The following is a 142,919-nucleotide window of genomic DNA, read 5'->3' on the forward strand; positions in this document are numbered from 1 at the left end:
ACATAATGTTTCCTATCCGCTTAACTCTGTGATATAAACATATAATGCCTTGTTAATTAACCCTTAGACTCAATGCGATTGGTCCGAACATGTAACGGGCACTATTGCAATATTGTATTGTTTATTTTGAGAAAACTGCGGTCGAATGCGCGTATTGCAGAGTTCTGTTGGTCTTCGGCATGAGTGTCTGACTCATTTCACGCAGACAGACATCGAACAGCATATATTCCTTCCAAAGAAATAGTTGAAGCACGTGCACTCCGATCTATAAAACGAACGATAGTCGAAATTCCACGAGCCATATGCAACGCAACTCAACTGAGACTTTCCAGCAAGTGTTGAAGACACACCTTATATACTTTGTACTATGTCTTCTCATCCTGTAACCAAGCGAAAGCAAGTGACATTCGTACCCCGTGTGCCTTGTGTTAGGCTTGCTGCAATGGCTTGTCGAATACAATTCTTGGGTTTCCATACAGAAAAGTTTGACTGAATGTCCCCACGTATCGGCGCCTTCGTCAAAACCACCTTTTGTTCATCTGGTCGGTAGTTTTTCAAAAATCTCTATAGAGACAGGTTTAAGGTCAATGAGAAACATATATCCCAGGAATAAGATCACTCAGAGAAAATTTTATGACGTGCCGGAAATTCCTTGCGCGTTCAACCTGCCGAACGAAGTCAGCCTCTAAAGCGCACCTTCCTTTTTCGTCCAGAAGCTTGATTCCTTTGGGTCCCGGCTTGCGGCCCTTTCCGACTAGGAAGTACGTACCTGCAGTGGCAGACGGGAAAAAAAACAATTTTAAGCTAGCCTATAATAGATTGCACTGAAACAGCAAACAGATATATGACCGGTAACTCGAGAGCACTGCAGCACAAGCGTATAGACACAGCAGACGAACACGCGCACGCGCATAATTGTCTTTGTTTGGCCTGTCAGTTCGCGCTGTCATGCTTACGCCAAAATAGCAATGACAGTGTGAGGTGCTTTTGAAGAGGAGATAGAAAGTGTGGCATTTCAAAAAAAAAAATGAAAGAGAGCAAAACGGCAACCCGAAGTTGGAACTTATGAGGCAGCTAACAGGCCGCGAAGTCGCAAATCACAGCAACGTCTGACTGGTTATTTAGGAGATCGATTTCGCCATCAGTTTCAACTGCCACAAATACTACAGGTAGTTACCGTTCACAGCAGACTGAATAAGCTCGCAAGGTGTTTACTTGTTTGTTTATGTTTGCATGTATGTAAGTAGTTATTTGTTCGTTCATTTGCTTGTATGTATGTATGTATGTATGTATGTATGTATGAATGTATGTATGTATGTATGTATGTATGTATGTATGTATGTATGTATGTATGTATGTATGTTTAAATGTCTGTCTTTCTTGTTGTTTGTTTGTATGTTTGTTTGTGTGTGTTTGTTTGTTTGTTTGTTTGTTTGTTTGTTTGTTTGTTTGTTTGTTTGTTTGTTTGTTTGTTTGTTTGTTTGTTTGTTTGTTTGTTTGTTTGTTTGTTTGCGTTTCTGTTGGAAAAAAACGCCTTAAGATTTATGCGAAAGTGTATTACAGATAAATGAGAGCTGCTGACCAGAGAAATATGGGACGAGCAGTGGGTCGAGCACGTTTTGAGAAGACATCGTTAGGTACATGAGTGCAGGAAAAGAACGGCACCAAGCGCTTATAACCACCCAATACACTGTCGCGATAAGTCACTGGTGAATGCGGCTGACATTCCGCACTCCGCTCTAAATTGCCTCACCACCCGTTGTTAGCCAAACATCTAATGGCTAACACGTTTCTATCTGCTAATTGATGGGACGTTAAAGTACTCTGCGCGAGCAGGTGATGGCGGAGCAAGGGATACATTATTCTGCCTTACGTGTCCCTCTACGAAAAATAAGTGGTTTATATCACCGGCAGTGCACAAATGACGAGAAGAAAAGGATAGAAGTTTCCTCCTGGTCCCTTTGCGCATGCATCGGCCAGCATTACGACACCTATGCATTTCTTGTTCATTTCCTTGATTGTTTCCTTCCACCTCTTTTGTTTTGCTTTCGCTGCTTAGTCATGGAAGCGTCGTTATGATTCCATTATTCAGCGTTCAGTCCCGCCTTTTCCCCTGGTTCGCTTTTGTCTGCTAGCGTTGTACGTACCTCCAACTATATATCATCGTGGTGATGACAGCGATTGCGCACGCATGCGCCGTGAGCACAGTGAGATATCGCCTTATTTTCAGCTGTTTTGGCAGCAGATTCCATGTGAAAATCAATTATGACAAGCTTTGCAGGTCCATCTTCTGCTCTATGAAAGCACGATTTCGCGAAAATACCACGAACACTGCTTAGCGCGGGAAAAAAAAGGGAATTGCGGAAACTGAAGCGAGCGGTATTTAGGCAGGCCACTACCGCGCATCTTAAGAACCACTTCATGAAAACAAAGAAAACACTGGGGAACTGAACATCGTTCGATTAATGAGGTGCCTATGGTAATTGCTTGGGGAAGCATGCATTCTTGCCGTCCGGACCCATTCTTGTTCCTAATGAAGATAAGCAAATTCAATTAAACGACAACTTGCCGCCGGTGGTAGGCGAACCCAAAGCGACTATAGATACCGACCCCCTCATCGCCCTGCTCGTCTTGAAACGAGTCCGCAGCACCAGTGGCGCAGTCGAAAGTGCATGCATGCGCTGCATGGCCGCAATTTCCGTCAAGTGAGCTTCAATTTGGAACTTGGTGTTCGCTTTTATTAACCAACCTCAAGCTGCTGAAGTTACAAGTGTAAAGCGGTTCACTTGCGCACTTGTGAACTCTCAGTTCTCGCGACACCGTTCTTACGAGGCTACATTCCTGCGAACATATTGATACATCATAATAGTCGCAAACAGCTGCACAATGTGACTCGCTGCGACTGCGCCGGGAAAATGACGTGAAACTGAAAATACCCGCATCGAGTGTTCCGACTATGGGTTCACTCAAAACGTTCCTTCTTGTGGCGGGCGCTTGCGTGTTATCCTACAGGATCAAGCTGCTACAAGAGTCCACAGAGAGAGAGTTCGAAGAGAAGAAATGTCAAACACACCACGGGTAGGCCGAAGAAAACCGGTGTGGTCTTCACGTAGCACACGATGTCGATTACGCGACATACCCGCCGTGGTTGCTCAGTGGCTATGGTGTTGGGCTGCTGAGCACGAGGTCGCGGGATCGAATCCCGGCCACGGCGGCCGCATTTCGGTGGGGGCGAAATGCGAAAACACCCGTGTACTTAGGTTTAGGTGCACGTTAAAGAACCCCAGGTGGTCGAAATTTCCGGAGTCCTCCACTACGGCGTGCCTCATAATCAGAAAGTGGTTTTGGCACCTAAAACCCCATAATTTAATTTTTTTTAATTACGCGACATGGTGCGCAGCGATGGCATTCGAACCTACGCCCACGGAACACCGTACCTGGTGCCGAGCCGTCATAGTAGAAGTTCTTCAGCAGGAGCGTCTTCTGGTCCTCGATGACGAGGGCAGTCGCATTGGCGTGGTCGCCAAGCAAGTGGGTTGCCGCCACCGCCGGCCCCGGAAGATTCAGGTGGGCGGGAATGTACACGTGCGCAAAGCTCCTCTACGTGCAAAGACAGCATTCGTCAGTGTTTGTGTTCGGAGCCAGCCAATTCCATTGCTTGCGAGACCGACCTAATGCCCTTAGGCGAGTTGTTCAAAGTACAGTCGCGGACAGAATAAAATGGACCACGGGATCTCCGAAAACGTTCAATTCCCGAGCAGTCTGTCACAATAACCAGTAAAACTGCCCACGACAGCGTTGTTAGCCTATTCTAGTCGAGGTCCAAAATGCAAATACCAGATTGCGTTGTGAGGTTGCGGAGATATTCAGCTTTTTCTTAGATTTCATGGTCCATAATATACTGTCCGCGACTGTACGTGTTAAAAAGGCAAATGTCAACCTCTGGAGTGATGTAATTAGCTCATCCTTGGAAATTCGTGAAGATATTGGACGTAAAGAAGAATCGACAAGAGAGCGCTGTTTCACGGATAAATCAACGCCAACTCGCCTAACGTTTAATACCACTGGTACATTAGCACTGCAAAGGTAATCAAACATTTCTTTCTTTGCTGGCCGTGGTTTCGCGCCGCACTTTAACCTTCAGCAACTGATACCCCTCACCTATTCGAGCAACCTGCTGCAAACACCGAAAGCGTAGACAAGCACTGCACCTCACCTAAAGCTGGGGGTGAAACAAACACTAAATTTTGTCATTTTGTCACCCCAACGACGTCAATTATTACTCGCAGGAGAGCAAAAGTGTGTGCTCACCCCACTGTGTGCCTCATCTGGATGCATGCAGCTGGCTATTTTTTTATAATAAATCATTCTAATTTCTTTCAAAGCAATAAAATTAACTAAGAAAGAAGTGCCTATGAGTAACCTCTTCGCTCAAACGCTCACTTCTCAAGCACCGGCACGTCTAGAACGTGATAACCAGTAATGCGTCTCCATAGCGAAACTGACTCTATGGATTGATAAGGTGAGTACAATAAAAATAACCATCTACCTGCATGTGCACGCTTAGTTAAAGCAGTCAAAGTTTTTCAGTAAGTCGAAAGAATCACTGGTGTTCTGACAGTTCTACAAAGAGCTTATTCAAACTAAAGCCACCATTTCAACTCTTTTTTTTTTCTAGAGCAATTCATCGCGACAGCTGCCGCAACGGACTCGCATATGCGTTACCTTGGCTTTCCTGTCGTACACGCTGAACCACTTGAAGTCCGTGATCGTGTTACCAGCTGGCAACTTCAGCACGATCGTCTGGTTTCTGTAGGCCTTGAGTGCTTTGTCGCTAACGGAAAAAGAAACGAAAATCATTCTGGAGAACCGACATGTCGGTAGAACTTTCGAAGTGTGCATGTCATGGGTCGATGGAAAACCCGAGCACGTCAGGCAATATCTTAAAGTAGAACATGGCGTTTACCTGCCCCTTTCATCCCTCACAAGGATACCGTTCCCGTCAGGCTTCTCCCAGGTGCCGGCGATGAAGCGGGCGCCTGAAACATAGACCGAAGTAAATGCTCAAAATCGGGAAGGGGGTGGGGGTTCCAAATTGGTCAGTGCTTTGCTTTCACCTTGTCGTTCGGTCATTAATAGCATGGTGATCAGTAATATGCACAGCTGACCCAACCAAGAAGTCAAGACAGTTAAGCATGCGTGAAAAGTGATAGCAATTTTATTTCGTCAATGCAATACCATCAATAACATTATTCCGACAAAAAAAAAGGAGGTCTCGATTTACAAGATTACATGTGACAAAACCTGAAGCCTTGAACCACGTCTAAGAGAAAAGAAGACAGCAGCCAACAAACATAGCAACTGGATCAACGAAGAGAATATTCAATCTGATTTACGAAGCCAAATCAACAACAAAAATCAACGCTCGCATTAACGCACTTTTAGGAAGAACAGGCCAGCGACTTTTCGCACACCCAGGAATTTGGGACATCGGGGTTACTTCATATGTTCTACAACATGAGTAAACAAACATTTTTTTCGCACTTGTAGCGGTCATTAAATCTCCTTATAATCTACTGTGTGGAAACTAGTATTTTATTCATTTGATTATTTACCGAGAAACTAGTTTCACCTTGTAGGTTCACTGCTCTATCCTATACGTTTCTTTCACTGCTTTACGCAGGTGCTTTGTAGTTTGGTGCGTGCGAAATTTTAATGAAAGCGAACCTCACTTGAAAGAAGTTGTTTACCCCGTAGTCTTTTCACGATATGGTTTTGCCTTTCACATATGCTTCTTTACGTAAATTCGCTGCAGTTCGTTCTCAGTGAAAGATTCACTCAATAGCTCAAGTCATACATGCCCTTCAATGAGCACACTATATAGCTCAGTACCACAATTGTCTCGCTTCCTAACTCTTAAAAGTAGAATAGATGAAACTGAATCAATGTAATGCCCACTTACGTCTACTCTCTAGTATAATAAGTATAAATTTAGTATCCAAATAATTAGCTCGGGACACAATTGCCTAGTATATCGTCCTCTGTGATCTCTTGACATACTATATGCTCAAAAATAAACGGGAATGTTGACATGTGAGTTCCAACTTTCACTTTCCGGCCGGCACATCTCAATGTCTAAGAACTAAAACTCAGGATACGGACAACTAGCGCCTCTAACGGCCGCAGGCTGGAAACAGGCACTCATACGGCGTCTTTCGCAGATCTTTATAACATACAGGGTGTTTTCTAAGCTGCACCAAATTTTAAATATTGTCTGTGGCAGACAGTCTAATGTTGACCCTTTAACTAAATTACTCGATGAGGCTGCCACTACTTCTACGAGAAATAAAACTGCTTGATTGGATAAACATAATCACATTAATTGCCTTTTTAATTTGTTTTATATACGGCCCGTATTTGAATTTACGAATTGTAGCCGACCAGTTCGCTCGGTGTATACCCGCTTGGAATGGATTATCAGGACTGCACCAGTATCGATACATTAATTTTCAACGTGTCCGACGAGATGCATTAGCGTTCCAGTCACTTTTGTGCTTCAATGCATAGAACAGCGCTTTATTTAAAAAGTTCGTGGAACAACATTAAATTTTTACCGCAAGTATTACAACGCATATCTCGAAGCCGGTTCCATTCTCAGAGTTCATTCTAAGTCGACATATATCGCCTTACATACCCACTCGCTGAAGAAAGGGGGATTAAACGAGGGGCCCGATTTTTAATAATCATATCATGAGAAGCCAACAAATACACCAAGGAATACATAGAGCAAATTTCTTGTACTTACTAACTGAATTAAATAATGATAAATAATGGCATTGAAAGCGAATGAAAAAGAAACTTGCCGCAGGTCGAGAACAATCCCACGCCTTCGCATTACGCGTGCCTCATTCATTACGCGAGCTTACTTCAATGCGTGCGTCATCGCTGTTAATTTCGAATGTTACATTCTTACAGGTGGTCGTGAAAATCACGGTGCCCCGCGTAGTTGCGGAGAGAGTCATCATCATCATAATCATCAGCAGCAGCCTGGCTACGCCCACAGCAGGGCAAAGGCCTCTCCCATACTTCTCCAACTACCCCGGTCATGTGCTAATTGCGGCCATGATGTCCCTGCAACCTTCTTAATCTCATTCGTCCGCCTAACTTTCTACCACCCCTTGCTACGCTTCCCTTCCCTCGGAATCCAGTCCGTAACCCTTAATGACCACCGGTTATCTTCCCTCCTCATTAGATGTCCTGCCCATCCCCATTTCTTTTTCTTGATTTCAACTAAGATGTCATTAACTCGCGTTTGTTCCCTCACCCAATCTGCTCTTTTGTTATCGCTTAACGTTACACCCATCATTCTTCTTTCCATAGCTCGTTGTGTCGTCCTCAATTTACGTACAACCCTTTTCGTAAGCCTCCAGGTTTCTGCCCCGTACGCGAGTACTGGTAAGACACAGCTTTTATACACTTTTCTCTTGAGGGATAATGGCAACCTGCTGTTCGTGATCTGAGAATGCCTGACAAACGCACTCCAGCCCATTTTTATTCTTCTGATTATTTCAGTCTCATGATCCGGATCCGCGGTCACTACCTGCCCTAAGTAGACGTATTCCCTTGCCACTTCCAGTGCTTCGCTACCTATCGTAAACTGCTGTTCTTTTCCGAGACTGTTAAACATTACTTTAGTTTTATGCAGATTAATTTTTAGACGTACCCTTCCGCTTTGCCTGTCCAAGTCAGTGAGCATGCATTGCAATTGTTTCTCTTAGTTACTAAGCAAAGCAATATCATCAGCGAATCGCGAGTTACTAAGGTACTCTCCATTAACTCTTATCCCCAACTGTTCCCAATCCAGGTCTCTGAACACCTCCTGTAAACACGCTGTGAATAGCATTGGAGAGATCGTATCTTCCTGCCTGACGCCCTTCTTTATTGGGATTTTGTTGCTTTATTTACGGAGGACTACGGTGGCTGTGGAGCCACTATTTATATCATTCAGTATTTTTACATGCGGCTTGTCTACACCCTGATTCCGTAAGGCCTGCATGACTGCCGAGGTTGTGACTGAATCAAACACTTTCTCGTAACCAATGAAGACTATAGGGTTGGTTATATTGCTGTTGGTTAGAGTATGCTGAGTCAACTGTCCAGGATACCGTTCCCATCAGGCTGTTGGATGTGTGTATGTGTGCAGACGAGCAAGAGGTATCGAAGTGCGCGAGGCCAACACGCATGCCCTGCAACGTGTGTATTCACGTACTCGGTGCTCGCCCATCGTAGCTGAAGCCCCGCAGCAGCAGCGTGTCCGCAGAGGCGGCATAGACCGAGCCCTGGATGCCGTGCAAGCCGGAGTCCAGGCTGCCCAGGTACCAAACATCCAACGACGGGCGCTCCGCACTGCCTGCCGCTCCTGGAGGCGAATAACAAGACAGAAACGAAAATGCAGGTCGAAAGCTGCAGGCGATAATTGCCCGAGCTTGAGTGAGGAACTGTAGCGTGTCAAAATTAACTGCGTGCGTTTCAAACGTCAAAGCTCCGATGCCGTGTCTCAGCGACACGGGTGACGCATCGCTTGCGGTACACACCTGACGTCGCTGCGGGTTCGCATGCATTAAAGCCCCTCAGCTTTAGCATGCATGTGCTGCGATGCGCTGCGGCTGACGAACGGGTAAACGAAAGGGTTTCCATGGGTCGGTTCGTGCATTTGCAGAACGCTGAAAGCCACTGACATTACGAATAATTACAGCGAAATTGTGCTTCGCTGTGTGCCCTTGTGCGCGTGCCCTCCGTGGTGGCTCGGTGGCTATGGAATCGCGCTGCTTAGCACGAGGTGGCGGGTTCGGTACCGGCTGCATTTCGATGGGTGCGTAATGCAAAAGGGGTGCGGTCGTCCGTGGCGTCTACTTTTGTGGACAGTCCGCGGTAAACGCGTGTGTCACGACGATCACTGCTCGAACGGCTACGGCTCGATGTGACGCTCCCTTCAGTCTTGTCGCCGCTGACCACTGGTGGCACAACTTCCCCGCACCGAAGGGCGGCTCTTGTCGTTAGTGGAACGAAAGCGTGAGAAGAAAAGCGTATAGTGCCGCGCAAAACGGGCTTGTGCGGAGACGATGGGTAGGATATCGGGCAAGAGTTGCGCCGTCTGTATAGAAACAAAGCCCTGCATGAGCGGAGGTCTGTCTGCGGCGTCTGCTGTGGATCGCGCCCACCGTGTCACTCACGAGCTGCCTCTCGCGATCTCCCGATTAGCGAGGCAGACGCGCCACACTTCACTCTATTGGGAACGTGCCGGACGAGGCAGATCGGCTTCGCCAGCCTATACAGTAAAAGCTCGTTAATTCGAACCGCAAGAGGAAGCCGCTTCAGTTCGAATTAACTGAACATGTGAAGGTGGCGAAGGCCCTGATTCGTTGGTTCTTGATTGCAAGCGCAGCTGCGACGTACTTGATTTGCTGTGTTTTGGCGCTTGCCGCGCCATCTCCGCACAGCATTAGCAGCTGTACAAGATTTGCGAAGCCTCCGAGATTCGCAACGGGCAAGAAGTCTCGGAGGTTACGTAGAACGGAGAGGCGGCAGCCGCCGCTGCCTTCTGGCTGACCCCGCGTCGGTCGGATTTTTTTCCGATTTTGCCTTCTCTCTCCGTTCTCTCCGTTTCGGAGGCAATACAGCCTTGTGTGTAGGCATGTAGGCGCGTTTCTCCGGCCGTGCGCCAGGCGAGCGTAGTTCGAATTATCCGTGAGGGAACCTTCTCGTGTTCGAATTAACGGACTTCTTTATACATAGACTTCTGTGGAGCTTGGCCGGACCAAATCGTACACTTCGAATTATCCATAAATTCGAATTATTGAAGTTCGAATTAACGAGCTTTCACTGTATCACCACATAGAGCTGCGCTCAAATTTCGCATTCGGGAGTATCCTAATAGTCAGTGACTTTTTGTGCGTAATAAAGGGAATGAAGTAAATTTCGCCTGTCGACAGACTCAGATTCGTGTGACAGGTTTCATCAAAAGAAGTAAACGAAGACCTTCCATACTCATACCGAAAATTGTTAGGATAACTCGCTCACCGCCCTGCTGTCAGCAGATGTGCGAAAAAGCAGGGCATTTGAAACGTCTCTCGGACAACCACGAACAGACAACTTTTCATTCATGCATTGTATGCAGGTGAATAGCTTGGAGAACGCCGTCCACGTCCCGATAGCGGCTTTCTAATCCTACACACGGGGTCGCACATGCGCGTCCATACCGTGACAGCACGACAACGCGAACCTCGATGGAGCAAATTAACGCGTCTCGAGCGTCTGTATGATTGCTACAGCAATAGTATTAGTACATTGGCTTCATGATTACTGTCCGTTTCGCTCAGACCACCGTACACACACAGAACAGCTCGGAAGGAAAGCGTTATAGTGTGCTGATAAGTATATAGTGTGCCAATGTCCCTCGAGCGTCCGTCTAATTGATGTCACAATAAAACGCCAGTGGTGCCGCAAGTCATGGAGGAAGAGAAAAAAAAGAACAGGAGGGAGCACAATGTCACTCAGCGTGCCCCGGCAAGCCGACTTCGTCTGACGCCGCCTTTCTATCCGAAAGTACTATATTCTGGACATCGCATTCGGCCATGTTGTTGAATTTGGTAACGGCGGCATTCGGAGCCAGAGAGCCCTTCTGATTGGCTCCAAATGCGGCCATTACCAGACTCGACATGGCGGATTTGGGCGATGTCCAGACATATGGTCCAGAATAGTACCCATGATAGTAACCCAGAATAGCACCCCGGGGCCTCCATGTGTGCGGTGGCTCTCGGGAATGAATACGCCCACAAGGTTGCCAGAGCATTCAATACGATTACTGGGTTTGCGGTAACATTTACGCGTGCTTTTACGAAGCGGCAGCCTCCCGCTTCGGATCTATCAAGTCGTCGTCGTCACGTTCTAATTTTTCCTATCGTTCTCAACAGATATGTTTTTATTTGCTTTAGATTTGAGTCATAATGCTTCGGCAGTTAAGTATTAGTGCTAAAAGGGCGTTGTTTTCGATTTCCGCGGTCGGTTTCTTGGCCCGCTATAGGCTTCACAAGAGCTGGACGTGACCTCCGAGATTTTACGGCGCCATCAGCCATAGCCACCTGTAGGAAGCCATGTGTACAGCTGCTAGATCTCAAAGGCCATACATGACAAGTGTTTGCTTTTGCGACAGATGGCACCAAAACTTCTTCGCGTCCGAAGGTAAACGACTAGATGCGCTATCGCTTGCCTATCACATGACGTGGGCCTATTTCTCCTGTATATCCTTTATGACTAGACTTCAAGATTGTCAGGCGACGCTCCCTCCTAGTTTATTTTTTCCTCCATGCATGCTGGAAGTACTGCTGTTAGACGGGCGAGTTTGTTGCTCGATTCTTGATTCGTGTTACGGGCTCAAGATGAGACCGGACACAAAGGGGAGACACGCGCACCGCAAGCGCTGGCGCCACACCAGCGTTTGCGGTGTGGTACCTGCGGCTCCGCTCTGTGAACACGAATTCAAGGAGTCAACGATGCCATTGCGAGCAACAGCGTGTCGGGCCGGCATATTGACCGCACGGTCGAGAGGTTGCGAGCGTCGCATGAAAGAAGGCTGTCCACATATATACCTTGGCAAACCACCGCCGCACAGACGCCGAGGAGCAGGATCATCGGTGTCCGGACAGCCATGGCGGTGGTAACATGAGAGTCGGGCTACGCGATCACTGAGCTTCGTCGCTTGATCTTCTTCTGCTTCGCTCTCACGCGCTCGTTCGCCTCGCCCTCTCGCGCAAATGGCAATGATGATAATTTGCGAAGCCATTCATCACGCGTCTCTATCTATTGAGACTAAAATAAGCAGGGGAGTTGTTGTCGCCGTTTGGTGGCGACGGCTATCTCTTTTCGCTTGATTATTAACATATATAGTATTAAAAAAGTTCAGTAAACACAAACGCGTGCATTAGGTAATACTCCGAAAAATAATAATTAAGAAAGTAAGAGGCGTCTAACACACTGATAGTGAAAGTCTCTTTCGAGAAGTTCTCATTTGCAGAGAAGTCCGTGCGAGCTAGTCCGTGAACACGTGTTTTAAATGCACGGATGAGACAATTATTCACGACGCAGTATCGAGTCAATCATCGTCATAAATGCCAGCGTCTTCAAAGGAGCGTTGAAGTTCTTTCACAGCTTTGTGATGCACTTTTGAAGGGCAAAGGCATATGCGAGTCAAGTGAACTCGGTTCTCGTTCAGGGCGCTGTCTATGTGTGGTGTGCTTGGGTCACTCGAGCATGCACGTGCTGGAAAGGTTGCACGCTTTATTCAGAATAATATGTGCTCGGTGTAAGCACAATTCCGAGGCGGAGACGATGTAAAAGTGTATCGATGCGCCTTAAGAGTTGATGGTCTGTCTAACTGGTAGACAGTGTAAATGCGGGTCAACCGCATGTAAGAATTTAATCGTTAGTGTTCTCTGTGTTTTCGCCGTCATGTACTTGCAGTTCACTTTTATGTGCGCCAACTTGGAGATTTAGCAGATTCTCGGAATAGGCAGACTAACCACCAATTTTTAATTCTGACGTTCTCATCATCATCATCATCATCATCATTGGGCTGGCGCTTACGCTTCTTGATGTGCTCTCATGTGGGGCGTCGGCATTATAGTTTACTGCAATAGGAACGTATGTAAGGCCATATTAATGTTTATAAGTGAATCAAAGAGACCGCAACGCTAATTTTCTTTGTGTCTTTTTCATAAATACCAACAATAACAGCACCTCTTCATTATATCCGTAAAATTCACATTAACGACGATTATTATCCTTTACAAAGTTCTTTAATTTGCATAATTCTCTTTTAGTTTTCCTCTTTTTTTTTCCCTACTACCGCCCGATTCATTGCCTATGCCCCGTAGTGAGTTGAGCCATAACTCCAGGCACCAAACCAAACCAAAATGGTATCCGGAAACTCATTCATTATAAATTGGAATAATCCATCCATTTCTTGACCGGCCCTCTATTATAGTGGTTAGGAGCCCATGCACATACGTGATAGGAAGCAACAACAACAATAATCATAAGTTGATGTTGCCAGTTGCGAAGCTTTCTTTGCGTTCTGCAGAAACTATGTTGGTCAGCTCGGCGTACTTTCTGCAAGAGTTCTCTAGTTTGTGCTGCTCCTATCGCGCGAGTGAACGACTTGCAGGCACAATTCAACGGCGACGCCCTTGCTGCACCGTTGAGCGCCAGATCGCGCGGAACAAGACGTCCGTTATGGTTTCGGACTCTCTCTCTCTCTCTCTGGAGGACGCTCGTATTTGGCGACGCCTCCAGGGAAACAATTATACATCACCACATTGGATCTACTTAACACAGAGGAGGGACTATAACGACGCCCTCTGCAAAATTTGTAAGCAAAAAGGTACGCTAGACCATATAATATGGGAGTGTGCTGGCTCCCCAGGGGCCAAGGAAAACATTGACAGTAGAGAAGCCTGGGAGGCCTTGCTCCAGAGCGGGGCTCAAGACGACCAGCGTCGAGCAATCCGCCTGGCCGTTGAGGCCATAAAGACTCACCGTCCTCAACGCGCGGGGACTGCTTCGTCCTCCCCCCTACCTACGTGTAGATTAAGAGGCGGTCACCCCAGCTCGGTGGAATGATAAAGTTTTCAATCAGTAAATCAATCAACCAATCGGACTGTTTCGTACCAGGCGACACAACGGTGACCCCGCACTTCCTGACGTCACACAAGCCATGCCAAAATGGCGGTTGCTGCATGCGGAAGGCGCTTAGAGGCAGCGATTTCAAATTGAAATTTCGAGTTAAAATTTGCGAAAAGAAACCTTTCCTGCTTTTGTGATTGTATTGGCCCTCTAAGCTCTAGCTGTTATAACAATAAACGAGTTAATTCTTTAACGATAAACTGAGAATTGTTGGACGACCGTGTCATGAAAATAGTCAGCACACCCAAACCTTATTACAAGGTTTATAAAGCATTTTCACAAATTACAATCCCAGCTCCACCTTGTGTGTGCGTGTGCGGGTACGTGTAGAGAGGGAGATCAGTCAAGGTGTCCCAGCTACCACGCGCAATCCTTTAAAACAAGGCTAAGCCTTTTATGAGGATGAAAATGACAGTATGTGGTTAGCAGCAACCTAAAGCGCCCAATCTATTTTAGGTACTTCCAAATTAACTGGCTTTTGTAATGAATTATTTAAGCATCTACTTAATATACTTATAGCAGGTGAGTGAACAGTGTTTTATAACATACTCGAAAATATTGGATCAATTATTTGCAGCGTGCTATATCTCTCACGTGGCACCTTTTTCTGTATTCAAAAGAAAGTCCGGAATTATTAAGTTATGCAGAAACCATCGAAGATTATTGTCAAAAAAGTCGCAGTTTCGCCCGAAAGGTGAAGCCTCGATTGCGATAGTAAATGAATAGACAACTAGCTATACGAAGTAAGGATAGTAGTTTTATCCGCCGCATAAACTTGCAAACATAGGCATACTAACTAAATTGACAAGTATGGTGTCAAGCGCGCACAAGCAAACATTTACGCATCTCACTCGGTGACCGCAGAAACTCGCTGTCAAAACGCAATAGAGTGAGGAAGCGCGGCAGCAGCAGCGAGCGATTTGACCTTCGTGCGGCCTCTCGCATCAACACGAGCTAAGCCGCGAAAACTCATGGCGTTTTTCACTGGTCGATTCGGAGCAGGATTTCTTGCTCCGTGGCAACGAATCCGAATTTCACTGGTCGATCTGGAGCGGGTTCGCGCGTTCCACTGGTCGTTTCGGATCAACTCGCTCCGCGCCGGATCGCTCTCACTTGCTCCGCCGCCGTGGCGCGGATTCGGGCGGAAATAGCTCGCGTCACTTCCGTCTTCAAGCGAAATCGGTACCGGTTGGTACGCACAACATTGTGTTGCTTCGCAAAATGGCTGCGTTCGTTGCTGCTGCAGAGCTCGCGTTTAGCGATGAGAGCTCGGACGACAGCGATTACTAGGTGACGCAGGTGCTGTACGAAGCCTTCTATTCACGTTGTCCATGCATAATCCTTGCGGGCGCGACATGGAAATGACGGACTCTGCGATTGCCGTGGTCAAATTACGCACGGGGGACGGTGAGTTTGGTTGCCGTGGAAACGTACGGAGCAGAAGTCGGGCATAGTTTCCGGAACCGGTTTGTGCGACGTGCACGCAGACTTCCTGTGTGATCCCCCACGGAGCATTTTTGCGCTCCGCTGGCCGATTCGGATTCGCGAAACCCGAGCGCTCGCTCGAGGATTTCGGCGGCCGCTCCAGATCGACCAGTGAAAAACGCCATCAGTGCTTGGCTGGACTCTGCCCCGTCGCAGACGGCTTTCAAGGAACAGCGGCCCGGGCGGACGCGCCTTTCTCCCCGCTCCCCGCCCGGGCGGACGCGCCCTTCTCCCCGGTGACCTACTCATACCGATGGGGGCGAAATGCGAAAACACCCGCGTACTTAGATTTAGGTGCACGTTAAAGAGCCCCAGGTGGTCAAAATTTCCGGAGTCTCCCACTACGGCGTGCCTCATAATCAGAAAGTGGTTTTGGCACGTAAAACCCCATATATTATTATTACTACTCATACCGCTGGCTCCGCCTCCGTGGCAGCCCTCTGTTCTAGAGTTACGGTCAGTTCAAGCAATTTTAACGCGACAGCGTTAAGGAGCTCGTGTCGCAGAAAAGTCGGTGTCGTCGGCGTCGGCGTCTGCGGCGTTGGCCGTGAGCGATAAATCACGGCAGGCACTTCATAAATAAAAAGCAACTTCCAAGATGGGCTGGTGGGAATCGAACCAGGGTCTCCGGAGTGTGAGACGGAGACGCTACCACTCAGCCACGAGTTTTTTTTATTACCGGCTTGGCAAAAGAAAATACAATGTGAGTATTACATGGCCAGGCAAAAGAAAATACAATGTGAGTATTACATGGCCATAAAAAGAACTAGTCAATGCCGGATCAGTGTGGTGTGATAAGACTCAGCCACGAGTTCGATGCCTGAAAGTGGTACAAAAGCGCTCCTAGTCAATGCGGTGTTGCCTTAGAAACATGCCGTAGAAAGTTATACTGCTGTGTATATCGGTAATTATGAGCATGTAACTTACAGAAGTCGCAGTTACTCGAGTAGCGAAGTACGTTTCCGCTACATTTCTTCTGCGCTTACCGCACACGCAGAGCCATCTTGCGGCAAACACAGAAGACCCCCTCCTCTCAATGTACGGCGCTGCCCCGACAGGTGGCGCGCCACGCGCGCATTGGGGCTGTGTGGGGACCGGTGCCAGGCGCGTCGCGGCCCCGACTCCCTCTCCCCTGACGACGCTTTACCGTGCTCCCACACGGGTTGCAGAATAAAGCACCGTTCCTTTCTTTAGATTACTATCTATCTATCTCTCTGCCCGTGCCGATCACGACGTTTCGCTGGCGTAGCTCGTTTCCCCCTCCGAGAAACCGAGTTATTTGGTTCTTTCCGTTTGCTCAGGCGCACGTTTCGTTGCCGCGCCGAACGCTGCGTTGCTCGACGCTCACCGCGTGATAGGTGGGCGCAAAGTCCGATGCGGGGCGCCTCGTAAGTGATCGCTGCGCCGTAGCGCATTGTCTTACACCCCTTGGCGGGTCGACGGGAACGCTGTCGCGTTCCACTCTTGAAGGCGAAGCTTTTTAAATCTCCCCCTTCCTACGGCGCTGCTCTCTCCCCGTTCTCTCCGCGTAGAATGTACACAGCCGCCGATCACGCACACTTGGGAAAGTTCCAAATTAAGCTATTCGTATTTAAAAAGCCGACCCGGCTTCCCGCTTGTGCGCCGCTGCAGAGCTGCTCTCAAACACACCGCGAAGAACTAATTCCGCCCATGACCACCGAGAAAGCGCCAAGATCATGGATATAGCGAATTATCGTATATAGGGCGTTTTCTAGCGGCACCAAATGTTTTAATATTGCATCTGGCAAGTAGCATTATTCTAGCTCATTATCTAAATTACTCGATGAGGCGACCATTACTGCTACAAGAAACCAAAATACTTAATTGAATGAAATATAATCACACTAATCGACTTTAAACAATTACTTTACGGCACATATTTCCATCTACCAATTGTAGCTAGTGAGATTGCAAGGCATATCGACTTATAACGAATTCTGAAAATGGCACTAGTTTCGATATATATGCGCCGTCATTGTTGCGGTAAAAATGCACTGTTCCACTGACTTTTTTAATGAAAATGCTGTTCGTTGCATTGAAGCACAAAAGCAACTGAAACGCCCACGTATTTCCCCGGACAATTTGAAAATGTTTATCTCAAAACTGGTGGAGTCTTGATAATTCGTTCCAAGTGGATGTGCCTAACGAACTCGCCAGCTACAGTTTGCAGATTGAAGCGCTTAATAATGTCAATTATTCAATTAGGCATTTAGATTTTTTGTAGAAGTAATAGCCGCCTCATCGATTAATTTATACCAAGGGTTACAATTCTGCTAACTGCCACAGGCATTGTTCTTTAATTTGGTGCAGAAAAAAGATAAGAAAGACATCATGTATAGCTGTGCTAACGGCGATGAAGTGGCGGTTTGCCTAGCCGGCCCCTTTATAAACTGCAGGTGTGGCGGGTGGCACCGTTGCAGCAAGTTTGCCGTTAAAATGATTGTACCATTAGACCACATCGGCAATCGGGCCCGCGTGTACGGGCCATATGGTCTGACGACCACATGCTGAAAGCGGAGTTTGGTTACGCAGGCGATCAGGCCGGCGACTACACCACAAACGCGGTTAACCGAGTTCGTGTGTGCGCTTATTGGATCTAACGGCGTAAGCTTGTCCCCCATGCTAGTATAAAGCTATAAGGCACTCCAAACTAATTTTCACAGCTTAAACTGGCAGTATCGTGGAGTCAAGGCCGAGTACGCGACATTTGCACTTCACATCGACCCGCGACGCACATCGGGCGCTGCGCAATGCGGGAACACGAAACGCATCTGCGGCTTCGGCCACCACGAAATTTCAAGCAAATTGTATTCTAATGGAGCACAACGCTGAGCGTAAGTCTGTGAACAAATTTTCGGCTGTGATATGGCGCTCTAAAAAAAAAAAGCGAAATCGATTTTACCATTTCAATTCGTTTTTTCGGACTTGCCGATTATTTGGACATTTTTAACACACCTTTGTAACACAACTTTCTGTGTCCGAAAAATCGGTCGGCGACGGTAAATTCGCTCATATTCGGCCACTAGTGGTTGCGTTATTTTGCGTGGCAATTTTAGCGCCGTTTGAGGCTTCAGCAGCCGTACGCTTGCCTCGTGTAAGGCCCGCACGCAGTAAAAGATCAGAAAAAAGTGCGGGCCCTACACGAGTAAATATGGTAGTTAAGAACCCTCAGTTACAGTGCGTCGCTACCATTGTTCCTGTATTACTTTTATAAGTTACACTGATCAACCAACCACCTTGAAATATGAATATAAGAATTCATCGTCAGAGCCAGGATATAATTATCATCTACCACTCAAAACTAGTCAATGCTAATGCTAACGTGTTCTTACCCCGGGATGTCATGCTGTTGATGAAGATCTATTGGCATCCCGTTTGAAATGGGTCGGCGACGCATAGTCATCTGCCTTGCTCGAGTTAATATAGGTATGCTATACATGCTTTTCATTCAAGCACTTTTGTATACATCGCCTTAACCTTTTTTCTCTTCCTCGAAACTTCATCTGCCTTTTAATGCTACCTATGCCGGCCTGTAATGGATCCGGTCGCATGAATCTCTTCCCTGCTCTTTTCCACCACTACGCAACCAGCGACGCTGCGCTGTATGTCGTTGAGCAAGTGTTGAGTGAGCTCGGCCATGTTCAAGGCTGCGTGTCGACACTGCTCACTCAAAACAATATAAACAATATAACATAAAAACAATATGAAAAACTGGTTTGTCTTGGAAAAAATAAATGCCTTAATTCACAATAAAATGTAGAGCACTTAACCATTTTTGCATACTTTGCTTTCCAGTGGCCTTGGTTTAAAAACTTGTGTAATAGGTATATGCCTCTTTGCTACTCGCAAGCAAGTGAAATATGGGCCAGTGTCCCCAAACAAGACGCTTTATTTGGGCTTGACTGCCCCAGACTGCACAATCAACGCCTACCAAAGATGCATCCCCAGGCTCGGCTTGCAGGCTACTTTTGCAGGCTGATCACCAGAGTTCACACAGTAATGTGCACAGACATGTCCAATTGCATACTGCTTGCTGTGTTGGAACATGCATGCACTCCTTCTCAGTGGATATTCCTGCAAACTCTTGTTATATAGTTAAATTATAACCACAATGTACAGCAGAAGCCTGACCATTTATCTCAGACTTTTCATTAAAATCCCTTTGAATATATTTTTTTAATATTGTGCAACTTCAACGTGCTCCTGCTAGCACTGACAAAAATTACTCTTAATAGGAAAGTCGCATGTGCCATAAACTGGAGTAACTTTTTTTTTATGATTGAATGGCCAACTGCAGCAAAATTTTGGGCCACCAAGAAAGCCATTTCATGTAGTTAGACATACAGCAGTCTCCATGCAAAATTGTACATTTGAGATACGAGTGCATGAATCACTAAAGCTTGGAACAGCACATGCTTTCAATATTCAAAGTAAAGAACACCATTACCGCTCATCGGGAGTGACATCCTACTCAATATGCACAGTTTCTCTGCATGAACTCCAAGACCAGGCACTGCCCCAGCTGCCTACAGTGTGTTGAAAAACCTTGGAGGCTGGGACTAGCGTCATATACACTAACCACCAGGTGAACGTGCCATCTGCGTAGGGGCTAAGGCTGCTAATAAGAAAAGAAAATAATTACCTAGTCCTGCAGCTTTGCCATGATTGCTTCAGTAGCACATACTACTATCTTGGCCCTCAGACATGGTTGATTGTATGTACAATATGTATGCATAAAATAAGTTCCTTATCAAGGAAACATCCAGATGTTCAGTCTCTATTTCGATAGTACAAAGACACCTCATGTTTTATGGTCCTTTATTTACAACGAAAGGAATAAAACTGATCCAGGCTGTTACTTTGGCTTCATCAGGGAGCTCCTGCAAAAATAAAGAAATTTACATTAGCATTGTCTACACTTAGACACGTAAACTGAAAGAAACTTTCTTGTGCATCAAAGGAGACTCACTGGTTTAAAGCTTTCGATCCTCCACTTAGCAGGATGTATGGACTTTGCAACTCTTTCTGCTTCTCTTGAAGTAACTTGAGTGTGTTCAGAGGGGTGTCAGTTGAGCTCATCTGCTTCAATTTCTGCAGGAGGCATTGATGTGAAGAATAGATTCCGCATATCACAAGTGAGAAGAACACAGTGAACCTGGAGGCTTGTTTTCTTTAGCAACAACCATATGAAGCCAACACAGATGGAAATCATGGAAGGCAAAAAAGAAAATTTATTCTCTTTCTTACATTTCCTTTCTATTTTTGTGTGCATGGGAAGGAGGGCTTTTAGCTGAGATTGTGAGTTTGGCCCCCACCAATGGCAAAGTTGTCTTTTCTTCGATTAACAATATGAGATTTACCATTTGGTTAACCCTAATCTGTAACTAATTGTACAGTCCCATGATAAAAAAAGCTGTTTTTCTTCTATGCTTACCTTGGCTTCACTGTCTGTTGGATTCATATGGCCAAAGACGTCACAATATGTTTCAAAATTATAAGCAGTAGCAAACGACAAGTGTAATAATAATGCATTTGCTAACATAATAAAAATTCCATTCATCTACAATATCAGCAAAGACCTGACGGACACAATGAACAAAGAGGAGGTAAAGTGTCACCATTATAAAGTTAACAAGAAAAAATTATGCAAAATCTGACAGTAAGAGCAATGAGAACCTACATTCTTCAGCAGATTTTAGTGCAGGAAAGATAAGACTGCCCTTAAACGTTCTCCAAATGCAAGTTTACAAGAAAGTTTAAATAAGCAAAACACAATGGAAAGAACATCGTGCCAATGTTACAACTTCATGGAATATTTTAATGTTGCAACATTTCCTTTTTGGTATGGGCCTTACCTTGGCAACATAAACACTTTCTGTTCAAACTGTGGCCACTGCGTGCAGCCACCTTGAGCATGTGCTGCATTTATCTTAAAGGGGCTCTAAAGGGCAATATTACGTCGAGCTAGAATGAAATATTAAGCTTTTTTAAAAAGGGATTCATCACTCATAGTGAGAACAGAGCTTTTGTATTTGAGAAAATGACAAAAATGAAAACTCAGAATGGTGTCACCTATGCTGGGGTATGGTACCTTTCTCGTGTAATGCATGGCGTGACGTCGGGCACCTGGCAACTGGTGCCGCCCGCTAGCCGGATGATGGAGCCGAGGCAGGCGGTTCAGGATGTTCAGTGGCAGTTTTCTATACAATCTTAGTCATATTAGCACAATAATGGCAACATATTGGCACCCAGGAAACAATTATGACAGACTTCTAGACAGATAAGCTATCGAATCAATTTCAACTTCGTAATATTTTCCTTTAGTGTCCCTTTAATGCAGCTATGCCAGCTGCTGCTTGCAACAATTCCGTTTTGAACATGTGGGCAGATATCAAGCTTTTCTTGAGAAAGCTCACACACAAGGAAGTAACACAGCACAGAGTGCCATACCACAGCCTGGTCGACTTTCTTTGCCCGCTTGTCGACCTTGTTCTTTCCCGAGCCCTTGCCATGGAACTTGTGCGACAGATAGCGGAAGGCCTCCTTTGCATTCAGTATCCGCCCGCCATCGTCAATGTACTCGAGCTTCACATCCGGCTTGTATGAATCCTTCTCCTTGAAGTCTGACACAGGGCCACAGTAACGCTCTCGGCGGCTCGCTTTGTCGTCATCACTGTATGGACACAAAAAAAGCAAGACAAAGAAAATGACCATTGTGCGCAACAAGTCGGGCACCTAGCTCTTCTTAATCCAAATGCTGACCTTATGCTTGCAATATCGGAAAACAAGAATAGGAGAGTGTTGTGCTATGGCAGGGATTGTTCACAAGTTAAGAAACAAATTATACTCACTAAGAAGAATAAACGGGACCAAGGGACTGGATCTTGAGTAGCAATCGTAGGAAGTCACCGCAGCCCAGAGGCAGATTGGCTAAATTATCAGCCCAGGAAAGGATAGGGGAAATTATCTGCTTTATTATTTTTTGATATTTGTGTAACTTAAGAAGATGTTAGATTAACAATAAGCTACCCTTAACAGGAAGCTTCGGCTCAGGCCAAACTCCGACACCGCCTATTCAAGTACATGTAGAACAAAGAAATACTTTTACAGGACTGCATCGATTTGAATTAAATTATTTTGCATATATAAGAGAAAGTTAAATTCTAGCAACTGTGGGCAGCAGAATTTTGATTTAGGGCCACAAACTTTTCATAATGTATCAAGAATCAATAAGTTTAAAAGAACAGAAGCATAATGTTTACAAATCTGTAACTCTGCAAGAAAAAAAGCTGTCGCAGTTCTGTAAATGTCATCCATTAGAGCATCTATAGCGGACAAATTTGATACATCAATTCATATCGTAGGTTATGTTATTACAATGTTTGCGAGGATTTTGCAAAAATCTTGCTCACATAATAGTGGTGTATTTGAGAGCCATTTATAATCATCAATTTTGTCTGCTTTAGATTTACTATTGGTGCAGTTTACAGAATTTTGATATTTTTTTTTCATTGCTGAGTTAGAGTTGTAAACTTATAAGTTTCGTTTTCTGAAAATTTGCGATTTTCAAAAATTTTTATTACAAGTATCCGGCCTAGCCCAAAATTTCGCTACCAATAGTCCTTGATTTTAACTTATCCCTTTAAATGCAACAAGCTCATCAAATTTCGCGCAGTGGTTGCTGAAAAACACGGTTTCGCCGTTTCCGCGTGTTTCGATGGGAGCCCCAGGGCTACAGGTTCATCTTAATAAATACGATGGAAATTTAAAGCAGTAAAGTGATTAATTAAATATACAGTTAATTTGCCTTATGCTTTTCTTGGGTTTTGCCTTTTGGCCGCCTGTGATCACAATATTGGCATTATTCCCAGTGGCGTAGCAACGAGGGTCATATACGTCCGAAGACACCCAGAAATTGTCTATATCCTCGCCTTCATCGACTACACTCGGGGAGGGGGGAGGGGGGGGGTTGACAGAAGACCTATGGGCCCCGAGTGCCAGACGACCTAGCTACGCCACTGATTACTAGCGGAGTATGCTTATTTGTAATGCTTTCTTTTCCTAATGTATAACGTTCAAGAAACAAGGGATGCAGTTGCGTGAACTCGACCACAGTGCTAACGACCAAGAGGTAGGGACGTAAAGCGAGTATACATGTTCAAACAGCGCAATATTTAAATTTCGCGCTTTTGGCGACGCATTGGGAACCCCCGAAACTAAACTCCAGATCGCTGGAGATGACCTCGATGACATCAAGAGTTTAGCTTCACAAATTAAACTAATTATCGCCAATGGTCAAGTTATTTATCAATAATCAGGCAAATATAAGCTTTTCATAACGCACTTAACCGACATGAAACAAGATTTGAAACAATATGACGCTCGTCTTATCCATGCGCGGTGCATCTGCTGCCTAGCCCTGCGCTAGTGTGGGTTCGCTCTACGTACGCATCGCAGTCGCAAACCTAAAGAAAAAAAAAACACCAGCTATATGGCTATGTCAATCAGTTTAAGATCATTTAATAATCCCAATACGTCATGACAGTACAAGCAGTACATTCTCTATTTAGTTCCTTGCGCAACCTAGTAAACTCGCTCGGATAATTCACGCGGACAGGCCTCCCGCCAACAGTTACTATTTTTGTGTGTGGCACTAAACGAGCAGTCATCGTAAATTTCAACTAACAGATCGATGCACAGAACTCGCAAAAATATGTGCAGCATCATAAGCTCCGCATAGTTTCCGTAACTTCACTTTGATTTCACCACAATGAACGCGAGGTCGATTATCGGGTGGTCGCAATACGGGTGCTATATATACCTGCAAACGACGCCTTCCTAACGTGTTGTATAAAAGGAGAGACGGTTAGCACTCCCCTTGATAAGGACGGAAGGGCCTCTGGGCCTCAACACACATACGGTTAAGGCACAGCCGCCTACTTCGCGGCACTTAACCACATTTTTTTTTTTTGAAAATTTATTTCTGCCGAAATGCGTGCGCGTATGCGATGCGTATAGTCATCGCTGTTACAGCAGTTATGTCGCAGTCGTGCCGAAAATTGCGTACTCGTATACAGCCTCTCGCATCCCCGTGTACAAATGTTTAGTAATACAAAATACGCCTACAAATAGTGAAAACCAAGCGGAATCATCGCCGTCGCATACGTCTCGAAATACACGAGGGGGCGCTGCGAGCAGTAGCGATGCACAGCGCGCGAAATCTGAATTTTTTTGTGCCACATGCGCAGCTTCGTAGTAGATCAAGATTCTGCACCCGTGATTAAGGATATGCGAGTGACTTAAATATAGAAACACAGCTAAATTGTAGCTTTAATGAACGAAACTTAATTCAGCTGCAATTAAAAGAAAGAAAGCAGGGAAGGTGACTCCACGAGATAGTTCACGGTTGTGAAAAATGTGGAGGTAAGTAGCCGATACACAAACAAAATAAAGAGCTTACGTTCTATGGTATTCACCATAAAACGAGCTCCCCTGTACTTTGTTCTCATATGTCAACTAATCACGCACATCAAGCGAAATACTAGTTAAGGCTGCCTACAGCATTGCATTAAGAAAATTGCTTGCCTTTTTGTTCCCTGCATGGCCATAGAAACATGGCTCACAAGCTCACAGCCTATGCAAAAGCCTACTGTGAACAGTGCCAAAGCGGATGTTTCAGGCAACAATGACAGGTTGTCCATAAGCAACTTCTTAAGATACACTGCCTAATTTCCATTTCAATCGTATCATTTACTCATTTGTACATGTTGAAAATGCACGAGTGAAGCTAATCGGCGCTCAAGGCATGTAAACTTCATAGGAATGCCGTACGTCACGTCAGAGAAAATATTTTCGGGCTACAAAGATGGAGCGGAGCTCCAAGGAATAGAAACACAGTCTGTCAGGTTTGCGCAGATGAAACCAACTGTTTGTCGTTAGCAACCTTCTAAAGAAGGCTCCAGTATTTTGCTGTATTTTTATTCAGTAAATAGCATGAAGTATTAAACAAACATTCAGTTATTAACATTATGGCCACAATACCAAAGAAGGTTTGTGCAGCACATTGGAAACATCACTCTCAGCTGCTTGTAATATTTACTGTCTCTGTCACTTCTTTGCACGCTTAAAGAATAGCTCACAAAATTCTTAAAAGTTTGTCAGCCAATTGCTTGCACACCAAAGTCGCTTTCATTTAGATGCAGAAAGAAAAGATCTACGCAAAAGGCAGCACACTAGAAACATTTGACAGCGATGATTTCAACTGTGCTCTATAAACCTTATGTTGACATTGTGGCCATACAGTTGGAGCATAATTAATCAGTACTGGTTACTTGTTTAATAAGAACACAAGAGATAGTGGAGGCTTACTTAGGTTGCTAACAACACACAGTTAGTTTCATCCACACCAAAGGCCTTGTTTTGTTTTGATTTACGTTTGCTCCATGTTAGCTGGGACACCCGGCATAGGTTTGCTGCTGATTCTATCAATGAGGTTTGAAGTCTGTGCTTTGTGTACTCTCCTTTGGCTTCCCAAGCAGCCCGTCTTGTTCGCTACCATTGATGCCATTTCAAATAGTATTGTTACGAGTATTTAGGTGTCAGTAGCTTGTCACCACTGGTTAAACTACACAGAGCAAAAGCACAGGCTTCAAAACAGCTCAAATGTTCAGTCAGTCGTTATCGTCTTCCGGGTCCCTTTAGGATAATTGCAATGGTCTTGAGAAGCCGCGACACAATCCCCAGAAAGAAAAGCCCCGTCCCAGTGCATGCTAAAGTGGTGACGGCGTGTCACAGTGATAAGGGCTTCAGTGGGTAAGGGCTTAGGCGGTAAGTAGCCATCAAAATATGAATAAGGTCGAGCAGAGTACTTACTAGAACTTCTCCTCAATGGTGTACGACTGTGCATGCAGGTCACTGTGCTTCTTGCTTTCCACAATCTTCTTTTCCCCTGTCTCGATGTAGCCTGTGGGGAGATCTCATTTCCTCAACACAAACGCAACAGTGACGAGTAGAGAGTGTTGTGGCAAGTCTTCATTATGCACTGCTAAAGCAAAATATTAACTACAACATACAAGGTCTAATCTCAACAAGGTTTACTCAAGGAGGCATTCCAGTCGAGCTCATAAGTCCTCAGTGCAGTAGAACCTTGACGTAACGAACAGTGATATAACAAATAATCAGATATAATGAAGTAAATGTTAAATGTTTCTCACCAATATCAGCGTGTAATGAACACATATATACATAATTATATAACAATTATAGGATATAACGGAGATATTTTTGTGTTGGATGTGACTTCGTTATAACAAGGTTAGGCATAGTATATGTGAGGGAAGGTCGAAGAGCAGCCACACGTTTATATCAGTGATTGCACAAACTGCTCTTTATTGTTTTTTTGCTGCTTTTACTTACTCTATCTAAATGTTTTAGTGTTATCTAAAAAAATAGGATCAACTTCAATGTTTTGACTGAGGCAGCAGGTGACGAATTCAAAGTAGTGGCAAATCAGTTTGGCAGAAGCCCACAAGCTGGAGAGAGGTGACTTTAATCCACCTGAATGTATAGCATAAAGATCCAAAGGAAACACGATAGGATTTCTCAGAAAGAAAGCTTTGAAGTTGAAGAACTCGTCCCAGTCCGTGGATCAAATTGGGGACCAAGACCTTTCCAGGGCAGCCACTCTACCAACCGATCTAACCAAGAGGCTAGCTGATCACAGAGGGAGGCAGAATTCACCAAAATCTCAAAGCAAAAGGACAATGAATATGGCAAATCAGTTCTGCAGCAACCCACAAGGTGAGCAAGGCTTCATGAAAGGGAACCATGTGGGTTTGCTTTGTAGCTTCGAGCTACAGTCGGCTGGATGAGAGAGAGAGAGAGAGAAACGTTTATTAAACGAAACAGTGTCCCGAGCGAGGCCGGGTATCACCCTAAGGTGGGAGGGATGATTTTTTTTTTTTTTTTTGTCAATGCAGTCCGAATAGTAGCGAAAATCGCATTTTACCAGTCATTCGAACTCTTCCTTAACCACCATTTTAAGTCAATCCCTGTTCTTGTAGGCTTGCTAGCCCTGGACTTACCCAGTAGCTGTCAGGTGTGCCTCTGGCTTCTAAAGCTGCATGCTATCTGCTAATGTGTTTTCTGCCACGCTGAATCGCTGCGTGTGTTACTCATGCTTCCAAGCTTTCGTAGACAAGTCACATCATGTCTGAAATCTGCACACTATTTTCCCCAGGGAAGGATGGGTAACCACGCAAGATCACCTACTATGTCACCATTGAAGCAGTGCAACAAAGGCATCGCAACACAGCCGACAGCTTGCAACGTGGGTGTGCCAGAAGAAATCACTTCACATTTGTGGGGAGCACACAGATATGCAGAGCATATCCTATAGAATACACCTCTTTCCAGGAACAGGAAAATTGGCAATCTGACCTTCTTTGCTCCTTATACCTCTGTAGCCACATCACTCTCACATTCACATCTTCTTGTACTCATTGAGCATGTAAAGTTCAACGTGTCTTTGGCAGAACCAAGAAATCACAAAGTATGCCTCCGTGATATCAATTTCCAAGCACAACATCTTACTGTTATAACTACAACAAAAGGTAAATTCTTGTACTTCAATCAATGTTACTCTCCTAGAAAGTGAAAAGTGATGTTTCCAAGCGTTCGAACTCGGTCGCTTTATTGCTGAAATCTGCTTTTTTTTTAATTCTTTTTGGGAATTCGGATTATGTCCTTCTCAATGAAATGCCCACTTTCGGAAACTTAGGTTGAAAAATCTAATGAAATGAACCCAGCTTCACACCACCATGGTACAGACAATGCTGTCAGACCCATTTCATGTGAGTGACATTTCGAGCAACCCTGTCACTCTTTGCAGAAGTCAGACTGAGCAGTTCACATACATGTGCAGTTCCCACAAGTACCACAGGTCTAACCAGAGACATCCCAAGGGATGGGGAACATAAAGTACACCTTATAGAAAGCAGCCCAGCGCAATGCACTTTTGACAACCTTACCCTTCTTTACTGCCAGCCTTAGTGCGCCCGAGATGCCAACTGAGAGGTCAGGTTCCTCTTCTAAAATGGGCTCTTTCTCACGGTCCTACAAAGAGACAGCAGAAATAATATTCACGACCAAAGGGCATCATGCTTGAGCCACATGTCACTGTACAAGTCCCACTACGTATGTAGGGTGTCTGGAAGATAAGCACACATATAAAAATTCTAGTAGAACGGAAAACTGGGCAATTTGGTGAATGTTCACGGTGGTGTAGCGGCAGTACACACAAAGATGTTTGGCAAGAAGTCAATGCATGTCCTGTAACCTCCAGCCTTATGTTTTCGTCCATGCAATACTGCCACAGCGCCATTAATATTCTAATAACTCGCAAAATTATAAGTCAAACTCAATGTGCAAAACATACTGGCGCACAAGATTTCTTCCCGCAAAAAAAACATTAATTTTCGTGTCATGTCACATATAAAATTCTATGTAAGCCCTACACTGCTCATAAGTCTGTGTAAAATTTTATGCACAGCATCCTTGAATTTTCCCAAAAAATGCCACAGGCCACTTGCAAGGACATTTTGAACTAACGCCTTTCATGATTCACCATCTGTTTCCTGCTCTAACAAAGATTGTTAACTCGGGCAGTCCTACAAGGAATAGTTGCATGGTGTCAACTTGGGGCCGCAGCATCTTGTAGAACACATTTGCACACTGCAAATCATCACGCTAGTTTGAGACTCAGCAAGGCCTTATTCACACAGCTGCTGTCTGTGAAGTCCCAGTGCTGTCCCAAGAAAAAAAATTATGCTGGCAACATGCCGGAGAGAGTTCAAACAGGTGATAGTTGATAGCAGTAGTTGACAGCAGTAGTTGGCAGCATCCAGGAGTTCACCAATTGGCCTTTTTCTGACGGGGCAGGGCTCTGTCACCAGTTCACCAACCTAAACGCAGAGGGACTATGTGGCAAGCTGCCTCGTTTAGCGAAGAGATTGGTGTGAAAACCAAATTCTTTGACAGAATACAACACTATGATGGTGAAGACGGAGAAACCAACAGCTGGGTGAATAAGGCCTAATCTTGACAATGCTTTTTGCTGTCATCTGCAACTATCTGCAGACAGGATTCTTAGTTTCTCTTGGTCATGATAAAATTTGTTTCACTCACACATAAGCATCATTTCTGAAGTTATAATAAATCATAGATAGGCAGTGACTTTCCAGACACTCCCCACACACAGCACTTTCCCCATAGTGAATACGCTCTCAGCTCAAACTAACGGCAAATGGATCAAAGATGGGAACGAAATGTGGGACCTTGATTTCCACGGGTTTTTCTTCAATGTCTACTTCGTTCCAAGCACCACGATTCGCCGCATCGCCAGCACCCTGATCTTCTTCCTCATTTTCTATGTCCATGTCCTGCAAGAAAGTCACGCCTCTTATCAGAAAGGAAAGGCCACCTGCCACACTTCAGACAGCCTAGTTTGGAACGGTGCAATCCACATGTTACAAAAGCCAGATACGGAGGGGTTACGTGCCAAGAGTTCCTCAGCCTCCTCCTCACGATTTCCAGACATTCCGTACGTGGGGATGTCGCCGAGAGTTCGACAGAATTCAGCTGTGGAGTTAAGCACAATGGCTTTTGCCGAGTTTGCGTTGCCTTCGCTGTCATCCTGGTCCCGTGCCAGTCGTGCGGACTCCGCTATCTGTCCAGGAGAGCAAAGAACAGACACTCATTGTTACAAACAGCTGTGAGCATACATCCGACACTTGAAATACAGCACAGAATGCCACTAAAAATGGAAAATGACACTTTAGGAATATTTATGGTGCCTACAGCTTGCAAGTTCAATTTACTACGCTAAGCTTATGCGGCAGTCCCTTTTATCTCTATTAAATTTAAATATCGCCACAACCAAGGTATCGAACATGGAATGCACTTGGCCACGCATAAAGCTAAGAAAACACTTAATTTCGGTTTCAGGAAAGTCCGAGCTGCTACTTTGTTTCCTTCAGTTGCTGCCATGACCCCTTGATCTGTCCATACAAGATCTTTATTTTTTCCCAATTCTTTTCGACCCACCTAAGGTAATACAAACAGCACATATTCATACTACCATATACACCACGGTATTACACATGCCTTTACAAGCATGTCATGTGACTTCAAGTGTGACAACAGAGAATTGTAGTATTTATTTGAATATATGTCAACCTTCTTTTTTTAATTTTTTTTTAGAAAGTGCTACCCAAATGAGCGATAGACCTATATTCATGACCAAAGAATTTCAACCTATGTGCGTGAACAAAACTAGCAAAAGTACCAAGCTAGCAGAGTGCCTCCAACACAACACCAGTCTGGCTTCAAGAAATGTTGCATATCCAATGCACTCAAAAGCACTGAGGAAAACGTCATTTTGAGTGCCAAGGACAACTTTTCTGGCAGTTCCAATAAGGATGCAGATTGTGGCGTCGACTAGCGAGACCTAGTGGCTCGAGCTTATGGTAAATAAGAGTGCATCACGTTCAAAGCTTTTCATTTTTCTAAAAAAAAGTATGGGCTCAGCTATATTTGAATCATTTCTTTTATTTCTTGGCAAGCTCAATATACAGGGGTCGCCCTATATTCATGTTCGACCCATTTTCAAGTAAACAGAGTGAATGTAAACTACAGAAAATCTTAACAGTGGGCTAATGAGCTGTAACAATAACTTAACTGATGTCCAAAAAATGAACTGAAAGCACGAAAGTCTAGTAAATGCCTTGAATGTTGCATGAGCGCATTAAATTAGCATGTCTGCCTATAACAACGAGATCAGAAAAAATCAAATCTCATACTGCACTATCACACTCATAATCAGTCATTACCAGCTAGCCCTGTTGTCAGTTCTATTGTATGCCCACTTTTTGTGAGCAACACCATACACTACGTCAGCACATTTTGCTCTGTCATGAATTAACAATAATGTTGATGATGCCAGACAACTTTAGTATCAAATCAAAATGTTTTGTGTTTCCCAACTGTCATACATGCTCAGCGAGACCCTTTCACATGCGAGATGCCTGTGGTATATTATTTTTCCGCAAATGCGAACATATGCGTCGGTATCTGTTTAACAACAAGCAGTGCCAAGACACAACTACCATGCTGGGATGAGGGCACACCCACCTTCTGCAAAGAGCTGCCCTCTGCGAGGCGCAACCGCCGCGCTTTCGTTAGTGCAGCTTCCAGAGCTTGATCGGTGTCATCCTCTTCTACTGCCACACCGGTCAAGTCTTCGTCAGGTCCAATCATGTCTAAAGAGACGTGCAAACGTGAGAAACATGTAAATTTTAGCAAAGCAAAATGCTTCTTTTGCACACACAGCGGCCAACGAATTCACTCACCATCCTCCTCGGGAGGCTTTCTGGCATCATCAAAGAACTGCTGGCTCTGGGGGTTCACGAAGACAGGCTCTGTGAAGTTGTTCTCACGGCGCCGTCTACGACAAGAAAAGAGAGCAATACGTAACTGTCATTTTGTCAAACTAGAACATGGAGAAAGGATCCTCAACATAACTTGAAGCCCCTAAACAATGGTCGTTATCCACAATCGGCACAGTCAACCTCCAGTGAAACTTCCACTGAATGGATGAAAAATGAACACTTCTGAGATCAATGTCCACAGAAATTGCACTTTGGTTCATACTGAAACACAAATGCATTCTGGCACATTAGTATAGGCAAACACATGGAGTGTTTGTTACTGCCATTTATTCACTGAAGAGCTAAGACAGCGAAGTTTCTTTGAAGCAAGTTTTGTCAAGTGTGGGAGGTTAAAGATCTGGAAGAGATGTTACGATGTTGGGGCACACTGCTACTGTACATCTTCACAACAGCGTATCAGCAGTAAAGATAAACAAGGCCTTGCCCACACACTCTATCCTCAAGCTATTGCTGCTTCACCGTGCAAAACGCTGTTTAGTCACGTGTTTCTCAAATTTCCTTTCGACACTTAATTACTTTGTGCTTCTCGGTGTTCAGCTCTAGTATCGAGACATTGTGCTAAGGAGGAGCCAAGCATTTGCAGAGCCACTCACATGGTTGTACTGGTGCTTCCTGCCGAAGCAACAGTAAACTGTGAAGCCTTCTACTAACATACACCAAAAGCACAAGAGCAGTGTGAAAATTAAGCACTGCCCAAGAACACAAGCGAGGGAAAACATGCACAATGTGCCTATGCCACAGGCACACTTGTATGACGTAAAACACAAAAAGATTTTACATCCCATCATGTGGGCACCGGCTGCAGCAACTGAAAGTGACACACAATACTTGACAATCAACATGCCAATCACTTTTGTCCTCCATCTTCACAGGACATGCACATGTGATTTGTCATGCATAATTTAAGTTTGCACACTTGGAGTGAGAACCCAATACGAGCAAAGCAGCCACAGTTCTCATCAGTTGCATGCATGGAGCATCGATTTCATTACACACATGCAACATGTTTTCTTGAAGATGAAATGAACTTGGTGCATTGTATTACAATGCAAGGTTGTTCCAGAAGCCTGATGCAGAAATTCGAAAGTGAATTAGCAATTTTTCAGGCACTAAGCACAGGTCCAAACACATGTCACTGCGAAAGGTGGCTTGGCATATGTTTCAATTTCAAAGCAGTGCACCACTTGAGGCTGCCGTCCAGACGAACAATTTAGAGCATAAGAATGTGCTAGTGAGCCTTCACTGAATCACAGCAATACAGTTAATGTTGGTGTTCATTAATCAATACACGATGAAGGTAATTACTTCCATTTCAAATGCCCAAAAAGCTGCATGGCCATGATCGCTGAGCCTGTCAACGTACAACTGTCTCGCAACTGTGCTGTATGAAAGACAGCGGATGCAGTTAGTGTTTCCAGAACACTATGCATTATGAATGTCACCTATCAGCGCTCCTTATGACCTCACTTAGAATAAGACTTCAGATTCGTGCTTCATTATGTTCAACAAATCTTTGATCATAACTATTGCTGGAAACAGGCAGGTTAAAATGGCTTCCAAAAGCAGCAGCCCTCATATACACGTGACAAGGTTAATGGTACATGTGACAAGAAACCACCAGCATAAACTGAAACGTGAACAGAAGATAACTGATCAGAATGCTGTTCTGCATAATTACATGAAAGCATGACACGCAATCACTCTTTAGTCTGTTTCTAAGTGTGGAACAGTCCCATGTGTATGTTTCGAAGTCCGAATTAAGACCCTGTTGCAAATGAAAACAACTCTGAAGATGCCACAAAAAATTCGAGCTGTTTGTGACTGGTTCGCGTTTGAATTTAATTTGATAATACATTTTTTAAAATTCTTTTTAATTACCTGCATGAGTTCTTCTGCTGGTAAGTGGCCACAAGTGAATTAAAATAAAGGTTTGCCACAGTCAGTTCTTGACTGTGTGACGTATTCTGAGTGTACATTTTTGTAACCAGCTAGAAGTGGATAAAGTGTCTGTCACAATCACCATCCCACAAAATCAATGGAGGACCCTTTGAGGGTCCCCGCCATACATGTACAGCAGTGGAAACAAAAGTGAGCCACATGTGAGTACATAAACTAGCAATTTTTCAGACGCTCTATCTTTTCAACATGCTTGATAATTTGGACTATATTCAACCATATGTCACAGTGCTCTCTTTATTCAGAAACATGCATCTTGTGCGTACAGCTGCTGTCTGCAACTTATAAAGCATGTCAATACAAACAACACAAGGCAAAAGCATGCCAGCCTACCTCAATGATCAAATGTGACCCTCACAGGGGCAAATAATATGCTGAGGTAACCCATTCTTCTATGTACACAGCTGTACAAGGAATACCTTTATTGTACCACTGTCAATTACATTCCAGAGTATACCATAGACTGCTTGTAGTGTAAGTTGCCGAAGTTACGAATATCTGCACTATAACTAAAACAAAATTATTTAAAGGCTGCAGATGTGTAATGCATGTAGACCAAGCAGCCGTGCATATCCAAGAAATTGAGCGTACGACCAGAATGTTTGCGTCCATTTAAATTTACGAGCATTGAAAGATTAACATCCGAGGACTCACGGTCTTCGCATCAAACAGACAAACTACAGTCGAATCTCGTTAATTTGAACACGCTTAGTTCAAATTTCTGGTTTATTCAAACTGACGCTGTGGTCCCATCAAAGTTATATGTATTAAAATGCTTAGTTCGAGTTTCTGGTTTATTCAAACTGACGCTGTGGTCCCAGCAAAGTTATATGTATTAAAAGGGGCGAAAATGTCCAATAATTCGAACACACGCATTAGCAACGATTATTTCAAGCATACCGCGCTCCGACAGTGCTTTCAGTAGCGCCCCAAATCATACGGCGTCACCGCCAACCAGCATTGCTCTGACCCCGCCATAAAGAAAACGTTTAGGAGAGACCCCTCTTAAGAGAGACAGGGGAAAAAAAGAAAAAAAAAGTGTGGTGGAAATTTTACCCTCTCTCAAATGATGAGGTCACCGTTTCTGCGTTGCGCCATAATATCCCAGCCACACTAGCGCCAAAACGCACGCCGCAGGAGGGTTCGGTCTTGGGCTGATATTTCGCGGCTCGCTGCGGTGGCAAGCAAACCGCGAGCACAGACCAATGAGAGACCGGCCCCTAAAGTGACGTACGCACAGGAAACTGGTATCATGTGGACCCAGCCAACCGCTCTATTCGTACTAGCGTCTGGTTCAGCCACGTCTATTGTACCGTACTATCACTTGCTCGGGTCAGCTCTCCCTCTTGCTTATTTTGGTTGGCTTGGTTTGGTCTTGTTTGCGCTTCGGAAGGGAGCCCATCAACATGACTGTGATCGGTGGCAACAACTTCATCATCTTCATAAGACATGACTCGCATTAATAATGCAGGACGAAGAATGTAAACACTGCGCCGATCTGTCAGCAGATGAAGAAAAAAGCACACGAGCACGCATGCAGAGGGAAGCAGTGGTGGAGACCCAGTCTGGCCTGGGCAAGTGCACTGCTTCGGTGACAGTCTTAGGTGGTAGAGGTAATTTGCGCCATCCATCCAGCTGGCGGGAAAGCAAATCAACTTCCCTCCTGCCCTTCCTCGCAACTATGCTTCCCTCAGGCTCCCTCTCAACTCCTTGTAACTCCCTCACGTTCGACGGTCTCCGCACCAGCACCAGCTTAGCCCGCACCCTTAAGTTTTGTTTTGTGCCTTTATTGGAAAGCGAGCCTTTCCCAGCGTGGGCAGTTTTGTGGCCCTCGTTCGCTGTGTGCTTGCATGCCACAATATTTCCCAACTCACACCGCTCGTGCATCGTGTTATGGTGCACCAATACTACAAGAACAAGCCCTTCTTTTTAAATCGTTAAATCGAACGTCTTTAATTTGAACAAATTTCTCAGCCCCTTCGAGTTCGAATTACCGAGATTCGACTGTAAAAGAAAAAAGAGACAGAGAAGAAACCTGCTCAATTATTGGAAATTCCCCGCGGCACTGCCAGCTGCTCCACAGTGAAATCTCGGACACCGTATGGTGTCTCGTTTGATTTCTCGGACTGTCAACAACGTCTCGTCATAGTCACCATGTTTCGACAATGTCAAAAGATGGTGACCACAGACCAAGTTGCCGCTATTCGAGCGTTGCGTGTGCCACACTCGTGCCCTCACTTTCGTTATCAAGGTGGTTCCTCCGCTTTCGTTGACTTTCGTTGACACACTTCGTTGACTTGGCACCAAACTGCAACTTTAGCCGCCGGCTTTTGATGAGGCGTGCTGGTTAGGCCTAGCCGGCGGGGGTGTCACGCAGCTTGCCATCGTGGGAAGCTCCCCCTTGATATGGTTGCACCCATAGATGATTACATAGAGATTGGGTATGTAATCCCGCACATGGGCTGAACTGACAGCAGCGCATGTGAAGCAAAGTTTGCTTTCTCGGTGACCAGCCACGGCAACTACTGCAAACGCTTACGCAGTTTGTATGTGCACATACTGGCAGGAAAGGAGGAAGCTCGCATGTGGACCTAAAAGCCCCAAACTAAATATGTGGAACACCATTTTAACTTACAGCAGTCAAGGTTGCACGCACGATAGCTGCACTTGCCGAAGACAACCATCACGAACAGGCGCACAAAAACTGAAGCCGTGTTTAGTGCAAAGCGCACGCTGCTCGGCCTAGAAAAAGGTTCTCTGTTGTCTAGGCAACCACCGTTTGTTCACATCGCGCTGCCAAAGCTTCTTCTTTCTTTTTTGGTTCCTTGTTCATTTGCTCCACGTCTCATTCTCCTCCGCATCACCTCCCCTCTCATCAGCCAGTGCACGTCATTGAAAAGCATGCTCATTAACACACTTGTCTGTGGGATTTCCCTGCCCGCTGAAGCCGTGTTATACCAAGTATTTTGCATCGCGCAGCTGCACTACATATAAGCAGTAAGCATAAACATGGAGGGTAAATCGGGAGTCAGAAAAGGCTATAGTAGTATAGCCAGTTATTCACCATGAACGGTTACATTATAGGTGGTCTAATATGTAAAAAAGCTGAAACTGCATTACACACAATACTTGTCTGCCTCAAATGTAAGAAAACTCGGAAGCACACTACCGTGAACCGTGGTCCTTTTTGTCATCTTCGTGTCCAGGGAGTGGAGCAAGGTCATCCACCTTGAAGGTCTCACGTTTGCGCGTTTTCCTCACTTTTTTCTTTGTCTTCTTAAATGTTGCCTGGGGTAAAAGTACACAGCACTTATTCTAGGACACACGAGCTCAGCGCACAAAGCATCCTAAAACAAGCTAACAAACACAATTACGGAGTTGAAGTGTCTACATACGCTGAACAAGAAGGGAAACCGCGGGGCTCGATTTCTGTTAATCACAACAATGTAAAACCAGCAGGCAATGAAGCCAAGAAAGGCATATGGGCATAGGGGGGTTAATTGATAGTGGTGTTGATTAGACATACAAGCTCCCTTTACTTCATTTTCTGAAAATGTATGTAAAAAAAATAAGTTCCTCATATTTTGCAAAACAGAGTTATCAGTGGCTTCTACATGATTCAAGGAATCTAATAAGGCCAACCTTAATGCTCCATATAGCCTAGAACAAGAGTTGCGATACTTCGAAGAAGTCTTCCAGAAAAACATTCTGCTGAGAGTCGAATAAGGAGAGGAAGCTAGCATAATATTAGAACCAAATGAGATAATAAAAAGAGGGCTTCAAATTCAACTGTAAGTACATAAAATTACACATATCTGCAAGTTTTCAGCATCACAACTCTATCAATACAGACTTTTTAAATTTTGCACTGAGACCAAGCTCCTGTAGGCATCAAATCAGGTCACAGTGAAACTTATCGCAACACAATGTGTGACATGACAACAGCTAGAGAAAAGAAAACAATAGACTGCTTACCATTTCATCAGGAGTGAGATACTCAGTGGCAATCTGAGGGGCAGGCATGACCAGGCTGTCCTACAGAGTGAAGCACAGTGAATGCGGTCAAACGACTGAATAAAGAATACAGATGCACAGGCTTCAAAACATGGGGCCCACACTCCTTCACGCCACTATTAAACTATGCATCCGTAGACCTGTATACAATGTATTTGACAGCCTAACCAATTAGCTACAAACTTCAATGTCTTGTACTGATTCTGAACTCTAACGTACCTCTGGGAAGGCGACAGTCACTGCTCATTCAGATGAGTGTGCTGACTGCATTAACGAAACTGATACAGGTCACACAGAAAATAATTTTTTTGTTACTTACCCAAGTTTTCCAGGTTTCTGCCAATTATTTAAGTAAAGTTTCCATGATCAAAATAATTGGCAAGCTTTAGAGGCACTTTTTGCCAAATTGCAACTATAACAAGTTTCCTGATGAATATATAAAAAAAGAATTGTGCAGGAACAAGCGATGATAGCTGTCAATGTAAGCAGACAGCGAAACGCTTCTAGAAAGCTAATAACTTTTTAAGAAAATGATGTGCTTGAATCCGCATATTTGTTGCAGTGAGTACCATACGGTATTGTTTGTTGGCGGATTGCGTAAATCCGTATAGAGAAGAGTTGTGGACCAGAACATCTGTAGCAGTAGTAACCACGCACACGGCAAGTGCGTCTTGAAAAGCTATAATAGAAGGCACTCGGCGACGAATGCTCCCTGCAACTCTGTTGCACAACAGCACGCACTCTTTACATCGGCACCTTTGCATCAGCAGTGAAAGTGCTACCACCACCTATCAAGAAAAATGGCTAAAAGAGGCAAAGAAACCTATTCACTCTAAAAGAATGGGGGGTGATACTATGCAACAACAACTAGGACTTTCCTGTCCTACATGACATGTTTGTGGAAGAAGCATAATCTATTAGGAAAGTCCTGTCTCTGAAACTGAGCTTTTAGACAAAGCCAACATAAATTTCATTTAAATGTCCGTTTTACTAGGGTCATTTTTTTTTTCTGGCAAGGTGCAATTATTTCACAGAGCAGTTGGAAATTCCACAATTTTTCACATGAGTCGGCACAATAGCTGAGAGCACGATCAGCAGCATGGCATGTTCAAATTAGCCGTTGCAAATGCTCAGGTGTTCGTATTACTGGGCGTTTTCGCACATTGAAGGACACATAATTTTGACAGGACCACAGTGTTACTTCGGACAAACCTGAAGTTCGGATTAAGCAAGTTCGAATTAACGAGATTCCACTGTATGTCACGAGTGCAGGCAGTGTGAAAGGTTACTCTAGCTTTCATAGCATTGCTAACTAAAGAGTAAAACAACGCAGAGAGATTTTGTAAAATGGTAATCTACTAGTCACATAGAGAGGGCTTATACAAGATGGTACAAGGGCGTAACAGTTGTGCTCATCAGGGGTTGCTTCGATTGCATGGGTGAAATTGGCCAGAATTCACTGCGTTGCAGAAATTAACAGCATAAGCTTATCGAACGTCTGAAACTGGTTATGAATTTCTCGGATGGCAGAGTCTGAGTCTTGCATTAGGGCCAATTGTCCAACTCTTTCAGTTAAAAATTAGTATAATTTTCTCAATTACTTATAATAACTACTTTGAGTCACATTAAAATGTCTCTGTGGTAAAAGCAATCCGGGTGAAATTGCTTAACTGTTGCACTTTCCTTATCTTCAGCGCCTTTACTGCAGCACCTTAAATATTGAACGAAATATATATTAAATTCTAGGGTTTTACATGGTAGAACGACGATTATGATTATGGGCACACCATAGCGGCAAGGGCTCTGGATTAATTTTGACCACCTGGGGTTCTTTAACGTGCCCCTAAATCTGAAGCACACAACCATTTTTACATTTCAACCCCATCGTAATGCGGCCGCCACGTCTGTAACACCCTTTGTATGCACCACACTTGCCTTCTGCTTCTGCTTCAGCTTCATCCGCACCATCTGCAGCTCCTTTTCTTTATCTGCCTCAGTTGGACCCGCACCTGAAGTAGAACAACCACCAATGTCACATAACCTTTCCACTACAGAACAACATCATTTCAAGACAAACTGCACTTGCAAGCGTGAAAACTTACCAATGGAGAACTTTTCCCGCTTGACCCCTTCAATCTCTTCATCATACTTGTACAGAAGAGATTTCTTCTTTACCTAAGTGCAGGATAAGAAGCGAACTATAGAAGAAGGCCGAGTCCTATTTGAATGAGCTCAATCATCGACAGTGCACAGTGATTCAACAAGCTTCCGTATCAAGTAAGACTAGGATTACAAGGATAAATAGCATTTTTCTGGTGCAATTCCCTATCACAATGTGCCTCCAAAGGCCATTCTTCTTAATAAATATTGCAACACTTCTGGCACTGGTAAAAGCCATGTTTCTTCTTTTGACAACTACTTTTTAGCTTAATGTGCCTTGTATACTTTTGTTCTTTAATGTAGCGTACAGTACTGCGCAGACTTTGTTACACAGTAATAATCTGAAATAACTAATTTTGAATAACTTCTTTTCCTCTAACTTCTGCACGGCTTTATGCAGCTGGGACGCTTTGAGTGGAAATATTATAGCTTTCAAAAAGCACATAACTGACTGCTTGCATTTCAAGACTCCCTTCCCTGCTAAGAGGAAGGCGAGGGATATACACGCACACATTGATAAGCTCGGATGCAAACTTTTGTCATCGCTATACAACTTTGTGTACGCAAAGGGGTGCACGCTAGACATGAAAAACAACCAATATTGTAACCCACAAAAAAAAAAAAAATTTGCTTGTACTGCAAACATTTCACAAGGATGCAACGATTACAATAAGATAAAAGTTAAAAAAATATCTGTCATATTGTACTACGCTGTGAAGTTGAAAGAAGAGAGATACAACCGTGGGCAAGTTTATCTACCTCAGACTCCAGCAGTTGTGTGTATATCGAATGTATATCAAATGTATATCAGTATATCCGATGTATATCAATGTTGTGTACCAAATTGCCCAGATGCTCAGAATGCCTGCATCTTCCTTTCCTCAAGTCAACTTTATGGTTAAAACTTCGCCCTAACTTTTTTTCTAGGTACACGTTCTAGTACAAGTTCTAGGTACACAAAAGCAATTTTACAAACTTACAATTCCGAACTCATCAACTTCAGTGTCATCGTAAGGTTGATAACCAGGCTTGCCCTTGCGGTTTTCCACATTTCGCTCTGCTTTTTCGGCTTCCACTAAATTGACATTTTCGAGCACATCATCTCCTTCGTCAAGGACACCTGCAACGTAGACAAGGTAGCAAAGTTACCGCAAACAGCCCTGTTAACAACAGACAAAGGTAGTCAAACTTTTTTCTTTCTTTTTATTCATCTGGGTTGCCACATGGAAAAAAAATAGTCTCAAAATCGGAGTTACAAGAACCGAGCAACCTTCACTTTTGCATTCAAACAATGTTTTAAGCATGAAAAAGCTAATATGGCTCATAAGAATGAAGAGATGGAGGCAGTGAGAACAAAGTCAACTAACTTGAGTTATATAAAATTAAGCTGCAGTGTTTAGCGTCCCAAAACTGCACAATAGGTGACGAGGGATGCCTTAGTGGGGGTGCTTCAGGTTAATACTGACCACCTGGGGTTCTTTAATGCAAACTGAAATCAGTGCACACAAACGTTTTTGCATTTCACCTCCATCAAAATTCAGATGGCCGATACCGTTCATTGTATCACAATGATTTTTGCAAGCGAATAAAAGAAAAGTGTTTAAAGCTGTCTGTTGGCCAGGGCAATATGAGCTGTGCCACATGCGAGTGTGAGTCTCCCTGCACCAAGATGACCATGATTACAGTTCCAGATGCCTTCTGCTGTAGAATTATGTCTGGCCAGTGTACAGAAATGAGAAAACTTTTTTTCGCGCCTCGAGCAAAATTCACTCAGATTAAGATATCTGGGTCACAAGCTGAAGGGTTGGTGCGTTTAACAAGCTATTTCATGCATTTTAATATGGAGGGCCTTAATGCTAAATTCAGGTCTCAGCATTGTCAAAAAGTGAATTTTTGCCAGATTTGGTAGTAATTTTCTTGAAAAGTACTTGTTTTCATAGTCGAACAATATTTTTAGCACAAGCTATAGCAAGTGGAAAAAATAGCAAAAAATACTGTTGCTGAACCGTTACTGATGTTTATGCAAAAAATTTCTGAATATACACAATTTTTTTTCTTTTTTAATCAGCTAATATATTGCAGAAAATTTATAAATATGTACATCTAGACATCACATGAAAGAACCACGTCAGTAGAACATTCTAAAATAATATTTGTCATTGCACCTGGTTCCACACTTGGTTATAAAAAGAAATTTACTTTCGACCAACTTTCTTCTTCTTCACGAAAAGTTCAAAGAGCGCTAATATCAGCAAATAATGTTTTTCTAGAAAAATACTTTGGTCAAGCCTCATTCACACATTCAGCAACTAGCCCAATTTTTTCCAAGAGAATTGGCGATATTCACTTTTGGGGTCTGGAATGCTTTCTATTGCCCTACCCTATTGCCAAATCATAAACCCACACCACTAATGTACTGCTACAACCATCCAACAGCATGAAAACATTTCCACTTGTTAATGCCTACCATTGTCAAATTATGCCTCCATGACTGAAAGACATTCAATGCAAAATTTAATTAATGCTATGAAATCATCAATGCCAGTGGCAGCAATAACCTTATGTTCTTATGTTCCAATAACAGCTGTCCTCAAATGAGAAACTTTTGTTGTTACCTTGATCCTTCAATGTCAATATGACAGACTGGCCTTCCTTGAACCGTTCTGTGCTGTGCAACACTTCAAGTCCCTTAAGGTGCTTGGCTGTGTACTCCTGAGAGAGAGAAGGAATGGACAATCACAGCATGTATGTCTCGAAGTGTCAAACATCAGCTCACAGTAGTCTAAACTTACCCTGACAGGCTTAAGTTCTTCCTCGACAATCTTTCCCACGCCAAACTCCTCATCCATCTCTTCCAACATCTTTGCCTAAAAGAGAAAGAAAAGGTCACAAATTGTTTATCAGTTTCTTTCATCACCAACCCCCAATCATATGTACATTCGCAGATATCTTGATCATCTTGTTGCCTAACTGGAAGCATTCCATGATTTCTTTTTTAATAGTTACCTACACCGCAGTGAGCTCAAGAAATCCAAAAGCAACAGACTCCTCTTACTGCCCCCATTACAAACACCAAGAGAGGACACTTTACTAATATACCAAGAACAAACACATACCCTATGTAGCAGTACTATTCGACACCTCTTTGAGAACAGACCATGCAAACCAGCATTGTGTAGCAAATACCCCAATGCAGTTCATGCTTACTGAGAATGCCCCAGAGGACTCCACATATTTTTAAAATCTTGCTCACACAACCCGCTCTCCCTCCAGTAAACCTGGGAGAGCTGCACCACTCCACCCCAAGAGATACGCATGACACTACGGCCACTGCTGGTGGCCCAGACAAAGCGTGTCAAGGAGTTCAAACAAACAGACTTGGCACCATGACCAGGAACCCAGCTGGACTCTAAGAGAGGCAAAAGTTGTTCAGAAATAAAGTTTATCATTCTCTTATGCATTATATAACTTTTATGTCCCCTTACCACCTACTAGTATCTGACATTATTATGGCTTCATGGCAATGAAGTGCCATTGTACAGACCTGTGCTTTGTGAAAGTTGCACAGCTTCATTCTTAATGCTGTGGCCCTGGCTCTATTGTGCACATTACCATGCAAATTATTGATCAAATGTATCAACAACTTGACGAGGCTACACTGAACTGAAGGCTGTACTTGAAAACCTAGCTAAACAGCACCAAGCAGTAAACCTCAACACAGGAAAAAAAATGCCATTTGCAGTACTATAAAATAAGTTATTTAAGTCCATACTTACAATGCACTCATTGTTTATAACTTCCCTTATTCATAATCACAGTTTATTATTTTTTTTTCAGTTGATGATCATGATACAATACTGCATGCCTTTGAGTTCTTACGACAACAAGAATGATGCGCTAAATGACTTCCACACATTTGAAAGCCTTCAGGCATGCTAGAAATTGCACTTTCAGCTATTATGAGCAGTGATTGACATCATAAAATGTGGGATAATAGGTGATCATCTTAGCATATAATAAATACTAATTAATATTAATTTACTACATTAGAACATGTGCTTCCCCTGCACTAGTGATGAAACTCGAGGCTTAGATCAGTCCCTCCCAATTTTCTTCATTTAGTAAACAACAGCTAGCACCTCTTTTGAAGTACTACCTCTTCCTAAGCATGCAGAGAAATGCCATTTGCTTCATTTAATATTTTCACACATAAAGCCTTCATAGCAGAGTGGGACAAACAAGGCTCATTAAACACCAATGTATCTCCAAAAAATTTTATGCCGTCATGGAATCTGCATGAAATCGAACTTACTCTCTTCTCAGCCTTTTCTTTTTCTTCTTGAAGCTTGCGGCTTTTCCGAACCCACTGCAAGGCATCGTCATCCTCATCGCTGTCCCCCAGGCCTTTCATCTCTCTAGAATGTGACAGTGTCTGGATATAGATAAGATAGTGCACTAGCAAAGAAACACACTCTGGGCAGTCACATTTAACTCTTTCTTTACTGCTAGAAATGTGATCATCTTTGGTGCTTTTATGCGTATTTCATAACGTATTAGTTGTAACGTATACCGTGATACATTAAATTGTATCCTGATCACTGGTGTTTTAAATGGAAGTAAAGCAGAAATAATTGCTCGACGAGCTTTTGAGAATGCCTATGTGAAAGTTCAAAGAAGCACATCAAAAGTATGAATCAAGGTAATAATTACAATTTTTAATATAAGTAGGTACTAACATTAAAAAGAAATACTGAAATATACAAAATATGCACCTTGATGCTAGTTTAAAATCCTTTCCCCTCACCCCTCAAATTTCGTTAACATATATGGTGACTCTACTTTGCAAACATTGTATTCACGAAAGTGCATAGCCTACCCATACAAGCAGCATCAGTGGAGGTAGCATAGCCTTTTTACTTAAAAAATACTACTCATTGGCCTCCAAAGCCAGTGAATCGCCGGGCATAAGAACAAGGGCAGTTATTGCCAAACCTGGTGATTCGCAGTGTCTGTAGTAATGTTGGTTGAAAGAGCTATTCATAGATGGTGCAACAGCCAAACTACGCTGAACAAGTTTAGAGTTGTCAATAGATGGCACCAGGTGTGCACATTAAGATGTGATGTTTTTTAAGTTGATATCTGTAGAACATTTGTGCATGTGTAACCTGTGTTCCAACGCCTACGTGCCCTGAAGTAGTGCACTGGGGCATTTTCCACATCCTACTCTGCCAAATCTTGGCAAACGATAATCATCATGGCCGTGCAAAGTGTGCAATGCAATAAGTGTTGGGGGAAAGAATGCCAACAGGCAAGAGTGTCAAAAGTGTGGTGTTGCTCCCCACATGCCTAAGTGTTTCAAGCTTTTCCACGAAAAAAATTAATCTGTGACTGGAAGGTTAAGTTTCTGAACTGAAAAGTGCTGTTTGATATTGTAAATAAACATAATGATTTGCATTTCTGCAATGTTAATTACTGTAGAGTAGTATACACATAACGAGCATGACAACGGAAGTTTGCGTAGCACGCAAATGGGGGAACAATCTGTACGAAGGTCTATGTGGTGTGTATCATATTTGGTAGACAATAGGTTTAAGGGATTCTATGCACCTGTGCACTCTTCGGCTATCGCTGATGTGATAGCGCGTGTTGGCTTTAAAAGAACACTTGCACGGGCCCACCACGCTCAGTGTGTAACTTGCTTGCTGCCTGCCAAGCAGCAGGAATAAATGTTCCTTCGATGTTACGTCTACGTCGCCCAGCCCCTGGATCCCAGACATGACACAAAGTGTTACAGTATTTCTGTGATAATAGCTACGTGCTTTCATGGTTTCCTGTCCAACCAATCAGATCGAAAATGATATGACGCTTTTACATGTGATACGTAGTTCAGCTTGTTGCCGTAGCCTTGCGTGGGCTTTTGATTTCCGAAGTGTAGAATAAAGTGCAAGTGTCCAATAATATTGCAACTGCAATTTTAAGCAGTAATTATGTTGTAGTTAATAAAAGCCGACATACGTGCACAAATCTCATAGACTATACAACCAAAGTACAAAGATTTCACTGCTAGAGCTTGCCACTTACTGGTTTTCGAGACTTTCTTTGCCAGTTTAAAATTATAATGCCTACTTAAATCGTAAACAGCATTCTGGATCCCCCCCCCCCATCGCTATAAATTATGGTCATTTCATTTCCATCAACGTCTCACAACACATTCTCGCCAGCTGTCAGTCCCTTTAACTTTGAGAGCCCGGTGGCTGATAATTACACTCACCTGTACTTCTCAGCAATTTTTCGCTTCTCTCGGTTTGCCGTGATCTTCTCCCTCAGCTTCTGTGCCTGCACCTTTTCTTGCATGTTCTCGGTCTTGACAAAGACCTCCTTTCGTTTCTCGCCTTCATCCTCATTGGCATCACCAAGTGGTACGTCTCCAAGACCTACGAACATGGAGAGCATTACTGATATCCCCATGCAAAAGCAACCTTCTTTAGTGGGACAAACATGAAGCCTAAAGCATTACTTGATTAGGATGCACTCGCACCAACGACTGAGAAAGGTTGTGCAACAGACCATGACTGGTGACCACAGGAGTGACTCATGATGAGAGGTGACTATGACGGCGGCACCATTACAAAAACGTGCGTGAACAGGAACTTTGGCCCATGTCAAAGAACTCTGAATGACCACAAGCAGTCAGTCGTTCTCCATTGTGGCATTGTGTGTACCCCTTGCACTGTTTAACAAATTAAACCCCACCAATCATCAATGTTTAAACCAATGTGCATGTAGTCAGTGCAGCGCCTTAGGCACTTTATCTGGCCTGATTTTTTTTCTCTTAAGAGAAAGCTCTAGCTTGGGGCCAAATCCCATTTCCCTATTTATATTAAATATGAAATGCAGAAATTGGGACAACTTCCAGATCGATTTGAATTATATTTGTTGCATTTGAAAGAAAAGGTTGAGTTATAGTGATTCTAGGAAGCAGAATATTAATTTAGTCTGGAAATCTTTAACAAGTATTCCTAAAAATTAGCAGGGTTCGATAAAAACGGAAGCGTGAAATTTCATAAAAATTTTTAACTCACTACCAAAACACATCCCAATTCTGTAAGCTGCAGCCATTAGAGCTTCTAAAGTGAACAAACCTCACATAATTAATTTACAACGTATGTAAAATTCCTACAACGTATACGAGGATTTTGCAGAAGTCCTACTAGCACAGTTTAAGTGGCATATTTCATTGCAGTAAGTAATAATCAATTTTGTCCACTTTAGATGTGGTATTAGATGCAGCTTACAGAATTGTGATAGCAATTTTCATTGCCGAGTTATACAGTTGTAAACATGATAGGAGAGTTTTTATTTTGTAATTTCTAGCAATATTTTTTTTTAATTGAAGGGCAAGAAAATGTGCTTCCTACAGTCACTATATTTAACGCTTCCTTTTAAATGCAATACATGTCGTCAATATCAGTGCAGTGGTTGCCGAGAAAAACAATCTCTTCATTCTCATGTACTTAGATAGGAGCCCCCAGCAAAAGTTTCCTCTTAAAACTTGTAATTTATTCAGTGCATTGTATAATGAGACAGGCAGTAATAATGGCTAAAAATAACATATATAGAAACTGCTAATAACAAGGAGACTTTGGACAACTGGCACTGAACTGTGAATGAGACAAACATGATGGAGAAGAATGATGGCACAATGTGCAATGAGAGAAGAAGGGGAACCGAGGAGCTCGATGGCACAATGTGCAAGACATTTAAAACCTTGGACACTAGTTATATATAAACATCAGCAATGTGTGCACCAGTGTACTTAGGCATGAATTAAATTGTGGAAAATATTCCCTTTCCATGATACGTTGAATAAAACATGGTAGAATATAAAGAATATAGCCTACAAGTTGTGTGACTTTTGAAAGTGAGCAGAAATACTTGAGTAAATAATCTGGAACACTCAAAGGTCAAAAAATATTTTTTTAGATATCTAAAAAAGTCACAATTTTTTTTTTTTTTAGTATTTCTTACAACTGAAAAAGAAAGCTGGAGATGGCCCATGAGCAAAAAGATGTGACCAGTGCCTCTACACACAGATAGTGCCATTCAATAGAGATCAATGGAACGCCATTGAATTGTATAACACATAACATTGCCCATCCTTGTGTAATCACTTTGGGCCTTCAAGGCGATAATAAATGAAATGAAACAAAGGTCACCACAATTTTGATCACGACATTGACAGTAATGAACAAAGCAACTGCACTTAACATTTCGGCTGGCCACACACTAATGCAAGACTGCAAATTACTGAAGTATTGCTTAGGAAAGCAGCCCAATATAGCTCTTCAAGGCAGCTTACTTTAATAGTGATACAAATCTGGTAAGCTCCACCAAGGAGAAGAGATCTCACTGCAAATAAATCAAAATGATAAATAATAATAATTAACGATACAGAAAGGATAAGGAGGTCCAAGGGACTCGATTTTTAGTTAGTTACAACCATATGATGAAAACAGACAATGAAGCCAGAGAAGGCACGTAGGAAACTAACCTAATTTTAATTGTAGAAGTAATAAGGTAAAGGAAAATTAAAGTGGATAAAAGGGTAACTTGTCGCAGGTGAGAGCCAAACTCGCATCTTCTGCAATATGTATGCGATGCTTTACAACTTAAGATATTGCAGTAGCCATCCTGCTGTCTGCTTTCTTTCTTTCTTTCTTTTGGGGGGAGGGGGGGGGGTGATTTTCTGTATGGGTACAAGATTACCTTGTATTGCCATTAGCCAGCATTTCTAATGGCAATGGCAGCAAACATGGAACGTCTTTTTAACCAAAGGCCTCACATAATATGCGAGCATAGGAAGAGGCAACTGGCCAATAAACTATTGCATGCCACCTCATGCCATCAAAGCTGCAAAAACCGAAGACCTCATTTTTTCTCTCATTTACTTATTATTTTTTGTTATTGCCATTTTTCTTATCATTATTTATGTTTCAATAAGACATAACAAATAATTTCCCCAATACCTTTTCTGGCTTCACTGCCGGTTGTAATTAATACAAATCAAGATAATAAGTCTACAATGGAACTGGCCACTCACTCTTGAGCACTGAGCAAACCTGAACTTGTAAGAACCTCCTTAAACAGGGCATGCATTTTCTTTCTAATAGTGCTGAGGATACAGGATAGCAGAAGTATCTTCAGCTGAGCTGGCTTAACAGTGGTCATTTTAGCAGCCAGTAAACGATTGTTTCACGAAACCAAGAGTTTGCATGAATCTTCATGCCACATCAATCGCATTGCATCAACCAGAGATTAAAGTATTAACATCCACTGACCGGTGGAACACTGTCTAACTTTCTGTTACACTGCTGCAACTGCAAGTGCACTTCAAATTTTGCAGACAGGATAGTTTCGTTCAGACATCAGAATGAAGAAGTTCACTTTACAGTCGAGGCTTGGCATATTATTAATAGCAATAGTACGTGCTTAAGTCAGCCCTCAATCACGCATGCCCACATGTATTCAGTATTGACGGGTTGGAGCTGCCTCAACTTGAGCATGGGCAGATAGGTTCCCGAGTCTTTCTTCTTTCATGCCACTGAGTGACCTCTCAGTTGAGTCAGCATTTGTGCTGTACTCTTCATTCCTTCCGGTGTCTGTGCTTGTGTTGCTGCCCTTCAGTAAAATTAATCTCTCATAACTCCCAGTTAACATGTGCTTTGCTCCCATACCTGGCTCCAATACCTCCCAAAGATATAACGAATAATTGAAAAATTCGAAATACTAGATAATGTAACTGAACGTGATCCAAATGCCAGAAAATTAATCATTTATAGTTGAGGTATGAAATATCTGCATGTCCTATTTGGGTTGTGTGAACCTCAAGTACAAAGACATAGTCACAGTAAAAGATAGTTGGTGGTAGTGAGAAAAATGGCACCTGGGATTCCTCCTCCATCAACTTGCAAGGGCTTCAGACCAAGTTTTGCTCGCAGCTTGCTGAAAAGGAAAAGGTATGTACAGTCAACGAACGACCACACAGTCTAGCCAAAAGCAGCTTAAAAATCGGAATAAGAAACTTACTTGGTCTCGTCAATGCTAAGAGAAGATTTGTCTTGGTGTCCAGTATCACCTGAAAAAGGAGGTGAGAAATTACCATATTTGTTGACTGCTAAGGTATTGTAGACCTTCACTCTGACCACACAGGAGGCACTCAGACCAATAGAAAGGAATTAGAAAAAGAATTTGTAGCTCTACACCTTTGACAAGATTCGCAAACATGCTAAACCAATTTATGAAGGCTAAATAGACAAGGCTACTTTTTGACAATGCAGAAATGACTGCTAGCAAAGCAATGCTAGTATGTAAGCCACATTTTCATATCATGTACTTTTTGCTGTGTAATTGTACACAAAGATATCTGATTTCAAACGTTTGGTTATAGTTTGCATAAATGTGCTATGTAGCTTGTAGGAGATTGCTTACTGTAGTAATAATGTGATGTTCATAGGGACACAAGATGTTAATTTAAAGGCAGCACTTGGCGTGCTTCATGTCCACCCGATTCGAATCCAGATGGTCAAAGCAGAGTTATGGAATGGGGGCCCCCCCATTCCATTCCGAAGAGTAGATATCCCCATTAATTCCACTCCTTTTAACTCCTCGAGATGGTGAGAGTTGGAATATTCCCGCTACTGGAGTGGCTGAGGGGAACCATTCCATTCCTCCAACTCCAGTAAATGCATGCCTCGAAACTAAAAATGTCTTTTTGAAGTCTTAATGACATTACAAATAATGTTATGTACAATATTTTTCACACAAGCAACATGTTCGTGGCCTGTTATCTCTGCAGTGCATTGTTGCCAAACCCTTTCAGGCTTTCCTGATAGTGGCTAAGTGCTGATGTCCTCTCATGTAGCTCATAGCTATCAAAAAAGAAAAAAAAAGAAGAAGAAGAAGAAGAAGGAAAAAAAAGTGAATTATGTGCCCAATGGCAGGATCAAACCTCTGTCTGGGAGATTGAAATTCGTTACAGAGCAGCTCAATACTTTCATCATTAGGCCACCATAACACGTATGCGTCTACTGTGCCATCACCAACTAGCTCTTTAAGGCAATCGGTGCTAGTCACATCGCGTAGATTCGGTGCGCTGTGTGAGACCACATGCGCATGTGCCAGTTTCCGTTACACCAACAATGCAGGAATGAACTGTGCAAATTTATAGCATTTGATTAACCACTTCCTGAAAGCATCGCTTCACACAGATTCCAATGTGTACATTGGACCTGCATACCTTCTTGAAAATAAGCCTTTTCTGAATTTGGGTTTCTGCAAAAATCTCTGCCTATGTGCTGCAAAAGGAATCACCAGCCCTCAAAAAATAAAAGTAATGTGCAAACAATTGCACGGTAGAGCACATGCCTTGTCAATACAGTATCTATATGTAAAGAACCTTATTTCACAAAACACATATACAAGATGCACACTTAAGACAATTACACATGTCATAGGACTAGACAAAGAAATACATAAAGTGCAATTACAAAAACTTCATTGTTGCGCTTATCCAATAGTGTCAACTAACATGCTAGCTGGATGAATTAGAAGTCGTCACAAATGTGTGATTTGATTGCAAAACATATTCAGTTCTTGCAATAAATATATTTCGAAGCAGGTCAGTTTGAAGCAACAGCCTGAATTGCGATCCCTTTTCCGAAGTGCCTCCCTCCTCACATCGAAAATAGGAAGGAGACAATGCGAAGGCTCACTCTCTGGGCTTCTTCGAAACCATTATTTCAAAAATTGGGAATTAAAATCGAAGCCTTCATAAGTTAAATTTAGACTCATCGTGTTTACGCAGTTTTCTTCAAACTCGACACTAATTTCAGACATTATGGGCACCAATTTTTTATGTGCTATAGTCTACAGCTGCCAGCTTGTGGCCACTGAAGTTTGCTTCACTATAGCTGCACATGTGTTAGGCGTTTCATGTTTCATTGCATGCTGTGACACAAGCAGGTTTAGAGTTGTGTTCTAAACATCTACTGTTTTCAAAAATCTGCGATTCATTCAAAACTCAATCATTTAAGGCAAAGCAGAAAATAATTTTACACCAATGTGTGCCCCATGCATTGAGCGACAGTATTTTGTAGCTTTGAGAACTAACATAGAAGTGAAACACAGTGATAAGGTTTGCTGGGCGATCTCTTTATGTCTACTGGCATGTTAATGGGGTCCAATTTTTTCCAAGACACCTCTCTGACTTGCTGTCATTCCTCATTCTGGATACTCAACAGTGTGCCAAAAAATGTGGTGTGCGTTCTCAATTATTGTCAACTTGTGCAAGGTGCAATGACTGGCGACGTAGTATTTGGCCTCCATCCTTTTGTCGTAAGTGAAATGTGCTCTTGCTAAAGTGAAGTATATTTCTTAACAACTAGAAGTTGCTGTCTTTGAAGGCACTTCATTCTTGTAATACAGAAATGGTTCCATGCATTCAGAAGTGCAGAATGTGCATAATATAGTGTTCGTAATTACCGCGGCTGAGGTACTAGTAACCGATAGGTAGATGGTCGAAGTAACAGTAGAATTACAAGTCTAGATTAGTCTATATGGCAAGTTTGCGAGTTTGGTTATCTCAAAATAAATATTTCGGGTTTCACGACTACGTGCATGCCCACTCCATATGCCCAACGGGTGCGATCATTCCATTTTGGGCGTTTAAAAATGTGGAATGATTCCGAAATCAAATCAACTCCGTAGATACCACTCCGCGACACTGTTTCAAAGAATCGAAGCTGACAGAGAAGGTTCCTCCCTGAAACACTACATAACCTAGACTCTAAAACACGTTTTTTTTTTTTTTTTAATCCGAACCGTGTGCTGTAATTGTACTCGTGTTTAGGAACACTGTGAAAAACCGCTATTTGTAAAAATCATATTAAGAAGATATCGAAAACACCATGGCATGAAAGATTCGTGTAACCACGCGAAGCTTTTCACGCAGTTAACTACCGCAGATATCGCTCAGAATGGAATTGTTTTCATGCTGAAGTGCGACAAAGCGTTTGTGTAGCTAGGTTTCACACCAACTGAGCTTAAGATTATCGTTAAAATTAGTCACTAGGTGTGTCACGACAGCGTACAGCAGTCGTCAGTACACATTGTCACTCACTTTCCGAACCACTTTGTTCTTGCTTAGGTCTGGGCGACAGTTCGCGTTCCTCTTTGACGCGGACCTTTTCGACCGGCTGTCCTTCATCGTCAACAGTGGCACGGGCGCGTTTGCGGTCGCGGTGCCGATGTTTTTCCTTGGTGCCGTCTCGCTCCCTCGATTTGGAGCGCGAACGACGAGACTTCTTCTTGTCCTTGCTCTTTTCCTTGTCCCTATCCCGCTCACGATCCTTGTCCTTGTGTTTTTTAGACGATCCCATCACTCTTTTTTGTTGTTTCTCACGGGTAATTCGCGCAGCTGACCACCTCGGTGCTGTGGGCTTCAAAACAACGCTGTCGCTACGTTGGCAGCCATTTTTGCCTTTCGTGATGCACTAGCCATAGCGTTTTCGGTGTTTCCTATCGGTTGACATTTTCTTGGGACATGTTACTACCATAAACAACGAATGCTTCCGGTGTTTCCAGTTGTTTGGAATTTTTTTTACATGTTACTACGATATAGAAACACATTCAACAAGAGCGGACACAAGCAGCCGAATTCTTTCGGGTTCGGGCGCGCGCGCTTTGAACGCTAGCTAGTACGTGTTACGCCGGTTGCAGTCACCGGCTTTTCCTGCTGTTAACCCCAACATCTAGTAGCGATGGTTAACCCTATGCACTAGGGGGGGTGCAAGCTGCATTCTGTAGAATCTGAGAATATACGACTGCTCTTCGCCAGCAATTAACGCAGCTGTCCCACAGCCTTTGTCCAACAGTGCCATTCCAGAAAACAGATGCTAGATAAACTTTCAATTGAATATTTATTTCACTCTATAAAATACAAGAGCACCGACACTGTACACTGTCGCCATTTGGCGCATACATAAAACATCAGGCGACGAGTGCAATACAGAAAATTGCAGAGAAAACACAGTAATCTTTATTTCACATCATAAATGTACAAAACAGATTCGCGACCCATTTTAAGCACTGCAAGCAAACTGAAAGACATTGCCAAATAACCCCTTTAGGCAATCGACACAATACGTGACCTGGTAGGAATGAATCACACATTTCAGTTTAAAAACAAAAAAATAAAACAGACTAGAGTTTATGCTCAAGCAAAATAAATTTAGGCAAGTAGATTTGTGCCACTTTCTGCATAAATAACGAATATTCTTGTCTTAAAAGATTTGACGTTTCAGAGCCGCTACTGGTCCCTCATTAACTAACAACTCGAGAGGTCTACGCACTCTTTGCACTTAAATCCGCACCCCCGGCCCCTCCCTCAACGTCCATTCTGCAAGATTCCCTGGTACCACGTGGCTTCCAGAAAGTACTACACAATTCGCGCCATACATACAATCATGTTACAAAACAATCGCAAACCATGATAAAACAAGCACGAATGAGAACAAACCAACCAAGCACGAACAACAGATGACGTAAGATCAACGGTTGGGCAGGTCCACATGACACGTTTCCCACGTGCACATCACTCAGGGGCCCGCTGTCATTGGTCTCCGCTGTTCGCGGCTTGCATCTTTCATATCCCACTCAGCGTTCGCTCTTTCAACTTTTACTGCGCTCGTTCTGTTACGCCGACGACACTCGTTGCAGGAATGGGCGCCCGAGAGCTGCACTATAAACAAACGAAGTTTTCAACCTGCAAGCAGTTGTTTTGTTCAAAATGAATAGCATGTTGAAAAGACTATGTTGCCACCCTTCCCCAGATGTGCAGTTGCACCTCCAGAGGGAACCACAATTAAGACAGGCTAACATTACCGTATCCAGCAATACATTTTCGCAAGCTTCTTGACTCGCATCATAAGACAAGTTTTTTTTAACAAACATGAGGGTGTGCACTCGATGGCACTCATTTCGTGCTTGAGTGCTCGCTGAAATACTCAATAATTTTAGTCATATTGTGAGAAGCAAACAATCAAAGATCACATACACGTGACGCCTGCGACAAAAAAGGATGTTTGACATCTGCCGTCAAGGGCGCGAGGTGTGGTGCTGGCTAACACTCCCAGGCTTAGTTCTCGTAGATAAACATAAATAGCCCTGAAAGCGGATGGAAAAACAGCACCGTGGTAGTTCAACTGATATGAGCATCACACGCGTAATGCGAAGACATGGGTTCATGCCCAACTTGGTGCTATTTGTTTTTCATCCATTTGCATTTCCATTAATTCATTTTTTAATTCAATTAATAAGTACATGTAATTTACCCTATGCTGCCCTTGGTGTCTGTTTGTTGGCTTCTCATGATATGAATAATAAAAATCAGGCCCTTTCCTCTCGTTATAATCTACAATTTTAATAATCATGCCTGTGTCATTCTACAGTCAGCAAACCCCATATGCTGTGTAGGCATAGAAACAAGAAGTGCCAAAAACTAGTAAGCTCGTGGTCCATGAAAGTTCAAATCCAAAGCAATTGTCTTGACCCGAACAGGGAACCGCTTGCCTTTGTCCTTCTGTTGAAGCTGCATGTGTGCACATAGAAGTTTAAAAACCTCCTTTGTCACACGCGAATGGATAAGGCTTAGTGTCTTTAAAGTTGACAGCGGTAGCTTGTGCTGCTGCTTCCATAACCGTGTGATGGTCCGCCGGTAGGTTGCCACCTTGGACTGGAATCGGTAGGTCTTCCTAAATTTTTTTGAAGAAAATTTCCTTGCTGCACCATTGCAAGCACCTGCAACCGACAAAAAATATAGTACATGTATTAATAAAGGTAAGTGTACAACAAGTCCTTGATACAACACTAATTTACTGATTACCTCATACTCGACAGTGCATTATGAGACTGCAAAACGTGCAAAGCAAAAAATTAAGATATTTTTAAACAAATATAATCATCATGATTCACAAATAGTATTCGTAAGCAGAGCCGTCATGACCCCAATTAGAACTGGACGAAAATTTCTTCGTCTCAAAGCCACATGCACTAGCTCACGAAGGTGCCCAATAATATAGTAAGAAAATCAAAGAATACGAAGTTGTACTGTTTTCCAAACTTTTCATTATTACAATGAGCCAAATAACAGCCACTATCTCAAAGAAAACGTACAGATCTATTCACAAGCTTTGCCTGAACCAACCACTTACCAGGAAAGTCTCCTTCTGAGCTTGCAGCTGTGCGAATACAGGTGCTGGTGCTTGCGAACATCTTGGACATGGCATCTGCACAAACAAGCAGAAGTACAAAATAATTTTAGCCTGCTGGCAGAGAAGTACAACATCATACAGGTAACATACTGCAGTGGAAACACTTTATGCAACAGCTTACACATCACATGCATTCCACGAGCTACAATGCCAACGAGAACATGTCTGGCACAATTTTGCGGTACTACTTCATTCACCCAGTCCCAATACAGGTGCACGGCAGTACAAAGCAATGGTAGCTAGCATGTTGACGAATAGTTCTTAACTTGCAGAGCAAGACACATAGCCAAATTCAAAGCATCAACAGTTACCACCACTGTGTTCTTCAAGTGAAGCAGAGCTTGCATTGTTTATAGGTTGTAGGCCATATGTTTACAGGAGCTGTTCAACAGAAATAGCACCATGCATTTACAAAGCTCATGCTTCTGCAGAAATGCATCAATTAATTATGTCAGCCTGTGATATAACGAGAAGTAGCAGGAAATAACATGCAGCAGTACCTGTTATCAAGCTTTCGGCACATTTGCCGTGGACAGCTACAGATGGTACAGACAGGTATAGATGTGTTCTCAGCCACACAATGACGCAACATATCGATGCATTCATAGCAAAATATATGACAAACTTTACGCCACAAGAAGGATTGCCCTAAGAACATTTTGTACTTTGCGAATGCGCCAAAATTGCAACGACACGTCCAGTAAGATATAGTGCTGCATAAAGATTGCATCTTGGCCTTGCAGTTACCGCAATGATACTGCCTTTCAAAGGTAATTGTCAACAATAGCAACACTTGATGTGATAGTTACCATGCTCAGCTGCAGTAGAATTGCTGCCGGACATGTCCACTTGGCATCCTGCAGCACCTAGCTCCCTCATGGGGGTGTTGCAGCCAGGCATCTCTTGCAGGCTTCCTGCAAAATTGCCTGTCATTGCCACTTTGTTAAATGAAAGTTAATGCCAACTTACCTTTGGCAACATGGCTTTCCGTCATGAGGGAGCCTTTTTCAGCTGTTTCCTCTAGGACATCCTTGCCACCTTGTTCCTCACTTACAGGATGGCCATAGCCTGCATGGATTTATAAATTTGCGTTTTAGTGAGAGTGCCGCAAGCAAACGCTGGACACTGCAAGCACCTCGCACAGCAGGGTCTTCAGACATAAAGCAGCTGATGTATGTAGCCTCTTCTGGATGATCGTCTGGCACTGTGTATTGAGGTGATGTAACTGTTGAGGCCCCGACAGGTGACACATCAGCAGAATCTGCAATAGTTAAATAAATATAAATGGTGTCCACTTGATGCTGGTTCATGCAGGAATAAATACCACAAAATCTGGTACCACTAACAATGCTATGAAGGGATTGACACACACACACACTCTCACACACGCACGCACACATGCACGCGCACACACATACACACACAACTACAATGAAGTCGCACCATACCAGTGCTGAAACTTCCTGTCACATTGCATACGTGAGTAAACTGTAGGTACGGCCGTTTTTGTGAGCCGCATGCACCCTGGATTCATGAAACCTTGTGCAGTAAAATGGTCACTGCAGATTCTTTGTTAAATGAAAATTAATGCCAACTTACCTTTGGCAACATGGCTTTCCATCATGAGGGAGCCGTTCTCAGATGTTTCCTCTAGGACGTCCTCACCAGCTTGTTCCTCATTTACAGGATCACCATAGCCTGCATAGATTTATAAATTTGCGTTTTAGTGAGAGTGCCGCTAGCAAATGCTGGACACTGCAAGCACCTCGCACAGTAGGGTCTTCAGGCATAAAGCAGCTGATGTATATAGCCTCATTTGGATGGTCGTCTGGCGCTGTGTATTGAGGTGATGTAACTGTGGAGGCCCCTATAGGTGACACATCAGCAGAATCTGCAATAGTTAAATAAATATAAATGGTGTCCACTTGATGCTGGTTCATGCAGGAATAAATACCACAAAACTGGTACCACTAACAATGCTATGAAGGGACTGAGACACACACACACGCACTACAGCAAAGTCGCACCAAGCCAGTGCTGAAACTTCCTGTCACATTGCATATGAACTGAAATCTGAAATCCGATGGTTTCCTGCAAATATGGGACATATGGACATTGCATATGAACTGAAATCTGAAATCGGATGGTTTCCTGCACATATGGGACAAGTGGACGAGACTCGGCCCAACTTTAACGAGGTGACGAACGACCTGGCACGAGAACTTGTTTGCCGTGCCGGTCAGAACCGAACCGACGCCCACTACCATTCCGGGGAGCATAAAGATCACCTACTAATTTACAACGACATCACTAAATATTACTACTTGGGGCGTAGGCAATTCCCACTGCCACACGAAAAATTGAATAGGGCTCAGGCAGTCACGCTACGTTTAATGCAAACCGGGACGTACCCCATTCCGTATTTCATAAATAAAATTCACCCCGAAAGAGAAATTAGTAAAGAATGTAACATATACGATGGCATCATTGACATCAGACACATGCTGGCGGGCTGTCCCGCGACTATCTCCTTTACTGGCACAAGATGATATCAAGCTCTCCATATCAAGATCAACTACAGGCTGTCCAGAGGGTCCACGATGACAGCATAAGGCTCCGCCTGACAGTGTCGACGTGGACGTGGCCCGCCTCGGTCTGAAAAGACCGGGCTTCAGGACACTAATACAGTTTTGTGAATGAATGAATTGCATATTTGAGTAAACTGTAGGTACAGCCGATTTTGTGAGCTGCATGCACCCCGGATTCATGAAATCTTGTGCAGTAAAATGGTCACTGAAGATTCTTTGTTAAATGAAAGTTAATGCCAACTTACCTTCGGCAACATGGCTTTCCATCATGAGGGAGCCATTCTCAGATGTTTCCTCTAGGACGTCCTCACCAGCTTGTTCCTCACTTACAGGATAGCCATAGCCTGCATAGATTTATAAATTTGCGTTTTAGTGAGAGTGCCGCTAGCAAACGCTGGTCACTGCAAGCACCTCGCACAGCAGGGTTTTCAGACATAAAGGAGCTGATATATATAGCCTCTTCCGGATGGTCCTCTGGCACTATGTACCGAGGTGATGTATCTGCGTAGGCCCCAACAGACAACACATCAGCAGAATCTGCAAGAGTTAAATCAAAATGTTGTCTACTTGACGTCGGTTCAGGCAAAAATAAATGCTACCAAACAACAAAACTGGTACTACTAACAATTCTATCAAGGGATAGAGACGCACACGTTACAGCAAAGACGCACCAAGCATCAAGTCGGTGCTGAAACTTACCGTCACATTGCATACCTGGGTAAACTGTAGGTACAGCCGTTTTTCTGAGCCGTGTGCGCCCTGGATTCATGAAATCTTGTGCAGTGAAATGGTCACTGCAGATTTTGTATGAAGTGTACAATAAGCTAACTGGCTTTTCCGCCAGGTCGGCTCTTCGGGAGTACTTCACCCATGCCGTCGACCTGCACACATGTTTTAACACAGCAGGTCATTGTATCAGTCAAACAATAAGCAATAAATATTCGATTGCAACCCAACATGAGTGCATACATGCATGATGCATCAGGAATTTAGGAAGCAGTATGTTCTTCCTTAATAAAAAGAAAAAGTAGCTAGTTCTTAAACTGCCAAACAGCTGTCGCGACCTGCGTAACATCTGGCTCCGAGTGATACAAGCTTAAATTGTGCGAATTTTCAATAAAAAGAAATCCAACAAAAACATGCACCTACGTGTAGCTGGCATGTGAATGGTCAAGCTGCTTATACCACACAAAAATATTGCATTATATTGCTCTGCGATAATGGTCAATTAGCTGTCACCTGGAAATGCTAATTACATTTTCCAACTCCCAAACTGATTTAAGAGTATATATACAGGTAATGCCTCTCATAAGACTGCTCCGGCTTAATAAATGTCATACTATAGCGCGGAAATACTCCACATGAATAGGTATTCCCATTAAAGCAGGAGAAACAGTCCGCTAGAAACAACAATGTAACACAACAAACCTGCTGTCCTGTGGGATGCGAAAGAAGCAGGTTCCAGGCTTCTTTTGCGTTCTTCCGTTGTTTTGGCACCACGGTACACAACAGTAGCTGCCGTACGAACCGCTACAGCTGGTCATCTGTTGAAAAACGTAAATTACAAGCATATGCCATCAGGATATAAACCGCTTGAAGACGCGACAAGTGCGAAAGTGGTGTACGGGCGACAAGGGCAATTAGCTTTAACGAAAAGCTTTAGTTCAAAAAAAAAAGTTACACTAATGCTGGGTGTCGGAGAAAGTGTAACAAACATGTCCCAGTAAGATTAATACACGTACGCGAAACTGCGTCACAACGGCCGAGATGCTTCTCGTTCACAACGCCGGTGCTGCCAGCGTACTCCAAAAAGTAATGAAATTAGTTACAATAACGTGGGGTGGGGAGGGGGGAAGAGGGGGCTCAGAGAAAGCGTCACAAACATGCCCCAGTAAGATCCAGATTCATTACACGCCAAACTTCCCAAACTCCGCCACAGCGGCCGGTGCGGTTGCAACCCCAAATAGTACTGAAATAAGCTACAATATTGTTGGGGGGGGGGGGGGGGTTATAGAAAGAGTCACAAACATGTCACACTGAGCTTCAGTACACGACGATGTTTTTCCTTGCGTCATAGCGACAGGTGCAGCCAGCGTGCCTAAAGCATGAATTGCTTGAAATGCAGCGCAGACTGTCAAACAATATTTCTCACCTTGCCGTGTAGAAGTGCAACAGGTGCGCAAACATACGCTGAGAGCCCGAGCTATACCAAAAAAGGGGGTAAACGGGAGGCCGAACAGCCGAACGCTCATGTGAGCGTAGCAGACGGGCAATCCTCTGAGAGGGGCTCGTTCGTGGGCTGGGCCAACGCTGGGCTCGTTAAAGAACCAGCTTGGCTTGTCGCTAGGCAACGCGTGATGATGATGATGATGACTCGGCGAACGAATTGGGGAGAAAATGCATGACAATGGAGGTGGGTAACTTGTAATCGTCCGTAGCTCTCTTAATATGAGACGTTTCACACAAATTATGGTGCGAATAATTAACTTTAGCTGTACCCGACGCGTCTACAAAATTTGTCCGAACCGTTTCAGGGGCCCTTTAACGGAAAGACCAGTACCGTACTTTTGCTAATACGATATCGTCCGCATAAACATAAATGTGTACTTCCGGAGACAAGGAAATTGAACTTAGCAAACTGTTAAATCATATAGGGGTAATAACGGCACCCTGTGGTACACCTTTTGTCTGCTTGTGTTTAGACGTCGAGATACCGTGTTGATAACAATAAAACTCTGTATCCCTCATAAATTCATAGATCCAAGCGGTTGTATACTTCGGGAAATCCGTGCACCTGAAGCTACTCGAATAGTTAACGCAATATTCTACATAATCGTACGCTTTTGCTACATCTAGCGTCACCAAAGCTGCACACTCTCGTGTGCGACGATTTATTTATTTATTTATTTATTTATTTATTTATTTACTTATTCAGTATCCACAGGCGCCAAAAGGCATTACAGGGGGGGGGGGGGGTACCAAACAGTCATAAACGTTCACAAAATATATATTTTTTGTACCCGACGTGAGAAAAAACAACAAAAGTTCCACAGAAGTTAGAGAATTTTCCGAACACGGTAAGTTATACATGGGCATTTCAACCTAAAGGTAAAAGAAACGGACCAGTTAAGTCATTCAACAGGGCAAAAAATACATCATTTGACACGACGTTGACGACACTGGCAGGTAACCTATTCCATTCTTGTATAGTTTTTGGAAAAAAATGTATTCTTATACAGTTCTGTCTTGCATGGAACTTCTCGTACCTTTAGCGCATGGTCCACGCGTTGTGATTGGTAATGAGGCGGCATTATATATTTTTCCCTTTTTATACCAGTTGTACCGTAGATAATGGAATGGAAAAGCTTCAGTCACAGCCTTCTGCGTCGTACCTCCAAGGTATCCCATTTAAACTCTTACCTAGCACTCGTCACGCTGAAATTAACTTTGTATCGACCTGACACGCGTACACCTGACACTTAGATTCTGTACCCTCTCAAGTTTATCACTGTCACGTGCCGTCGGTGGGACCCACATTACACAGGCGTACTCAAGGACGGACCTTACGTACGCTAAAGCAGCTCTCGTGTAGACGTGCTGAATGCTCTGGAGTTCCTACGAAGAAAACCTAACATTTTCACTGCCTTAGCGGTTACATAGTTAACCTGTTTCTGCCATGATAATTCTGGGGTGTACCAAACACCTAAGTATTTAAACCGTGTTACTTTAGCTATTAAATTGTTATTCAAGGTGTAAGAGAAATTTATAAAGTTCTTCTTTTGAGTGAATGTCATGTTGACTGTTTTGGTTAGGTTTATCTGCATGCGCCACTTAGTGCACCATCCGCGCTAATTAGATTGAGGTCTTCCTGCATCAGTCTCGCATCAACTATGCTGTTAGTCACCCTATATAACACGCACTCATCTGCAAACAGCCTTAGCTGAGATGTAAGTTGTTGTAAGAGGAGTTGTAAGAAGTAAGGCACAAGTTTAATGCGGCTCTCTAAATCTACATGGGCGCACCATATGGAGTGGGCGGGGCGAAATCCAATCTGATAAGGACTGAGAAGTGTATCATGCTACATAAAATTTGTTATAAGGCGGTGAACAAACCTTTCTATTAACAGAAATTGGTCTTATGTACGTGCACTTATACGCTCGTGCACTTAGATTTAGGCTTTAGGGACACCCCAGTGTCAAAATTAGCCAGGAGTCCGCCACTGCGGCGTGTCTCATAATCTGACTGTGGTTTTGGCACGCGCAGCCCCATAATTCAGTTAAACTTTAATGCTTCTGCCGCGATGCGATGTGCCATGTGAGGCAACGAACGTGCTCAACCCTCTCAGAGGTTGGGAACTATGGCGCACAACAACGCCTTGAGTAAAATAAACACATCCTCCTGTGCGTTCTGTGTACTACGCAGAGAAACAGCAGTGGTGCACGCACGGTTTAACACCAACTCACCACTCTCGTGTCGGACTAAAAGTTGGAAGAAATTAAGCATGCGCCGTCGACATCACCGCTAATTATCGTCAGTCAACGCGAAATGCACAGAAAGCTTCGCTTACATCGATTCCCACAATGCATGCGTGGGATCCGCATAATTTTAAGTTTCTGTGGAGACGAAATGGCCTTCCTTTCTTTCCCGTAATACATTGCAATCTGGTGTGCAAACACCCATTTGCAATGCAGCGGGGAAGGCAAATTTGCACGGCAGCTCCATTTCTGTGTAGACAGCCGATCTTTTTTCGCTACTGGGATCTCGATGAAGGCTTTTCTGCATTCCGCCACCATCGTGACTCGACCGAAATCAATCCCCCGACTTGTTGCGCAGCCGCTGATCCATGCTTTAGCGATCGTCGATGGTCAACGTCTAAGCTAACACGCCACAAATAATGTTAAAGTGATAATCCGTATTATACACTGCGCTTGAATTACAACATCCTTCCGCCATTACATTTCTGTGCAATAAGATAAATTAGATAGCGCCATAAAAAAAATATGTCCACTTAGCTTTTCTGGCTGTATATTATGTTAATAGGTGTACATTATTTAGGACAACAGAAAGAATAAACTAGAACACTAGAATAATTAATTAACCTAATGAAACAATTTTCGGGAACAGTCTAGGGTTACACCATTTTATTTATTTATTTACTTATTTATTTATATTGAGCGGGCGGGAAATTTGATCACTGGTTCCAGAACCATTTCACCAAGGAACTTGGTTTCTGCACATAGCGGCAAGTTCAAAATGTTCTACAACGTGAAACTTCTAGTCACGTATATTAGCTGAATAAAAAGATTTCCCGAATGACTGTAGGTCTGGAAACCTAGCCCCCGGTCTGGTATTGTCAGGTCTTCATCCCTATATATTCATGAGTGAGGTGACCAGTGTGTCAGACCGCCTGCCATTGCGTTTACAAAAAAAAAAAAAAAAAAAAAAAAACTTTACATCTAGGGTGTTCTTGCGGTTAAATTTGTTGCTGTCTGTTTCATCATGGAGGCGAACAGTTAAATTCTAGGGGTTTTACGTGCCAAAACCACCATCTGATAATGAGGCACACCACAGCGAGGGATTCGTGGTTAATTTTGACCGCCTGAGGTTTTTAACGTGCGCCTAAATCTAAAAGCGCGCGTTCTTGCATTTCGACGAAGGCGAAATGCGGTCGAACCCGCGTCCTCTATATCGTCAGCATTGCAACGCTCGTGCGATGCTCGTGCACAGTGCCGGCACGTGCCGCATGCATCCTCTTTATATTGCGTACGTCACTTTGCGCCGAAATTATCTATTCAGCAAGAGCGCTGTGTCCTTTTAACCTTGCCTGTCCGAGCGTATAGTGTCCTCGTGTTCTGAGCATTTTTCAAAATTAATCTCCTTCTACTTGCCCAGCTTGCAATAGTTATTTACAATCGTTGTGATGCGTGCAAATAATTAAAGAAAAGCGCATGACAAGGTGATTATTTAGGAGTTACTCCAGCTAAAGACTTCGCGAAAGAGCCTTGTGATGTGTCTCAGTTAACGTTAGCCAAAAAAATATTCCGGAAAATCACCGCGCGAAACACGGTTATACGACTTGCGATGTTACATTTCGGAGGTCTGACGACCGAACACAGGAGCTTTAAGATCGTATCTTGCATCACGTTCTTTAAGTCCTTCTTTTTTTTTTCCAACAACTTTTGCAACAACAACAGCTTTTCCAACAGCTTTTCCAACAGCAGACCACTGAGCTGTGAAAAAACTTGTGTAGGTCAAACGGGACAGTGTCTCAATGAAAGAGCTCGTCAGCACAAAAGTAACCTAAAGAATGGCTATGGGAGTCATTTAGCAGGACAGTGTAATAAGCGTCCCTGCACTCCCATATATGAAAAAAAAAAAATTCACAGTGAAATGAAAAGGTAATAATAAAAGGGAAATAATAAAGGCTTACTACATTAGAAAGGAAGAAGATATATGCGTAAGCGCTCCCTATTTTGCCTTGCCGGAAAAAGGAATAGCTTTTTTTGCATGAAAGATTATGATGTTGCTGATTGCAGATGTGTTTGCGACTGGTGTACGCATGCCTATGCTGAAAAAAAGTATAAAGTGGCTGGAGAATTTCAAATAAACTTCCAATTGGCAGTCAGTGCTTGTCTGTGGTATTTGTTTCCTCGGGTCCTTGTTTTATTCGCGCTGTTCAACCTCACTTCTATAGGAAACCCGCACGGATTTCTCAGAAACAAAGCCCCCCTTCGTAGTTTTTTTTTAAACATTCTTTACGCAGTTCTTAAAAAATTTTCGTTTCATGAATCTTTATCTATATGTCATTTTATTTTTTTTTCATCCGCCAATGCTACGTTTTCTTTGTTCTCCACATTTCTTTTTATTGATGAGTACTATTATCTTTGTCTAGTAAGGTGTGCATGACAGGTGTGGGTGCACCACTGGAATCTTAAACGCGCGGCTGTTACAGCCCAAGTCTGCTTCGAACTTCATGTTTGGAGAGGGTGCCCACGAATGCCGTCCAAGGTGCATTGCTCGAGCGATCAGACGCAGCCGCCCTCACAACTATAAAGAGTGCTACGAAAGGTGGCTTGGGCAGCATATATGGTAACTCTGGTCACACCCGTGTCCTCTGCAAAGTACACGGGTTTTAACAGGAAACCCGTCAACAAACTGCACTCCTGCCTCCAAACGGTCAGTGGGAAAACAGGCAGAAATCTCTTTCTTGCACACAATCTTGAGCGTTCTACTCCGGAAATTGAAGACATCCTGTCCAGCACGATATCTCGGCGCCCAAACCCGGCACGTGTTCTTCAAAACAGCTTCAGCGATTATAGCGTGCAGATGGACACAATTTTGGGCGTTCTAGTCCGGAAATTGACGACCTCCTGTCCAGCGCACGATCTCAGCGCCCTAACCCAGCACGTGTTCTTCAAAACAGCTTGAGCGATTAGTGTGTGCAGATCGTGACATTTCCATTTCGTTTTCGAAGGATAAAGAGATGATGATGGTCAATAAGATGACAGTTTAGGCTGGTTGGTGACGCACTACAAGCCTAGCGCGTTGCCGACACAAAAGAAGTGACAGGTTACATTTGGCGCAAGGCGCCAAGGATGTCCTGTCACTGTCTCAAGTTTGCGTTAGTGTACCGAGATGATTTACCAACAAGCCCAAGCTGCGCTTGTGACCTTCTTTTATTGTTCTTGTGCTTAACGCACTATGTCTATTACTCGAGATGATGAATACTTTTCTTCATTATTGTTGTATCTAAAGACTTAGCAATAATTTTTTTAAGTGCCTGTGGGTGGTATTTATGCGCATGCGCTTTTAACATCGCAGCAGCCCAATTCAATTATGGCGTTTTACGTGCCAAAACCACTTTCTGATTATGAGGCACGCCGTAGTGGAGGACTCCGGAAATTTTGACCACCTGGGGTTCTTTAACGTGCACCTAAATCTAAGTACACGGGTGTTTTCGCATTTCGCCCCCATCGAAATGCGGCCGCCGTGGCCGGGATTCGATCCCGCGACCTCGTGCTCAGCAGCCCAACACCATAGCCATTGAGCAACCACGGCGGGGCAGCAGCCCATGCAATAACACACAACTTCAAATGCTTGTTCCGTGCAAAGTGGCTGTCCCTGTCGAAAATTATGCGGCAAAATGTCGCTCAGCGCGGCGAAAAAAAAAATTATAGGGTTTTACGCGCCCAGACCACGAGGCATGCCGTAGTGGGGTATGTACTCCGGAAATTTGAACCACCTGGGCTGCTTTAGCACGGATGTTTTCGCATTTCCCCCCATCGGAATGCGGCCGCCGTGGCCGGTGATACGATTCCGCGATCTCGTGCTTTTTGCAGCCCATGGCCACTAATCGACCGTGGCGGGTTGTCAGCGCGACAGACGTGCGCGGCAGACACGTGGCAGGAGCGTGGCGGAGGAAAGGAGACACGAGAATCTCGTTTGACCTTTGCACCGCGTCGAATGTGCACAATACCCTCTGGAGCTCCCTGGGCGTCCCCGCATTAGCCTCTCGACAGCTGTAATTATCCGTGACCCACTCAAAAGCATTGCAACGCTTGACTTTCTACGAACGTGCAGGTCTAGAGGGGTGCTAGCAGGTGCTAGAAGCTAGGTATCGAATGGTTGGGAGGAGGGCGGAGAGGGAATAACAGCCTTGCCACTCTTTGCCCGCAGTTACCATACAAGGGTGGAGGGGGGAGGGATAAAGAAAAGGCGAGTACAGGGGTGGAGGGGGAGGGGATAAAGAAAAGGCGAGATGAGATGCCAAGGAAACCCTACTACTATACACCACAGCGGTTAAGGGGAAACCGGATATACGCTGCGCCGTGCTCCCACATGGGCTGCAGAATTAAGCGTACTTGCCCGCTCCCAAACCACGAACAATGAGAGGAAACTGGATAAGCTTATGTCCAAGGTTCGGTGCAATACGTTCCTGCTATTTCTGAAAAACAAGCCCCATGCAAATGTGTCAAGCGGACAACTGATGCAGGGCGTGCAGCAGCAGAATCGCGTTAATTAAAGCGAATCGCAGGGGTCTAGGCGACACGAAGGAAGCGGTCGCGTGTCAAATCAAAACTTCTGTGCCCTCATGGTATAGCTTTGCGGCTATGCCATTGCTCGAGGTCATGGATGTGAGCCCGATCGCGGCAGCCGCATTTCGGCGGAGGGGAAATAAAAAAACGCTCATGCACTTTTAGATTTAGGAGAGAACACCATGGTATCAAAATTAACCCGGAGTCCACCACTACGGCGTGCCTCATAATTCGATTGTGGTTTTGGCAAGCGCAGCCCCATAATTCAATTAATCTTTAATACTTCTGCCAGGATGCAATGTGTCATGTGAGGCAGTGACAATGCTCAACCCTCTCAGAAACCGCCATGGTTGCTCAGTGGCTACGGTGTTGGGCTGCTGAGCACGAGGTCGCGAGATCGAATCCCGGCCACGGCGGCCGCATTTCGATGGGGGCTAAATGCGAAAACACCCGTGTACTTAGATTTAGGTGCACGTTAAAGAACCCCAAGTGGTGCAAATTTCCGGAGTCTCCACTGCGTGCCTCATAATCAGAAAGTGGTTTTGGCAGGTAAAACCCCATAATTTAATTTTTAACCCTCTCAGAGGATATTAAATATGGCGCACAACAATGCCTCTTCTGTGTACTAGCAGAAAAACAGCAGTGGTGCACACAAGGTAACGTTTAACATCAAGTCACCATTCTCGTGTTGAACTGAACGTTGAAGAAACTAAACTTTCGCCGTCAATATGGCCGCTAATTATCGTCCATCAAAGCAAACAAGACAGAAAGGTCCGCTTACATAGATTCCCACACTGCATTGAATCTGTGTAGTTTTGTCACCAATCACTTGTTGCTTGAACACGCTACTCGCAGTTGTGTTTTTTTTTATATCTCCAAGCTCATAGGACAACGGTAGGACAACGCAGCGCTGGCTTGCATTGCCTATCTTGCTTGTAAGCCTGTGCACCGTGACATATGTGAGTCATCGACCAGGCGAAGTAAAAAAAAAAAACAACTTTCTGACATCGCACGACCTAGTGACGGCGGCCGCACATCCACAACATGGGTCTCACAAAGATATATGCCGACCAGGTCACGTTGCTGAATGATAAACACGCGGCGATGCTAGCTGTAATATGCAAGATGCGCTGTAGCTAAATTCAATATTAAATTGCAAGGCTTTTAGCGGGACTCGGGCCTGCATTTGATCCTTCGCCCTTTGCTTAGCAGAGCTACGTCATATAGCCGATAAGCCTACCACGGTAAGTGGCGGACTAAGGTGTCCGGGGATTCAAATTAATTAGGAACATCTTGCGTTCTTTAAGTGAACCATGGCTTTGTAATCGAGAGATTGTGATCATCATCGATTGGAATGCGGTCGCCGCAGCTAACTGCCATGTCCGTGTATCTGTGCTCGGCCGTCTGCCGTCGATCGAGATAGTCCGTGGACTTCTCCAAATACCTCCACAAACAATTTTCATTATTTCCGCTAAAATATCTGAACGCAGTGCCAGAAGCCACGCTGATGCCACGTGTCAAGCTCGACACCGGCAAAGGTCAAGGAGAGCGGTTACGTTGCATGGCGGAAGTGCAACAAGCGTTTGACTGACGTCAGGTCGCAAACACATCGCCAGACACACAGCAGCAACAGCACAACAAATACAAATTTTTTTTCGACTGCAATATATATATATATATATATATATATATATATATATATATATATATATATACTAAAACAAAAATAAGATAAGCAACGCCTACGGGAACTGAGAGGGAAAAGAAGCTTTCGACCAGCTGGTTCAGTAACCAGGCGCGCAAATCAGCCTCTTTTTTTTTTCATGTTTTGTTCAGCCTGAAAACGACGTCCTCTCCACGCTCAGATTATCGCGTGCACCCCAGGCAGGTTTCCCCCTAGTTCGCCTCCTTTGTAGAAAGATAAAACCCGCATTCCCCAACTCGACTCCCTCGCCGCCCCACCCCCCCCCCCCCCCGCTCAACTCCTCCCCTCCAAGAGAGTACCCCTCCGTGGAACGCCATTGGCTATCTGCCCTTGGCCCTCTCGCTCCTCCTCTCCACTTCCCAGCAGGCCCCACGCGACGTGCAGGCCCTACTGCTCGTCACGCGAAAGCGGGGACACTTGGCTCGTGTCTGTCGTCGTGGCCAGAAGTTCATCGCAAGTGCTACTGTTCGGGTAAGTTTGAAGACCTCGTGGTTAAACTTTTCGAAGTGTGCCTTTGTATTGACTTGAAACTTGAGTAAGAGGGTAGACTGGGTTGTACAGAGAACGCAAACATGTTCAAACTTGTGTAAAATGCGAATGCGTTCAGTGTTCAAGCCACGTGGAATGTGCTGTCGCCATGGTAGTTTTGAAGAAACGGCGTACCTTGGTGCATTGATTTAAGTTTGCTGTGCGTACATTTATACAACCGAATAAGCCACGTTGGATTCACCGTGACAAAAACGCAAACGTGAGATCTGAACCTTGCTGCCACGTTTCTTGAAACTGGCTCGGCTGCTCAACTCGATCTTGTCTCGTTCCGCATCAGCGTCTTCATCAGGTTGTGACGAAAAAGTGCAGGAGGGCTAAAAGATTACTCGTCGCTGCTGGAGACGCTACCCTTCCATACCTGAAAAACATTTACAAATATTTTAACTCAAAGGGGCCACAATGTGAGGGGGCTTTGGCCAAGTTGTCTTCCCTAAAAGGCTTCCTTTTGTGCAAAGGCAATTTCCATAGATGTGTTTCTTTATTCAAAAGAACATCGCAATACTGGTTTTTAAAACCGCTTCCGCTGAGGTCCCTCCTATGCATCCTGCTGGTTAATATATATATATATATATATATATATATATATATTTGCTCTGTACTAAAAATTGCCAGGAGACATTTTTTCCTGCGCTTTTAACACAAGCCATCGTTTACAAAGCCCATCAAATAACCACGTGGCGATCACGTGTAAGTGTTAGGCTTATCGTCATCGCACGTGTCTTTTAACACAGTACAGGTATAACGCAGGAACACTGGATAAACAGCGTCGACACCTACATAGCTAACATTAAACAGCGCTGTGTGCTTCCTGTTCCCACTAACTTTCTCCCCCACCTCCTTTTAAACTGTAGCTACCGACAACCTATTCTCATGCACAACGTGGCATCGTGAAAAAAAGGTTTTCATCTCCTGTGTAACGACGTTCTCCACGTGCAGCGTGGCTGCTGCGCTTGCGCACTAGGTTGCATGTCTTGCAGGGACGCATTCGCGTGTCTTAGCGTGCAAGATCGTTTCTGCAAAGTGCATTGCGTACACTTTGTTTTATGTTAACCCTTGTCAATCAGTCGCGTTATGGAAGCACTCAGTTGTGTATGCAGCATTGACAAAATTAATGCCTCTAGTTCAGCCCGTCAAAAAAAACACTTTTGCACTTATTCAACCAGTTGTATTTTGCTTTTATAATTCTAGCTTCTCCCACAACTTCGCAAAGCATAAAAGTTCGCATCTCTTCACAGATGATATTGTATCGGCGGCAGCCACGGTGTACGAACAGATGCACTGCCTTCCTTCGCACTGTGTTTGCTTACCGTTTTACATCACCGCATCGAAGGCGTTGGTCAAATAATGGGCCTCCACTGGTGCCCTCTGCCGCTGTCAGGAAATAGATGCGCTCACCCGCACTGCTTTGATAGGTTCTTCGGTACGGGTTCCCTCGAGACATACCTCGCGTCCTAATGAAGTTACGCCTGCGTGACATTAATCAGTTCACTGTCTTTCGGGATTTATCGCAGAAGGAAAGCTTTTGTAGCACAGTGCACCTATGAATATTCCCCTAACCACGTTCTCTCTGTCTGCCCATTCTCCGGCAGTTCCCCGAATCCACCACCATGAGGATCGGCGCTCTTCTGCTGGCGCTCGCTGCCGTCCTGGTCACCGCGGAGGCCCACAAATCCAAGTTCCTACCAGCAATGCGGGCGAGCCTCTCGCTGGGCTCCAGCCTGCTGCGTCACGTGGCCGAGATCAAGGACCGGCTGCGCGAGGACATTGAGCGCCAACTGCTACGTCACGTCGAGCCTCATCATCATCCGGGGCTCCACTTCATGTTCGGGCTGCCCAGTTGGAAGAAACCCGCGCTGCAGCAGCTGTGGATGAGTCCTGCGTTCCACAGCTCCTTCAGCTTCCAATCGAGCTCCTCCGGTCCACACATGCTGCCGCTGCCTTTCTTCCCTCGGCCCATGCCCGCCATTGCGATTGCGCCCTGCCGCAACATCAGGACCCGCATCGCGCACTTCGTATTGCCTTGCATCAGGATAACCTCTGGAGAGTTCCAGCGACCGGTCGCTGGCCTTGGAGCTTCTCAGCCCAACAACGTCACACAGGGAACGTCGAACGTCACGGCTGACACCACCAGTGACCTCGCCCCGAGGGTTCCGACGAGCACGGTGACCTACGGCACAGACCCCGTGGAACAGTACGTCACAGGTGTGGTCACCCGAGCCGTTGACGTCACCACAGACGGCGAGACGACGTCCACCCCAACCTACGAGACCACAACCGAAAACGGCGAGACGACGTCCACCCCAACCTACGAGACCACAACCGAGACCGGGGAGGTGACGCCCACTACGACCGAGCTGTCAAGTGACGTCACGGCGACAGACGCAGTCTCATTGGCGCTCGGCACGCGTGCTGACGACGTGACAACTGTCACAGACAGCCCGGACGTCGAAGTCACTAGCGAAGCTGGATATGAAAAGTCTACGGCACAGGAGCCCGCTAATTTGGACAGGAAAGGGAACATGATCTTGGACATGTTCGGTATCCCTACCACAAGCACTAATGGCAATGCTCGGAACACTACGGAACAGCCCACGTCTTCTGCCACCGATGACATGAACTTCAACGAAATCCTGAAAGAAGCCGAGGCCGCCTTTGCGAAGTTGTCCGATCAGTAACTCTACAGCGGACAATGGATCTTACAATGACTTGAGTGACATTTATTTATTTTCCGTTGTAAATATGTGAATAAACTCATTGCAATATCTACAGTAGAATCGTTTCGGAAACGGGATGAGCTGCATGGCGCATCCACGTGATCACTTTTTTGCTTTAGTGGTTTCGTTCACGTCGGGGAAGTCAACCTTGCAGGTGGGAAGCAGCTGGTTGAAGTGTTCGAGAACCGCTTCACGGTCCCGAACTCCAGGTAGGTCGAAGAGCTCTAGATAACGCAACTTCCTGAAAGGAAGAAAAAAAAGCAGACTTCGTATTTCCGAATCAATCGCGTTGGCGAGTGTGCTGTACATGCATTCTTTCGAACGGCGAGTGGGAGACTTGTACGGGAGACACACAAGTGCCTTGTATATTGTACTATGTCCTTTTGTGGGGTACGCTTCCCTTGCGCCGTTCGAATGAACAATTTAGCTATGAAAAAGTCATCTAAAGAAGTACACTCACGACTTCGTAATTACGGCTATCGTAGCAAACAATTAGACTTGTCATCCAACCCGTTGATACATGCACTAGCACGGCTTCCGACATGAAGGAGGCCAATCACGTCACCAAAGTTCTTCAGTAGCTCAAAACGCCATCAAATGACTTCACCGAAAGCGGAGGGGATGGATGGAAGGTAGGAGCGTCCCCTTTGAAACGGGGTGAGGGCAGTTGCAACCATGCTCAGCTTTTTATTTTTTGTTTAAGTGTGTTGTTTGTTGTTAAAATTCGCCATTTTCTTTAAATACGTTTTCCTACACTTTTCGCCTTACGTCACCTCTCTGCTTTTGAGCCACCAATCCTCCAATTGCGTTTTGCTAATTTCCATCCCATATTTATTTACATGACTATCGTTATCTCTGAACCCAAGGGCCTCAGGAAGCGTGAATGTGCCCGCATCGACATCGGGATGGATACCATCACATTTTAGTATGAGGTGTTCTATTGTTTCTACATATTTACCACACACAGTACATGTGTCTTCTTCGTTCAATTTCTTTTTATATCTCCGCGTTCTCAGACATCCTGACCTCCTAGCTTCAAAGAGCAGGGCACTGCCTCTTGAGTTATAAAACGCTTCCTTCCTGATCTGCTGTTTCCAGTATACGGGGAAAAGTACGCCAGTTGCGCCCCCTCTTTTAAAAGCGGGCGCTTTCGGCTGCGCGCGCGGAAATCTAGCAAAACAGCTGAGACCAAGTTTTCTTCGTGAATACATTAGCCGCGTAAAACGTAATGCTCATCTTTATTGCGTGTCCTCTGTACGGGCAGCGAGGATTGTCTTTCATGTCTCGCCGCGAAGAGCTGTAGCAGACGACAAACTGTGCACCGTGTGGCCAGCGCCTGGTATAGCGCACGTCATACACGCTGGTAACGTGGAGATCGGGACTGGGCAGTTCCCGCCACAACGAATTTCACGTTGCGCTTTCACAGTTTTTTGCGACCGCCTCATAATATTTGAAAACGCAACATTAGCTTGCAGTATTTAACCTAATGACGATGGGGGGGTGTCTTGACAGTTAAGCGAGTTGGCAACCAATCATTTTTTGCGGTGATTGTCCTGTGCGGTCTTCCCTCTTTACAAAATTAACTGACAGGCACATTTTCAGGCTCTCTTATCATGCAGTGGTAATTATATACTGAATTACCACTGCGTAAAGTGAGAGCCTGGAAATGTGTCTGCCAGTTAATTTTGTAATTACCAGCCATACAAGTGATTACTAATCACACATGGTGAACCATGATGGATAAAAAAATTTGAATATTTTCCCTAAAATTATATAGAAAATCAAGATTATGCAGTTATAAAAGGATATATATATATATATATATATATATACACGAGGGCAAATCAGAAAGTCCTTGCCCCATTTTTTATTATTCAATATAAGGTACAATTACAAATATATATACTATCTACGTACCTTACACTATTTTTCCATACAGTCCTCACACTGGTTCCGACTTATGCCCCATTGCAGCACTTAATTTGAGATGCCCCTTTGGTAGAATTCGTCCGGCTGACTGGAACCGCTGTCACACTGATGTCTTGGTTTCATCACTGCACGTGAATTGCTGTTCTGTCGGGAACTTCTTTAGCAAACTGAAACTCCTTTCCCCATACGTGGGCTACATTTCCCTGTGGATTTCAATGATTGTTCATCCCTTGCTCCGCGGAAAACAAATCACACTTCATTGCTCGTTCGCCGTGGACGTATGAAGCACAGTTGCCAATTTCAACAACTGACAGCAGCGCGGTGCCACTGAGATACCGACAGATAAGGCTGGGCCGGTCCAAGAGAGGGCCGGTCCAATGAATATGTTGACTTCGCATTTACAGCTATAATTTGGATTAAAAAAATTGGGGCAAAGACTTCCTGATTCACGCTCTTATATAAGGTGTCCCACATAACTTCAGCCAAACATTAAATATATGCAAATGCCAAGTAGCTGGACAGAACCAAGCTAGTGTAGTTTGCTGTTGCTTGGAGATACCATTCTGTCTAGTTACACAATTAGTTTTAATGAATTAAACAACTTCTCAAATATTACAATTGGATCAAAAGTCTCAACGAGAAAGTTGTAGAGCACCATGAAAAACTTCTGATACAGCTTTCTGTTGCTCAATATGTGCTACATAAAAGTGTTTTTGCAAGCATGAAAGAAGCTTGTGCATACTGGTGTGTGTGTGTGTATGACCCTTGTACGGCCAGTGGCATACCAACTCATATATAGATATGTTGGTGTGCCACTGGCCATACAAGGGTAATTGAGAACGTGCCCTAGCTCGGAACAAAAGGAAGGATATTGCAAACTGAAAGGGAAGCATGTGAGGAGACAGGTTTAAGGAGTAGATGATGAGGTGTATGGTCACTCGCACAACCCCAGGGCAGTGCAGATGTGGGATTTGTTCGATGCGCCTGCACCACTGTGAACCAGTTCTCGGCGGTTTACTAGGAGTTCGGAAATTGTGCAGCTCAATTTCTGAGATGCAAGCCCAGAGAGACACTCGAAACGAATGCAAAGGTGGAGACGTGGTCCAGGTGTTATTTTATGCGGGATTAATGTGCACGGCGTGCGCAAGATTTAGAGGTCCTGAAATGCAGTTATGACTGGCTTCTGGGGCATAAATATACACGTCACTTGCGTAGACACATTAGACATGCGTAAGCGAGGTTTTATCGGCACTCGCACTCGTGTGCTGCGCCACTGCTTAGCACCTGTATGCCAACACCAAGTCAGTACCGTCAGTGGAGTGGGTGTAGCAGAATCATGAACCAGCCCTGCATGAACGTCGTGGTCCAGCGGGCGCCATTTCTGCACAGCTGAAACGAACGGCAGGGCGCAGCACCTCGTGAACTGGTTCAGGTGGCTTTCTCGACTGCTACAGTAGATATATATATATATTTTTTGTAGGCCTTCGATGCAGGATGCGAACCATGGTTTCAGTGCCATCGTTTGGCACTTGCGTGCTGTTGGGGAAAACCTTGGTAATGCAGTTCTGTGGTTTCCCGGTCACATTCCTGCAGCTGGCTTCTTGCCGGATATGGTCAACCCGCATGCATGTGCATACAAAAAAAGGGAATGGCACTGCCACACGTGCGAGCTTGAGTCACACCCTCCCACGTGATTGGCCGGTATGCTGCTTTTTGTGCCAAACGAGAGTTTAGAGGGGTGTGTTGGTTGTGAGAGGGAGAGTGGAGATTCAGGCTTGGTTGGAGATCAGACAATGGCTTTTCACACACGTAGCCGTCGAGAAGCGCTGGCTTCAAACCTTGCAACGGAGGGCAAGAGGAAAATGAAATTAACTGTTGTATGGTCTAAGGTCTCACTCATCCAGGAACTTTAGTGCTGAATGGACTCAGTTTTTGGCAGCACTGTTTGTGTACGTGTCAGTGGTGTCTGGTATTGTGAAACCGCCACATCATGTCTTCGGTCTTTTCTGCATTCGAAACCATGTTGCACTTCGCACGTGTTTTGAACAGGCCGCATTACAAGGTAACATGATTAATTATTTGCTGAGCACTCGAGGGACTGCAGCTTTATAGCGTAATTGCTGTGTCGACAGCCATCCACTAAATAAGTGGAGTAGGGACAAACATTTTTGTTAGTACTCCTTCAAAAAAAGAAAAAAAAATGACTTGGGTTCGATTGCATCATGCAACCAAATGACGACAACACTGAAAACTTACGTGAGCTCTGCCAGCGACTTGACTCCGGCGTCTGTCACGTTTCCGCAGCTGATAACGTGCACTTTTTCTAGACTATCCTTGCGTAGTTGCAACATCTGCAATGCCTTATCTCCGAGAAAGTTGCAGCGCGTCAAGTTGATTGATTTCAGAAGAGTCAGCTCTTCTGCAAAAAAGGACAAGAGATGTGCTCCTCAGATGAATACTCGCTCAAGAACGAAACCCACAACACATACTCAAGTAAGGAAAGCCTATCTCCATAATTGACGAGTCAGTCGCATCAATTTCTTCTATCTTGTACGCATTTGAGCTCGTGGACGGCAGTGTGTTGTAGTCGGAGTGAAACTTAATAGATCCGCTCCACCTGACAGCAGCTCCGCATCGTATGAGCCACTCTGCTGCCGCTCTATCCGGCCCGATCTCCTTGATACGGTCTCGGTCATATCTACGGAACGGGAGCGGCATTATTGTGAAAGTCTCGCACCGCCACGGTTCAAGCGTTGATATGAACACAAGTCGCCAAGCTCACCTGTTGAATACAGCATTCAGCCACTGCCAGAAAAATCGTTCTTGGGAATGCGCCGCTTCTCTCGCAAATGATAGTAGTTTCGCGGCCTGTACAACATTTGATAGCGCGGCCATATTTGAAAGCGGCGAGGGCGTCGGTCCTTCGTCGCGCCTGCGCGCAAACGCCGAGCAAATACTGAAACCAACGTCCCGCCAGGTCTCGCGTTCGACTCCTAGCTGTCGGCTGCGGCACAATCTTCTGTTGCTACTGTACAATCACGGCCGGACTGTAGAAGCCTACGCACAGAACACGCTTCTCCAGTCCGGCCGTGGCATGCGGTGGTACAGCAAAAGTTATAATAAATATCCTCAAAAGTTTTAAGCAAACACATTCAGTAGTTGTAAAATAGTATATGCACAAGTAAATTTAATATTTTAAGCAGAAATGAATAACTGTAATTTCTTAAAAATGCATCTTTTGCAAAGTTTCTCGAGTACCAGAACCGAAACCAGCTTAGTTTGTGAGGGGGCGCGGATGTGGAAATTTGGGTAGTACGGGCGCTGCGGTTGTTTTGTTTTCAGCACGTGTGCTGCGTCAACAGTTACTGGGCTGGTCAATTATAAATGGTTCTGGATCATTGTTTGTGCCTCCAAGATGAGCCAACTTTGCTGATAACTCTCACCTAATCATCCTGATCCGCCGGTGTGCAGCAACTCAGCGGTGAACTCGGCATCGATCGCTTGACAACCTGTTCTTTCAGTGAGGGGTCCACCTCGGAGCGCGTTAATCCACATGAAGGGCTCGTCGTCGTTCATGTTCTAGTTTGCGAGAATACAGATAGTCTTTGAGCACAAAAGCCATGCCTGTTCGTCGCGATGTGCTCCGAAAGCAGGCGCACGAGGGCATCTGCTACGGACTGTGGGTGACCGTAGGCACGGCACTCGGCCTGGGACTGCTGCAAGCGCAGGTGCGATACACTGGCGACAGGGCCGTGCCGATGCTGGTGACCCTCGCTTTGGTGCTCGAGGTGACGGGCTGTGCCTGGCTTCGCCTTTTCGGCAGCTCGTCTTCGCGCAGCCACGGCCAACGGACCAGGGTCGCCGCCTCTGTGGCGACGGCTGTAGCCAGCGTCGTGTTCAGCATCGTGTTCTTCCATGTCTTGGCCGTTTTGTTCGGCGCTCCGTTGTTTGAGTAAGTTTACTGGCGTCTGCGAGAGTGATTATACTTGCACTTTGTTTTAGACTGGTTCGTTTACACGTTTAGAGAAAAGACATCTCAGCATGGCCTGATTTTTGTGTTGTTTTGTCTAGTCTTGATTAACAGACCGAGTTCGCGTATGTTGTACGTGGTATAAAAACAGGCGCGAACAACAGAAGGCGCAGGTTTAATTGCCCTGCACGCTTCCTCTTTCGGCATTAGTTCATTGCGGTCACGTAGTTACCTGCCCTGTGAGGAGCTCATTTCTGTGTCCTTTGTAATGCTTGATGCAAAGAAATCTGCGATACCGAAAACGGTAAAGTTGTTTGTTAGAACATATACATATATATTTAAGAAGTGTGGCTCTAACCTTGAGCAGCATAAATATGTAATCGCTGATTACTTCGCTCTTTTCTTTTTTTTAAGGCATAAGATTTCTGTTATCGCTTGCATTTTTGCTGACTGGAATGTGTCATATTTTCCTTTTCTTTTTTCCTCCCCTTTGGCTTTCTACTGCAGGGACAGCCAGCAAACTCTCTGGTTTGGTGTGCATATGACTATGGTGACCATACTGCCGCTTATACTATCAGGAGGCCACATCAGCATAGGGGCCCTCCAGAAGACAATTGTTGACCAAAAGTAAGGCACAGGTGGTTCTGACATATTGCAAAGCACACTGTGGCAATGACCTTTCACGCCAACAGTTCACTTGCTTGTCACAAGCTAGTGCGCCCAAAAACAAAGAAAGGCTATAGTGAGGAGCGCAATGACACAATGATAAAGGGTGCAGTTTAATCATTTCTTACTTCATGAACTTTACATGTAAAGGTCAGGGAAGGCAAGGCTAAAGATGATAAGCATTGCCTGGCATCGGCACTACCACCCATGCACTATACAGCAATGATGTGACATTGAACATTGAATGAGAAATTGCCAACTGCTAGCAAACGCTGCATAGAAAGGACTTGTTGTAGCAGATAAGTAACATTACACAAGATAACTTATATGTAAACGTAACTGCATGGTAACTTATATATGTATAATGTAAACAGCATGATGCTTGAGCATTATACCAGCGCAATCAGTCTATTCCAGCATACAAGGCAGCAGATGGAATTTAATTACACTTTTAAAGCATGTCATTTAAGTATATTTCCATGCCACATGCATAGTCCACACCACATGCATTGGGCGAATAGTAAAAACATGTTGAAATGTTATGACAGCTAAAGGCAGTTGCTTGTCATTTGCAAATGGAAGACGCTGCCATGTTCATTCTGGAAAGACAAGCCTGATAACTTATGTAAAGAAAAGTGAGCATTAGGCGCCATACTGCTGGTGCCAGCCGTGGTAAGCGGCTCCGCAAAGCCTTACCACTTGTACAACTGGGGGGGGGGGGGGGGAATACACAGATAAAGCTTTGATTTGTTTATTATTGCAGATTTTGTCTAGCCAGACAAACTCAAGGCGCAGGTAGACTAGCCTCTGGAACACTACTTTATACTTTATAAACAAAACTCAATGTGCTCTGGCAGATTCTGAGACTAGTGTTAAGCAGAACAGACACATACATGCAAGATGTTTTATTAGTAAATGTCCCCCTTTAAAGGAGTACCCACATGAAAATGTTGTGCGCCACTCTTATTGCTTTCTTAGGTAGCACACGACTCCATAATTAATGGCACGAAGCCTAAGTTTGTCAAAGGAGCCTCACAAATAATTGATTCTAGCACCTTTGATGCAGCCCGTTCAGAATGTGTGCCAAGTGCAACGCAGCTTCAGACATGAAAAATGAAACTATTCACATCACCAAAACCCAAAATTTTTTTTGCTGGTCACTAATAACTAACGTTAGGTTTAGTACAAATGCAGATTGGCATAGCTTTACATCATCCAGGCCCATGGCATGAAAAGACAGGCTTGTGATATATGGAACACGAGAAGGAGAACAGCAACACTAGTGCCTACTATCACAGATAGATTTTGTCTTCTTTTACAAATCTGTGCAATCTTTCAATTGATAGCATTTGAGCTGTCCCCTTGTTTTACTTGTCTCCATGCCTCTCCATTAACATGAAGCCTAATTTCTTGTACTTGTAAAGCAGGCTGCATAGTTGAAACATACACAGGGCTGAAAACAGCACAGACGAGATTTTCGTCCCTGTGTATGTTTCAACTTTTGCAGGTATACTTTACAAGTACAAGTGCGATATTCCAACTAGCCACAGCTCAAGCCTTACTCAAATTTCTTTTACTCTAAAATTTGTTTCTTCACTTCGTATTGTACTCTTCATAAGTGAATAAGTGCAACACAATGTTCCTCATGTTCTCAGGTTCTGCGAGGTGCCATTAGACTGGATTCAGCGGTGGGGCAGCCGTGGCGCCCTCTTTGGCGCTTGGCTCGGGGCCATAGCCCTGGTGCTGGACTGGGACCGCCCCTGGCAGCGCTGGCCGACACCCTGCGTTGTCAGCTCTCTCCTGTTCCGAGGCCCGGCCTTGATGGTCGCAAGCTGCATCTTGGCGAGCCAGTGAAAGAATGCTCAGTTGTGCAGGCTCGCTGTAGGCCAGCGCTGGCTCAGCTAGTCTGAACTGCTATCCCCTCATCAGCACCGAACTGCTAGTCATATGTTTATAAGTCAGCAGCAAAGACAGTTTTCATAGGCGTAGTCTGTTTTAACACGTCAGTTTCGTCACTCCTTATATTTAAACACCACTGCTAACCATTACATTACTGGTAACAATTGCTGTATAATATGAGTGGGCAAATAATGAGATGTGGCGTTCATACTTAGGGACCATAAACAGCGTTTTTGTACCAGTGCTAACTTCATAGGCCCTGTCGTGAATGTCACAAGATTGTGTTTTCTGTGAGGGATGCGTTTCCTTAAACAGTATTTGTTACATTTTTTTGTTTCAAGGCAATAAATATATTCTAGATTTTTGTCAACTTTATTCGTCATTGGCATAGACATGCCTAGAAAAATTGCTATGGGGACTGTTAGCGATGCAATATTTCCACTACCATGGCAATGATGATTTCAAACAGTTTTGTGACTTTGCAGACAGGTAATTTGCATCAATATGTTGCAACATTTTGCAGCGATTATGCATGTGGGCAGAAACTACTAATCAGTCTTGCTGCATTTAGAAAAGGTACGCTTTGATATTTATAAAGAACAAAGCGTAATAAGTAATGTCAGAAGACTGAATGAGTTCGAAGCCAGGAGCATGTAGGTTAGACAAATCCCTGTTCATTATTCCCAGGCTGGTGGAACCACTGTACATGCAGACTCGAGCACCAGAGTTTCCTCTAGTAATTTTATGAGAAATTTTGTGGCCATTTATAACACAGTTGGAACTCATCATGACAAAGTGACACTCAACACACCTTCATTGTATATTTGGTATTCACTGTAAGCACACATAATATCAGCAAACAAATAGCAAATTCTTAATTTACTTTTCTGTATTCTTTGTAGAGTACTGCACATGTAATGCAGAGATCTGGGTTTGGTTCGCTGCTAGGTGCAGCAAATTAGCTTTTCGTCCACTTCCATTTTTGTTTACCTTATTATTTGTACATTTCAATTAAGCACTATCTCTCTGTATTCTTTAGCTTTATCTTTATTATCTGTCATTCTTCAGTCGCATGATTATGCATGATTACACTGCACAGAGATTTACGTGGGCAAAGCAAAAGTAACAAGAAAACAAGAATGCAGATGGATGAAGCGCAATCGTCTGTCTGTCTGTGTTCTTGTTCTCTTCTCTTTACCGATATAAAACTCAGTGCAAAGTAACCATGAACGTGCACCAACTAGCCCCTTTCATTGCTTTGTTCACGTAATTGTGAATAACAAAAATTCAAGCCCCTCATGCTCCCCGTATTATTTTTGTTCTTTGTAACCAATAATTTGTTATACCCGTTTTCATTATGTGGTGGTTTGACTGTATCAACTCAAACTACACACTAGCAAACAGAATGGCAGTCATAATGAAGCTACTGGCCCACAGTGTCTTGCAGCTCTAAGCCACACTTGTGTTGGAGAGGTGCTGCCATCTTCGTGCCAGTTTCCTGATAGGACAGCACTATTGGCCATGCACTTCCACGGAGCTTCTTTGATGACTTGCAGTTTCAGTGGTTTGCTTGCTTTAAGGAATGGAACATAATGAAAAAAAATAAAGCTTGTACTTGGAATTCTCTTGTGCCTAAAAAGCAGCCTCCACACAAATTTTTGAAGTTTACTCAATTAGTTTGCTTTCCTGATTTCAATGCAAAAACATGGTACATTCGACTGGTGGCTTTAGAGCGATTCACAGCGTGGTTTACATTTGGCTGATCGAAACTGAGCGCCCAGAACACAATCTACTCCTTCATTCAGAGTGCCATGCGCCAGCTCAGAGCACCACTATCGCAAATTCCAAACATGAGTCAAGGACAAGACTGAAAAAAAAAAAGACTATTGACCACTTTGTGTGCCTCCAGCACATATCAACCAATAGCCAATGCTGTTATGGTTAATGCTAGTACCCTAAGGAGAAAAAGTTTCTTGAGACCACAGCGCTAACAAAAAAAGATTAAGTATTTCTCATGGCACACCTGTGTTATATAGAGTTGTAAGTGCATTGTACTGGTCAAACAATTCGAAGTGGGCTGCACCAGCTGATTTCAATCTGCAAGCCTAGCTGGGGGGGGGGGGGGGGTACATTTTCTTCTTTTTTTTTGCATCTGTGGTATTAGACTTTTGCTTATGATTGTATAATAGTACACTAGAAAATTATTGCTAAGCACAGTGTTCAATAAGCATTGCACGGCTCTTATTTTTCTCCCTTTATGTGCTGCAGACCATACAAAAATGAATGGATAATAATATACTCTGTTTCATACTTAGCAGCCACATGCAACTAGTGCAATCATTAAACTCTCACTCTGCATGTTTTGCAGTGTAAATCTGCTATGCTTTCTACAGAACAACTACTTCGTATATTACAACCACAACATGTGGATGTAAACTTGCATCAAATCACCCATTTGTGCACCGTTGTGCTTCCAGCATGCCACATACGATGTTTCAGTTACAAGCGTAACCTGTGCAATGTGGCTGCTGGTCCTCTGACTGGCAGCCACATGGTCTCTCCGCTCATTTGGTGGTAAGTAGGTTCAGATCTGCGACACACTACTTTTTTTGTTTGTAAATGCAGACATTGAGTGAAGTCTCTCTTCGTATTTGTAGCGTCCCTTGCTATGTATAAAACAATGTGTAAAACTGAAACCATGATGTTCAGTCTTGGCAGGCAACTGAATGAACATGGTGGTTTCAGTGAGAAAAACTTAATGGCTTGATAGTTAAGTATACTAGGAAGCATCACTCATTTGTTGTCATAATGTGGCAATGATGGTCAGGTATGTGTGAGTGTTTCCTGAACTGTAAGTTGCAATGAACTTTTAGGGGCTCTTGGCATGTTCATTGAAGTGGGGGGGGGGGGGGGTTACAAGGGAATAGGCAACTTAAAACTGCAGCAAATGGTGCCTTTCCGCAACACTTTAACTGCTACTTTTGGTCACAGAAACGCTTGTGAAAATGAACCCTGGTATTATAGCAGCTGTTCATGACAGGCACCATGTGGCAGTTTTAATAAGTTGCACACCGTCAACAACGCATTCTACACTGCCCTTTTATGCTACCTTCACTTTTACACAATTGGCTGAATCCATGATCTGGGCATGCCTTGCACTGATGCAGGTTTCAGCCTAACAGCATTAGTGATCGAAGCAGCTTCATCAACAATTTGCTTTATTAACATTCAAGCACTGAATGTTTGTGCACCGGCATCACAAAAATAGAGAAAATGAAGGGGAGGGGGGGCTGCAAGGTGTACATTTTCATGATGTAAGTCACTGGGTAGCAGGTTCCATGGAAGGCACTGCCCACAGGTTACGGAATGGCATGCTGAGAGGTTCCGGAATAATTTGCAACACCTGTGGCTTTTCAACTTTTCATACAATCTCAGCAAACATGTGCATTTGCTGTCATTCAAAGTGCTATATTCATGCTCGGCAGGAGAAACCCTCTGCCATTCATATGCCAGGATATGCACCTTGCGTGACGAGAAATGGATGCGTGTTGCATGCTCGCAAAGTCAATTACTTTGGTTAGAGTGACCTCTATTTGGTATTGCAAGCAGAAGCAAGAGCACCCATACACAGTGCTTGCTTTCAAAGCGCTCTGCCAAGCAAGCGAGATGGAGGGCAGGTACGCCTAAATGGATTTGCGCATTGCATCGTTTCATGACAATGTCAATGTTGTGTAATGAATTAAACACTGACTCGGCTTGCTGCCACATAAAGTCATGTCGCATGGGTGATGTGAATGCAGTCATAGCACGGATAGCCTCGTGGATGTCATGTCACAGCTGGGTAAGTCTGCGTGCAGGAACTATATTCGTAGACTACGCTACCAGGATGGAGCCATAGCTGCTGCGATGGCACACCCCAGTCCGCGCCTCACTGTTAAGCGGCAGCATCGCGCTGAAAGCAGTCCGGCGCCGCGGGCGAGAGGGGCTAGCTGGGTTGCGGGGCCGTGGTCTGGTCGTTGGGCCCCTGGGACGGAGGTCTCGACGGTTGCGTCTTGGGCTTGGGCACCTTGGCCAGGATGGGCGGCAGCTCCTTCTTCTCGTCCATGTTCCTCCACGTGTCGTAGAGGCCCAGCACCTGTCTCGTGATCTCCAGTATCTTCTCCATGTCGACGTTCAGGTCGGCGAACCAGTGCTTGCAGTCGCGCTGCAGGATGACGCAGGCCACGTGAAGGCACGCGAGCGCGATCTGGTGCGGCGGGTGCAGCAGACAGACGTCGGTGCGCAGCGAGTCGTTGACCACTTTCCAGGCCATCGACAGCAGGCTGTCCTCGGGGCCGATGTCGTGCACGTACTGCACCAGCGGCCGGTACGGGTGGTACAGCACCAGGCAGCAGTCCATCATCTCGAGCAGGTAAAACTCGCACTCGAGCACGTGGTTGATGCGGTACGGAAAGTCCTGCGGGAACACGTGCGAGAACTTGTTCTTCACCACCGTCTGGCAGGTGGTCACCAGGCGGCTGTTGGAGATGACGCCGAACTCTTCCACTTTGGAGGCGAGGAAGATGCAGGTGGGCGCCATTAGCAGCGGGTCGACGCAACGCAGGGAGTTGCGCACATAAAAGCGCTTGAAGTAAACGGTCGCCGTGGCGATCACCTGTTGCTTCACCTTGAGCTGCTCCCCCAGTGCCTGGATGAAGTTGGCGAAGAAGATCATGAGCTTGTGGTATTCTTCCTCGCTGAGGACCTGCAGGTCACCGTGTCGCTCGCGCAGCAGGTCCTGCCGGTCGAGCAACCACTGCTGATACTGAGAGCTCTGCCAAAAGTTGCCCGCCATAACTATCGCCGCTGCGAAGTCGGCGGCGTCACAGTAGATTTAAGGACGAGGTGCACAACGAGCGTTGAGCGAAATTTGCCGCGACTGACAGCCGGCACCACGCGCACGGACCGGCCGTCAACAGCAAGAACCGTTTATGAAACAAAAACTAACAGCGCAGTGCGCAGTCTCCTCAGTGTGTCGAGACTGCTCGAGACCGTCGGGACCGAAACCGGCCTCTTGTCTACTAGCGACCGTACGGAATGAAGGAAACTAAATTTGCAGCATTCTAACAAGTGAGCGGTAGCTAATTACCGCTTGCAGAATATCTACGAAGCAAGCTACACTGAAAGAATATGTGACGTTCCCGCAAATAGAACGCACGAATATTTTTTTGCCATAATCGGAGCACGACTCTTGAGATGGCGCGCAGGTAGCGCATGAAACCAGTATGGCCGCTTCCTTTCCAATGGACTGTCAGCCAAGCGAGTAGGTCGGCTTGGGCTTCGATGATGACATTATGGTTTCTGTTGAGAATACGGGAAGCAGCTGCGTCAGCGCCATAATATGGTCCTTTATGCTGGCGCTCACGTATGTCGGCAGTCTGTATATCTGGAGGACAAGGGATCACAGGTAGGCGATGCCGTTTGTCGTTGGAGAACCAAGCGATTGCTCGCGAGAATAGGGCCCTGATGTCACTTCACATTTTAAACACTATAAGCTTGACAGCCTGTTCTAAACGATGATAATCGTAACTTGGGTGCAAAGTCCCGTTGCCTATGCCTGCACGGTTACTCTCAGGACAGCTGGAGCGCTAAAAGACACGACCCGGCTTTTCTGTAGAAAGGTCAACAAACGCCAACGAAATGACCTGGGATCGCGGTTGCGTAGCGGCGAACATTTATTTGTGGGGCGCGGTCGCGTTACACCTTCGCGCGTGTTGTGAAGTGTGTGACACAGACACGAGCCTGAACCTTCTCTGTCAACCTTTGCAGGGATCACCCGGCCACCATAAAGAAAAGGTTCATCAGCGTATTCGCCATAATATGCATATCCCCTCTCTTTGTGGTTTTCGGCGCCGATCTTGGTCATTTCAAGAAGGTGCGTAAACGGCGGGGCCATAAATACCATACTGGCACAGGCGTCCTTACCTGGTTTTTGTTTCCTGCTCTGCGTTTTATAGAATGCCAGCGTGCCTGCCGTGATGGGTCTTCGCTTTGCTGGGCTGCTACAAGCCATTGTCCTGCCCCTAGCTCTTACAATGGTGAGTTTCGATGCTTGGACAGGGCGCAGTGCTCAAGATTTATTACACCACACTTTTACCGGGAAAATCGTTTAACACAAGTTAAGGAGGCTTGGCATATGCTTAAACTGCGTGTTTCACCACTCATTTCACTGTACAGTAGCCATACACCGTCAGAGTTACCTCGAAGACTAATTCGTCTGGTAGAAACGACCGAAACTGAATCCAGACGAGGGGTCATCCACCATCTGTATAGCACTTCAATGGCTAGTGGTAGCTTGGCAGGTGTTGAGCTTGTATTACTCATCAGCTATGATAGCTGAGCATATGTGGTGGTTTAACGTTCGGCACAAAGTCACATATTTGTTTACACAATACGATGGCCACATATTTCTCAAGGTGGAATAAAAGAGCACTGGCATACTGAGATTGTCATGCATGATGAAGAGCACCAGCTAGTCCAAATTATCACGTTGGATCCACTTCAATGTCCATCCTGTAACTTTGGAATGTAGAACACTATCATTTGATGAGGTGCGCTTGTTGTTGCACCACCTTGTACTTGTAGCTTGTTGTACAGTACCCTAAGCAGACAGTTTCCTTTTTCACTCTTTTCTTCTTTGTGCTACTTCTTTGTGCCCTTTCCTGTCATTTCTTCATATTGTTTTGTGTCTTTTACACCTTAACAAGTTAATGATACATACAGCTTCCATAGTGCAGCGCACGATCCTGCTTGCTATAGCAAGGGAGGAGGAAATGGTTTCCGAGAGTGGAGAAGGAGTCGACTGTTGTTGACACCATAACTGTCCCACTCAAGGTTTACACCTAAACCATATTGTAACAAGGAACGGCCAAAGGAATAGTAGGTAATAGGAAGCAGTCCAGTCGTATGAAGGAAGAGACGAGTGAGTGTGAGGTAGCAGCAAAAGAGTGCGCAAAGTCTATCAGCAGGTACTAAGCCTGACTGCAGTTAAAAAAAAAAAGGTCTGTAGTGCAGTGCTGCTCTGCATGAGGTGAAATTAGGACAAAAGAGGCAAGCGTAGCAGGTTCCATTCCTGAATTCCTTGCCTTGCCTGCATCTGAACTTGTGCACGTGAATACAGTGCGTGTGCTATAGCCAACGTGCCGCATAACAACATGAGTATTCAGCACGACCATATGGCAACACGTGATGAAAGTGCCAAATGTAGCTGGTGTTCCAGGGTGACCAGAATTCAAGGAACAAAAGTGAAACATGCGGAATGCAGCAGACTTACAAGTTGTGTGAGGAAGTCACAAAATTTTTCAAATATGAAGAAATAATACTTCAACAGGGCGGGTGATAAGATCAACTGTCCCAGCACAGATTCATTCTTTTGAAAATGGCGCACATCAGTATTTCTCAGCAATTAATTTCTCTATTTTCATAGTGTCGCATGTCCAGCAATTGACAAACTTTAATTGACAGCAATTAACTGGTCTAAGCACTACCTTCTTCTAAGCCACACTAACACTGCTACAGTTCTGCTCAGTAACTGTACTAACAGTGCACACATCGTAGGGAAGAAACTACATTTCTATAAGGGCTGACATGTCAGTGGTGTAGATATAGTTGCATTCGTTCCTTTATTGGTGTCACCACATCTACAGAAACTGCACTGCTGTATAGCTGAGATTTTCGACATACAGCTTAGTACCAAAAAATGGTGGTTGCATTTTTGTCCAAAAATTGTTCTGTGATCAGCACATCGTAAAAACTGTAAGAGTTCTCTGTTCGTATTGTTTGTGTGCTCGTTTAAGATCCAGTGGCTTATTGATTATTACTTTAGTTGTGGTGTTGTGCTTATACAGGTGCTTTTTGCGGGCCCCCTTGTACTGCACTACTTTGATGGAGTCTGGAGTCTTTACATGGGCAAGTAGCCTACACCTAGTAGGCATTTTCATTTGTCAAAAATGCCACCTTGAAGTTCTACTTGCAGATAAAACACTTCACGCTGTCATTCCTCTTGTTTTAATTTTGTGTTATGCATTCCGTCCAATTTTCAGAGCCACGCTACTGGTACTTGAATCTTAGGAACCTCATCTGGCTTAGGAACCATATTGTGGTGAGTTTATGCATGTACAAGACCTTTGCAGGCACAAAGCCACAGACACTGAGCAGAGAAAAACTTGGAACTGTCAGCAGCATGAACAGGTGACCAGATAACGTCACAGCAAGGAAACTACAAATCAACACTCCCAAGATCCGTGCCTTTAAATATTTACTCTTGTCACACAACATTCGGTGCAATCATTACCTGCCATAACATGGCGAGTTGGGCTAGTTGGTTCACGTTTGTGTTTGAAATTTTATTGAAGCGCACATAAGACGGGGACACAAATAGGGAAGTAGACAGGACGGCACTTGTCATTACTGCTGCACTGGCCTGCCACGGTGGCCTAGTGACCATAGCATTCTGCTGTTAAGCACGAGCTCATGGGTTTGATTTCCAGCTCCGGTGGGCCATTTCGATGGGGGTGAAATGCAAGAGCACTTGCGCACCTTTAGATTTAGCTACATGTTAAAGAACCTCGGGGGATCAAGATAAACTCTGAGCCCCCCTCCACTAAGGTGTGCCTCGTAATCATATCATGGTTTTGGCTTGCAAAATACCATAATTAAATTTTTTTTAACAATCATTATCATTGTTCTGCACATTTTCTTTAACATCATGTTTTCAGTCAAGAATGCTAGGGAAGACCTTGCCGGATAACAAGTGGATGTTTGTAGCATTCCCGACAAAAGCACAAGGCACACCGGAGTGGACAATGATGATCATAGTTTTGTAACAAAAGTACACACCAAAGTACAAAAAAGTTTTGAGTCAAGGTGCAGAGGAGAAAGGGTAGGTGGCATCTAACTGCACTAGTTGGCTTCTGGATCCTTTACAGTGCAGGTACATAGCACTTGGGATCAAAAAGATGGAAAACGAATCTGGGAGTTGGGTGTGAGATATGTGTTTGCATGCTCATGCTAAGTAGCGATGTGCAAACATTGGCTTGTGCTTGCCGACATATAACACTGTCAAAGCATTGCAAATGTGGGTGGCCCCTGACGACATAGTCTTCGAGACAGCAGCCTTGGCATACTAGGGTGGTAGCTGCTTGTCATCAAAGAAGCAGAACAACTTGTTTGCATGCTGATGGTACACTACATATAATTTTCAGTGTCAGATTCGTGGCTTGGCCACAACAAAACCTCCAGAGCCTCTACTGAAATTTGCTTACGAAGGCGAGAAACATGTGGATATGGGTGTCGGAGGCATGTGTGATGCCATCGATGATGTCATGTGCTGATGCCCTCTGTTCACCAGAGGAATGTGCTTGCACCAAATGCAAGCACTCTCAGTGGCAGTTGTAGCAATGACACATTGGTGTGTCACATTTTTCGAGCCTCCGTGATGTCAGCATGTAGTGTGCTCTCATTTGCTCAGATGGTTTGTGACGTTATCTAGCAGTGCCAGAGCGTTGAATCTGTGTTGCTTGATGCATCTTCCCCTGGGAGTGCAAACACGTTAAAGGACAATCCAGAAGCCTTGCTGCTTACGTTTTGCCGTTTCTTCATTCTCATTCAGGCACCATTATCAGAAGAGTTTACATTTCGTGCCTGCATGCTTCCCATTCTGGTGCCTTGCTTGGGCCACCGAGCTGCCGTTATGATCTGTCCGCTGTTCTTTGGCGTTGGTGAGTCTGAACAATCTCTACCAGTGCAACCATGTGTGCCCTACCGGGCATTTTTTTAGATTGAGCTTTGGTTCACATACTTGATAATGATAAAAATGAAGGTGTGTGCTTTTCCCCTTCAGCCGCCAATTAATTTTGTCCATTAAAAATTTAGTTTCATCACATTATCTGCTTATTCAAAATTAAAAGAAGCATACTCCTGCAGAACGAATAAAGAAAAAGCTTTTCAGTGAGTGTTATCTAGTTTACAGAATGTAGACTATGTGAGGGCTCTCTCTAGAAATGGCAGATACAAAAATCAACTTTTTCATAAACTCGGAATATATGCTGGATGTAAAATGTTCCGAAAAACAAAGAGAAGTGAACCCACTACATGACGACATACTGGTACCGAAAGCAAACACTGCCTTCCAACTCATTTTACTAAAACGCCTCACAAATATTCATCAACCTTGCAGCACACGCCTAATATAAGTTTTTCAAGACGTATGTGAAATATTTTAAATACAATTATATCTGTGAGTGATTTTGCTTTTAGTGACTATCTTGGCATGCAGAATTGTGCATACACTGCCTGAAGGGGTTATTCTTTGCTTTCAGCTCATTTCCACCATCTCATTGAGAGGCTCACAAGGACAAACAATGTAAAACTGGCTGTCATGCAGTCTGGTAAGTGGCAGCCTTGTCACCTAGGATTTTTTTTCTTTTCTTTCTTTTTTCTTTTTACAAGCATCATCGCCAGCCCTTCAAACTGACTGTGTCAAGTTTAGGTCGCTTGAATCCAACAGACACTGCAGCCACCATAGCCATGATGCTGGCTAACACTACCACGGTCGGATCTTGTAGACATACACAGAAGCCTAAGCAAATGGATGGGAAGACCAGCCATCGCCATAGGTCAATTGATAGAGCATCGCATGCATAATGCAGTAGATGTGGGTTCAGCTCCCATTAGCAGCCAGCTGCTTTTAATGCAGTTGGCATTCTTTGTGAACGTCGTGAACTTTTTGATATGATGCCCATTCTAACCTCTTTCACACCAACTTGGGCCACTGGATATGTATTTGGATATGCGCCATGGGTATGTGCCTAGATGGACAACTTGGACCATTGGGTTCATGCAACCGAGCATGTACCCAATGTACCCAACTTGGGCCACCAGGTATGTACAGCTAGGCATATGACACTAGGTATGTGAAACTTAGCATTTTTTTCGAAATTAGTACGCCCCACAATGTAGATTCCCAGATAGACAAGCAGAACAAGAAGTTAGAAGAATAGTGGCCAACAGACAATTAAAGTAGGCTACACAGAAGTGAAAAATTTGGCAATATGGTGTGTTGCTACATTGTACATAAAAGCAGCGAAGTAGAGTGAACATTAACTAGCTACATTAACTTTGTCGTACAGGAATACGGGCATTTTTATGACCAGTGCAAGAATAGCAGAAAGTTGAGCTGCGCAACAGAGTAGGCAGAATGCATCTTACACCACGAAAGGCACCAAGGAAGTTCCAAGCAGAAACAGTATTGTGCTTCTTTTACGTATACTAGGAACATTTTGTGCGTTTAGTGCAGGACTGTGGCATTGGAGAGCAATATATTATCAGTTCATTGCAGTCAGCACCTTTCCTTACTAATCAGTCAGCACAAGTAGCTCATAGCAAAGCCACACCATGTGCATTTCAATGCGCACCGCTGACCACCTATACACTCTAATGCGGCAGCGGTGCTGCCACCTATAGCTCAATCTTGTGGCTAATACTGGGAACAGTTATATACAAGCATGAAAGCATTTGTACACCAGCATGAGAGAAGCTGAAAATAACTTTGTATGTTTGTGAAGGTGGTTATCATAAGTGACTCATATGCATTCAAAATTGATGAATTATTTTTACAATAATATGTATATCCTGTTGCACTCTCTTTTTACACTCTGACCACTTTTTATTCAAGCGAAGTCTTTGAGAACAAAATGGTGCTTTAATATGTGACTGTATATTTCCTGCTGTGGTACTACAGACACTTCATCATTTGCATTAACATTCTGTACTTTGCAGGACACGCACATATAAAAGCACTTAATGTCTACCACTATACAGAGAGGCCTGTCACTTGGACCACTGTTGTTGTTCTGCCGTTCCACTCGATGTGAAAACAATGCTACTTTTCAACAGTTTCCGCATTATACACATTGAAAAGAGCCAAGGTGTCGATAAAACATGATGTATGCCTTATAAAAAAAAACTGATGCATCTAACAACAGCTAAGTTATATACAAGTAATACTGATATACAAGTATACACAGAAGGGGGCTCCAAAGTTAGCACACCAAAAGTATCGCTGTATGTTGTCGCTTTATGAGTTTTACGCAACCTCTAGAGTAGATTTAAGAAATGAAATTCCTCATCAAACTGCTATTATTCTACTCAATTCTATCAATGTTATGCACAGTAACTTCACTTCCACCATAATCTCATAACACTGTTTGTATGTGGAGGAGAGAGAAAAAGACAACTTAACGGCATGAGTCCCAGTTAGACAACTAGTTTTATTTTTATGCTCCATCTCCCTTCAGGACCCCTCACCCTTCTTACCATCAGTGAAGAGAGCGGAGAGAAACTGGTTACAGTTAGGTGGCGCGCTTGCTCTCGCTTGCACAGTGTGGCCGCAGCCACAGCAACATATTTTTGTCATTTGCTGGTTCCTTTAAGTTTCTCAAGATTGCACAATCCCCTGTGGCCTCGGAATCGTGTTTATCCCTACATTTCATGTGCAGTTCACATAATTAGAAAGTATGAAAATCTTTCAGCAGGCTATTTTCATAACTGCCTGCTTAACTATTAGAACTGTCTAAAAGAAAGAGAGAGAGAGAAACGTCATGGAGCACAGTTGCATTTGGATGTTTTCTCATTGCTGTTATTATTTCTTGCAGTGTTCCAGTTTGCTTACACAACCATCTTTGGTGCCTACTCCGTCTATCTATTCCTCAGGACAGGTTAGTACTTATCTTTTGCAGTTGTGCAAGTTGATTTTCAGAGAAGTGATGGTGTGAAGGCATTCAGTTTCTCATCTATTGTATGCATGATGTAACGTTCACACAAATACAGTTACACTTATAAGGCTGACAGCATTTTATTCCATCATATTTTACTAAAGACGACAAGGTCTGCGCTCACAGTGCGTCAGTTTAATAGTTTGTTTCTGTTTTCTTCACTGATACTTGTACTCTATCTGAGTAAATTTGGTTGAAATGTGCAGTGTGGGTCAATCAAAATTTTCTCTGACTGCGCTTATGAATCTTGTTTAGGTACAGTAAAGCCTTATTAATAAGTACCCGCTTATTTAGTTATTCCACATTAAATATAGTCGCAATGAAACCCCTGCCCTGTCGCCATTGAACCTAATATATTGGCTGACCACTTTAGCCATAGCTTAAAGGGACAGACAGCCGCTCAGAACATGAATCAAGATAACGCCACTGATTGAATCATTCCCTGTCATAGTAGCTAAAATGAGCCATGTTTTTCTCATTAAACATGGATTTATATTTTTAATTCATCACTAAAAGTCGCAAAAAATTACCTTTAGCTCACCATGCGGCAAAAGCATGAAGCTGCATAAGAGGTCTGCCACGCGACCTTCTACTAGTGTGTGCGGTTCCTAGTATCTTTATTAGTATTGAAATGCAGTATACATTTTATTACTAGAAGTTTTTCCTGATCTACAATGTGCAGATAAGCCTTCGTTTTCAATAAGTTGGCTTGGCTGATTTATCGACTGAACGATGACGACGAGGGTCAGCCAGCCATGACATAGGCATGTAGTTGAGGAAAAATGCGGTATAAATATAAGAAATGTCTGTGCAAAAGTGCAAATTTATTGTGCCAGCTTTTATTTTCAAAAGTGGTTGAAAAGGTCAAAATGTAGGTAGTTAGCCGCGGTTACACTCACTCCCGTGAAAGCAGAACAATGAGCGGCTTTCACAATTTGCGAGGCGGGCTATCTACATAGCTCTCACTTCTAGGAGGGACTCTTACTTTTTTAGAGTGTGCTCAGATTGAAAAATTCTGCTTACCAGATATACATGCGCTTTTGGAAGTAACCGCTGCAGATTTAAGCACTATCGAAGGTGAGCTTTGCATTGCACCATAAAAACTAGGTGTTTAAAAATATGTTGTTGGTCCCTTTAACTAAAGCCCCTCAATTCAAAAGTAGCACCATTCTTACATCTTTCCGCCACCCCGCTCTCCCCGATGTTTCCTCCTCAACGCCTCCTGTCGCCCCAGCCTCCTTTGCTCCCCCATTGGCTAATCTATGTCACGTGGAAGCAGGCGCCATGCTTCTGTGTATTTTTTCTTTCCAGCACACTCCGACCGCCATTGTTGGCCCTGCGCGACGAAAGTATGCGCAAATGGACTGATTGAGTTCGTTAGTGGAACAAATCGAGTGTGTTAGGGACGAGAACTTAATTGCGATGCCATGCTGCACCTTTGGTTGCCGCAACCGACACAGCTACGGCAAAAGGCTTCTTTCTTTACCATCCAGCGAGTGCAACGCACAAAGAACTGTGGATACATAGGATCGGGCGGGCTGACTTCGAGGAGGTGGCAAAAAACGGGCAGCTTTGTGACGTGCCCCGGTCCCTCACAACCTCTTCTTTTAAGCCTAGTTCATGCCTGCCACTCCAAAAAAGTGTACGTGTTCATGCTGTGCATGCTTTTAGCACATTTGACTTTTTCTCGAATGTGATCTCGTTGTTTCATGTAGTTTCGTCTTGCAGCGAAAGTGTGCGCATCTGCAGCTGGCCTGTGACGTAAAAGCGACTTTATTCATGCTATGTTTCGAGCTCCACCAGAAGTTAGTACATTCTCGACGCTTTTGCAAGGCTCACTATGACTTATGGATGCAGTCGTTTAGCTTCGAATGTACGCCCGCATGTATTGATTTGGTTTGTGGTGATTAACATTTGTAATGTCTCGAAGCAACTAAAGCTACGAGGGAGGTCGGAGTGGATGGCTCCAGATAACTTTATTTAGGTCGCCTGGGGATGTTTAACGTGCACTTTGATGTTGTACGTGGGCCGGTAAATCCCTCGTTGGCATTTCACAATTCTCGCGTGGGCGCGGCAGTGCTGCGCCAGAAGTTGGCACCTCTGCGTGATTTTATTTCTTTATTAGATATTATTTACTAGTTGTAACAAGATGTCATTATTTCGTATTATTGACGGCGCCTCCAGGGCACCAAAGCGGCAACGGGAACACTTGTAATGTCACAATGTCACATGCTCTCCAGAGGCCTCTGTTAGCCGTTACATCTGCCCTCCTAAAGCAGTACTTGTAAAAAAAAAAAGACGATTATATCATCGTGATTACCAAAGCACCCCACAACGAAAAAAGCGCCCCGTGACTGCTGCAATATACCGCGCCCGTGCGAGGAGAATTACGGAACACCAACAAGGAATCTCTCCACGGGCCTCTTGCATTTCTCCTCCATCCAGGCCGCTGCTGGACGCATGCTCAATATTGGAGGCATGAGCAGCGGCTACCTGCACATTTTGTGTGCAGGATTATAATGACCGAGAAAGGCCGCAAAGGACCGCAGGACCACTGATAAGAATTAACATTTATACTGCTTAACATTAACATTTATAGGCGTCCGATTAAATAAATGAGTATTGCATACGTCATATGCACTGTTTGTGAACCTATGAAACCACGTACACATACTTTCACGCTGTCAAAACCTGAAACTCTGGTAATTACGCGTGTGTTTGAGCACACCGCATCCATGCGTCGTGTTTCAGCAACACGCGCTCTCAACGGGCGCGTCCTTTTGCCTTAAATAATGGTCCTTTTCTCTATTTTTTCCGCAATTCTAACACGACATATTTAAGGCCAGTTACTGACTGACGAAGCAAGATCTCAATTGAAGAAACTGCTCTGCAGGGCTCGAACAAACTTTTCTGCGGATTTCCTCTGGTAGCATGTTAGCCGTCATCTGCTATGGCAGGGCCAGCATGGGCAGTGCCACTGTCGAGGCCGCGCTGAGTATAGGAGGAGGGAAGTGGTTGGCTCTACTTTTGGAGATTGAGGGGCTTTACCTTTAACACATGCCAAATGTTTAGTGCGTAGTATGTAGTATGCTAGTGCATATCATGCTTCACTGTTCAGCATGTACAGTTGTGGCATCGGCAAAATGTTGTGCATGCAGACCATGGATAGCGAAATTGTGGCTCATGGATCTTTCTTGGACTGTAGTTGTCACCGATACTGACACACTGTGCAGTCTGAAAGTGTAGCACTTGGCATGGTTAATTGCCTGGCTCCTAAGAAAAAATGCCAGGTTGCCTTCGTTTATGGGGATACAAGCTGCTGCCAAGATAGCGCTAGCATAAACTTGTGTCACTGCCTGCCTGCAGCTGCTGAATATAGTCGCTGAGAGATAGTTTCACGTGTTGCCCACTCCTCTGGAACATGCAACAACCATCCTTGATAGGTTGATTTCTGCAGCTGCCAGCAGGGTGTCACACAAATTGCAACAGCTGTTATGCTCATAAACTATAGCAGTTTCTCACTCTTTTCGTAAAAACACAGGCAAGTAACTGTGGCAGGTATCAAAATGAATGATGTAGGCTCCAAAATGCAATCTTACTGCGAAATGTGAGCAAGAACAGTACAGCAGTAAGCGCAAAATCATTTTTTCAAGCAATGTATGCGAAATATGCACCTCCCTGTCCAGTTTATACACCCTATTCTCATCCCCCCCCAACCTGCCCAGGAAGACAGTCTTCCAACATCTTTGACAGCGGATTTGCCTTGTGTCACAATTGAGTCCCGGCTTGCAGGTCACTTTGTGGCGCCGTTTGTGGCCCATGCCTTCTGCAACCACATGGGTTTCCCTGATGTGGCCGAGGTGTTTGGCTACAAGCAGCCACGACTCACCCTGCTCCTGCTGGCATTCTTGCTTGGCCTCTTGTGCTGGGCATCACTGCTGGAGCCCATGACCCGGCCGCAGATCTACTCAAATGAGTTGTACTACCAGTCCTTATGACGTGCGCTTGCCAGCAAGCCCAGCGTTATGCTCGGACGAAGAGGTGTTCATTTCTGTGTCATGTGACTCGTGCACGGTTTCTCTGCTCTGCACTCATTTGTCAACCGTCATTTCAGCCATTCATCGGTGAAAAGGAGGAACGGCGGGAATTCGCTGACCTTATGAGCTTTGCTATGAAGCACTTGTATGGTTGTGGTTTTTTAGTTAAGGTTTCAAGGGCAACTGGTGCAATGGCGGGCATTATCTAGCCACATTGTTTATTGTGTAGCACGAGGTTGCAGACCTCTGTCTGAGAAAAAGCAGATGCTGCAAACTAAGAACTTGACAGAAGACAGTGACACATCAACTGCTTCCATGACTTCAGGAACCAGACACAGTTTACATGCGCTATGATTCAGTGTTCTAAATGGAGTCGGGTTACTGTAGTATGCCACATTTCCTTCTTCTTCCACTTTCTTTGCTACATATCTCTTCAAAGTGCGACTACTGTAAGATGTCGCCTATGTTTGGTGCATTGTTTAAAACATATACGTGATTGTAACAGGCAAACATGTAAAAAGGTTTACTTCATGGGCATTAACCATATTTCTACTGTTGACCTCATAGATCGCTTTGTTTGTTGCAACTGCTCATTCATAAATATTTGTCCTCAGTGGCACTGTTGGGTAAGAGATTTGACTTTCTTGAGCTCAACCACAGAAGTTCAATGGCTCTTTGTTTTGTTGTTGATACGTCGACTGAGTACCCAAAAGGAGCTTGTAAGGTGCACACACAATTGTTGAATATTCGGTTCATTGAGGGTTAAAAAAAAGATGAGAGAGGAAAAAAAAAACTCATTGTTGTATCTTAATTCTTTATAACTGTGATTGTTTTGGCACCCGAGTAACAAGGGTTTAGGCTTGTTTCTGTTGCTAACCAAATGCTGACCAGCGCACAGTATATAAGTACACTAAATGTGTCTTATTGGCACAAAGGAATGATGTTGGAATGTCCTCAGTTGTGTGTTAAGTGTGCAAACATCGACATATTCAAGTAGATTTTAGCATTTTCATTTTTTTCCCCTGTTGAATGGGATCTAACTTTTGACATTTTTTAATATCTTAGGCACCGTTTGTAAATAACAGCAGCTCTCTGAACATGCTGACAGATATTTTGTTATTTCTCATAAATTCTGCTGTCAAAATTTCCTAAAATGGCCTCCTACAAAGAACACTTATGAAAGCCCAAGATTCCTTCTTTTCCTTTCTTTCGTTCCTTCTCCAGGACATTTTATCATTAACGCTGTGTGAATAATTTGAAATTTACCTGTAATAGCAGTGCAAAATATGTGACATTTGACCATCGCATGATGCAGTCTGTTCTTCTGGTGTGTATAGATGTTGTATGCAGAGTGTGAAACGTTGTGTGATAACTTATACGTTGTGTAAATTTGAATATTTATTAAGCTGTTGCGTTGTGCTCAGGAGGCGCTTGAAGAGTGCATATCTCTTGCTGATGTTTTTAGCAGTATGGCCATCAAAACTGCACTGTTGAGGAAGTCATATCTTTACTATAAAAATGTGAAATACTAATGCTGAGGTGTAATTTGCAGTATATATAATTAACCATTGCCCTTAACATAGGTATATGTACCTGTACAAGTGTGTGAGATTAACAATGATGTTGGAGCTCAGTGGTTGTTATTGCTTTCCTGGGGCAAAATTCACCTGACAGACACAGTAGCTCTGTCAGATACCACTGTGCACATATTTTGACCCCCTAATGTGCTCCTAAATTGCAACATCAGATTTAAATAGAATGTAAACATAACAGCACTGAAAACAGTGAAATGCAAATAAGGCACAGAAGGCATTGCTCAGGTAATTTGGTGCACTGTAGCACCTGTATTAATTTCTCAGCTTGCTGATACTTCTACCGGCTGGGCATTTGTAGCTTACATCGGTGGCAGTGTAATTTCAGTTGAAGCATTTAAGCTAGTCATAACAGTTGTGGCGGTTGAAAAAAATATTTTTAAGCAATTTGAAATTTGTGTGCATTGAATGCATTGGTGCATCGACCTTCGTGCAGTCTTTCTCTAAGTGCTAAGCTGGACCAGATGGAATGCAGTTCCCTGCTTTTGAGGACCTACAGCGGAGTAGGAAATGGGTGTACATGTAAACAAACTCTGCATCAAACAAAACTTACGAGACTTTTCTTATGGCAGCAATGCTAGCATCGAGATTGACGTTTTACAGACAGATGCACGTAGATGGTAGCATGTGCATGATTCAGTCGGCACAAAGTTGTGAGCAGTGCTTGGGGCAGCTGCCCACCACACTGCACTGGAAATGTGGTGGCCAACCCCTTTGTCATGAGCTTCTAAAAAGTACCTGGATAAAGTAGTGATAAACTTTGTTTTCCAAAGTTAGTCTTTCAAACATTTTTGAAGCCTTGTGCAATGTGCACAAACTCTATAGGCAAATATGTTCTTATGGTATGCTCCTGTGCACATGTTCAGCTACAGTCAGCTTACTTTCAGAGTCTTTATTCGATCACCATGACCACTTTTCACCACGCTACACGGCTGGAGTGGCATTTTATATTCATAATCCTAAAGTATAGTGGAAAGAAAACCAAGCAACGAAATACAAGGAGGATACATCTCGCAAACACCCCATATTGGACCACTTCAGGAAGAACATATGGCAGATCATCATCATCAGCAGCAGCCTATTTTATGCCCACTGCAGGACTAAAGGGCAAGATATAGTCCGGCGTAACGCGCGCGCGCGGCCACGCGCGGCGCGGTTAAGCGACGTCGGTGAAAAGCGTGCACTCTACAGTCCGGCGTCCCGGCGTAGCCGGCGTGCTTAGGCGCGCTTGGCGAGCACAACGCCGCCGGCGCGGACATAGAGCGTGTTCTATTTCACGCGGCTGCCGCTAGACCAGAATGCACTGCGCGCTGCAGCGGCAGCGAGCAGAAGGCAGAATGGCGGCCTGCGGTGCGCGTACTGACAGTGCGGCTGTGGTTTTTTGAACATCCGTGTGGGATGATAGCGCGAGTGAGGACGCCTGCTTGAAGCGATTTGCAACCTTCCATGTGCATACGATGTGAAACGCATGGACCACCGCGACACAGAGCGCAAGAACAACGTGTGGGAAGCTATACGAAAGCAGTGTGGTCTCGCCACAGGTAAGCTGCATTTCGCAGCTCCTGTACTAGCTGGTGGTAGTCGCCGAGTTGAGGGCGCTTGTCGAATAGCTTTCGCATGTACATACATGGTCCGCTTCCGTTTTTGACGTAGCCGAAGTACTAGCAATATGAGTGCAATGTTCTGGCTGTCAGGCACGGCGGCCGCATTTCGATGGGGGCGAAATGCGAAAAACACGCGTGTGCTTAGATTTAGGTACACGTTAAAGAAGCCCAGGTCAGAAAGAAAGTGGTTTTCGCACGTAAAACCTTATGCTTTTTTTTCTGGCTGTCAGGACAAGTTAACGCCATCCCGCAAAAGTTTTCATTTTAGCGCACAAACAGCGCGCGGAACGAGAAGCACGCGCGCTACCTGAACGACGCGCATGCACCATGTAACCAACTGTTCGCCGCGGCGAAGTTGCGCTCCCGGACGCACAGATGGCACCAGCCTCGAGCTGCGCGCGCACGCCGAACTCTAGAGGAAGCAAATTTCTTGCACCCCTGGCGTCGCTAGCGCAGCGTATCCGACTTCGCCTGCCGCGGCCTGGCGCGCCGAGAACGCCGGACTATATCTTGGCCTTAAGGCCTCTCCCTGTCTCTAATTACCCCTGGCCTGCGCCAACTGATTCCACCCAGCACCTCCGCATTTCATAATTTCATCGCCCCACCTAGTCTTCCGCCGTCCTTGGCTGCACTTCCCTTCTCTTGGCACCCATTCTGTAACTCTAATGGTCTACCGGTTATCTGACCTATGCATTACATGACCTGCATAGCTCCATTTTTTTCGCCTACTGTCAATTAGAATATCGGCTATACCCATTTGCTCTCTTTCTTTCTCTTAACATTATGCCTAGCATTCTTCATTCCATCGCTCTTTGCGTGGTCCTTGACTTGTTCTCAAGTTTCTTTGTCAGTCTCCAGTTTCTGCCCCATATGTCAGCACCGGTAAAATGCACTGATTGTACACCTCCCTTTTCAATGATAATGGTAAGTTTCCAGTCAGGAGCTGACGATGTCTGCCATATGCGCTCCAACCCATTTTTATTCTTCTGTATATTCCCTTCTCATGATCAGGGTTCCCTGTGAGAAATTGACCTAGGTAAGCATACTCCTTCACAGACTCTGGAGGCTGACTTGTGATCCTGAACTCTTGTTCTCTTGCCTGGCTATTCATCATTATCTTTGTCTTCTGCATATTAATCTTCAACCCCACTCTTACACTCTCTCTGTTAAGGTCCTCAATCATTTCTTGTAAATCATCTCCAGTGTTGCTGTACAGGAGCATATGTCGCCTTGAAGAAGACAAGTCCACTTGTCGAAATGTTGGTTCCTGCTTTCACCTTGTTCTCGTTTTGTTCATGAACAGGACAATGTCATCTGCAAACCAAAGGTTGCTGAGCTATTCGCCATTGATCCTTACTCCTAAACCTTCCCAGTTTAATAGCTTGAATACTTCTTCCAAGCCTGCACTGGAGATTGTGTATGCTTGCCTGACCCCTTTCTTTATAGGTATCTTCCTACCAGTGGCGTAGCCAGAAATTTCTTTCGTGGGGGGCTCACTTTGCCGCTCGGCCTCCTCCTTACAGAATTAGTCGAGGGATCTATATATATATATATATATATATATATATATATGTCTATCATTCAACAACCTTGTTTACATTTTCGTACATATGCAACGACAAGGGAAAATCTCAATGACGCTGTCCTTTGTTAGAATGTATGTTAATGTATTGCTCAGGAGCAGCTGTCACCGCTCGTGTATTGCGAGCAATTGCTCCGAAATTATAGTCGCAACAGAGAGCACATGTAAAAAAGCAGGAGTTCTGCAAAATATACGAGGGCGAGTCAAATGAGAGTGAGCCAATGCGAATATATGATAAACGGGGTACTTTATTTAAAAGCAGTCACCATGAGTATTTAGACACTTGTCCTACTAACGAGTCGCGTAATTCCCGTCTCATAAAACTCCTTGGGTTGCTGCCTCAAAAATCTGTAAATGACTACACGTCATCTTCCGACACGAATCTGGTTCCCTTGAGCAGTTTTTTTTAAATTTTACCAAATGTGGAAGACGCAAGGAAACAGATCTGGGCTGCATGAGGAATGTTGCAACGTTTCGCACTTGAACTTTGCCAGTTTCGTATTAATCAAATCAGCGACGTAGGAACGGGCAATGTTGTGAAGCAACATGTTCCCAATGCTCAATTTTTCACGTCGTTTGTTCTTGATTGCGACACGCAGCCGATCCGACCTTTCACAATATCTGAAACGATTTAGAGTCTCTCCAGGTTTAGAAAATTCGATAAATAATGGCCCCTAACGATCTAAAAAGAAGTCAACACTTTTCCGGCAGAAATTACGGCTTTATTTTCCTTGGGAGTGGTGAATCCAAATGCTTCCACTGTAAGCTTTGCCGAAGTGTTTCAGGCTAGTAGTAGCGGCACCATGAGTCATCCTCGGTGACAATTGCAGACAAAATGTCGTCACCCTCATCTGGGGTTCTTTGACGTGCACTTAAATCTAAGTACGCGGGTGTTTTCGCATTTTGCCTCCATCGAAATGCAGCCGCCTTGACCGGGATTCGATCCCATGACCTCGTGCTCAGCAGCCCAACACCATAGCCACTGAGCAACCACGGCCTTTTCAATTGTGTTGGGGATGATTGCACGGTGGCTTTGGCCCGGCCATGGATCGTCTTTGTTACTTTCATGTCCTTCTTTGAACAGTTTGCTACAATGCTTCACAGTGGCCAATGAAACGCAATGTCCAACGCATACGGCAGCCATATGGCGAATAATTTCTTTTTGGGAAACATCTTCATTTGTCAAAAACCTCACGACACCAAGCTGTTCAACTTTTGGAGTGTCCATTATGTCACGTAAATCTGCTCAACCCAGTGTATGAGAACATTAAAGAACATTTAACCTCACCTCTGCATGTCACTTGTAAATGAGATGCATGTGTGCTACGCGCATGCCTCGAAAATAATGAACCGAACCATTATTGCGCGTGGCGGGTTGTCTCACTTTCATTTGACTCGCCTTCGTACATTAGGAATGCGAAGATACAATGGAATATACATATGTGAAGATACAGCGTGATACAGGGCAAGAATTGGCACTGGAAACGAAGTTCACTGCGCATATACAGAAAACCTCGCAACAAGATGTTGAAATATACGTATAAGTCTCCAATAAATCTACGTACCCAAGAAAAAGTCACTATATATAATGCGTCAAACAAGGCAAATAAACAGGTTGCGCAACCACAGATTCACAGATCACAGCACCGCCCCCCCTTCCCTCCACTCCCCAAATGTATCGCGTGCGACAGAAGGCGGCGCGCTTCCTCCCCGCTTTTCTCCCTTGCGCACACAAGCGAACGCGTTGCAATCCGTCGAGTCCCCGCAATGCTGGTGGCGAGCGACTATGCATTGTTTCTTTTTCTCGTCTGCTAGTCAGAAAGCGTCCAAAACTCTGCCAGGTGAAAAGGCAGTCGGCCAGAGAAAAACGAACGCGCATCCAAGTGCGCCGCGCGCACTTGGATGCAGCACCAGAAAAACGCATGCGCTCTGGCTGGATTGGCAGCTCGCGGGTTGCGAGAAAAAAAAATAATATGAGAAAGAGGCTTAATGTATCCTCGCGAATAAAAGTCTAGGTAGAAAAATAAATAAGAACTTAGTTACAATGTTGGCTTTAGTGTCTTGACATGGATGCTTTTGCGCAGGTGAAAAAAAATTCATATTCTTTTCTGCGACCTTATGGCACAAATGAACCACCACAACGCTTTGTCTCATCGGACCTCGCTGCGTGCTTTGTCAACTTGTCTGATAGTATGTTGATTTGGCTTGTCTCGTTGTATGGCCCGATGTACGACTTCAGAAAGGTCGATGCACCTTTGGCGTCAAGTTACAACAGCATTAAACCCACAAAATTCCGGAATCGAAAATCTAAAGCACGACTTTGGAAATGTCAATGCACCTTTCGTATCAAAATGCTATGAGAACTTTATACCCACAAAGTTTCAGAATTGAAATCCAAGCGCTCGGTAGATTCCGCGGCCTCCACGAGATGCCGAGACGAGCCTGCTCGCCATCAAAACGCCCTTGAAATTTTGTGCTCGGTGGGGCTCCTTGCGTTACGGTATGTGACTTCCGATGCATGGGCGTTTCCGCGAAATCCAGCCCGATTTCGCTATGTTCGCGCAAAAATGTCTTTTCGAGCATGAATTCAGGACATTCTAGACAAAATCGAGCATGATTTCCGGCGCCGGGAGTTGTTTTGGTCGGCGGCGCATGACAGCGCGAAAAAATTTCGGGGGGGGCTCAAGCCCCATAAGCCCCCCCCCTGGCTACGCCCCTGCTTCCTACTTTTCTTGTAGAGAATTAAGGTAGCTGTGGAATCTCTGTAGATATTTTCCAAGACATATACGTAAGCGGCCTGTACTCCTTGATTACGTAATGCCTCTATGACTGCTAGTATCTCTACCGAATCAAATGCCTTTTCGTAATCTATGAAAGCCATATAGAGAGGCTGATTGTACTCTGCAGATTTCTCTATTACTTGATTAGTGACACATGGATGTGATCCGTTGTAGAGTATCCCTTCCTGAAGCCAGCCTGTTCTCTTGGTTGACTGAAGTCCAGTGTTGCCTTTATTCTATTGGAAATGATGTTGGTGACTATTTTATATAATACTGGGAGTAAGCTAACAGGCCCATAATTTTTCAGTTATTTAACATCTCCCTTCTTTTGTATTAGTATAATGTTTGCATTCTTCCAGTTCTCTGGGACCCTTGAAGTTGATAGACACTTCGTATAGAAAGGCGCCAGTTTTTCAAGCATTATTTTTCTTCCACCTTTGATTAAATTGACTGTTATTCTATCTTCTCCTGCCACTTTTCTTCATTTCATGTTTTACAAGGCCCTTCTAACCTCATCACTAGTTATAGAAGAAGTCTCTGCAACCTGCTCATTACTGCTTTGAATGGAGGTATCGTGGCTCCTCTAGGTACTGTGCAGGTCAGTACAGAATTCTTCCAGTGCTTGTTTTCGCTACTTAGCTTTGTAACGAGACATGATAGAATGCTTTTATCTATGGATTCAGCCTTGCTTAGTTTAACCCATGAAATTGTAGCAGCCTTGCTGCTGCCTCACCTAACACGAGTTCATTTAGCAGCAGCCATTTCCTGAGCGGCTGTCCAAGTTCTAATGGCAGCCACAAGGTTTTCAATGAGGTCCGTTGCGTGAGCCAACACTGTATGCAGCGAATAGGTGTCGTAGGCAAGCATCGCTCCCTTAAAAAAATTTCAGCAGGACTCGTCTCATGATGAATGTTGACGTTAAAGTGATTAGCATTGAAGCATTGTAGCGACGCGCTGTATTGCCACTGCCAAATTGAGTCATGCAGGAGTGCAAGAAGCTGGGCTCCTATCTTGCGCTTCCCTCTGGATGTACTACGTCATATTCCTCCACAAAGTCATACTAGATACGCCTCCGTAAATACCTTGCATAGCATGTGCGTGAGTATGCATATTTAGACAAGGTTGCCTGAATATACATGATGCGAATTCAATTCTGCCCAGCACCGGATAAATCTTACAATCCTTTTCTTTCTTTTCATTTGAGAGCAGTGCATATCCAATGGCACATACTATACCTAGTTACACAAGTTGGCATTAAAGAGGTTCATTCAAGAGCAGCACATACCCAGTGACTCGATTTGGCATGAAAAATGCTCCTTGAAAAATCATCAAAACCCAATCATCCAAGTTGCTGTGAACAAGGTTTTTGAACTGCAGGCACAAATAAAATTGGCTCCAATCCAATTGAAGAGCAGCAGGCGCCCAGCGACCTGAGGTGGCGTGAAAGAGGTTTATTGAAGAGCGGCTCGTACCCACTGACCCAAGTCGATGTGAAAGAGGTTCACTGAACAGCAGCGTGTACCCAGTGTCACATACACATAACCCAAGTTTGCTGAACAGTTGGTTTTGCACCCGTTTCCCTCAGCACAGTAGCTTGATGTTCTACCCATTAGACCATGGACTACCCAGTGGCCCACGTTACATACATAGATAAGACAGACAGTCAGACCCAGGAATTCACACGAAGTACAATAAGAATGCTAATCTCATTAAATGTGACACACATGCTCAAGGACTGTATAGGTGTCGTTGCAGGGTAAAGAGAGATATGTTAGACGAATGTGACTAACGAGACTGAAGATTCAATTATTATTTATTCTGTTCTTAAAAAACAAATTTTTACATTCTTGGGTATATGCTTGGCCAAACTGTGAAACAGAAGTAAGAGCATCAATAAATCGCTGTTTGATTGTCTTAAGTACATTATAGTGTTATCTCAAAAAGTACCACTCATTTGAACCTCAATATAAAGAAGGGAATCTAAAATGTCTCTCGCCGATAGCATGTAACAAATGCTTGTAACGATTATTGTATATATCAAAGGCACTTTTCTCCTTGATGTGACTTCATTTTAACTAGGTTTGTTGCTGCATTCCAACGTTTGCCTTCTGAGATACTAAGTTCCTAGCACGAAAAATTGCGCACCTCGCTTAGGTCAAAGGTTCAGTACATTTCTGCATATACTCATGTTTGTAAAAACACGCAAGATGTGCTTCTATGTTTAAAAAAGTAAAAGGAATAGACTTTGTAAATCACAGTATGGTTTATCAATCAGGTCAAGTAACTGCCATAATTTGCAATGCTGCCCCATTTTTCACTTCTTTGTGAGTTTTGAGGCAGAGCTTCCTGCCCAGCTGGTGCTGAATGGAAAGACTGCTTCCAGAGGCGATGCACAAATACTGCATTCAATGCATAACATGCCAGCAAAAATGGAAAGCTGATAGAGCTTTCTTCACATTTGCCAGTCATTCTCATCTTATGATCAGTCACTCACCACCGTAATTCAGGGTACCTTCCAAGTACCTATAGGAAAATTAACCTAGGATGGCAGAACACTGCACTTGTCTTTTTGTACTACTTTGAGGCTAGCTGCCATTAGTACAAATTGTACCAAATGTCCTATTCCAAACGGAATGTGCATCACAAGGTTAGTGTGGTTGGTTGTAGTACCATGGTGCTGCCAGTAGAAGGCAACATCATTCGTGGTCATACACGATGGAGCTGACTTCACCGGAGTAGTTAAAGTGGCTAAACATTGATTGCTCAGACACTTTGGTTGTTGAGCTACAATGCTGGATACCTGATACGTCATATAAACGTGTTTAATTATGTGAGCGCACTGATCATGCACTGACAGTTTTACTGCTTTGCTGGCCTGATTGAAAGGACTACGCAATTGATGGCTGGTGCAGACTAGGTAGCGAAAATTATTTGTCGGGTCCAGGGTCTGCTTCGAAAACCTGTAATGATACGATTCGTGTCTGTACATATATTTTTATACATTAAAAGCGATGTTATCTGCCTGAATGTGTCATGTCTCGTTCTGACCGTTGGCGCTGTTATCCTATGCCCACGGCCTTTCTTGTCCTCTTTGTTTTTCATATTCTATTGAATACAATAAACTACTACCACTACTATAACTACTACTACTACTGCCGCCGAGTTGCACAATATTCTGGCACTGGAGTGCAAGCTATGAAGCATGTCCTGCACTTGAGACTGATGCTCTAACGTGAAGGAGTGCACCAGCTGTATTCCCATGGCACATTGTCGAAAAGCAAAGTTCGACATTTACCACTGGTTGTGCAATACCTCGTCGTAAAACATATTTGCTAACCTTAGTCCCTGTGACGTTAGGGCCTCCTACATTATTTCAAAATTCAATCGCACCTTGCAGCCACTGCACTTTTTAAAAGCCTTCAGGCTTAACTAGGAAAACCGGAGGGGTGGGTCCATGGCTAACGGTGGTTACTGGACCCTCTTCCCCAGCATCTTGTTAAATGCGGGCTCTGCCCCCTACTGTTGGGGATTTGGGTCTGTGCTCCTGCAGCTCCTTTAATCCAACACCAGTCTTCACTGCTCTTTAATGCTTAGCCTCGTATGTCGCTGGCGAGCTTCTTGCTAACTCGTGTATAACGTATGCCTGGATTATCGCAGTCTTAAACTTAGCACACCTGATTCTCGGGGTAAAGTCCTCAACGTTACAGTCCCCTAAATTATGTCCAATAATTTTTTCACAGCGAACAGCTTTTAATGCCACATTCTTGGCCAATCTAGCGCCCCTCTATGGCACTCTTGCCTAATTTTGCCAAATTTTGACAGCAAAGCTGTCAAAGTTAGGCAATACTTCACCATTGCTAGGGTGCCTACCTATGTTCTGACTGAAACAGACAACCTTACACCTCGTGCTGTCTTGTGTGGTGAGAGCATGCCATCCCTGCGTGTCACCACGTAGCGTCACAGCTCCACCAAGTTCACTCTTGTGCAGTAGAAAAATTTAACGTGGACAAATAAAACAAATATGTGAAAGTTTAATTGCCAGCGTGCCATCACTGCAGCTGTGCCATGACCGCAATGACAACTATATGTGTGGCTGCTGAAGGTCACACAGATCTCCCCGTAATTTCTTTGTGTACCCTCCCGGGACTTCGCTGATTGTGGCTGTCTTGCCGAAAAGCTTGATGCAAAAAAGCACATATGCTATAATGACTCTGCTTATGATAGCCATCTTGTACTACCCCTGCAGTTGTGCTAGTGATCTGCGCTGTGCAATGAAACAACAAATGATGCCTAACGTTCTTGCTGCAAGAAATATATGCCTTCAAGCACATAATTCCTTTATTAAAGGAGCACTGAAGCACCTTCTGAACATAGTAAGAATATACTGCCAATCTGTAGAAGAAGCTCCAGTGAACATGCGAGCCAAACATTATTGCACTGTATGCTGCAGGGAATTTACAATCTCGTGTAGAATACAGTGAAAGATCACTTGCTCTTGCTTCCACAATGTCATCATGAAAATTCGTCACAAGAAGCTGAAACCACCAACAGCTGTTGGCTGATTTCGTGATCATGAGAACATTCTCAGTAATAATATAATTGCTAATTTTGATTTAAATGAGCGAAACGTATATGTGTCTGCGATGTCAAAAATGCAGATATGATTTAATCTTTGCATGCTGCTGTGTCTACTGTGCTTGGCCTCCAAAATGGCAGCAGCATGCTGCGTAGCGTAGTCTACCATGGCTGTCACGGGGCACCGCAATGAACACCCTTACCGCAAAGACACTCAACCTTTTGGCGGGGGTTGCCCCCTCGCCATCGTCCCTGTGTAGGGTGCCTTGACGTCAGTGCAGCTTTGCTACCCCTGTGTAGCTTCCAGTGTGCTAGCATAGACGATAAGAGAGCGGGCCATGCATCAGTGTCATAACTCCACTGATACTTGTAGTACTCAAAGAAATTATGTGGCATGAGTTGCAAGATGATGCTCTTTAATGGTGAGGTCATTCTGTGATTGGTTGGAGAGGTGTTTTAGGGCCCCTTGGGGGCGAGGTTCTCTCTGCCTCCCTCCCCTGGCTTTGTTGCGACTTCTTGGTCGGTTTCTCGCCAATTAAATGAGCCCATGGACTCCAAGATTTGAGCGCACGGGCAGGTTTTGCTCCGGCCATCCCACGTGGCCAGCTCCTTCTCCGTGCAGTGACGCTCACATCCAACGGCTCTTGTGGTTGCGTCAGAGGAGCTTGGTGGCGCAGCCCACTGCCCCGTTCCAAAGGGGATGCTCATAGCGCCCATCCATGCATTTTCATGTGTCGAGGAGGCTTTTGTGCGCTCTGCTGGTACTGTTGCTGCGGTTTGGATGAGGGGAGAGAAACTGAATTTTGCACTGCTATATAATCTCTTGCCGATTACGAAATGATGGATGAATGTGTACAATGGGCAAAGCGCATGCTGCTGGCTACGCAGGCAAAGCTTGTATCGCCTCACTTATATGGGCGTTGGTGTTGCCGTATGAAAAGACTGAAGCCATGCAAAAATAAAAATTGCTTGTCGGGCTGCGGATTCGGACACCCAAGCTCTGGTTGTGAGACCACCTTGCTAACCGATTCAGCCACTGTTGGTTCATCATACGAGCCCTTTAAAGCAGAGTTTTATATGCATGAAGAAGTAGAAGCAGTGCAAGGCGCGAGCCACTCACAGTCATCCCATCCCTCCGGAGGAGGGTAGGAGTGCTCCAGAGGGAAGGGGTGTGATCGCGTGTTTGCTCGCCTCATGTTTGCCGTTTCCCGCCAGTTCAGGCCCGGCATTCACACGGGGAGGCCGTGTTTGGTTCGTTCTGCCAAAGAGCAGGCTGCGTTGAAGGAACGGCAGCAGGAGCAGGCCGCGCGTCGTGCATTCGGCCGAAGAACGGGCAGCGTTTCATGAACGCCGCCAGAACTCGCTTGAGAAAGGGCTCGTCGTCAAGATGCCGGCCTTGCCGTGAAGGAGTGCGAAGCCGAGGAATTACGACAACAAAGAGCCGCGGATCTCGAGTTTCGCTTGCAGCCCTCTTCACAGTAGTGGAAGTGCAGTGAATTTTTTATTCTCAAATGCCTTCATTTTTTTTTTTGTGCACATATATACTCCCAATACATTCACGTGGGTATTTAGAAAGGGCTTGTCTGCACAAGAATTTGTCATGAGACAGGTAGAAAGTATGAACAACCAACAACTAGCCCCTTTCATTGACCTTTTGAACTATGTGTCTAGTGCTGACTTTGTTAGCAAACAAACAAACCTAACTCGCAGGAATAAGGGCGCCAGTTCAAAGGTGAAGTGAACGCGCAAGCCTACAATGAATATTTCAGCTAAGGTGTAGCAAGCTTTAAGGAAGGTTTCATGGCGGGTTAAATAAAATCTGTCTTCTACTGCGTGTGCTTGGGTGCCATTGTCTGCCGCGTACTGCAGTTTCAAGGTTGGATGGAGCGAGAAATTGTGGACGAAATGCAAAATGATAAATCATGCAATTATTTACTCGTTTATTAGTATGTTATAGTCGCCACCCAAGCAGGCATTATAATAATTATGAACAGTGTGATTGAAATGTTAATTACACTGAACACAAAAATCCGCATGTCTCTGATCCGCGTTTCTGCTTTGGTAAGTTTATTTTATTTATTTTAAGCAAATATATTTATTTATGAATACCTTACAGGGCCTTCAGGAAGGCATTGGGTTAGGGAAAAACATGGTTATGCCAGCGTAAAACAAACATTATGCTACAAGGCACACACAAAAAAAGAAAGTGTTAAAGGGGCCCTGAACCACCCCTTGGGCTTGGTGAAATAACATAGTCCGCGGGTAGTATACGCTGTTGTGAACATCTCGGCCAAGTTCTGCTGTCGTACGCGGTCCGTGGAGCTCGCAAGCGGAGCGCGAAGTCACCTTTTTCTCAAACGCTCTCGTTTCAAAAACCCCATGATCCTCGCTCTTTTCTGTGTGCTTTATTTCGTCATAAAGCACACTTCAATACGCGGGTGCTATTGGTCGCTGCGCTCGGCTACACCGCGGCCGCCGCGAGGTGCCGCCACGAGTCCAGTGGCTAAGCGCATAGCGTTTCCTACAAAAATGTTTGTAGGAAACTCAATCACAGAACAGACTCTATGGCTAAGCGCACTGCAGCTCTCTGAGGACAGCCGCGTTTGGCTTACGTTTAGCGCGGCATAGGCACCAAATCGGAAACTTGAACTGCGCGCCACGGTGACGTCTCCTCCGTAGCCTTCGCAGTGCAATGCATTGGAGGAGGAAGAGGGGCACAGCTGAGGCCGTGTTTGATTGCCGATAACTCCGCTTCTGCTCAACGCATTGAAGTACTTTCTGCGGCAAAGTGGTTCTGAAATAGCCTATCTTCACTTCATATGTCTTTCTCCACATCGATAAAAAGTGGTTCAAGGCCCCTTTAACGTAACAAAGCTTTATTCGCACAACGTAATAACGTGCAAGTTCAATAAAACCAATACAAAGAAAGTATCACTGAAATGAAAATAAGAAACGGGAGAAAAATATGGATTACCTTTCACCATAGGGGGTGCGCTTGCTCAGAATTTTACGGTAGTAGTAAATATTGCACGAAGATCATCGCACCACAAATTTACCGTAACTGCGGCAATTGCCACATCAATTACTGAATCACTGCAATGCAAATTACAAAAAAGAAAAGAAACAAAGTAAGACAAGGCAACAACAATAATTAAACTGTCATCCACGATAGGCTACAAGTTCACAGACAAAGAATGGTGTGTGAACCCACACATATGATTTGTTTGGAAAAATATTAATGTAAGTGTACTACAAAATCACTGGATAAGAATATAGAGAAGTACCGGGGGGGGGGGGGGGGGACGGCACAAGAGATGTCAAAATGCTCGAGGCAGAGCTGAAGAGTTGCCTGAGATGTCCCCACGTGAAAATCTTCCGTAACATGTGAAAAGAGAGTCAACGCGCACGTTGAGATCTCGCGCGGACAGAGCCGAACTATGCTGACAAAGCGTAGCTGGTTAAACCTTGCTGTGTCGTATATGGCTGTGATAAAAATTCGCTGCTGCAGCTGACGCGATGACGGGCAGACCATCGCGGCGAGATACACACATGAGCACGTGCAGTCGCTTGTAGGGAGTCCGTGCGATCGCTGCATTGGGAAGGCATTAGTTGTTTTACAGATAGCGTTCAACAGCCGCAATTTTCTTTCTTTCTTGTTTTCATTCTTTTTGAAAAATATTGAGACACCCGCTCATGTATTACACAAGGTAGTGGAGTATCCATGATGCTCGGCATCGCATATGCCACAGTCTTCCAGAGTCTGGACGCTCCCGCTCATTGTACGTCACGGTGTAAGAAAATATATTGTTCTTACACCGTGCTGTGCGTCTTTCCGGAGAACAAGACAGAAAAAAGAAAAAGAAAACACAAGCACCAAGTCCAATTTTATGCGCTCTTGAACGCAGAATGACAAGGGCCCAGTAAAGTATGCGTTGCGCGTCGGGTTTTCCTAATTAGTCGCCGGACCTTATCTGCTGTTCTTATCTCTCTTTCTCTTCTAAATGCGTTTATGCGGCAGCGAAAGCGAATTACGGAGCAGAAACTCTCAGAATCGGTAAAGGGTTCAGGCTACCGCGGTCAGACGGCGCCATATATATCCTCGCGCTTTCCCACGCCACAAAAGCACGGCGGCAAAGTTATTGGCCACCGAAGGACGACATTTCAGCTGTCATGCGTTGTGCCTTTTAGTGAATACGGACGGTGGTAGCCCTCTGACGACCGCTGGCTGGCGCGTATTGTCTCAGAGTAGAGGCGCTTTTTCTTTTCTCGTGAAGCAACCCTCCGACAACCGACGCGTAAATCTCGCCGGCTCACATCGGTTGCTCCACGCATGCGAGGTCTCGTCTCGAACTGCTCGGACGTTCAAAAAGAAAGAGCCACGGGAGCGGCGGCCCTCGGCGGAATGCCGAAACAAATTTAGACGGCGTTTAATTTTTCGACGTAAACACGTTGCACGTTCCAACGAGCAGTTGCGAGCGTTGTTCGCTGTGTTGCGAGCGAATATTCCCGAGGGAAACCGCTCCTGCTTTAGAGTGCGCTGCGCAAAAGTTCCTTTATTGATGTACAAGCTTCGGTGGGGCAAAAGATGAAAGCGGGCGAAAAACTTTCCCTAGTGAAACGAACGGCATTCTTGGGTGGCGTGCTTGCTTCTTTCTTTCTTTTTCTGTCTTTCTTTCCTTTTCTTTTCTGTTCGACAGGGTAGCTGCTCTCGCCACAAAAGTACATCTACGCTGTGCGACCATTCGGCTTCAATTTGCGTTCAATGTTAAAGCTGTACAGCTCTCCATACCTACGAGATCACTTTCTTCAGAAAATGTAATCGCGAAAGATCATAGAAACGAGAATAGTGAGAAAAAAAGAAGGATCGATCGAAAGCCGTATGGCTTGAGAAAAAAAAAATAATAACTGGCTATTTTTATTGCAGCGGAGATTGCTCGATATATGGCACGAATAGGGGAAGATAGTCACATATGACGGTCGACGCTGGCGGTGTGTGCGAAAGCCCGCAAAGAGCATTGCGGGGGTGTTTAAGTGTTAATCGCTGTGTATTGCATAATCATCACCAAGCACGCAACTGGAGTAGCACGTCAGGCGATCGGCCAGGCCAACGTCCCCTGCATGTCAATAAAGCTTGAACGCCCAACTCTCGATCTGTACCTCAGAAAACCGTAGCTTCACATGCTCTTGCAAAAAATTCTCAGTTTCACCCGAAGGCGAAGCGCTCTATAGAAAGCGATCGCAAGGCTTAGCTGCATGAAACCTTCTCGGAAGACGAGAAGCGCCGCCAGGGTGTGTAGCAAGCGTCGCACGCTGGCATGGCAACAAAGAACGTCAAACGCAAGCAAGGTGAGAGGGGCTAAGAAAAAGGGTGGCGGCAATGGAAAAGAAACCTGCTATAAGTAACTATCTCAAAGGGAAAACAATTCGCAGTTCCATCGGAAAGGCGAAGCACCGATTGCGATAGAAAATTAGTAGATAGTTGTACGAAGTAAGGATAGTAGTTTTATCGGCCGTATACCATTGTAAACATTCGCTTACTAACTAAATTAACAATGATAGAATGCGTAAGCGTGACTCAACGAAAGCGTAGAAAGAAACAGGCACGCGGAGACAGCGCTGTCTTTGTGTGTCTGCTTGTTTCTACTTCTTCGTTCAGTCGCGCTTAAACATTCTATCATGGATTCAAACCAACTAGCCCGTCAACGTCTTTTAACTAAATTAACCAGCACGGTGCCACGCGCGCACAGGTAAATTTCATGAACACACATCGCTGGATGACAGCGAAAACTGTCTGTGAAAACGCTGGGGTTAGGAATTGCGGCAGCAGCCGCGAGCCAATTAACCTCCGTGCATGTGTCGCTCCAACGCGCACGAAACGTGGAAAGCACAGCGCATACGAAGCTACCGGCACTACGCGCACTCTGTAAACATCGCAGATCGCTTTGAAGATTAGGTCCGCGCTGGCGCGCACTTTATCCACGTCGCAGACCGCTTTCAAGCCACGCGAGCGCCGGCAACGCATTCCTACGGCGTCCGCGATTCGCGCGGCCAACACCGTAGTATACGCCGCGGTTGTCTCCACTCTCTACGGAGCGACGGGCGAGGAGCACGACGAGGCACCGTAGCAGCCGCCGAAAAGAACGCCCCTCCTCCCTCGCCTCACCCCCTGCCTCGTGCGCCACAAGAGAGGGCGCGCACCCGGGCAGGTGTAAAAGAATATAAAAAATACCTTGGTATATGGATAAACGAAGGCAACATATTATGAAAACACAGGAAAAAACCATAACAGTAAAGGGGAAGAGAAATGCAGCCATAATGAAGCACAGAGCGCCATGGGGATACAATAGGTACGAGGTCCTCCGAGGTATGTGGAAAGGTGTAATGGTTCCAGGACTTACTTTTGGAAATGCAGTTGTTTGCTTTAAATCAGGGGTACAACCAGGACTCGATGGGAACCAAAGGTCAATGGGTCGCCTCGCATTGGGCGCTCACGGGAAGACTACAAATTAAGCTGTGCAGGGTGATATGGGCTGGACTAGTTTTGAAGCGAGGGAAGCTCGCAGTAAAATGGAGTGTGAAGAACGATTGAGGAATATGGAAGAAAGTAAATTGGCTGCGAGAGTGTTGATGTATCTGTACAGGAAAAAAACATTGATTCACAGTGGAGGTAAAGGACTATAGGAAGCTCACCATAAATTTCGTGTATTCATATATTTCGTTAACGCGTCATTCGCCGCCGAGCGGGAATTCATTGCGGTCATTCACTATCTTTGACCACAACCGAACGCCTGCAGAGTATGAGGATGTGCGCAGGTTAGGTGCTGGTAAAGGTAATACTGTTGAATAGGCACAATAATTTGTTATACAGGGTGTCCCAGCTATATCACACACAAAATAATATTAAAAAAATAACGGGAGCCTTCTATGCGAATGAAACCAATTGCAGGTCATTAGCAACAACTCGAAGAGGCGTCTCGTTTTGTTTGTGTGCTTGCTAGTCAATTAAATTGTATTGATTAATTAATCAACGAACTATTTACAGCGCGCCGGGACTGGGCTGATTCGTAAGCGTGCGGCGCCGGTGTCCCCGTGAGAGAAAATTCCCGTATACATATATATGCACGTCTTGCTACATGACATGCGGCATATGCGGGTTGTATTGCCACACCATTCTATCACTAAATTGCTCGTACCCTGTTTTATGTTATGACGAAGTTATTCCTCGGAATTTTGAGAATCGCAGCCCCAAAACAAATGTTACGAAACAAAACGCAGACAGCACATGCCTTTTATGTTGAATCTTTTCAGACAGAAATATTAGAAGTGCGAAACAATAACAGAAAATTGAAAATGATGTAATTTTCTGGCGCGGCCGTGCACTATATATACCTCCGGGATGGGACAACGCAGGAGGCCGCAGTTTTTTATCAGAAAGCTCGCCTTCGTGCATTTCGCAACCAGCGTTCCCCGGCAAACATTAAGGTTACGTAAGCTGCAGTTGCCGTGGGAATCGCGAGAAGCAGTCGGGGATCTTTCAATGCTATCGCGTTCCGCTCTTGCGAAGCTTAACAGCGTCCTCCAAATTTTTCGCATCGTCACATTGGGAGCTCGGCAGAGGGCTAAAGGAAATATTACCCAAAGGTTATCTGGGATATGTGAGCCGTCATCTTCGAGCGCACTCAAATAATCTGTAGAATCTTACAGCGACTTCTATGTGTGTTGGCTCTGAGGACGTAGCAGATGTGTTTGTGGTGCTCGCATTCTTGTTCTTGCTGCAAGAATGCACGGTTGTCAACTTGAGCTCTTTCCAGAATGCCGCAATTGTCACTGCGCCTGTCATCGTTGCTTCAATTTGTAAGGGAAGCAGAATAATAAGTTCCCCTGATAGCATGCTGGGTTTTGGCCGCTTGTTATTGCTTTGTCGTGGCCACATTGGCACGCGCATGCGATTTTTCCATCATGCGTCATCAGCGCCGGTCGCACGCTTGAGAACGCGACGCGCTGTGCAATGTGATATGCGCTGTTGCAAAGGCAAGATGTTTACTATCCCACTGAACTCGCTGTCGCCGCATGCACGGGCGTGTAGTGTGGGCTTTCTTTAACACGAAAAAAAAAAAAACCGCGCAAAATATCATCATCATCACCAGCACCGCGAGTCTGTCTTTATATCCTCTGCAGGACGAAGGCTCTCTCCCAGCGATCTCCGATTACCCCTGCTTTGCGCTATCCAACTTGCGCCTGCAAATTTCCTAATTTCGTCGCTCCAGCAAATTTTGTGCCGTCATCGTCTGCTTCCTTTGGCGCACAAATGGTCCACCGGCTATCTGCCCGACGCGCAAGATATTGCATGTCACAAATTGCGAAATCGATGTTTTCGAAGTCGCTCTATACTCCTAATGTTCACATGTCTGCCGTAAATATAGTAATTAAAGAGTCAATGAATTATTCATCACAAATTACCTCATTAGGAAGGGCACACAATATGCAAGGCGCTCCAGCTTTTCTTTCTTCTTTTTTTTTCTTTTTGACGAAAATGCCACATGGGCCGACCCCGGAGAAAGTGCAGTCTGTAGTGCGATGTAGTTTATTCTCAATCATAGCAGGCTCTAATTACGCCTGTACCATGCACTACTATTCGACTAATTATCGCTTCTTGTCTCGTTTAGACCTACATTTTGATATGCATTACGACTCGATACAACTCGCTTTTTATTTTATTTTTTTATCTTTTGCCAACAGGTCACACAGATAAGCAGATCCCATGTGCGCCATACACGTGTGAAATCTCCAAAGAAAATCTTGTTTTCAAAGACGCTCATGTACCGAGCATCGAGTGCACCATGCACGTTGGAGGATTCCAGGAAGTCAAAATTATTCCAGAGTCCCCCTTCACGGCGTGCCTCTTTATATCTGATCGTGGTTATGGCACGTAAAAAAAACTCCAGAACATCATTTTGAGCCCATAACCCCCTTTAACGAGCTCTTCAATTTACGCGATCTTCTTGCCCGCTCCGCTGCGGCAGAAACCTGCTTCCGCTAACGAGAAACGATCTTGCAAACTGGTTAAATTAAATAACGAAAATCTCGCGCACTCGCACGTTGAGCCGCTGCGGCTGGTCACCGCCGGCGACCGTGCAGCTGCACGAAGCTATGTGTTCGTCTATGTGTTCGTCTGGCACACACACACTTTTGTTCGTCTGGTATGCTACCAGACGAACACATACACTTTTGTTCGTCTGGCAACTGCAGACGAACACATACACTTTTGTTCGTCTGGCAACTGCCAGACGAACAAAAGCGCTAGCCCGGAGGAATAGTTGCGCGCTGTGACGCACGCTGCCTGGCAAATGCGGCCAGCGATACCACGGACACGACTGCAGCGCACAGGATGGCTTTTGTGGCGCTTGCATGCAAGCGCGTCACGCTCAACGGGTGAAGAAGCGACGGTGGCGGGCCAGCCAGAAGAGATTGAAAGCGTGGCGGCGCATATAGGAGGGCGTGGGGGTTTCAGCGTAGTCGATAACTAGACGTCTCGATCAAGGCGGCCAGGAATGACCCGGGCCAGACATCGTCTTCCCTAGCTGCTGCGGACGAAAGCGGCCGCTCCCGACGCTCGAAGGAGCGAGCGCGGAAAGAGCCGCCGCAAAATTACCCCGCGGATGGCATAACCGGAGTCCCGGGCCGATTGGGAGGAGATGACCACCGCGTGACGGGGGCTCGGCCACTTCCTTTCTCTTTTTCTTTCTTTCTTTCTCTTTTTCCTTTTTTTTTCACCATAGGTGTATAGCGTAAGTCGAGGGCTGGTCTCTTATAAAGACCCCGGCTGAGGCGGCACGCCGAGTTCGCACTAGTCGCTGTAGGAAAGCGTGTGTGTCAAAAGAGGGGGCGTGTTCATATACGGCGGTACATATACCGCCATTTGAACTTGTTACGGCTTCGATACCGGCAGTGTGTACCACCTTTAAAAAAGAAACAGTCCATATTTAGCGGTAAATGCGAGAGAAATGCGCTAGAATTACGTGCACGTCTCTGAGGTCCCGGATCCACGAATTAATTGGCGTTCACCACATTGATGTGTTTTTCAGGAGCTCACTCGACACATTGGAAGAGTGAAATGCAACTGATGGTGGTCTCCTCAGGAACACTGTCAGTATATACATATTCACCAATATCTATAAATTTTAACCGCTCTCGCTTGAATGCTCGGATCGACTCGTTCAAGTACCAGTCTACGATTGTGGGCGAGTGAGTGAGTGAGTGAGTGAAGTATAGTAAGCAAGTTAAGAAAGTAAAGTAAGTGAAGTTCGTAAGTAAGTAAACTAAGAAAGTGATGTAAGTGAGTAGGTAAGTAAACTAAGAAAGTAATGTAAGTGAGTAGGTAAGTAAGCTAAGCAAGTAAAGCAAGTAGGTAAGCAAAGTGATTGATCGATTTTATTTATTTATTTATTTATTTATTTATTTATTTATTTATTTATTTATTTATTTATTTATCAAACTGTGTATCAGCGGTAGTCCGGTGGAATGGTATGCTTGAACATTTTATCAATAGTTCCACGAGCACTTAATTGTAAGCCATGCATGTACACATGGCACCAGGGGTCACATGACGCTGCTGCTGAGGGGGATGAATACGTTTATTGAATAGAGACGGGCATTTTTACTTGGAGTAATTTGACCTACAGTAAACAGCCTATAGTTGTTGCAAAAGAAGTAGCTACACTATTGCGTGAAACAGCCGTTATCAACAGGGAAAGAGGGGACTGCGTTGTCGACGTGGCCGGTTGAGCGTGATGGTAGCGCATCCGACTAAATGTGCGATTGGTCAATTTGCAGACTGAATGAGTTTTCATCAAGATAAAGAACAAAGTTCTGCTTGATGCTAAATAACGTGGAGACAACCAATCTTCCTCTATTGCGTAGTGAAGTCCGTCTGCTCCTGAGACAGATTTCTTGTCGCCTCAGCAAAACTACCTGGTTCGATCAGCAAACTAAAAACTCTGAGTTATACTTTATAGACCCATGTATAAACTTAACAATGTCGGGGAATCTAAGAGACAACAGACAGACAGACAGACAAAGAACTTTAATAGCAAGGTCCTGAGACGCTTTGCCCTAGGGCAGAGCTGCGGGCCGCTCCCACGTGGGGACTGGTAGGCCGAGCCTAACCGCCGCATCGTGGGCTCTCTGGACAGCCCAAGTTTGATGTGCATATTCCGAGCTCCGGATGGCAGAGCTCCACTCTTGTTCTGTGATGCGATTGGGTCCCTGTAACGAGGGGCATCGCCAGAGCATGTGTTCGAGATTGCTAACAGCCCCACAGTCGGGGCAAGTAGAGCTGAAAGCCTCTGGAGTGATCATGTGAAAAAGGGCCAGGTTCGGATAGCACTGCGTCTGAAGCATGCGTAAAGTGGACGCCAGAGGTCTAGCCAGTTTGCAGTGAGGGGGAGGATAAGTCCTCCTACCCAGGTGATAGTGCATAGTAATTTCGCTGAAAGTAGTGAGAGTGTCCCGAAACTCGAGAACCCCAGAGTCTGAGCTCAATCTTGCTCCCGCGCGGTGGGTTAGTGCGCGCGCTTGGGAGTGGGCAATGTCATTAAGATTGGGAAACGAGTCAAGCTGGGGGTCGAGGTGAGCCGGAAACCACGTGATGGTGTGCGGAGAGATTATCTTGTTCTTGAGAATCTTGTGAGCCTCCTCAGCGATGGATCCTGAAGCGAAAGCCCTGACCGCCGATCTCGAATCAGTGAAGATTTGTGATCTGCTGTTGTCTAGGAGTGCTATAGCAACTGCGACCTGCTCCGCTCTGGTTGGTGTTGAGCACTTCAGGGAAGCCGCATTCACTATCTGTCCGTTGTGATCAACGAGGGCAATGGCGAAGTTAGACGACTGTCCATATTGGGCTGCGTCGACAAAACATGCCGAGTAAGGATCGTCTTTGGTACGCTTGAGGAGGGCGAGGGCTCTTGCCCTGCGTCTGCCTACGTTGTGTCGAGGATGAACATTACGGGGAAACGGTGCAACTCGTATGTTGTTCCTTTGATTGTCTGATATTTCATATTTCCGCTCTTCCATGAGGATAGGGTTGATCCCTAGAACTGCCAGGATCTTCTTTCCAGCCGGGGTACAGGATAGACGGGCCAGTTGGGCTGACTCCTGGGCCTCGATTATCTCGTCCAAGGTGTTGTGCACTCCTAGTTGCATAAGGAGGTCCGTGCTCGCCCGTAACGGAATGCCTAGTACTTTTTTAATACTTTTTCTGATGAGAGTGTTTAATCGTTTTTTCTCGGAGTTATACCAGTTGTGCATGGCGGCCACATAAACAATATGACTCATGAGGAAGGCGTGGAACAACCGGAGGAGGTTGTCTTCCTTTAAGCCTCCACGCCTATTTGAGACTCTGTTGATGAGTCTCATCATGTTCTCAGTCTTGGCTGTCAGCTTGTTGAGCGTAGTATTATTACTGCCATTCGATTCGATGAACATGCCAAGGACCCGAATAGTGTCTACTCTGGGGATGGTACAGCCGCTTTTAGTGTGGAGTTTGATGTTTATTTCAGACAACGGTTTCCATCCTCTAGGTTTGGGGCCTCTCCTGACTGGCCTGTAGAGGAGGAGCTCAGACTTGCTCGGGGAGCATCTAAGCCCCGTATTTTCCAGGTACATCTCTGTTTGATCTACAGCCTCCTGTAAGCCTAATTCAACAGCTCCCTCGCTTCCTCCGGTGCACCAGATTGTGATGTCATCAGCGTAGAGCGTATGATTGATCCCTTCTATATTGGAGAGTCTTTGCGATAATTTCGTCATGGCGATGTTAAAAAGCAGTGGTGAGACTACCGCACCTTGTGGCGTGCCTCTGGGGCCCAAACTGAAATTGTCGGACTTGAGGTCACCGATTTTGAGCGTGGCCTTGCGATCCCGTAGGAACGAGCTGATGTATCTGTGGAAGGCGTCTCCCAAATTGAGCTCTGAGATGGAGTTCAGAATGTGAGCATGGGATACATTATCAAAGGCTTTCTCTAGGTCTAAGCCTAGGATGCCTCTTATATCTCTTGTGGTGTTGTCAATGATTTGACATTTGATGAGTTTCATGACGTCTTGCGTTGACAGGGCCGGACGAAAGCCGATCATGTTGTACGGAAACAATCCTTGTTTCTCGATGTGCTTAGAAATTCGATTGTGTATGACATGTTCCGCTACTTTCCCCACGCAGGACGTGAGGGAAATGGGTCTGAGGTTTGAGAGACTCGGGGGTCTTCCAGGCTTTGGAATGAGGATGACCGAGGCCATTTTCCAGGACTCCGGGACAACCCCTCGTTCCCATATTCCATTAATCTCCTCTGTCAACCATTCTATAGAGCAGTCGTCCAGGTTTCGGAGGGCGCGGTTGGGGATGCCATCAGGACCAGGGGCAGACCTGCCATTTAGATGCTGGAGAGCTTCCCTTACCTCGCATGTCTTGAAGGGGTTATCTAGCTCGGGGCAAGATGAGCCTTTGTAGGGGGGATAGTCTTCGTCACTCGAGTTGCCCAGTGGCAAATACTTGCGAGCTAATCTGTCGAGTACGGTCTGCAATGTCTCTGATTGTGATGCCTGGTGTAGAACCTTCGCTATCACTTGTCTTTGGTTTGACTTGGTATTGGTATCATCCAGCAGATGCTTGAGTAGGTTCCATTTAGCTCCAACTCTCATCTGGCCATCCACAGAATTGCAGACCTCATCCCACTGTTGTCTGCTCAGGGTTTGGCAGTGATCTTCTATAGTTCTGTTGAGCTCCGCGATCTTTTTTCGGAGCCTTCGGTTGAGTTTCTGCCCTTTCCATCGTTTCAAAAGTGACGTCTTCGCTTCTAGAAGATGAGCGAGGCGGCTGTCCATCCTGTCCACCTCCAGTTCAGTCTGGATTTTCTTTGTCGCCGCGCTGATGTCCTCCTTTAACTGTTCAGCCCACTGCTCGAGGCTAAGTGCTGAGTCATTCGTTTGTGCTCGCTCTTCCCGAATCTTGCGAAAGTAATCCCAATCTGTAATAATGAACTCTTTGAGGTCCCCGCTTTTCACGTTGACGCAGGTGGCCAGGATGTTGTGATCACTGCCAAGGTCAACTTGGAGGTTGGACCAAGATGCCGATTCCACATTCCGTATGAAAAAGAGATCGGGTGTGGTATCCCTAGAGCAGGAGTTGCCAATCCTGGTCGGAAAAGCCGGATCTGTTATAAGCGTGAGGTGATTATTGACTGTAGTTTGCCATAGGTCAACGCCCTTGCGGTTAGCTTGTTGGTACCCCCATGCTGGATGCGGAGCGTTGAAGTCTCCGGCCACCAGGAGTGGAAATGTCTTGGCCTTGCTTGTAGCCCTGTTAATAATTGCCGCGAATCTTTGCCTGAGGTCTTTGGGAGTACTGTATATGTTAAGTATAAAGATACTTGTCTTGAATGATCCGCTGGGGATTATTTCAACAAGCGAGTGTTCAACCTTATTGGATTGCAGATTCAGATCGTGGGCTATGAACGCACATTTGTTCGAGACTAATGTGCTTATTCCCCTCTTCCCATCAGCATATTGGGGATGCGATTTATAGCCTGGAAGGGTGACCTTATCCGTGAGCGTTTCTTGTAATAATATTACATGTGGCTTTTCCGAGTGGGTCCGAATGAACTGTTGGAGGACGTTCCTTTTGCGATGGAATCCCCTACAGTTCCACTGCCAGATGTTAATTACTTTGTGATGTGCCGCCATGGTGGGACGTAGTAGATAGCTAGTATTAGAAAATGCTGCGGAGCGCAGCCGCTGCCGACCTTTCAGTGTCGGTGTCATTCACTTTTTCCAACGGTGTAACTGAAGCCATTGTAGAAACGTGGTGTTCCAGATTATCGCATCTGATTCCTAGTGCTTTGACCGCCTCCGCAAGTTTGTCAATAGCAATTTGGACTTTTTCGAGGGATTCATCAATTTTATCTATCGTTTTTTCCAATTTTCGAACGCTGGCGCTCTTGTCTGAGGCATGAACTGCCAGCGCCCTCTTTTTGGGTAAACCATTGGCAGTCGGTTCCGCTACGGGGATCTCCATGGGCGTTTCTACAGCAGAGGCCTGACTGGGTTGAACTGACTCTCGCTTGCTGGCTTGCTTGCTGGCAGTCGGTTCCGCTACGGGGATCTCCATGGGCGTTTCTACTGCAGGGGCCTGACTGGGTTGAACTGACTCTCGCTTGCTGGCTTTCTTTAGCTCTGCAATTTCTGCTTTGAGCTGCTCCATAGCGTATTTTAACGAAGCGTTTTCTCTTTCTAATTGTGCAATCCTCTCCTGCTCTGGCGATTGACCCCCCGTTACCTTTTTCGGTGATTCCTTGACCCGGTCAGCCCATGTGGTACCACGATGAGCAGGCTCCTGAATCTGAACTGCAGGCCCCCTGGAACGAGAGTGGCCTCTGGAGCGGGAGCGGGTCCCGGGGACCTTGCGGCCTCTGGAAGACGAGCGTTCCGTCGAGCGACCCCTAGAAGGGACACGGTCCTGGTATCCGCTATCCTCGCCGTCAGGGTCTCGGGATCGGCTCCTGGATCTGTGCGAGCTGCTGAGGGCCGGCTTGAGAGGCATTGGCGACCCAGTTGGTTGTTTGGATTGGTCGCGGTTGCGCCGTTCTCTTCTCCGTTGCCTAACTACAAACGGAATTTGGAACCTTTGCTTGCAGGATCTGTCAGCCGTGAGATGAGGGCCTCCGCAAAGGGTGCACTTCGGTGTACATTCGTGCTTATCGTCCGGGTTGCTCGCACCACAGCCGCGGCAGATGGCATTTTCAGGGGCTGGGCAAACGTCAGCTCTATGGCCAAGCTTTCCACATGCATAGCAAACGTCAGTTTGTCTGCGATAGAGTGAGCATTTGATTAAACTGGGACCGCATTTTACGTAGTCCGGGACTTTGAGTCCATCAAACAGGATGACTACAGTGCTTGTGTTCTTGATTCGTCTCACCTCGAGGGCGCTTGGGTTCTTGGGTTGAATGATAAGGCGTTTGAGCTCCTCTCGATCGATGGTGGGATCAATGTCACGAATAACTCCCTTGCATGAGTTTTCGGGGGCTGCGATATATGTACTAACTTCGTAGCTTGCTTGTCCAATGAGTAAAGCTTTCACATCGGCGTAGGCCACGGCGTTGCGTTTTGATGGCGTGCTTGCCACCAATATGTTTTGCACCACGTTCGGACAGATAATATCCTCCGCCGTATCCGCCTCCGTAAGTCTAGCAGCGGTAGTGAGGGCTTGGGCAACTCTGAAGTGGCCCATCTTCTTGATGTCCAGTCCTCCACGGGGACGGATTATGATTCGAACATGCTCTTTCGGTAGGCGAGGCAATCTCGAAGCAGTCGTTAGCCGTGTCTTGACAATCGCCGTAGCCTGGCTTTTATTCCCGCCACGTCGCATGTCGGTGACTCGGCCGCCCTGCCCGAGCGGGTCCTGGATGATGGGTTTTCGTTTGTGTAATGCCGTGGTCCACCCAGCGCTTTCATTGACTTCGTCGGGAGAGATATCCTCACCGTCAACGGTGATTTGCATAGCTGTAGGCATCGTGGCTTGAGCGTGCGGAACCGCGCTGAGCTCGCCCACCAAGCCTCTGCCGGGCAGAGGTCGCACAGAAAGGTCCTCGAGCGATTGGGAAAATGTCCACCCACCGTTGAAAACTTGGTATCGGCGGAATCCTTGCAACTTTAGCCGTCGAATGGCACCGACATCTTCACGATTGAAGCAAGTTCTCGACCTTAATCATGTAGAGAAGCAGGAGAAGCAGATACTGACGCACGCTCTCGTTTCTTCTTCTTCTTCCTCCAGAGACAACAGAAAATTTGAAACATTGGTACACCGCCTGCGTCTTGGTACTGCATTCACTAAACACTACCTGTACAGGATAAAACGTGTCTCTAGTCCACAGTGTTCTTGTGGCCATACAGACGAAGATGTGCATCATCTTCTCCTCAAGTGCACTAAATACAATCCACAAAGAAGGGCACTGCAAGCAAATTTGTTGATATTAGACAGAAGACCTTTCACTCTAAAAAAAATACTTGGCCCATGGCCAACTGCGGGCCTTCAAAAAAGAGCGCTTCTTGCTCTGAAAAAGTTTTTAGAGGAGACCAACATTTTGGGAAAATATTAGGCATCCGATGATCCGAATGCGCTAAATGAGTAACATAAACGTTACTCGTGATTCATAATTGGTTCATGAGGCGATCGCAACTTTTATGCAATATGTATAATTCTGTTCTGTACTTGCAGTGCATTACATGTATTGAGTGTTATGACTGTTCTAAATGTCTGACTTTATATATGCGTACGTGGTCTGAACTTATGCACAGAACTTTGCGACTCATATACTGTTGGACTGTATATTTTTTTATTCATCCAGTGTTCTACTGAGTGCCATCTTTCGTGTCGCTATTCTCCCTTTTTACGCAAACTTGTTTTCCTTAAGTGACAAGGAGTAGCCGGTGCCACCATAAAGGCGCCAACTTCTCCTAATATTCATCTCAATAAAAAAAAAAGTGTCTCATGTAGTATTAGGAACTGCCTCGAAAAGAAAGAAGAAAATGTAAACTATTACATCTATACACACATATACGCACACTGGCTCTGACTATCAGCAAAACAGCGCATGGGAAGCGCGGAAAGCAACAGCTCATGTTCTCGCGGTCTCGAATTGATCCAGCAGCGGCTCCCCTTCGTGCGACCACTGCAGGCTAAAATGCTGAGCGACTGCCGGCGACAGGTGTATAGACAATGTGATTAGTGCGTGCGTGTGTGTGTGTGTGTGTGTGTGTGTGTGTGTGTGTGTGTGTGTGTGTGTGTGTGTGTGTGTGTGTGTGTGTGTGTGTGTGTGTGTTAGAGGGGGGGGGGGCAATGAGAGAAAGGACTAGAGTTAAAGCCTCCGGTTTGCTATCCTGCACTAGAGGAAGGGAACGGGGGAGACGGAAAGAAGAGAAGGGACAAGAAAGGCGTGAAGAAAAAGGGACGGGATCATTACAGTTTTTCTATTGGGCCACTGCCACGTAAAGAGGTCAACAAAGCCTTGACCGACTTTCGGGGCGACGACAGTCCATGTCGGCATTCCAAGACTGACTGTTCTGAAAAGTGGCCTGTCGTCAAGCGACAAATGGTGCGCGCTGTATCGAGGACAGTGGCAAAGTACGTGTTCTATAGTCTCCTCGCCGCCACAGTGACTGCAAGCCGCGCTTTCGTCTATACCGAATCGGAAGGCAAAAGATCTCGTGAAAGCGACACCAAGCCACAATCGGTAAAGCACTGTTGTCTCGAGTCGAGTGAGTCCAGATGGGGCTCGAAGTCGAAGGGACGGGTCCACTCGATGCAGACGTGTGTGCTTCAAGCTTGGTGTGTTCCATTAAGATCTTATGGCTTCATTTGCAAGCACACGCATTTTCATTGCTGCGTTTGTTCTTGAGAATGATATCCTCATGTGCAAATCGTGCTGCTGCATCGGCATGTTCATTGCCCATTATGCCTCAGTGGCTTGGAATCCACTGTAACGTGATGGCGTGTACTTGCTCGACGAGGTGGTGAAGCAGCAGTCTGATTTCTAGAACTAGTTGTTCGTGGGGTCCGCGGCGTAAGGCAGAAACGAAAAAATGAAGAGTAGCCTAGGAGTCACTGAACACGTTCCATTTCTTGGACAGTTCATCAGAAATTAGGCGAAGTGCACAGCGAATGGCAGCGAGTTCCACGGCAGTCAGTGTAGTTTGGTGAGATAGTCGAATCTTTACGGTGGAGGTTTTTGCAGGAAAGATCACCGATCGTGCAGGCCCATTCACAGTGGCTGAAGCGTCAGTATATAGATGATCATGCTCGTTGTACGTGTCGTACAGCAAGAGCAGTGAAAGCTGCTTGAGTGCTTGAGACGAGTTGTGCTTTTGTTCGTATTCCTGGTACCATTAGTCGAACTTTTGCTTGAGCCAACCACCATGGGGGCAACGGAACTCTCGCAGGAGCAGTATAACCCGATGGAAGGTATGCATGATAGGATAGGATTGTCTGACAAAAGGAGGCACGTGATTGATCCTCTGGCAGTGAGGCTAGATGATGGGCAGGGGCTATAGAGCAAGGTGTCTTACGTGTGCTCTGAGCGCTTTCATGACTATATGGCTCTTGGCTCGGAAGCAGTGTGCAATCGCAATTGTTTCAGTTGTTGACGAGCATCGTGGCGACCTAAGGGGCACCCGCCTGCGCCTTTACGCTTTGCAGTGTACGGTTATTAGTTCTGCAGGTGTTTGTCAGCACAGGCAAGCTGCATCGCAAATACCCGAGAAAGAGCGTCCTACGATTAGTATGAAGGATACACTATATACTATAGGTCAGAAAATGTACGAACATTCCGTTCCAATATATCGGACCAGTTATTTTCACCCTTACGTATAGTTCGCCTGAAAGGCACCTTGTCAATCACCGACACCGATCAGTCAACGCGGAGGGTGGTACAAGGACAGAATAAAGAGTCACTACGGGACTACGCCGCACTACTGAGGCCGTTTTCAAAGCAGCGTGATTAATGCCATCCTCACTGACACGTACATTTCGCTTTCCCCATTTTGACAGAAAGGAAATTGGGAAAGAGCATTCGGTTAGCCACTGAGACGCTTCCATGACGCGACCTTGTTCACTTGCCGAGAGCGAGCTGTCAGGCCCACCGCCGAGTGTTCGGCACACGATTCCGCGGCACGCCAGGAACCAGGCCGCCTGGACACACTCTCTCTCTCAACTGGAATGCACTGCGAACAGCCCGGACAACGCAAACACACACACAAACACGCACGCACAGCTAACCACGCTTGTCTCCGTCGATATCGCCAATACCACGAGACGTTGTCGGACTCGTATCCGGGTATAACGAACTTCCGATAAAACGAAATGCACATCGCGTGACGAAAGGACCGCCCGAAGTTCATTACAGACGCTGGAGGTGTGGAAAAAAGAAAAGAAAACAGCAAAGATGAGGATGAAAAGCGGGGAGTGGGCTTGTCTCTATACTACCTTCGGCGCGCGTGTGTGTCGCGATCGGGCGCATATTACAGGGGCGAAGGCGAGAATGCCACGGAAGACTGGACAGCGGGGGCAGGGGGAGCACGTCGCAGAGGAGCCGAAGCCACGCGCGCTCGTCTCCTCTCTATACGGGGGCTGCGCGGATTGGGCCATCATCTTGTCAAGCACCGGCTCCTGTTTATAAGGGGGGGGGGGGGGGGGGTCACAAGGCGCGCACGGGAAGGGGACCACCGGCGAGGTGGCGTGTGCGTCGTCCGAGCGGTCGACGCAGACGCGGCGCCCCTCGCCCGTCCTCGAAAGTGCGCTCGCAAAATAAAGCACGGAAGCGAAAAAAAGCAGAAGCACAAAGAACGCAGCAGGAGAAGACGGGCAGTGCGATGTTTGCGTTCGTGTGGGCCATAAGCGAAGAGCCAGCGGGGCCAGCTCGGAGACTATAGCACACCTTGCTTTCTACATATCCCCTCCCCTTCTCCTCTCACATGCTGCTCCTCTTTGTCTTTCTGGCGACAAGACACTCTCCCTCTCCCCGAAGAATCAGCAGAAGAAGCCAGCAAGACTACATCGCAAGAGCAGGAGAAACATGTCCCCTGCGAACAGATATTGTTTCTTCCTTTCCGTTTCTTTTTTTTTTTTTTCGAGGCGCGACCAAGGGAATGGCTGTCTCGGCGACGAGACGACGCGTTCCCGCAGAGACCTGCACGTCGTGCGCTACGCTGCCGTCTCGAGTGGAGTCGCATGTGCGTGTATGGTGTCAGTCGCTTCGTCCTCCTCCCCCTCCTCCCCCCCCCCCACTTGCGTGCCTGATTTAGGCACCGCACGAAGACGAGAGGACGGCCGGTGCGGTTAAGGGGGGGGGGGGGGGGGGCATAGGCCTCGAAGTCTCATAGCCAAAACGCGAGAAGCCGGAACGTCCATCGTGGTATGGGACACGGACAGGACGAGCGAGCGCCGCTGTCCACTCGGTGCTGGACCACGTTCCTACCTTCCCCCCCCCCCCCCCCCACCTACATCTCCAGCCCTCCCGTCTTCTCCCTGCTGTCTCGTCCGGTCGATGCTGCGCGTGACGCCGGATGACGTGAAAGTCTGCGAGCACCCGCAGCGATCGCTGCATACACTGACACCAGGCGGCGGCTCTGTTGTGTATCACGAAAGCTATATAGTTTATTCTTCACGGAAATTTTAACTTGACATTCAATATAGTTAGATTAGGTCAATCAAAGCCTATGGAATGTATAAGAAAACCTATATGGCGACGAGTTCTTATATAGCCAGTATCGTGGGAACGTTACACGTGCTGTATCTGGTAAAACTGGTACGTTAAGTAGGGACACTATGCTTTCCGACAGAAAATGAGAAATAACTGAGACACTTGTGGTTTAAATGAGTCATTTAAGCTACAAGTTACTCACGGAGAAGACGCATAGAGTTTGCCAATCTTTCGGTCCACCGGTACCGCCATTTCTTAGAAGGATCCATTGGATATACACTATAAAAAGATTTCCCTGTGGTTTTATTCTGGACATCGGCGAATTTTGCCATATTCTCAAATTATGCAATCGCTGTAATGGCGGCATTTTGAGTCAGTCAGAGAGGCCGCAGCAGTTCCCTTGTCCAATCAGAGCGGACAAGATGGCGAATTCGACAATATGGCGGAATCCGCAGATGTCCAGAATATACTGCTCCAGTATTACGTAAGAACCTGCACGTTAAGTGCTGCCAGCCTCATTTTCGTAACCGGAAAACGGAAAAGCCGCAAAAAATTTGACAATCCGTAATACGGAAAGCAGAAATTTAGCATAGGCGGTGCGCAATCAATGTGACCTGTGCAAAGGCGCCGCAGCCAGTTTCGTCATATTTGTTGCGCGGCCATTTTAGTTTGTGCCTTTTTCTTCTCTAAAATGTCACTATACTATCTCCCAACTGTAAAAACGCGACGTAGCTTACACAAAACGGCATGGGTGTAAAGAAAACGCGACTACCGTTTTGTGTGCACAAGCGACTTTCCCGTCGGGTTCCCAAGTAGCGAAACTCGTGAAACCCAGCCGCCACCTTGTTTGGACAGCCAAAGTAGACAGCATCGTTCTTGACTTCGACGCCGCATGCAGATAGAACGAGCCGTCTACATCGCGTAATGGAGCAGAACCTCTTACGAGCGGCGACATGTACGCCACACTGGCGCTAAGCTGCACGTGAGGCACCGCGGAGAATCCGTGCACACGGCACCCATCACGCCCGCACGCGGCGCGAGGTGGGCGCACCGGAGAGAAGAGGGCGTGCCCTGTTTATTTGTGTCCTTGTTGACGCGCCGTCCAAGCATACACACAGCGCGCAATGTAGGGGGCAGCCACGCATGTTTCCTAATCCCCCGTGCGCACACTCTATGGGTAGCGTTGACATCAATGGCGTCCCGCTGCGCGTGTCCGCGTGTGTCGCAAGTACTAGAGGGCCAGGGAGGGGGAGGGTGTCCAGAGGGCAGTAAGCGCAGGGATCGGGGGCCCGTTGTACTCAGCGCGGCGCCATAAATATCGCGCTCGGCACGCACAAATGTCTCCTAAATAGCCGCGCCTTTGTTAGCCGGGCTTCGCGGGACTCGACGTGGCGCCCCCTGGGTGCGCGTGTATGAACTACGACCGTGTCCCTCTTCTTACCCTGCCTTGCATGTATGTGCTGTGTACGGTTGCACGGGTCATTTTGAGGGTCCACTCTTTTATGAGCTCTCCGCTGTTGTTGCAGTGGAGCGGCTATTGTGCCGCGCGGACTCTCTTCTATGCGTTGTTGATGTGGGTCCGGGAAGCGTTACGTAACGCCTTCACGAAGAGTTGTGATTATTAAGCGTGCAAGCGGTGAATATGGACTCCCTATATACTTGCAATCCTTCTCTCTCTCTCTCTCTTTGTTTGGCTATAGGAATATTAACCCCTAACTCGCACAATCCATTACACATTTCTGTAGTAATGGAGAACTTGAAGAGAACTTTGCGTCAGACACATGATAAGTTATCTGCCTATAAATTAATTCAAGCTGTCATGGCCTCGTTCAGGTGTTTGTCGTGCCGAAAGTCAAGGTACTTTTCTGATAAAATGATTGTCACGTTTAAACTCGTCTGCTAGCATACCTTCCAGAATCAATCTCGCATCTCGGCTAAAGCCACAGTCCGCAACGGCCATCGTGGGTGCCTTTAGATCACGGGATCCGGCCTATGATGAGACAACGCGTATGCAGTTGCACTGACATCTAACTTTTCGAGAATTAACATCATCGCCGCTCCAGTGATATCTTTGTTCGCATGTGAGAAAAATAATTTTGCTGTACTAAGGGAGACGCTCGGGGGTAGTAACTGCCGGCATGCCATTGCAAGTTTACTAACACCATCCTTGCCCTCCTCTTCCGCAGATGGTTATCCGTGAACCATCTTTACTGTACGAGTGTTACACTATTCGCCACCGGCTGTGCTGCTCACTTTTCACACAGCAATAACAATAATGCTGCATTTTACATTTTTCTCTCCCGAATGGCTATTTCTTCTAAACTACGTATCGTATGCATCAATTCCGTGTTGCCGAATGCAAAAAAAAAAAAAGATTTTCGTTCGTAAGTGTTGTTTCTTATTAGCTGGTCGCCTTCGCAAACAATATATGCCTAACATCACGAGCATGATAAGTATTTTTTTTTTTTTTATCAGCAGGTGGTGTCCAAACTGACGCATAGCAGCGACGGCTCGCCTGCGAGTGGGAGAAACTGATCTCGAAGGTTATGCTTTTGCCGACTGCATGCGTCGAAAGTCATTGCTGGAACTAGGAACACGTCATGGCCGCCGTGTTTTGGACACTACCCTGTTCTCCTGTCTTGCTTATACGTCACTGATTCCTTCACTTATAGCGAAACCTAGAGAGGACATACAACTTTACGTGACTGTCTACACATACTATAGCCGTGGTGGCTTATTGGCGGCTGCGGCGCCCATGCTGCTGAGCATGAGGGCGCGGGCTCGATTCCCGGCCACGGTCTCCACAGTCCAGTAAAGGACGGAACGCAAAATACCACGTGTACTTTGCTTTAGGTGCACGTTAAAGTAACTCAGGTGGTCAAAGTTAAGGCGCAGCTAACTACCGATGCGTCTGGCATAGTGTATGCATCATACGTGTATGTATCCCAACAATTGATTCTGAACATTTAACTCCGCCACCTTAACAATCATTTTCTACAACTTGATTCCACCAGCATCGATGCCGCGGATGTACCGTTTGATTGTTGTTTAACTTGTATCAATAACTCGTCTGGGAATGTGAGGTACTCGGAACATTCTGGGGCAGTACACCGGCGATACGAAATCGTTTGAGGACTGTGTACGAGCGCTTAATAAATTACGGGGTTTTACGTGCCAAAACCACTTTATGATTATGAGGCACGCCGTAGTGGAGGACTCCGGAAATTTCGACCACCTGGGGTTCTTTAACGCGCACCTAAATCTAAGTACACGGGTGTCTTCCCATTTCGCCCCCATCGAAATGCGGCCGCCGTGGCCGGAATTCGATCCCGCGACCTCGTGCTCAGCAGCCCAACACCATAGCCACTGAGCAACCACGGCGGGTAAGTGTACGAGCGCTGTGTTACTAGTATTGAAGTGAGGGAAGCTCGCAGTAAAATTCGGTGTGAAGAACTACTGAGGAATATGGAAGAAAGTAAATGGGCTGGGAGAGTGTTGAGGTATCTGCACGGGAAAAACATTGATTCACAGTGGAGGAAAAGAACTTACCAGAAAGTATGCGGCCTGTAGGGTGCGCAACACAGCAACAAAGAACGTCAAGCGGAAAGTCAGAGAGGCTGAAATAATCTCATGCATTGGCGTTCCAGTTAATTTTTTAACAAAACGTCGTTTCATGCACTGAAGCACACAAGTAACTGTAACGCCAATGCATTTCTCCGCAAAGTTCGGGAATTTATATCTCGAAACTGGTGTCGTCCTGAGAATTCGTTCCAAGGGGATCCGCCTTGCGAAGTCCACTGCTAGTCCAGCAACATGGGCCATAAGATAATTAGCTAAAAAGTAATTAGTCAATTCTTGTTCATTAGTAGATTTTGCATTCCAGCTTTCTTTTTTTTTTGCGAGTAGTGTCCGCCGCTTCGAGTAGACCGGCTCATAAAAACTAGAACTGAGATATCTGCCACAGGCAACTTTTTAAAAATTTTGAAAGTGTGCGCCGAAACACCCTGCATATGTCCCCAGGAGAATAGGTGACATGCCGATGGTGCCTGTTGTGCCGTGCTTTCGAGTGCATGTTGAGAAGCCAGAGTGCGTATATGCGAGCCAAGCGTCGAGCTAAATTTTCTCGCATGGCAAAGAGTTTTGGTGATAGGGGAATCATCGTGGGTGTGTAATCATATAACGACCAGCCCAAGCTAGCGCTATTTTAGTCATCTCTTTTTTTTTTTTTGTAGTTCCGCAATTTGAACAAGTGTGCTAAAGAAGTTATATATAAGAACGATATCAACTCGGTAAGTTGGCCTCCGGCAGGCTGGCAGACGTCATTATAGGCTTTTGTAGATTTTACATTTCTTTTTTTCTTCCAGAATAATTATTCCTCTTCTCAACATGGCGCTGCGTTACAATAAACTGTGTGAGATGTTGTCTGTATGGTCGTTGGTGCATTATTTACATTTCTTGACATCACATACATACTCCACCATGCAGAATAGTTTTTTACGGCCTGTATTTTCTTCTTTCTTGCTGTTCTTTTTTTTGCAATTAAATGTTTCGCAGCCCATGTATGGACTTGCTCGCCATCAGGCTCGGCGCATGTTAAGCGTCATTTACAAATTCTGTTTGGCTGTTATTTAGCTGTTATAGGAAGTTTGCTGCACTTTTTGTTTATTGCCTCTCTAAGCCTTTGTTTCCTAGATACATAGTTGCTGCGTCATATTTGCTGACGTAGCTTGTATATCTGATGCGTATACGTCATATCGCCAGCTTGCTTACCTGCATCGTTTTTAGAGGCCGGGCCGTGTCAAGCTATGCTGCATTCGTTTCCTTATACGTCCCCTGTTTATGCGATGGAGGTTAAAAAGAGGGAAAGGGAACAGAAAAATTATGAACTTTGCTGTTATCCATCGAGCTGTCCACCATCCTGACGAGTCACAGCAAGCTCGGAAAAGACGCAGCTTGGGGTGTTTTGCACGAGGTCTTATGCGATGAAACTGTCACAGTATAGAAGCACTATACCACGAGTATGCGGATTATAGTGGCATCCAAATCATGTCTATGAAGGATGATAATGTTTTACGCAATTTTTAAAGATCGCCTGTGGCATATAGCGTAATTCTTGTCCTTGATTGTATTATTCGAGGAGCCGGACACTACCAGAACGAGAAATCATTACGCGTATTCAACTAAATAAAAAAATTCCCTAATCAACTTCTTAATTAACTATTTTACAGCACACATTGCAATTTAAGAATTTTAGCAGGTTTTAGCAAGACGTACGTATATACCCATTTAAAATGAATTTTCAAGATGACACCAGTTTCGAGATATCATTTCCCAAAGTGGGGTACGAAATACACGGGCGTTCCAGTTACTTTAGTGCTTCAATGCATAAAGAGCGTTTTGTTAAAAAAGTAAGTGGACCAGCAGCGCATGTTTACTGCGAGTTTGATGGCGCATATCTCTAAGCTGGTGTAATTTTGGAAAGAAATTGCAAGTGGACACGCTATGCAAGCTTGGCAGCTGTAATTCGTAACTTGCAATATGTGTCATTAAGTAATTAATCAAGAAATTAATTAGTGATGCTTTTTATTAGTTGAATATGTGTTTAGCTTCCTCGTGCAAGTAATATCCGCCTCTCTGAATAATCGAGCTCAAGGACTAAAATTATGGTATTTGCAACTGGCGATTTCTAAAAATTCCGCAAAACTGGCGCTCTCGATAGCGGATTCATCATAATCGTATGCAAATCGAAATCGCCTTTCGAGGTGATTTGCACGTCCCGTTCCTGTCTGACGTCGCACTGACCGCGGAGGTCACCAGGACGTCAGCTTGCGCTGTAATGGACAGAAACGACATATGTAGCGTGGTGTCCTTTGGATACACAGAAAGCAGCTTTTGCTATGACAAAGTGAACAGACGGCTTCGATGATGCAACAGCGGCGTAGAAGGTGAAGAAAAATCAAATATGAAAACGAGGGGTGAGGCTTTCACGCGGAAATGTCGGGCGACGTAAAAGAAACCGCTCCCCCCCCCTTCAAAAAAAAAGGAAGTGACAAAAACAAAAACGAAACAAAAGAAGAAAGTCTGGCGAGGTGGAGGACAGAACAAAAAATAATAATCTAAGGAAAAAAGAAAAACGCGCAACGATCGACCAATACAGGCGGCGTCGTCCCCGCTTCCGTGAGCAGGCGGGCGAATCTCGGCGGACGGGACCCGAGCACGTGACCCCGGGCTCGAATCCTGGTTGGTGCGGTCCCCAGGCGATCGTTTCCGGCAGCGCGTGCCCGCCGACGCCGGTCGTTTAAACACCGCCCACCGCTGCTTTGCCGGGCGTTTCCTCGAGTCACGTGGCCAGCTTCGATGGCAGAAACGTTGGATGGCAGGAAGGGAGGGGGCGCAGGAGGTGGGGGGGGGGTGTAACTCGTGCCCGGTGCCGCCATCTGTTGTCGACTGCGCGTGCGGCGCTAATGCTTCCGACTCCACGAAACGCTGCGCTGAACCAAGGCCACCTTGGTACAACCCGTGGCTGAACCGAACCACAGCATGAACGAGCGCCAGCCAGCCAGAGCTCGCTCGCTGCCACGTGCTCGCTTAGCGACAGAGTGGCACGTGCCGCGGCGAGGGCTGCGCGTGCAGCTCGAAACGCAATCTGCATTTTGGTGCCTTTCTGATGCCACTCATTTTATTTCTTTTGTCGGATTTGTGGCGACACCCAGCTTTTAAAAAGAAAGGAGAAGGGCGCGATTAAGGGAGGCGGTTAGTCGGAACCACTGATGTCTTCATTTGCGTAACCGACGTGAATGGCACGAAAATGGTGGCACGTATGCAAACAAAAGCGGGCGACCCGCCGAATTTCACGGTCCCACGTCATCGGCCGTGTGTATATTTTCGACACGGTGTGTTCATCTTGAGGGCGGCTGAAACAAACGTTAGATGTTTGAGCTCATTCAGAAACGCTTTTTTCTTTTTCCTTTTTTTTCTTTCTTTCTTGCCTTCTATACCTGTCGGAGAGAGGGAACATTGTTAGTGTATCGCGCTGACGCAGTCACGTGGTTGTCAGTAACCTGCGTCTGTAGAGACGTAGCTCGCAACGGGCTTTACGCGAGAGTACTGCAATTCCGGTAAGAGATGTCATTTGACGCTCTGTGAAGCTTCTGTAGTCGCAGCTGGAATGACACAGCACCGCCTGCTGCTCCGGCAGCATAGGTTTAAATAGTAATGCGGCAATGAGGATAACAGAAAAACAGAAGGCATACTCCCTGCAGTGGTGTTTACCGGTGACGCAAGAATGGGACATTACACACCTCTGGTCGAGTCTTAATCACTCCTTATAACAGAAGTGGGTGAATGAATGCCGGCCTCTGTGTCGTTCAACGAAGCGTCATTTATTCTTCAAATGTTATTCGTGTTCAAGGAGATGCTGGTACCTGTAGACAGCTACTCCTCTCATTTCAGACATGTGCTCCATACAAATAACAGAGAGGAAAATATAGGACAGCAATTCTAAAGTTCACTACACACACACACACACAGCGTAAGAACAGAAAAAAAAAGCAAATGTTGTCGAGCACTGCACAAAACATCCTAATGTTAGTTTGTCTCCGTATTTTCTCAGCAGAAGACAGGGCGAAGTAAGCGCTACCGTAAGAGTTGCACAAGTCGGAAGCTCGAGTGCACCAGTGGCAGCAGCAGCCGTCGACTTCGGCGCTCCGCGGACGGTCAACACTTGAGCGAGAGGACCACATAACGACGCCCACTTGGACAGATGCGTGTGCGCGTGTGTGTGCGGAGAATGTTCGCGCTGGAAACCGCAAGCCGCTGCGCTACACGGCGGCGTCCGCCGGACTTCACGCTGCGAGCCGCAAAGACCGCAGCCCTTGCCACTGCAGCTTCGGGCAAACATGCAGTCAGTGGCACGCACAGGCCTTGTCGCTGCCTCTCGGTGGGCTGCTTCGAAGCTGGACGCGCGCAACAGTCGACAGAGGTCGCTCCACGGTCTCGTGTTTGACTTGCGTGTCTCCGCTGCCGTCCCAGAGCCTTCGGCGCACGGCCGAGCACATCTCGAAGCACTTGTCTCGCTTCGAAACAGAAGCGGGTGAAAGTGGCTCCTCCGGGCCGCCGCTGCTGTGGTGGCCTGTTACACGCTCGGTTCACTTCGACGAGTAGAGACAAGCGCCTCCTTTTACGTCTTGAACTGAGCAGCGCGGTGAAGTCCGCTGTGTGTTTCCTGACTAGCTCGGAAGGAATACACTCGCATTTATTAGATCCATATAAACTAGAACGTTTTATATCGACTGTCACATAGAGTATTACGCAATGTGTTACTATTACGTACTACAATTTGCGTATACCGTGGAACTTCAGACAGGGCTGGGGATGTAGACGGAAATTTATGGACGATATATATATATATAGGTTAACTATAAGACCTGCTGTTACTAAAACTGTAAGGCCTAGAATAACTGTGAAACTGCAACTGTGTGGTCGTCAGACCTCTGTCGACCGAACACCATAGGTCTTAGAATCGTGTCCTGCATCGTGTGCATTTCTTTTTAATGCGAAAGTGTCATATGCCTGATTGAGCGAAAAAGCCGGCGTCTGTCGTCTGGACAAGCGAAAAACGGCACCTACATTCCCACTAGCTGTGACGCCACGTCGCGAGGGCGCCTCGACGGAGTAGTGCGGGCGAAACGGAACATCAGCGCACCAGGTGTTGCGTGAGGGGAGAGGGCATCGCCGCGACGCCACGTCATCATCGCACTCGGAAGTCTGTGTTATCTGCGTTTTCATTTGTCCGCGCAAGCTCTCACCTGCGTTCTAACTGCGTCTCGGTAGGGCCAAATCAAAACACGCCAAGCGTCTCAACGCGCTCGCTTGGCCGCGAGGAGTTCATAACTCGAAGGAGCGCCCAGCGGCGTTCAAGCGGACGTTAATACTTTCGAATTCACAACTCATGAGAATTGCTTAGGTATACTAGGATTCTTTTCAATTTTTTTTTTCATTAGACAGCTTGGCCAAAGTTAGCTGAGACACCTTGGGGATGGGTGCAATGGATACTGCAAATGCGGACCCCCCCCCCCCCTCCCCAGAACTGGACAGTGTCCACGGCCCTTTGAGCTCTTCTCTCTCTCTGTTACAACTGACGTCCCTCGCCTTAATTAACCTTATGTTGTATGTGGCAAAGCTAGTTACGAAGAATAAAGCGGCGTTAAATTTGCACAAGTCTGAACCTGGCTACTACACTATACTTTTACAAGCGTGTGAGCCCTCATTCCGCCAACAATATTTTGCGGAGTTATAGAACAGATATGTTCACATTTACGCTGCTATCTTTGAATTCAAGGGGCACAGGACGCACCATGGGCCTCTGTACGTCTTGAGTGATAATGTGACACTTACGAATGTTCTGTGTTCTGTTATGCACATCATTTGCTGACATCGCGTCCAAAGCATCCACATCTATAGACCCTCCCTCCCCTCCCACCACCAAAATATAAAAATAATAATGATAATAAGCATAGAGCTTCCACTGCAATAGACCTAAAGTGTGTCCCTTCTGATTTGCCTCTTGGCACTTCGACAGCTACCCGTAGATGTTTTTTTCGCATCGCTGTTATACATAAGATCTGTCCGTTTCTTTAGCTGTCTTTAGCCTTTATTCTCGGTCAATCACTTTGGGTGAAATGACTTTAAAGGAGTACTGACAAGACATTTTCTTTTTCCTTTCTTTTTTTTTTGTTTACGTTAACTGCGGGTTCTGGAGGGAGAGAGATGAACTTTTATTTTCTGAAACGGTAATCCGAGTCAAGAACCGGTTCACCCAAGGTGGGAGGATTCCTTATTCCAGGAACTCGACGGCTTGCGCTGCCTCCTTGGCGATGAGACTGCGCTGGTCGTGCAGGTCGTCAGGAGAAAGCTCGGTCTCCCATATTTCACCTGTGGTATAGATGTGCGTTCAGTTGGGGTGCTTGTGTTTGTGAGGCGGGGTCTGTGGATGTGTCACGCAGTGTGTCTCGGACGTCGCAGTGAGGGCATTTGTATACGAGTTCTGCATAGGATAGGGTACGCGCATGGTTACTTCATGTACATAGGTATTTGTCTGTAGGCGGTGGAGGATGAAGGCTAAAACCCCATGAGAGCGATCTTGTGCGCGACGGTGACGAGCGACGGCTTCGAGCAACGAAACATGCAGGCCGTCGCTTGAACAGATTGCTCGGTCTTGTCGCTTGGTTGCTCGGTTCTGGAAATCTAGAATTCGTCGCTCGTCGCTCGGAAGTGCTACGAGACAATAGCCAATAGCGCGAAGCCGGAAATGTAAGTACATCACTCAAGTATACTGCCGATTGTTGCACGGAACAAGCAAACGATTGAATTTTTATACGTACAAGGATAAGAACCTACTGCAAGAACTTCAGAAATATTTTATGCTGCTTTTTACAGTAAAGCACATCAACTTAAGTTAATAAAGCACGATGCCTATTTGCTGCCCTCATATACCAGCAACACCGGGGAGACGTCGCTCAAAGTCATCCTTCGCACGGGGTATACGACTTGTAGGCTACGATGCGAACGCGACAGCCATCTCCATCGCGTCTCTTGTCGCTGTCGTACGCAAGATCGCTTGCATGGGTGTTTAGGAGTGACTCCTTCTTCTCTGGTCACTAGTTCTTGTCGGGTGAAGTGTACATTCTTCTGCTGAATCAGTGGTCTTGCAGAAGCTGCGAGTAGTCTAAGGCGATGTCATCAACGTTGCTGGAGGGCCTGGTGTGGCTTGGCAGCAAAGCCCAGCTGGTATATGCTCGCGGGCAGAGGCGTGGGCCACCTCATTTCGTACCATGCCCGGATGGCCGGAAACACGGCTGATGTAGGTGTCCGGGAGCGAGCCGCGTCCGATCTGATTTAGGGGTATCTTGAGTGCAGTTTCTGATACGTGTCCTGAACCTCAGTACGACGTGTCCTGAACCTCAGTATACGTGTCCGACGAGCCTCAGTACGTACACCCTAAATAATTTACTGTAATAGTTTTTCTACGACCCAGTTGCGGTAGCGTTTCTCAGGAGCTGTGATATATCATGAAGCAGAAGGTTGTCAGAAGGTTGTCAGAAGGTTCTCAGAACATCGCGACGTTTGGCATTCGCTCTGGCTTGTTTGGCCATCGTGCTATACTATATGTTGCTAATCGTTGCGCATGCGCAAGCAGATAAAGCAGCATAACAGACGACTGACCGAGCCGGAGCGAGTGTCAAAACGTATACGATATTCCACTCCCACGTGACTACCTACTTCGCCATGACGTCGTGCAGCTCATGAAGAACGATACCGACGCTGCTTTGTAGAAAAGAAATGTTATATTTTAGTTATTTAGAGTGGTCCAAGCTTTGCCAGTATTTATGTTTCAGTTTCGAGGTCTGCGACTTTCGTATCGTGCAAAATAAAA

General features: G+C 45.3%; 8 protein-coding genes and 1 non-coding gene across 19 annotated transcripts in view; 4 read left to right on the plus strand and 5 right to left on the minus strand.

Moving 5' to 3' along the window:
- The window catches only part of LOC135914365 (protein Skeletor, isoforms B/C-like), a 108,849-nt gene extending 97,044 nt beyond the window's left edge, over positions 1–11,805 (minus strand). For both annotated transcript variants that reach the window (XM_070521679.1, XM_070521678.1), the window contains exons 1-6: positions 11,649–11,805; positions 8,270–8,419; positions 4,967–5,039; positions 4,726–4,834; positions 3,438–3,600; positions 697–769 (exon numbers count right to left, since the gene is read on the minus strand). In XM_070521679.1, coding sequence (XP_070377780.1) covers positions 697–769; positions 3,438–3,600; positions 4,726–4,834; positions 4,967–5,039; positions 8,270–8,419; positions 11,649–11,709 — 629 coding nt within the window. In that variant the 5' untranslated portion in view covers positions 11,710–11,805. The remainder of the gene's footprint in view (positions 1–696; positions 770–3,437; positions 3,601–4,725; positions 4,835–4,966; positions 5,040–8,269; positions 8,420–11,648) is intronic.
- Positions 11,806–20,047: 8,242 nt separating this feature from the next.
- Positions 20,048–53,439, minus strand: LOC135914366 (U4/U6.U5 tri-snRNP-associated protein 1). The gene is made up of 21 exons (XM_070521681.1): positions 53,059–53,439; positions 49,968–50,016; positions 49,825–49,883; positions 46,153–46,315; positions 44,194–44,296; positions 42,674–42,748; positions 42,497–42,593; positions 40,862–41,001; positions 39,824–39,896; positions 39,657–39,730; positions 37,683–37,742; positions 36,877–36,995; positions 31,653–31,747; positions 31,435–31,562; positions 29,804–29,971; positions 29,580–29,684; positions 28,275–28,359; positions 26,119–26,209; positions 21,697–21,919; positions 20,216–20,337; positions 20,048–20,126 (listed from the first exon to the last, which is right to left on the minus strand). The coding sequence occupies exons 1-21, from the start codon at positions 53,315–53,317 to the stop codon at positions 20,102–20,104; spliced, it is 2,313 nt and encodes a 770-aa protein (XP_070377782.1). The 5' UTR covers positions 53,318–53,439; the 3' UTR covers positions 20,048–20,101.
- On the plus strand, positions 24,090–24,212 carry LOC135914416 (U6atac minor spliceosomal RNA). Its single transcript, XR_010568305.2, has one exon. It is a non-coding gene; the product is annotated as a U6atac minor spliceosomal RNA (small nuclear RNA).
- A 401-nt stretch (positions 53,440–53,840) lies between the features above and the next one.
- On the minus strand, positions 53,841–61,093 carry LOC135914325 (uncharacterized). Of its 9 annotated transcripts, none has more exons than XM_070521685.1 (13): positions 60,950–61,093; positions 60,226–60,341; positions 59,512–59,678; positions 59,209–59,298; positions 59,043–59,141; positions 57,975–58,100; positions 57,809–57,907; positions 57,345–57,470; positions 57,179–57,277; positions 57,019–57,123; positions 56,150–56,224; positions 55,509–55,736; positions 53,841–54,678 (listed from the first exon to the last, which is right to left on the minus strand). In XM_070521685.1, the coding sequence occupies exons 2-13, from the start codon at positions 60,339–60,341 to the stop codon at positions 54,536–54,538; spliced, it is 1,473 nt and encodes a 490-aa protein (XP_070377786.1). In that variant the 5' UTR covers positions 60,950–61,093; the 3' UTR covers positions 53,841–54,535. The 9 variants fall into 9 exon arrangements, with proteins under 9 accessions (XP_070377786.1, XP_070377784.1, XP_070377785.1 ...); XM_070521683.1 differs by having other exon boundaries at positions 59,209–59,334; XM_070521684.1 differs by having other exon boundaries at positions 59,497–59,678.
- Positions 61,094–61,178: 85 nt separating this feature from the next.
- LOC135914367 (mucin-17-like) lies at positions 61,179–72,854 on the plus strand. Of its 2 annotated transcripts, none has more exons than XM_065447178.2 (3): positions 61,179–61,210; positions 69,904–70,008; positions 71,676–72,854. In XM_065447178.2, exons 1-3 carry the CDS (start codon positions 61,199–61,201, stop codon positions 72,759–72,761), a joined length of 1,203 nt encoding a protein of 400 aa, XP_065303250.2. In that variant the 5' UTR covers positions 61,179–61,198; the 3' UTR covers positions 72,762–72,854. The 2 variants fall into 2 exon arrangements, with proteins under 2 accessions (XP_065303250.2, XP_070377792.1); XM_070521691.1 differs by having other exon boundaries at positions 61,195–61,210; positions 69,901–70,008.
- LOC135914369 (ATP synthase subunit s, mitochondrial) lies at positions 72,783–77,786 on the minus strand. Its single transcript, XM_065447179.2, has 4 exons — positions 77,512–77,786; positions 77,219–77,427; positions 76,986–77,148; positions 72,783–73,041 (listed from the first exon to the last, which is right to left on the minus strand). Exons 1-4 carry the CDS (start codon positions 77,622–77,624, stop codon positions 72,903–72,905), a joined length of 624 nt encoding a protein of 207 aa, XP_065303251.2. The 5' UTR covers positions 77,625–77,786; the 3' UTR covers positions 72,783–72,902.
- A 289-nt stretch (positions 77,787–78,075) lies between these two features.
- On the plus strand, positions 78,076–81,634 carry PIG-F (phosphatidylinositol glycan anchor biosynthesis class F). The gene is made up of 3 exons (XM_065447184.2): positions 78,076–78,681; positions 79,207–79,326; positions 81,021–81,634. Exons 1-3 carry the CDS (start codon positions 78,350–78,352, stop codon positions 81,217–81,219), a joined length of 651 nt encoding a protein of 216 aa, XP_065303256.2. The 5' UTR covers positions 78,076–78,349; the 3' UTR covers positions 81,220–81,634.
- A 2,831-nt stretch (positions 81,635–84,465) lies between these two features.
- Positions 84,466–86,325, minus strand: CycC (cyclin C). The gene has a single exon (XM_065447182.2). It carries the CDS (start codon positions 86,096–86,098, stop codon positions 85,250–85,252), a length of 849 nt encoding a protein of 282 aa, XP_065303254.1. The 5' UTR covers positions 86,099–86,325; the 3' UTR covers positions 84,466–85,249.
- Positions 86,326–86,500: 175 nt separating this feature from the next.
- On the plus strand, positions 86,501–100,791 carry Sras (Ras converting CAAX endopeptidase Sras). The gene is made up of 9 exons (XM_065447181.2): positions 86,501–86,710; positions 87,073–87,178; positions 87,261–87,341; positions 89,151–89,211; positions 89,346–89,404; positions 90,914–91,022; positions 91,623–91,691; positions 93,957–94,019; positions 97,869–100,791. The coding sequence occupies exons 1-9, from the start codon at positions 86,598–86,600 to the stop codon at positions 98,072–98,074; spliced, it is 867 nt and encodes a 288-aa protein (XP_065303253.1). The 5' UTR covers positions 86,501–86,597; the 3' UTR covers positions 98,075–100,791.
- The last annotated feature ends 42,128 nt before the right edge of the window (positions 100,792–142,919 follow it).

The sequence above is a fragment of the Dermacentor albipictus genome, chromosome 7 (genome assembly GCF_038994185.2).
Source record: "Dermacentor albipictus isolate Rhodes 1998 colony chromosome 7, USDA_Dalb.pri_finalv2, whole genome shotgun sequence".
Lineage (NCBI taxonomy): Eukaryota > Metazoa > Arthropoda > Arachnida > Ixodida > Ixodidae > Dermacentor > Dermacentor albipictus.

Bases quoted from the DNA above. Each gene is read 5' to 3' on its own strand.
- PIG-F (XM_065447184.2), top strand. From the start codon at position 78,350: ATGCCTGTTCGTCGCGATGTGCTCCGAAAGCAGGCGCACGAGGGCATC. The intron at 78,682-79,206 runs GTAAGTTTACTG...TTTCTACTGCAG, and splicing joins TTCGGCGCTCCGTTGTTTGA to GGACAGCCAGCAAACTCTCT. The intron at 79,327-81,020 runs GTAAGGCACAGG...TCATGTTCTCAG, and splicing joins AAGACAATTGTTGACCAAAA to GTTCTGCGAGGTGCCATTAG.
- CycC (XM_065447182.2), bottom strand. From the start codon at position 86,098: ATGGCGGGCAACTTTTGGCAGAGCTCTCAGTATCAGCAGTGGTTGCTC.
- LOC135914366 (XM_070521681.1), bottom strand. From the start codon at position 53,317: ATGGGATCGTCTAAAAAACACAAGGACAAGGATCGTGAGCGGGATAGG. The intron at 44,297-46,152 runs GTGAGTGTAATT...GTCACATTCTAG, and splicing joins AAAATTGCTGAGAAGTACAG to AGAGATGAAAGGCCTGGGGG. The intron at 42,594-42,673 runs GTAAGTTTAGAC...TCTCTCTCTCAG, and splicing joins AAGAACTTAAGCCTGTCAGG to GAGTACACAGCCAAGCACCT.
- LOC135914369 (XM_065447179.2), bottom strand. From the start codon at position 77,624: ATGGCCGCGCTATCAAATGTTGTACAGGCCGCGAAACTACTATCATTT. The intron at 77,149-77,218 runs GTATGTGTTGTG...CCTTTTTTGCAG, and splicing joins GATAGGCTTTCCTTACTTGA to AAGAGCTGACTCTTCTGAAA. The intron at 73,042-76,985 runs GTAAGTTTTCAG...TCTTCCTTTCAG, and splicing joins AAGTCGCTGGCAGAGCTCAC to GAAGTTGCGTTATCTAGAGC.
- LOC135914325 (XM_070521682.1), bottom strand. From the start codon at position 60,341: ATGACCAGCTGTAGCGGTTCGTACGGCAGCTACTGTTGTGTACCGTGG. The intron at 59,335-59,496 runs GTAAGTTTCAGC...TAACTCTTGCAG, and splicing joins CCCAGGTATGCAATGTGACG to ATTCTGCTGATGTGTTGTCT. The intron at 59,142-59,208 runs GTGCTTGCAGTG...AAATCTATGCAG, and splicing joins TGAAAACCCTGCTGTGCGAG to GCTATGGCTATCCTGTAAGT.
- Sras (XM_065447181.2), top strand. From the start codon at position 86,598: ATGGTTTCTGTTGAGAATACGGGAAGCAGCTGCGTCAGCGCCATAATA. The intron at 87,179-87,260 runs GTGCGTAAACGG...TGCGTTTTATAG, and splicing joins ATCTTGGTCATTTCAAGAAG to AATGCCAGCGTGCCTGCCGT. The intron at 87,342-89,150 runs GTGAGTTTCGAT...GTGCTTATACAG, and splicing joins TGCCCCTAGCTCTTACAATG to GTGCTTTTTGCGGGCCCCCT.
- LOC135914367 (XM_070521691.1), top strand. The intron at 70,009-71,675 runs GTAAGTTTGAAG...ATTCTCCGGCAG, and splicing joins TCGCAAGTGCTACTGTTCGG to TTCCCCGAATCCACCACCAT.